General features: G+C 39.0%; 10 protein-coding genes, 2 long non-coding RNA genes and 1 pseudogene across 18 annotated transcripts; 8 read left to right on the top strand and 5 right to left on the bottom strand.

The window, feature by feature from the left end:
* The first annotated feature begins 8,261 nt into the window (after positions 1-8,261).
* LOC120103839 (probable glucan 1,3-beta-glucosidase A) lies at positions 8,262-29,589 on the top strand. Of its 2 annotated transcripts, none has more exons than XM_039116999.1 (11): positions 8,262-8,532; positions 8,636-8,725; positions 8,835-8,941; positions 9,065-9,184; positions 12,713-12,892; positions 13,059-13,217; positions 13,412-13,581; positions 13,706-13,858; positions 14,527-14,879; positions 15,322-15,501; positions 27,933-29,589. In XM_039116999.1, the coding sequence occupies exons 1-11, from the start codon at positions 8,475-8,477 to the stop codon at positions 28,013-28,015; spliced, it is 1,653 nt and encodes a 550-aa protein (XP_038972927.1). In that variant the 5' UTR covers positions 8,262-8,474; the 3' UTR covers positions 28,016-29,589. The 2 variants fall into 2 exon arrangements, with proteins under 2 accessions (XP_038972927.1, XP_038972926.1); XM_039116998.1 differs by lacking the exon at positions 27,933-29,589 and adding an exon at positions 16,328-16,609 and having other exon boundaries at positions 8,265-8,532.
* Positions 16,507-30,160, bottom strand: LOC103695607 (magnesium-transporting ATPase, P-type 1-like). 3 transcript variants are annotated; one of them, XM_008776977.3, is made up of 9 exons: positions 29,810-30,160; positions 29,604-29,720; positions 24,162-24,388; positions 23,802-24,013; positions 23,575-23,677; positions 23,304-23,462; positions 23,092-23,198; positions 20,877-21,384; positions 16,507-17,806 (listed from the first exon to the last, which is right to left on the bottom strand). In XM_008776977.3, exons 1-9 carry the CDS (start codon positions 29,934-29,936, stop codon positions 16,664-16,666), a joined length of 2,703 nt encoding a protein of 900 aa, XP_008775199.2. In that variant the 5' UTR covers positions 29,937-30,160; the 3' UTR covers positions 16,507-16,663. The 3 variants fall into 3 exon arrangements, with proteins under 3 accessions (XP_008775199.2, XP_008775198.2, XP_038972925.1); XM_008776976.3 differs by having other exon boundaries at positions 23,092-23,462; XM_039116997.1 differs by lacking the exons at positions 29,604-29,720; positions 29,810-30,160 and having other exon boundaries at positions 23,092-23,462; positions 23,802-24,090; positions 24,162-24,250.
* A 12,241-nt stretch (positions 30,161-42,401) lies between these two features.
* On the top strand, positions 42,402-44,343 carry LOC103695609 (E3 ubiquitin-protein ligase ATL31). Its single transcript, XM_008776980.3, has 2 exons — positions 42,402-43,694; positions 43,776-44,343. The coding sequence occupies exons 1-2, from the start codon at positions 42,462-42,464 to the stop codon at positions 43,791-43,793; spliced, it is 1,251 nt and encodes a 416-aa protein (XP_008775202.1). The 5' UTR covers positions 42,402-42,461; the 3' UTR covers positions 43,794-44,343.
* A 9,147-nt stretch (positions 44,344-53,490) lies between these two features.
* Positions 53,491-57,882, bottom strand: LOC120104976. The gene is made up of 2 exons (XR_005507380.1): positions 57,465-57,882; positions 53,491-53,719 (listed from the first exon to the last, which is right to left on the bottom strand). It is a non-coding gene; the product is annotated as an uncharacterized LOC120104976 (long non-coding RNA).
* Positions 53,726-57,303, bottom strand: LOC120104975. 2 transcript variants are annotated; one of them, XR_005507379.1, is made up of 3 exons: positions 57,142-57,303; positions 54,107-56,592; positions 53,726-53,994 (listed from the first exon to the last, which is right to left on the bottom strand). It is a non-coding gene; the product is annotated as an uncharacterized LOC120104975 (long non-coding RNA). The 2 variants fall into 2 exon arrangements; XR_005507378.1 differs by having other exon boundaries at positions 53,726-54,028.
* Positions 57,883-69,897: 12,015 nt separating the features above from the next.
* Positions 69,898-70,797, top strand: LOC103695613. Its single transcript, XM_008776981.2, has one exon. The coding sequence runs from the start codon at positions 69,898-69,900 to the stop codon at positions 70,795-70,797; it is 900 nt and encodes a 299-aa protein (XP_008775203.2).
* A 3,837-nt stretch (positions 70,798-74,634) lies between these two features.
* Positions 74,635-75,514, top strand: LOC120104968. Its single transcript, XM_039116978.1, has 3 exons — positions 74,635-74,769; positions 74,879-74,986; positions 75,093-75,514. The coding sequence occupies exons 1-3, from the start codon at positions 74,701-74,703 to the stop codon at positions 75,369-75,371; spliced, it is 456 nt and encodes a 151-aa protein (XP_038972906.1). The 5' UTR covers positions 74,635-74,700; the 3' UTR covers positions 75,372-75,514.
* Positions 75,515-76,531: 1,017 nt separating this feature from the next.
* On the top strand, positions 76,532-78,388 carry LOC103695615 (putative clathrin assembly protein At4g40080). The gene has a single exon (XM_008776984.4). The coding sequence runs from the start codon at positions 77,036-77,038 to the stop codon at positions 78,068-78,070; it is 1,035 nt and encodes a 344-aa protein (XP_008775206.2). The 5' UTR covers positions 76,532-77,035; the 3' UTR covers positions 78,071-78,388.
* Positions 78,389-82,188: 3,800 nt separating this feature from the next.
* Positions 82,189-93,997, bottom strand: LOC120104977 (vacuolar protein-sorting-associated protein 11 homolog). The gene is made up of 5 exons (XM_039117000.1): positions 93,631-93,997; positions 90,605-90,784; positions 90,108-90,431; positions 88,213-89,991; positions 82,189-82,695 (listed from the first exon to the last, which is right to left on the bottom strand). The coding sequence occupies exons 1-5, from the start codon at positions 93,850-93,852 to the stop codon at positions 82,339-82,341; spliced, it is 2,862 nt and encodes a 953-aa protein (XP_038972928.1). The 5' UTR covers positions 93,853-93,997; the 3' UTR covers positions 82,189-82,338.
* A 3,147-nt stretch (positions 93,998-97,144) lies between these two features.
* On the top strand, positions 97,145-111,274 carry LOC120104978 (purine permease 3-like). 3 transcript variants are annotated; one of them, XR_005507381.1, is made up of 5 exons: positions 97,145-97,265; positions 97,398-97,475; positions 106,692-107,535; positions 108,468-108,927; positions 111,057-111,274. XR_005507381.1 is itself a non-coding variant. In XM_039117001.1 (4 exons), exons 3-4 carry the CDS (start codon positions 106,774-106,776, stop codon positions 108,807-108,809), a joined length of 1,104 nt encoding a protein of 367 aa, XP_038972929.1. In that variant the 5' UTR covers positions 97,145-97,265; positions 97,398-97,475; positions 106,692-106,773; the 3' UTR covers positions 108,810-109,165. The 3 variants fall into 3 exon arrangements, 2 of the variants coding, with proteins under 2 accessions (XP_038972929.1, XP_038972930.1); XM_039117001.1 differs by lacking the exon at positions 111,057-111,274 and having other exon boundaries at positions 108,468-109,165; XM_039117002.1 differs by lacking the exon at positions 111,057-111,274 and having other exon boundaries at positions 97,398-97,466; positions 108,468-109,165.
* Positions 111,275-115,323: 4,049 nt separating this feature from the next.
* Positions 115,324-125,609, top strand: LOC120104979 (pentatricopeptide repeat-containing protein At5g27460-like). Its single transcript, XM_039117003.1, has 2 exons — positions 115,324-115,721; positions 122,828-125,609. The coding sequence occupies exons 1-2, from the start codon at positions 115,332-115,334 to the stop codon at positions 124,100-124,102; spliced, it is 1,665 nt and encodes a 554-aa protein (XP_038972931.1). The 5' UTR covers positions 115,324-115,331; the 3' UTR covers positions 124,103-125,609.
* On the top strand, positions 120,697-122,748 carry LOC120104980 (annotated as a pseudogene).
* On the bottom strand, positions 124,389-125,231 carry LOC120104981 (glutathione transferase GST 23-like). Its single transcript, XM_039117004.1, has 2 exons — positions 125,019-125,231; positions 124,389-124,786 (listed from the first exon to the last, which is right to left on the bottom strand). The coding sequence occupies exons 1-2, from the start codon at positions 125,199-125,201 to the stop codon at positions 124,427-124,429; spliced, it is 543 nt and encodes a 180-aa protein (XP_038972932.1). The 5' UTR covers positions 125,202-125,231; the 3' UTR covers positions 124,389-124,426.
* Positions 125,610-143,551: the final 17,942 nt, after the last annotated feature.

The following is a 143,551-nucleotide window of genomic DNA, read 5'->3' on the forward strand; positions in this document are numbered from 1 at the left end:
CGATTATTGTGGACGTGCATGAATGTTTGTACCATGTAAGAGAGACTTTCCGGTTATATTGTTGAAAGGCATCTTGTTTAATAGAAGTACTAGAATTTTAGCACATAAAAGCAAACGGGGCTTTAATTGCCAGAAAGCTAAAACAAGAATACTTGTCAAGATTTAATGCAAATAAACCCAGCAGCTTGATATTTGTTAGATTATCAGGATAAGCACCACGCTGATTAAAGTCTTTTTTTTTTTTTTTTTTGCATAGATGGGAGTTTCACACTATTCTGGTGTGAATACATCCAAGAAAATTACAAAACAACGTATCCCTAAAGGCTTTTGGCATTTGTGCCCCATAGTCATAAATGAGGTCATCAAATCTGCAGCCCTGTTCGTCTTCCGATATACATACCTCGCCCTAAAGGAGATGCATCCCCTCGCTAAACTCTAGATGTCCTGAATCAGGGGGCGTGCGCTCACCTTCCTAGCTCGACTCTGGATCCAATCAATCACCATGGTCGAGTCACCCTCCATCAAGATGGCGTCAACTCTCAAAATGCGCCGCACATGGATGAAGCCAGCCTAGGCGGCCCTTCAACTTCACTCCAGGCATCGAGCTAGCAAAGATCAGGCTCCTTCCCCTATAGAATCCAGGCCTCTGATGAAAAAGCCTGCTTCTCCCTTTCTACCACCATCCAATATACATCCGTCGAAAATAACCTTGAGGAATCTCAAGAGTGGGGACTCCTAGGTGATGAATACCGTCCGAGATGCTACAAGAACATAGGTAGAGTCTCAGGTGCTCTAAGCTATTAAGGGTTCTCTCAGAGGACTGAGGTGCATGATCTCAACAGCCTGCACCCGAGTCTTCCCCAAGTACTATCCTCATCGCCACCTTAGATAACACCGGCGAGTTGCTGGATTTGATTTTTTTTAAAAACCCCTATTTTGAATCTCCTCTCTCTTGTTCTATTTGCCTGCTCTGCCATCCTTTGAGGCCAAGCCTCTTGTTGGAGCTCCAATTGAGCTCCTAGCAGGCTCTGCTATCGTAGCTAAACCTCAAGGTCGGTTAGCCGGAATCCTCCATTTCTCCCTATTCTAAGCTGAGCTAGTGTTAGTTCTCTTTTCTATTTTTTCCCACAGTCAGCCATCATGGCCATTGCTGGTGCCATGATCTTTATCGGAGGCTGGACCTCGGGCAGTGCCGCCATCGCAAAATTAAAGTCACCACCGGTTGCGACCACCAATGGGCCCTATGAGTTCTTTACCCCTTCCCCTATTTCTCCAAAAAGAAGAAGGAAAAAAAAAACCAAAAAGATAGAAAGAAAAAGAAAAATAAAAGAAAAAAATAATTTTTTTGACTTCCTCTTCCTATGTACAATCTCTTGTTGAGCTGGGCGGACCCTAGCAGACGAACCCTCTCACGTGCTTTTTGACAATATTGGTAAAGAAAGTTTTGATTTATTCAGTTGGATTTGCATCGTGAGATTTGTATCAATGGATTTAGCTTTGCATGAGATGGTATATATTATATGATTTCGGTATGAACATACTTATATGTTTATCATATTTTGGATATCAGCAATTAAAGACATGATTATATGAACTATGATTCTAATTTTTTGAAATTATGGTAAGAAGTTATTTGGACTGACCTCGTTATGGGATAGCCTCTATAGGCTTATGCATGGAAGCCTCCACGAGCTTATACGTGGGACAACTTCTATGAGCTTATGCGTGGGACAGCTTTTACGGGTTTACATGTGGAAATTTTTTTTTACTAGTTTTGGACTGGTATATGATCTTGATTAGTCCAAAGCCGAAAAAATAATTGTTATTGTTAACCTAAAGATTGATTTTGATGATCACAAAACCTTGAAGTATAATTACTAATGTTTGTGTTGCAAGAAAAAAGATAATTTGTTTATAAAGAGTATAGCAAGTTGGAAGAATACAAGAAGGCTTCAAAAGTTCTCAAGAAAAGTTGGAAGAAAGCTACATTTCATTGGCCCAAGTTTCAAGTTCAAGGGATTCAAGTTGAAGGAGAAAATTCAAAGAAAAATTCAAAAGAACAGTCCTTGAATCGACTCCTGGAAGATTAGAGTCAACTCTGGAACTTTGGAATCCTATGGTACAGAGCTCGAGTCGACTCCCACTTTATTCGAGCTGACTCTCTCAGTCATGACAGAAGACAGTTTTCAGCGCTATAGTGCTCGAGTCGACTCCCACCTTATTCGGGCCGACTCTAGCAGGAAAAGACCGAGAGCAGTTTTCAGTGCTACAATGCTTGAGTCGACTCCTACTATTCACGAGTCGACTCCTGTAGGAAAAGCTACAGTGCCGAGCCGACTCCTACTATTCACGTGCCGATTCCTACTTCAGCCGAGTCGACTCTAGAGTTGGGCACTGGGCCGGGCCGCCCACGGCCCGGCACGAAGCGGGCCGTGCCTGGCACGGCCCATTTAAGGGGGCCGTGCTGGGTCACAGGTTACTGGCCCGCGGGCCGAGCCCGGCACGGCCCGCTTCGGGCCTGGGCCGGCACGGCCCGCGGGCCAAGCACGGCACGGCCCGCGGGCCAGCCCGGCACGGCCCATAAGGGCCTGGGCCGGGCTAGCCCGCGGGCCTGGCACGGTCCGGGCCTGGGCCCGGCCCGGCCTGATAAAAATTAATGCTTCATAAATTTTTTTTAATAAATTAATAAATATTGAAAACTAAGGATTTATGAATATAAAGCCACCGGAATGGTGGGGGTTTGGCATAGACCCCTACCATTTTATTAATTTAAATCAAAATGGTACATGAAGGGAGGTTTGGACCTTGGTCTGACCTCCAGAATACAATAAGAAAGGGCCGAGGTTTGGACCTTGGTCTGACCTCCAGAATACAATAAAAATGTACAATTATAAAAAATTAAGAAATCTTACTAATCATCAGTGATTCAGTGAATCAGTATTCACTCTTCAGTCTTCAGTAGTGTTTGTATCATCATCATCAGAGGATGTTGTATTATGTCCACCTTTATCTTGAAGTCTTGCCTCAGCATCCAACCAATCTTTGAAGCAGAGAAGCATCTCCACCGTTTCGCCCGTCATCCTACTTCTCTTTTCGTCAAGAACACGTCGACCTGCACTAAAAGCGGATTCCGATACTACCGTGGACATCGGCACAGCTAAAATATCGCGTGCAATTGCAGACATAACAGGATATTGATTTCTAACACTCTTCCACCAAGATAATACATCTAGATTCTCTATTTGATTTTCATCATATGCAGACTGAAGATCATTCGTAAATAAAATTCTAGTTCGCTACTTAAAGATGAAGAAGATGAAGATAAACTTGAAGCATGTGTGTGTCTTCTCTGTGCAATGAATGAAAAAATAGATGACGAACGAGAACTACTAGAAGAAGAAATAGAGGTTTGTATTTGTGCTCTAGATCCACGAATTTTTTCATCATATATAGCATAAATATCATAAAGAAGTTGTTTTACCTCATTTTTAGCAGGTTCAGGATCTTTAATCATATTTTCACAGTATGCATCAAGTAAAATTAGCACGCCATTTAATTTAACTCTAGGATCAAATACAGCAGCTAAGTTATGCATAGGACATATCTTGTCCCAATACTCATTCCATTTAGATTCCATTAGGTCAATAATAGGCATTAAAACATCATCATATCTATGTTCTGAAAATTTTTGACTAATTATATATGCTTGTTGTAAAAATGAACATGAAGTTGGATAATAAATACCAGAAAGAACATTGGTAGCATTATAAAAACTAAACAAAAAATCTTCCAAAATTTTTCCTTTATTCCAATCAGTTTCAGTCAATGTAAAGCCTAATCCACGATCATTAATATATGCACTTAATAAGTTTTTATATGGGTATGCATCATGTATCATGCTATATGTTGAGTTCCAACGAGTAATTACATCAAGTTTAAATTTTTTAAAACGTTTACTATGATTTATACATAGTTCCTTAAATTCTTGAAGTCTTGATCTTGAAGCATGAATAAAAGAAACTGCATTTCTAATTTTACCAATCACATCTTGAATCATACCCATGCCAGCTTGAACAGAAAGATTTAAGATATGACATGCACATCTAATATGCAATAAATTTTCATCTAACATGGGATGCAATGAGTCTTTTAATAATGCAACAGCAGAATTATTATTAGATGCATTATCAAAAGTAATAGACATAATTTTATCATTAATATTATATGAACATGTAGTTTGATAAATGATATTTGAAATTTGTTGCCCAGAATGTGGAAAATCAAAAGCACGAAAAGCAAGAATACGTTTATTTAATTGCCAATCATTATCAATATAATGAGCAGTAATGGCAATAAAACAATTACTACCTACAGATGCTGACCAAATATCAGAAGTTAATGAAATTTTTACATTTAAAGTAGAAAGTGTTTCAATTAAACTTTGTTTCATTGCCTAAAAAGTTAGTCATAGCTACTCTTCTAAATATACGCCTACTAGTTCTTTTGTAAGCAGGTTGTAGGTTTAATTGAACATATTCTTTAAAATTAAAAGATTCACATAAACTAAAAGGTAATTCATCCTTAACTATCCATTTTACAAGTACTTTTCTTTAATTTTCATGATTATATGCAAAATTACCTACAAGTAACCCCCTTGTATATTAAGGGTACTTTGAGTTTGAGCATGAGAATCATGCATCCTATGACTCTCTTGATGTCTTTTTAAATGCCCTGTTCCCCCACTACTACTACAACTATAAAGTTTGGCACATTTTTTACATTTAGCTTTTCAGACTCCATCAACCATAACTCTATCAAATTCATTCCATACAGCACTAGTCCTCTTACGAGAAGAGGTTTGATCTTCACTCGGTTCACTAGTCTAGAGGAACTAGGAACATGGGGTTGGAGATTAGTTTCTTCTCCCTCAGAAACAGGAGGAATGCCAAACTGACTTTCCTCAAAAGATGACATATCTAAATTGATGAATTCAAAAAATAAAAAACTAACCACAAGGAGGATTGGAGGAATTGAGTAGAGGGTCGGAGGGCAGAGGCAGAGCCGCAGAGCCGAGATTCTGAGCTTCCTCTTGTGCTCTCAACAGGAGTGACCTTCTCTTCTCAACAGGAATCTCCTCTTGTGTAGCACTTGAACACTTGCTAAATGCAAACTAAAAATTAAATTGCTAGAAGAGCACTTTAGAAGAGAGAAATAATAGTAGTAGAGAAGGAGAGAATAGTTGGTTTGGTGTGGTGAGAATGAGGGAGGAAAGGGCTATTTATAGAAATCCCAAAATTTTTTTCCCCAAAATACCCCTCAATTCAGCCGTTATTGGACTGTTGGGAGGGGTAAAAATGTCATTTTCCCAAAATAGCCGTTGGAAACGGCTATTTTCCTCCCTCCCCTCCAGACGGGCCGTGCCAGGCACGGCCCGCAACGGCAGGCACGGCCCGTTTGCGCCCGTTACGGGCCGTGCCCGGCCCGGCCCGCCAATAGACGGGCCTGGGGCCGGGCCGGGCTTCCTTTTGCGCCCGAGACGGGCCATGCCGGCACGACCCGCTTCATAAGCGGGCCGGGCCAGGCACGGCCCGTTTAGACCTTGGGCCCGGGGCGCCTGGGCCGGGCCGGCCCGGCACGGCCCAATGCCCAACTCTAGTCGACTCAAGGTCTGCGCTAGTCGACTCGAGCACTGCTGGGAGGCATAACAGCTAGTTTTTTACAGCTCCAACGGCTAGTTTTTCATCTCTAACAACTCTATTTCGTCTTCAACGGCTCTAAAATAGTTTCCAAAAACTTCTAAGCTATAAATACAAGATAACCATGTGGATTAAATGGCAGCTCCACTACCCAAATGTCAAAATCATAAAAGAGCCCCAAAAACCAAGAGTATAGGAGTGAGCAACCAAGTGAAAGCCTTAAAAGTCTTATTGCAAGCATTCAACATCAAGTCCACAGCTCTGGAAGTTAGTGAAGCGTCCACGACTGCAATCAATCGACCAACATCTTCTATTGCTCTCCACATTTGGTTATTCTTTTATTCGTAGAGCAATAGCTTTTGCGCTTTAATTCTTTCAATTCTTGCACTTGTAAAGGTTCTTCCAAAACTAAATTGGAAGTTGTTGAATCAGGAGGATTCGACAAGGGAAAAGGTTTTGTTGGTGTGCTTTTGGAAAAAAACCAACTGGGTTGTTTGTGAGCACGAAAAACAAACGGAAAGGTTTTGGTTGGTGAGCCTTGGGAAAAACTAACTTGGTTGTTTGTGAGCCCGAAAAATAAACGCTGTAAAAGTTTTGGTCGGTGAGCCCGTAAAACCAACTAGGTTGATTGTGAACCCGACAAACAATTGATATAGGTTTTGGTTGGTGAGCCTTTTGGGAAAACCAACTGGGTTGATTGTAAATCCGGAAAAACAATCGGTGTAGATTTTGGTTGGTGAGCCCGTAAAACCAACTGGGTTGTTTGTGAACCCAGAAAAACAAACAGAGTGGTTTTAGTCGGTGAGCCAGGAAAAACCGACTAGGTTCGTTGTGATGCTATAAAAACAACAAGTTAGGTTATGAGCTTGTAAAACAACCGGGCTATAGTCTTAGGATTATAGTAGAATTCCTAAGAGAGCTTGGGGAGTGGATGTAGGTGTAGTTGGCACCGAACCACTATACTTTTGTTGTGTTTGTAATGCTTCTTTGTTGTTTAATTTTTTTACTTACTTACTTAGATAAATATCTAATTGAATTGCTTGTTTAACTCTTATCCGCTCATCCTTTAGTTGCAAGTATATTCAAATTGTTTAATCAAGTCTCATTTAATAAAACTGCATTAAGATTCATTGTATTAAATTGCATGCTTGGGCAAACTTAGACTAATTGTTTATTGAGTCCGCTGCTTAATAGTTTTAATCTTGATCAAATCAGAATCAACTTGCTGCTAAGTTTAAATTCTACTGTGCATCCATATAACTTAGCTTAATTAATTAAAAAGTTTAGAAGTAAATTAAAAGTTTTAAAAGACCCAATTCATCCCTTCTCTTGGGCTGTATCTACTGAGCAACAGTTATGAAATCTGAAAGTAAGATAATGACAAACGAATGGCATGATATATAAAACTGTTGTTGAATAATTGGTTAAATTTGAGAAATATATATATATATATTGATAAAATGGATATTGATGACTTATGTGCGTGTTATTTTGAATGAGCTTTTCGGATATTGTTACAGTAATTATTATATTTGGTATTGTTTATTTGATTATATTTCTTATTAAATTATTTTTGGTGTGGTGGTTGTGGATTCTTACTAGGCTGGAAAAGCTTATATTCATCTCTTATATATTTTTTTTAGTCATACAATGCGTAATTTCAGATGGGTGGGGTGTGGAGTTCGAGCTTCAAAGTTATTAGTTTGTTAGTCAGTTTATTCTATTTTCTAATACCGACGAATATCTAAAAATTTTGTAACTGAACAAGTTGGTTATTTGATCATAGTTGTTTTATTTAGTTAGAATAATTAACTATTAATTGTTGATTTAAATTTCTAAATTGTTTGGAGACCGCTCATCTTAGGTCATGTATGATCTCCAAGGCATCGTTCTAGAGATTATATGGCTGTGCCACATAACCGACCAGGTGGCGGATTCAGGACATGGACTCAAAGTGTAGCCGATCTTACTAAATCACTTTGGTAACCTACCGATCTCGATACTTTGGATTCTAGCGGCAACATATATAAAATAGAAAAGATAGAAATTAGCTCTTCTTAATCTATAAAGATACTCTCCATTGACTCTTTTGTAAGTCAATCTCTAAACAAATTTTGAGTGCCTTCTTTCTAATTAATCGGGATCAATTATGCTAAGCTCCAGCTAGACATGATAGGCAAGCTCACAATGCCGTGGCCACGGCTATGCTCTTTTCCCTCCCTTGCTGAATCCCAATCCCAGAAAACAGCTCAAAGACGCAAACGGTTGACTGCCCATCAATTCCCGACCCCACACCCACCACCGCCCACCGGAGAAAAAACAAAAGAAAACACCTCGGAATCGCAATGTATTTGAAAGGACAAAATCGCCGCTGGATCACGTTACCGAGATCTCCACAACGTGGGCCCACCTCTTTCCCAGATCGAGTTTTTTTTTTTTTTTTTTTTTGCTAAAACCGATGATTCATACTATTCGGGTAGCCCCCCCCCCCCCAGATCGAGTTCGAACTAAAATTCTGGCCAAAGCCCCTTTTTTAATTCCAGATCTGGATTCAAATAGCTAATAGTCCAACCCCCGGACCTAGAAAGAAGAAGAAAAGTGGCGGAAAAAGTACGTCTTTACTCTACCGAAAACTTTTTGGCCTCTCTCTTGTGTAAAAGCTCCATTACTTTCCGATCATTAATTTCCAGAGCTTAGCCAAATTTAAGCTCCCGTCGATAAAGATGGAGGGGGAAAAACGGAAGAAGGAAGCTCCTTTTGTAAAAGGTCATTAAGATAATGCCTATAATGACATGCTTACATTACTGGATTTGGAATAAACTTGGTGGTAAGAAAGGTATAAAAGGATGAGATTCCTCACTTCTTTGCCACACCCATCCCGTTCCTTATTTTAAAGGAGGGTTCCTCGGTGATAGCTGTTTTGGTTTCCATTGCTGCAGACTTTTTCTTTGCCTCAGCGGAAATGGGTAGATGGGCATTTTGTGTTCTGATCCTGCTGTGGATTTTGTTTCCATTGGCAAACTCATCAGGTGGGAGACATGCATACTATTTTGCTTTACAATAGATTTCATAAGTTTTTTTTTCCTTTTTTTTTCTATATTCTTTTTGGAATTGTGGTCTGCTTGGTGATTGTTTCAGTGGATGGGCTCGATAAGGTGAGGGGGGTGAACTTAGGGGGCTGGCTTGTGGTGGAGGGGTGGATCAAGCCCTCCCTGTTCGACGGAATTCCCAACAGAGACATGCTTGTAGGTTATCCATTGCCATTGGTTTCAGCAATTGAGTTCCTTTTGGGGAATCATTGGCTTACTTGTTCTCTCTTTTTTTTTTTTTTTTTGGGGGGGGGGGGGGGGGGTGGAATTTGGGTATAGGATGGGACCCAGGTGCAATTCAAGTCGGTGACGCTGCAGAAGTATGTGAGCGTGGACGGTGGAGGCGGCATGAATGTGACGGTGGACAGAGATGTTGCGTCTTCTTGGGAGACCTTCAGGGTTTGAGCTCTGTTCTTGAAAGTTCTTGAATTGTTTCATCAATATTCTCTTGGAACTGAGATTATTGATGGATGGAAGACTAGTCCTGATTAAACCCTAAAATCATTTTTTGATTGCTGATATGGATTTTCTTTGGGATTTTTCGCTTGCTTTTGTTAATTTGCATCCTTTTTTCCAGTTCTTTTTATGTATTTCGATGAATGAGGATTTGTGGTTTAGACATTGTGACCGATATGTAGAGTTATTTACGGTTAAGAGTGACAGGATGCAGTAGATTCTACTTTGTGAATGCATTTTCCTAGATGGATTGCTGAACTTGTGTTTATGCAGAATAACTTGGGTTCTGCTAACGGTGGTTGCAATTTCAATCACTAATATTACTTACTGTTATTGAAATTTATCAGCATATCTGATTATTAATCCATTATAAAGGTGTTCTTTCAGTAATGCTCCTTGCGTAATCCATGCCTGAGGAATGCTGAGGATTTTGTGGATGGTAATAATGGTTTGGAAAGTACATTGAACAAACATTGTCATGGCACTACTATTATAAATCATTAAGGTCTGATAAATCTTCAATACTGTAGGCCCCCAAATATCTTCAGCAATAAGTCAGTGAGTTGAAATTGAATCAAGGCAGTTTTGTTTAGATGAGTTGCTTGCATTTGTAGCTTGTAAAGTTTTTAAATTGACTTTTGGACCTGCGCAGATCATCACCATGACATTGTGTCATTGAAACACAATGTTTCCTTCTGATCAATGCATTCTTACATTTCTTCTCATTGAGTTTTTCCGTTCTTTTTTGTTCAAATGGTGGAGGGGGCCTTGGTTACAAAATCTGTTTAGGCTGTTACGAACATAACAGTTGAGCCATAAATACTTTTCTTGGTCTTGGTTAGAAAATTTGTCTAAGCCATTTCCAAAAATGATGATTAAGCCATAACCACTCTTCTTAAAGACTTTTGTTATATTATTATACTACATAGCTAGAGAGACCAATTGGATGAGTTCTAGTTTGAAGTTTTGAGATGAACTCACCCTTTTAGTCAGTCCTTTCTAATTCTTTAATTTATTGTAGGTATCATGTGTCATGCTTCTGCCCACAAGGATTTGACACAGTTGACATGCTATGATATTTTGCAAGAACTTTTCATGCATCACTATAAGGAGGTGTGCAGCACTGTAGAAAGATGCAAGGCAGGCACAATAGCAGATAACAGAGAAATTACTTTGTTGACATATAGACCAGATTTTTTCCTCAAAGAAAGAAAAGGCATCTAAATTACCTATAATTGCCTTGTAGTGGGAACAAACCTTGTTCAGTGCATTGAAACTAGAATCTGACTTTTTCATTCTGGGCCAGCAATCTTGTTATCCTATCTAACAATTTTGTTTGTCCATGAACTTGTGCTCAGTCTAGTCATGTCAAAAGAAGTCAACTATGCAAACTATTGCAAAACAAGCCTTTAGATGTCTAAGAAATAATCCCTTTTTTTCATCTTAATTTCATTGAGCCTTTTGCAAATATCCTTGGCAAATCTTTAATAAACCTTGCTAAATAACTTACTATATGTCAAAAGAAAATGCATTCGTTATTCATCTTGACTCGAAGCTTTTTGTGAATGTTTTGAGGAAAGTTTATATAGGCAGTCATGTATTGTTCTTAGAAGGTATCATCCTATGCAAAAATAGGATGGGATGTTAGATTTTAAGGACTTTGCTATAATATATGTTTATTATATTTTAACCAAATGGGAGAGTGGATGTCAACCAGTGGGAGAGAAATATGGGAAACTAACGCACAACTAATGAGCAACCAATTACTTTTTATTTGTTATAAATTTGTTTTTATCCACCTTCTCATGTCTCTCCTTCCTCACCCTTTTCGAGCTATTCTTTGTCAGTGCAAAAGCCTCCCCTCCACTATGATCTCCAGGGGTTTTATCCAAGGGTCTAATCCACTTTCTTGGCTGAACTAGATAAAACAGCTCTAAACTGCACAATACCAACCAATACCAAGTGCTACAACCACCGCTTGCCCTTTGAGCATTGGTATTACTCCATATCCAATGAAAAGGGTTGCAAACCCCTTGTTTCTTTCTTTGTTACAAAAATAGGAAGAGAGAGGAAGGATGAGGGTAGAACTGAATGGAGGAGCTCTATTTCCTCAAGATCTGGCTGTGAACCAATATATTTGAAGCTCTAAGACTCATCTACTAAGTTATTCTACCACTCATCTCCCCTCTATTTTTGCCAAAAAAGGCCAAAAATAAAAAATAATGGGAGAGTATGCCATAGATTTTTTCTTTTGGCATGATTTCATGCAATAATGGACGTCTACCATAGATCTATATTTTGGCATAATTAAATCATCAGTAGTTTTATTTTTTGTGAGATATATTTTCATGTTGAAAATAATTGAAAAATCAAAATCAAAATACTTTTGATAAACAAATAGTAGCATGTTAGTGCTAAAGATGTGCATGTGCTAAAAATAATTTTTGGCAATAAGTGCAAACTATTTTTTTAATTATCATTTTCTTTTTTTTTTAAATGCTGTCATGTTGAATCTCAACTAACCAACCCCATGGTCTACTAAAAAAGTAAAATGTTCTGGGGCCTAGAACGCTATAAAAACTATTAAAACTGGAGAAAACAACACTAAAAAGCTATGAAACAATTAAAAAAAATAAAACAAGAAAGAAAAATATTTTTAGTGTACCGGTTTTGACTATTATATTGCAGCCTACAGGATAGGTATGGGTATCAAAACCACTAATTAAAATAAAGAAGACCAATAATATGAAGATGTGTCTAATATAATTGGAATGGATCCGCGAAGTAGAGAAGTATTTCTAAAGCATATTATGGTCACCATATGTCTTTCAGACCATAAGGGAAATCCTAAGACATTAATAAGGCTTTTATATGGATTTAAAATTTTGACAGTAAGAAATGATCTGAATGCAAAAATAGATATATTTTGGTCAATGGTGGATGTGTCCTAACACTAGGAAGGTTAGGGTTAGAAGTGTATACACTAGAATAAGTTTAGAAATAGGAGAATGGGGGATAAAGTGGTGAAAGATGGGGATATTGTTGACATTTGTATTAAGTTAGTGAGGCAGCATGACTTGGAATTTTATCGAAGGTTCATGGGAAGAGGAGAGAGAGGGCTATGAAACAACGTGGATAGAAGTGAGGATTTTTTGGAATTTGTTGCATTAATGATGGATATAATCATGCAACCTTTAATAGAAATGATTTGCTAGGAAGGATTCGTCAAACAAATTTCGATTATTCAGGCTAGCACTAATTGGTTATGGTTGGTAGAACTGTCTTGTTTTATGCTAAAAGAGCACTGATTCCAAATTGATCTTAGAGCTTGTTGTTGAAATTAAATTTTTCTCAAGCTTTCAGAATTTCACAAGTATTTATGCTCTTTATGGTTCTAAAATTCTCTTCTAAGTGGAGATCTTTTTGGCTCCTGATTTGAGAGATTAAATCAACTGTTACTTTTTATACTAGTTATGGCGAGTTTCCGATAGAGAATTTCAGTTCCGATGCTTTGGAGGTCAATTTTTGACAAGTAGTGAGGGGGATCCGATATCAGCAACGGTAACTTCACCAGCGTTGAATGAAACATTTTATATTGAAAGAAATGATACTAGGGTTCACATCAAACTTTTGGGTGGAAACTATGTGCAGGTATTGCTTATGGGACTCAGCTTAGGGATTTTGAAATTGCACTTGCATCTATTTTAGTCATTTATTCCTCATTCAGAATATCAAATGCATTGTATTTCAGTTGCTTTACTTATTCCATACACCAGTACAACATAAGAATAGGTTAACTAATCTGAATCTCATGCAGGCAACAATGAATAATCAGCTCACTGCAAATTATCAAGGGGTGCCTGGGTGGGATGATAATGCAGCAACATTTGAAATGACAATTGCTGCCAATAATTTGCTTGGGGATTACCAGCTTGCTAATGGGTATGGACATGATAAAGCCAAGGAGGTCCTGATGGTAAGTCTGACATATACTTTGTTCTTACCGCAATAAGAAATCCTGATACATCATAGACCTCTGGAAAAGAAAGTTTTCTAATTGTTAAAGGATAACTTCATAAAGCCATCTAAAATTTAATCATCAAAATCAGTGATATTTCATTGGCTTTCCACTAAATACTGCTGTCTAATTTTTTCTACTACAATGAACAGAAACATCAAAGAAGCTTTATCACAGCAGGAGATTTTGCTTTCCTGTCCCGGAATGGTATAAATACTGTGAGAATTCCTGTTGGATGGTGGATAGCACAAGATCCATATCCACCAGCTCCTTTTATTGGAGGATCCTTGGTAGCTCTGGACGGAGCATTTTCCTGGGCACAGTAGGTCTAGTTCCTGACTTTTCTTTGCAGCAAATAAGAGAAGCATGTATATTAAAAGCTTATCAGTCACTGTTATTTTTATCAGGTTTTCATGAATGTTGCACTATTGTTACTTTGAGTGCAGGGTCTATAATTTGAAGTGTATCATTGATCTCCATGCTGCGCCTGGCTCCCAAAATGGAATGGAACATAGTGCTAGTAGAGATGGTTCAGTAGGCTGGCCATCACCAGATTACATCTCACAAACTCTGGATGTTATTGACTTTTTGTCTGCAAGGTACAATGCTTTTTTCATGATTCATTATTAACATCTTTGACAGACATCCGCAAGAACTCCAGATGTTTGAGTTCCTTATCATATTAATATGAATACAATTCAACCATTCACCAAAACAAACTAATTTTAGACAATCAAATACAACAACATAGTACAATTGATAAATTTGCACAAAAAAGATTGAATTGTGAGTAACACTAGGTACAATTTGATGGTGATATGATATAGGAAAAGAACATGTTTTATAATTCTTATTTTATGTTTAATTTTTTTTAGAATTTTAGAGGATCCTGAAAGCCTTTACATGTTTAAGAAAGTGATCAATTTTTCGTTAGGTTGATTAGGTCCTTTCTTGAGTTAAATGATATGTAAAGAGTGTCAGGTTCATTGCAAATAAATAAGTAGTCTTTTCAGAATTATAAAATGTTCCTTTAAGATTATCTTTGATATAGAAGTTTAAAGCTTTCAGTAATGTAAGAGTTATTTCTACTAGTGGTAAAAAGATAAAGCATATGATAAAAATTATTATTAAATACCATGTGTTTACTTGAGGACAAAAGTGGTGCGGAGAAGTTTGTGAGTTATTTGCTTTCTAAAGACTTAGATCTTCACCAAAATTTAACATTCCCCAGTTGGGCTTACAGGAGATTGCTTTTCTCCATTTGTAGGTATGCAAACCATCCTGCTCTTTTAGGGATTGAGCTTTTGAATGAGCCTTCTGCCGCTTCGGTTCCCTTGGATGTTTTAGTTAGTTATTACATGAGAGGCTACCAAATTGTTCGGAACTATTCATCCGAAGCATATGTGATAATCTGCCAGAGAATAGGAAATGCAGACCCAATGGAGCTTTATCAGGCGAACATTGGTGATTCAAACATTGTTGTGGATTTACACTATTACAATCTATTTGACCCATATTTTGATAACATGAATGCCATGGAAAATATTCAGTTTATATACGAGAGCAGAGTGCCACAGTTGCAGTCTCTGGACAGTGCAAATGGACCTCTTGTCTACATTGGTAGGATTCTGAAGTTAACATTTGGTTTTACCTTTCAAGACTGATCTTACTGTACTGTTCCCTAAAGAATGCTATCATACTAGATATGAAATATCTGATATGCAGGAAGAGGTTTACTATTTCACTGTTAAAAATGTTTTGGATATATGTGTCATCCTTTATTAATTATATGAGAAAATTTTACAATAAATTATGTTACTACTATTCTTTCCCGAAGATTCAAACCAAGAAAAACCTGATATTTTCATGTAAGATAAGACTTTATTCACTTGTTTTATGTAACTACATTGTAAGTTCCTATGGCTAAAGATTACCAGGATATCCAAGATACTTGGCACACTTTTCTTATAACATTGTTCTCTACTGAATTTTTGGTAGTTCCAAATTTTTTCTGATTTCTGTAGACTGATGTTATAGTATACATTACCTGTATATCATTCAGGAGAGTGGGTGAATGAATGGAGTGTGACAAATGCCTCTCAGATACAATACCAAATGTATGGAAGTGCTCAGTTACAGGCTTATGATGCTGCCTCTTTTGGTTGGTCCTATTGGACACTGAAGAATGATAGGATTCATTGGGATTTTGAGTGGAATATCAAGAACAAATATCTACTGCTTGGTAAGTCTTCAACTCCTTTTTGTCTTAACAATGGCAAACATTTGTTTTATCTCAAGTTTGTAGCTCTCGTATCATCTACACTTGCAACTATTTTATTGTCTTATAAGAATGAGACCGAGCCATGCTGAACAAAATATACGATCAATTTTGATGGCAACAATTCTTTGACAACAATCTCCACTTTGTTTCACTGGTTTTCGTCATACCAAAAAAGGCGAAGTTTAAGGTTTACTTGTGTAAGTCTCATCTGAAGTTAGCATCTGTTGACAAAAGTCATTAAATTCTACTTTCTAGTAAATTATGCTTCACGTCCTGAAATGGCATGACCTAATTGCAGCTTCTATATGCCTTGTTCTATTCATGTAAATTTGCAATTAGTTCATTTTCTGTACTTTTTTTTCTGAAGAAAAGGGAAGGTGTTAAGCTCCACCCAGTCACCCGGGTAGCGGGGCATTTGAACCGAGGTCATTAGGTACCACCCTCCAATGAGTTTACCAACTTAACAAGCTGACACCATAACATGTTATTTTCCTAATATGCTTGATAGTTATTAGTTTATGGCTGCAGACAGGAATTATCTTGTGAAAATACAATGATTATGATATAACATTTGTACTTGGTATTACATTGACTTCATCTTATTTAACAGTATCTTCTATTTCTTGAACCCTTAAGTGGTAACTGTATTATTAAATTAAAATGGCTGATATATCTTCAGGAAAAAAAGAACTCAGTGTTAGTATCTTCTGATATTTCTAGGAGTCTCAATTAATGATTGTGAAAAAAATTCTAATATCTGGTTTCATATTTTAAAATTCTGTTGCAGGTAGTTCACCAATGAAAACCCCAAATAATTTTGTCTGGCTCACAGTGGCATGTGGGGTACTTTTATGTGCACTATCTGGTATGACATAGTAACTCTGCAAGCATCTGAGGGGCACTACCAAAGAAAATCTTTTTTAAAACCCCCATTTTTTGTTGGGTTGTTTGTCCCTCGTTTATCAGTGAACATCAATAAGTTTCAGTTGTATTAACTGGAATATCCAAAGAAGTGTTAAAGATCCTGTACAACAATATCGACTCAAATTCAATATTCTTTTTCCCAACAGAATGGAATAAAATGCAATTATGGTAGCTTGGTTCTCAATTGTGAATTTGTTGTCTAAAGCCACTGTCTGTTTGTCAGAATATAAGCCCTCTTGACAACCTGTCCAAGTGTAAAATACCCAAGGAAAAGAATAACTAAAAAACCATAATATGACAATGGAAGATAAGTCAATCCCATAACTTTTCCAACTGGTGTAAATGGGATTATGATCCCAACAGCAGTGACTGTGATGGTTGAGAAAATAACGGGCCATGATGCCATATCCTGTATAAATGGAATTTTTTCAGTTCTGACCATGTGGATGATAAGAGCCTGCATAAGGAGACCCTCAACAAACCAAGCAGTGTGGAAAAACTCGGAGGCTGAAACTCTATAGGCTCCATAATAAAACCAAAGAAACAGAAAGGTGGCAACATCAAATATTGAGCAAACTGGACCATTCCATAGCATAAATATTGGTAACTCTTTGGAAGACCAACGCTGTGGGGACTTTGCATACCCTTCTTCCATTTTATCCCATGGTATTGCAATCTGGCCTATGTTGTACAGAAAGTTCTGTGTAAGAAGCTGCCTGGGAGTGAGTGGTTCAAACCGTAGGAATAGTGTTGCTATGAGGAGTGAGATAACACTGCTGATGTTTGCTACCAAAGACATTTTTATATACTTCATAGTGTTTCCATATGTGAGCCTACCACGTTCAACACCAGACACAAGGACATTTAAATCCTTTTCAAGTAGAATAATGTCAGCAAGGTTCTTAGCTACACTTGCTGCAGAGTCAACCGAGATCCCAACATCAGCAGCATCCAATGCAAGGGAGTCATTAATTCCATCACCCAAAAACCCAACAACATGGTTTCCAACCTTTTGCAATGACTGGACCACTCGAAGCTTCTGAATTGGAGTAAGGCGGGCCAGCACTGTGACTCTTTTGATGGTCTCATGAAACTCATCATGATCAAGGACCTCAAGATCTGGGCCTGTTATTACATGAGTCGTCCTGATTCCAACCTCTTTGCAGACCTTTATGGCCAGGGAAAGTGAGTCACCTGTTAATACCTTTGCCTTTACTCCCCTTTCTGCTAATTGCCACAGGGCCTGCTTAGCCGAGTCCTTTGGTGGGTCAAAGAAGGAGATGAGACCAAGGAAAACCATGTTTGATTCAATTGCTGTGTAGTTGGACATACTGATGTTTTTCTGTAATAGAAAATAGAGAGAGACTAAATACAAAGCATACACCATCATTATATATAATCAAATTTTCTGTACTTGATAGGCTATCCTAACTTCAGAATTTTAGTATTGCATACTAGAAGGTAAAGCTGCAGTGTTTGCTTAGCATTCGAAAAAATCCTCTTTTGTTTCCAAACCTTCTCATGAAGCACTGAAAGAGCATTATTTTATGCTGATAATTTGGTGCATACTTATGTAGAACTCTGAGATTTGTTAAAACCATCACACACCTAAGAACATGCTTTATGCTAAACAAACTTATTACATGTTAAGTGGAGTCACTAACAAAGACAATATAAAACCAATAAATGGATAAGAAGGTTCAGGTACTTGATCAGCGCTTGCCAAATTAATCTGAATTGGGCTTTTTGGTCCGTACTGAACCGAACTGACACCAAATCAGGATAGTTCAATTTATTAGGTTGGTTCAATTATAAAACCCCTCCCCTCCCCCTAATTTGATGGTTCAGTTGTTTGCTTGCTCTCTCAATGGTTCGAGACTCTCCACCAGATGCTTGCTCGCTTGTTCTCCTCCCACCTCTTAGATGCTGCAATGACGTCAACCACCCTCAAAGGTAAGCCTCCCCCCTCTCCCTCTAACTAAGGTTTTGTACTTATTTTTATCATTCCGTTTTTTTCTCTCCACATATTCTCTTTGAACTCTTTCTTCCTTCCCCTCTCTCGGAGCCTAGCCCATGGTGCTTCCAAACGATCCGCCACCAGAGTAGGTCCAAATACTCTGGTATGGTATGTCCGGTATGGTACGGTACTGATCAGTACGGCAAACTTTGGAACGAAGTAAATTGCTACCCCTAAAATGGTAAGACAAAAAAAGAAAGAAGAAAATAATCTGACTATATCAAAAATATATTGGAGTGTATTGTATTGTATGGAATCTTTATATTATGTAGCCTTTCAAAGTTTATCAAAAGTCAAAATCATAAAAAACAAAAAATAACAATAATTTTTGACAATTTGCGAAGGACAATGGGCTAGGCTGGATTGAGTTGGCCTTGAGTCAAGAAAGCTCTCAACCTGAACACAACCTATGTGTACTTCGATTAAACATGGAACACATAAACCAAAACATGTTTTAGTTTAAATAGAATAGATACCAACATGCAAACTTAAATAAATAGAGAAAAAAAGTAAAGAATATAACAAAAGAAAGGGAAAGGTGTACCATAGAATTTAGAGGGAAAAATGTGAATGGAAATTTTTGAAGTAAATGTTTGGGCAAGTATTTAAGTACCCAATGTCTACCATTTATATTGATTGTATCGTACCAGGTAACATAAAGGCATAGGTATGCCCCTTGTTACAAATCTGTACTAAATACATGGTACATCACCTTTTTCTTTTTTTTATGTGTGTGTTTGTGTGGGTCAGCATGGAGTGGTGCGCCATGTGTTAATATAGTACCATTACTGGTCCATACTATATGATAAGATATAGGTCGGTGCATGGGTGCTGGTACTTCAAGCGTTGGCTTTGAGAGTGGCTCTAGGGTTTTGGAGAGGGAAAGAGAAGGCAAAAGACAGACGGGAGGGAGACATTAGAGAAGAGGGAAGGGGACCGAGGGTTGATAGAGGAAAAGAGAGAAGAAAGGTGAGAGATGGGAGCATGGTTTGTTGTGTCAGTACCAGGCATCGGACTGGTTGCTCGATGGCATGAGTCGGTATGGGCTCGTGCTGTGGCATACCAGGCCTATACTGACACAATAGAGGAGGCGGGAGAGAGGGCGAACGGGAGAGAGAAAAAGAGAGGGAGAAGGGGGAGAGAGGGAGGAAAAGAGGAGGGTAGCGGAGGCCAGCGGAGGATCGACGAAGGCCGGCAACCTGGGAAGGAGGCGGAGGAAGGCTTTGCGGTAGGGTCCCCTATTTCGAATGAAACAAGGGACTCGGCCACGGAGCCCGAAGGAGCGTCCTCTGCGCGGCTCGCCGGCCCTCCGCTGGCCGGCCTCCACCTCCCTCTCTTCCTCTCCCTCTCTCCCCCGCTCGCTCTCCTTTTTCCTCTATTTCTTTCTCCTTCTTCTCCTTTGGCAACGGGTTTAGTTCCCGTTGCCGGAACTGTCCTGGTCCGCCGCCGAGAGGCTCGGTATGGCCGGAACTATTCAGTTCGAGACGGTTCTGCTGACCTTGGATAGGAAGGATCATCAGCAAAGGGACATCTCCTTTTCTAATCAACATCTTCACACCTCTAGAAGAAGGCAAAGACAAACCATAATGTTTTACTAGTTTGAGCTTTGATGTTAGTTTCTACATGTGTTCTTATATTATCTTGTGATAGTGACTCTAATGATTTTTGTATAGGAATGATGCCTTAAACTCTCTCTTGTTACTATATGTTAATCAGTAGATTCTGCAATCTTTATTATCTCCAGAACCCACCTCTGCCACCTAATTTAATTTTGGTGTGAATGAGCTTAATCATTCTTGTCCTAGAAGTCAATGTTCAAGAGAAAAAAGTGTTTAGAAAGGACTCTAGGATAAGAATGATTAAGCTCATCCATACCAACGTTAAGTTTAGGAGGAGGTGGGTTTAATAAAAATGCCATACCATGTGATGGCATATTGTTCAAGTAAAGTATATACATATATTGGAAAAAAGTTATAGTTCATAATTCACTATATCAAATAGTATAGCAGGAAATGCTTGTAAGAACACTATATGTAGACATTCCAATCATGCTTCAATCACCTGTAACTACTTTGTGTCTGCTTCATATTTAGGAAACTGCTAAACTGGCTAGTATGCCTACTTCAAAGTTTGAGTGGACAAAAGTAATGATTAGCTGTAGCATGGAAACCAACTTGTAGAGAGAAAAATACTAAAGCCTCTCAATTGCAGACCATCTAGTTAAAACAGTCATGATTAAGCATGAAATTGTCAACATTATTGTGGTGTGGGTTGTTGACTTCTTTCAGTAATCTTTGTATCTATGTTTAATATAAACAAGTGCTAAAGATTGACATTGAAAAGTGAGCTTTTGCATTAAAATCTGTAATTAAGATATAAAGAAGTGGGAACGTACTGTTTTCATCTTTCTTATTGCTACTCCCAGGACCCGAAGTCCATCATTACTCAGTTCTTCACTTTTTTGAAGGACTCTTGACCGATCTTCTGGAGTCAGGGCTGCAGTTACACCACTATCGATTTGCTCGATTGAAGTACAGATGTTTAATACTTCTTCAAGCGCTCCTTTTGTTATCACACAACTAGCAGTCTCAATACCAGGACAAGTATCATCAAGGATGGTGTTTAGATCTGTTTCAACAATGACAGACATTCTTCTTCTAATAAAATCAAAAGGGACCTCATCTATTTTTCTCCATTTGGATGACTGGAATCTATATCCGTTGGTATAAACATATGCCAGAATTGCATCATCAATAGGTCCTTTGAGCTCAGTCTTGAAGTAAGAATTCAGAAATGCAAACTTCAGAACCCTTTCGCTGGGAAATCCCCAGCTATCTAAATGATGAATCACTATGACACGATCCATCGTTAGAGTTCCAGTCTTGTCAATGCATAAGATATCCCTACAAGTACAGGAATGTTTTTAACAGTAATTTTTTCATAGATGGGGAACAAATAGTGAGCAATTGATCATATATAACATGCCAATTTTTGAAATACATACCTTTGATTAAATATAATTTCAACATTCATTCTAGTATTGGCTTTCTTCAGTTTAGTCTCAATTTTGTACATGATCTCTTGACCGGTAATATATAAAATGGAATCTCCAGTTGTACGTAAATGTCTTTAAAACAGATGCACGGTTTACCTCGCCAGTTCCTGCAAACCATAGGAACTGGTGAGGCCCTTCGATGGGCAACCAATGGCTCCTATGCATTGCACCTGCCTTGATTCACATGCTGACATGGAGCACGAGGGACTGGTGCAATGCATGGGGGACGTTAGATGGGATCCAATGGCTTTTCTGGTTCCTGCAGACTGCAAGAACTGGTAAAGCAAATTGTCCTTTAAAAAGACAATATGTTGATATATGTGTTACAAAGTAGAAGGCAATAGACACATCAGTAATTGCAACAGTTAAATTTTATTTCATTCATTGTAGAATTTGACCAATGTACTATTTGTGATATGCATTTTTGGTTGTCCTTGAGTTCAAGCTAGCATAGTTATCCATCTATAAATTAATCATTTTTATAGCTGTCCTGCCTGTTTTGGTGTGTGTATGTTTGTATGTGTGTGAATGCATTCAATTTTATGATTGAAGAAATTTTCTACCATAGGCCACAGGATGGTCCTATGTGAAAATCACTGTTGAACGCAGAAGTGCTTATTGTGGTTGTGGTTTTCTATAGAAATGCAAGTGTGACAAACTTTTAGGTCAGTGCACTTCCCATCAATATCTTAGGAGTTACACTTGAGGAGTAACACTGCTTTCGGTTTGCCTATTCCCTCTCTCTCTCGTGCTGTATTTCTATAGCACTTCTATTTTTCTGAGTTAATCTATAAAGCTAATGAACTGCTGGTCCATGTAAATAGACACTCTCTGATGCTTTTATCTTTTTGCATCTGAGTTTTAGTCATCTAAGACTTTTCGATCATTTAGTCCTTTAATTACTTTATAGAACTTAGATCTGAATCTTTTTTTTTGAAAAATAGATTTTAATTTCTTTAGACTACTTTTGTTCGGTGGTTTGGAAAAATTCTCACACAATAATTTTCATACTTCAAGTACCTTTTTGATTTAATAAAATAGCATCATAAAAATGGTTAACATTTACATTGCCTAATTTTGTTTATATATGGTTGAATTCTTAATTGAAAAAATCTATCAATGGAGACTTATGTACAGAAAGTTGGGCAGGATCTGCTGTTGACAAAACTTGCTTGCACTATAACATTTTATTGGTACGGTTCTGGAAACTTGTACCAATCAAATATTCCAGAAACAACAAAAATAACAAATGGTATGCTATGTTTTTCTTTTGATGATCTATCTAACGTTTGTCCAACTGGATATTCTATTGCAAAACAAGTGCATCTAATTGAAAGGTAATTAAAAAAGAACAAAGAAATTTCTATGTATCACACCTAGCTCCATTGTGGTTCCATTACAACAGAAAGCATAAATATATACCACAGGTGCATATATACAGTACATACATATACATCAACATAAGCTTGTAGGAAGCTTTATATACATAAATAATCACATTTATTATTGCACTCTCATAATTAGTCACATAAATTAAAGCATTTTGTGAACTTACATAGCTCCCATGTTTTGTATGGAGGATAAGCTCTTAACTATGCATCTGCCTCTTGCCATTGCAATGGCTCCTTTCGCAAGATTTGTATTTACAATGAGAGGAAGCATCTGTGGAGTCAGAGCCACTGCGACGGAGATCCCAAATATAATACTCTCACTTAAGTTATGAGTTGCATGGTAATCAGAGAGGACTATAACAGGGACTACCACTACCATAATGCAAATAAGTGCATAAGATGCACATAGAACTCCCTTTTCAAAGGCATCTGGTGGTTTCTCCTTTCCTAATGTGGCAAATATGGTGCTCATGTAAGTATTAGAACCTGTTGATATAACTAACCCGGTGCCACTTCCAGATACCACACTTGTTCCCTGGAATTAAATGACCCTTGTCAACTTTTATTCTAATATATGTTAAATATGCTTGAAACTTTAATTGGATACCCATGCAATATCAAATGATCAATTGCTTCTAAATCTTTACCATGAAGCATATATTCTTAAGCTCTAGAAGAGGAGTCCTGCGATCTTCCCTTATATTTGCTATTTTCTCCATGGTTCCTGACTCGCCTGTTAATGATGACTGACTGTTTCAAGCAGCAGCATGGTGATGATGTGTTCTATAAGTCATTGTAGAGGAAAGAAGCTATGATATGATGGAATTTAGTTAAGAAATTTTTGACATGGTATAAACAGCCCTGATTCTGTTACCTTACAACCAATTCTTTTGCTGTTAGTAGCCTCACGTCACCAGGAAAGAGATCTCCAGGACTGAAATAGACAATATCACCAGGCACTATGTCTCTCTGATCAATTTGCACTACTAATTCTGTTTGAATAACTCTTCCAGCACATCTCTGCACTCTAACAGGTGATTTTAGGAGTTCAGAGAGCTGCATAGCAGCTCTCGAACTATTGTATTCCTGAAATATAGTGAGTACTTTGTATGTAAAAATCAAGTTTTTCTGTGGTTCAGTATCTCAAGTTCTGTTCATAGCACCTAAACATGAAAAGAATTGAAAGAATCAGATTCTAACAGACCAAAATCCAAGGCATGCTATGGAAATTTACCTGGTGGAATCGAAGGCCCACACTTATCAGAACTAGTATAAGCATAATGCTTCCATTGGCATTATCAGCGGCTAAGTATGACAGGACAGCCATGACAACAAGAATGATATTAAAAGGATGTAGGAAAGCATTCCACCAGAGCTGCCACCAACTAGGGAAGGTATGATCAAGGGGAATATTTCGACCACCTTCCTTGAGTCTCCTCTCAGCTTCCTTGAAGCTCAACCCTGTATAAGGTTAAACTGTACATTTAGCAGACCTAAATGTAACAAAGTTGTGACCTTTTCTATTTTTTTTTAATTTTTTTTTGAAGGCAGGAAATCCAATCTTGCAGCTACAAATCTGATGGAATATCTGCTATATCCAGTAGAATTTGTTATCTTCTAGCTATATAAGACCGCATCCACAGAGTCCAGATTCAAGATGTAATGGCATTGGCAAAGTTGATGAAGCTGGATATCAGACTATCAAAGAGAATGGAAAAGGAAAAGGAGAAACTTCCTGCTATTGGCCAGTGTCGATGAAATCTAAAAACCATAAATTCAATTCTAAAATATTTAGTGTATATCTAAAAGGTCTCATCAAGTTGTGATCAACTTTAAAAAGAGAACTCTTGATAAGGAAGCGAAGCTTGCACACAGACATCATTGACATTGTATATAAACAACATATGCTCTCTTTTTTCTCCTTACCATACACAGACGCATGGATGCATGCAACCAACCACATGCATATAGTATTGCTACAAATCTATATCAACATTCCTATATGAACTGAATTTCTGTCTTGTTTTCTTGGACCCTCTTTATTGCCCAACATTCTTAATCATGCCATATTAATGAAATGGACTTTATGGCCTTGTGATATGAGTTGTTTGAGTGTGTCATGTATCAGATGCTGTTACAATTATGTAGGATGAATGTAGAGCTGCATATAAATATTTCATCACATGTTGTAAATTGAATGCTTTCCAGCACTAGCTCATTAAGAAATTTGGGCCAATCATTCACAGAATCTATAGTGATTAGATAATATGCAAATTTATCCACCAATTGTACTAAACTCAAAATGGAAGGTGGTAAGTGAATCTAGCAAAATCATAATGCCTTTAAAGGAAAAAAATTGTATTGATTGTAAAAAACAATCCATCTGCCCATATATGAATTTATTATGTTTTTGTTGAATATTCTTGCATATTTGATGATAGGTTACGGATGGTTATTTTTTTGATTTCCATCTAACCACCTGTTTCAGCAAATCATGCCAAGTTAACAGATGCTTACAACTATGACAATCAAGGTTTCAAGTCTCGGCAGGATAGAGGGTGTCCTGGTCGTCCTATCCCATTCCGTTTTCGTGAGAAATGGGACTGGGACGGGGTCGAGACTCCAAAACCCATCCACGTAGGGAGAGAAGAAGAAAGAGAAGAAAGAAATAAAGGAAAGATGAAGAAAAGGAAAAAGTGAAAGGAAAGAAGAAGAAGAAAAAGAAAAGAAAGAAAGGAAGAGAGAAGTAAAAGAAAGGGAAGGAAAGTAGGAAGACAACAAAAAGAACGAAGAAGAAAAAGGGAAAAAGAAATAAAAAGAATAAGAGAAAGAAAGAGGAAAAGAAAAAAGGGAAAGAAAGGAAAAAAAGGAAAAACAAAAAAAAAAAGGAAAAAAAGGGAAAGAAAAAAAGGAAAAGAAAGAGGAAAAGAAAAAAAAGGAAGGTAGAAAAAAAAAGAAAAGAAGAAAGGAAAGAAAGAAGAAAAAAGAAAGAAAGAAAGGAAAGAAGAAAGGGACCGGGTGGGATGGCAAGGTGTCCCGTTCTATGGGGAAACTAGGACACCCCCATCCCATGGGATTTACAACCTTGGTGATAATGTCTAGCATTCTTGCTGGCAAAATTCTTAGTGATGTAGGATAGTCTAGATGTTAGGGATCTATAGGATCTGGGGAAGTAAGCTTAAACCAATAAGTTGCTTGAAATTTTCAGGGTTTTAAATACAACAAAGCCATCAGTTATGTTTTTCTCTAGGAAGAGGAGTCTCTTGGTAGATTATGAGGCTAGATTCAAGAAGAAATAAGAAAGATGGCAATGGCAGATCTGATTCTGCAGCACTGCAGATCTGAAACATTAGTGGCATTAGGGGCACCAAGGGTAGGGCTTGTAGGGATCAACCATGGGTTGTGATGGAAGGCTTAGGCTCGCTGTCATATGAGGATGAGGTCTGCTGTGACTGCAGCGTTGATCTGACCTGAAAATAGACCCTGACAGCTGGTTGTTTGCCTTCCACAGATGGAAAGCAGTGGTACAATGGCAAGGGAATAGCTTGATTTGATGTTAAATCCACAAGCTCTGAGCTGCAGATTAGTTCACAGCAATAACAACAGAACAACCAAGCCCCAAAAAATAAAAAACAGAAGCAAAACTGGAGACGGTAAAAGTTAGCAAAAGGAGAGAAAAGATAATACCAGATTCATTCCAGGACCTAGGAATCACAGCTAGGATTTGAAGGCCTCATACCTTCTTTGCAAAGTCACATCACAAGAGTAAAGGAAATCAAAGTCTCCATTATTTTATTCATAATCTGAATAAATTCTGACTATATCATACCCTAAGGGTCCCTTTTGTAGCAACATAGAAACCTTAATTCGACTATAGTTTAAAATCCCAAAAATATACCCCTAATAAGGCATAGTCAGTGTTCACTATTACGGAAGCTAGAAACAGTGCTGTGAATAGTGGTACTACAGTAAATAGGTCCCATCAAGCCCACAATTAAAAATTGAGATCTTTTAATCTCATCCTTTGATGTTAAAAGACCTACTAAAAGCTAAAAATAAATGAAAATAAATAGAAAAAACAAAAAATTGATACCTATGACTAAATCTAAGAAAAATCTCATGGTGCAGCCCTTCAATGCACCATGATATGTTCTTGATCTCCATCACTGAGTAGAAGTTAATTATGTTTCTTGTTTTGTCCATCATTTTCATAATTCTCAACCCATTCGAACTTTTTTGCCTAGATTCTTGTGATACTTTCTTGGATTTTTAATTCCTCATAAACCTTGTTTTCTAGTGTTCTTGTTGCCTTGTCTGTTAAAATCATCACCAAATAACACTTGCATTTATTGGGGAAAGTGCAATTGTTCTTTCTGCTGATTATATGTCAACATATGCTTGTCTGTATGTTTTCAACATGTGTGCTTTTCTTTTATGGTAGGTTCTCAATCAATTGCATATAAGTAGTCAAAGAATACAGGCATCCCTAATATGCTTTCTGCACTTTTGCTGTAAATTCTGTAATTGACTTTACGGGCTTCATATCCTAAAAGAAGTAGTTCATTCACCTCAATATGTGTTGTGTTTATTGGTTTATGGCTTATAACTATTGTGAAAGATTTGAATATTTATAAGCATGGTTTGTCATACGGAGAAGTACTGATGCGTAACCGACCGTGCCATACTGATACCAAATCGGTACACGGTATGGGGGGGGGTATATTAAGTGTCAGTACGTTGAACCGGCCTCCATATCGGGTGTACCAACATAATAACAGAATGGTACTAGTATAGGATCTAGTATCTAGATGGTGAACTTTGCTCACAATGGAAGGTTTAATCACTAGGCAAAAGATTTTCAAGTTTCAACCTTTGAATGATGTTTAGTGCCTCAAGCAGTACCATTTTTTGAATTGTTTGCACGGCACTTCATTCACTCCTGACCAATTTTAGAAGGTTGTATTAAATTTTCCCTTATCAATTCTATTATTGTGCAATTTTGAAGGCAGTGGATATTGGATTCTGGAATATGTGATAAGAAAGTGGATCACAGCCACTTCTAAACAATGTTTTGGAAATTCATCCTAACCTCTTGCAAACTTCATATGTCAGACTTGACCTATTGCGAATGGACTTTTTTAATTCCATTATCACGGTAACTTCATGATGCAGGCAATGATCCCTCTGTTGAAGCACCCAAGGTCTGGGAGCCCAACGAGAGGCCCAAATGACAGACTTAATATGCATGAGGGGATCTGGCAGTGTTGAGATGACATCAAATCCAATTAGCACAATTCAGTCTCATTATGCACATTCTTGTCATGGAGATGGTGATCTAAAATGGATCACTTCATGAATTTCAAGACATTCCAGGAGACGAAATGGTGGCTACTAACTACTAACTAATGGTCAGCAGCGGTAACTGGCTTCTGACAGCAAGATGACATCAAAGACCAGTGTTCCTAGCTAATTATCAGAGTAATCACTGGAAAATCATGGAGCCAACTCAGATGTTAAAGGTTCACCAATTCTTGGATACAGAATTGAGCCATTAGGTGTTCATACTGGACTTTCAGAAATCAAAATTTTCCATTTCACTTAAAAGACCCGTCATGTATATAAGTAGAGCAAGATATTTGGTTCTGTATTTCACTCAGTAATGATAAAAAAGGTAGGAATTCTATTGTTGGGAGAACAGAGGTCTCTTATAAATACGCATGAAAGTCTGCATAATCTCTGTCAATTCTTCAGCTGATAATGAGGGAGGAGACAGAGACCTGGCGATGGAGGAATACCTGAAAGGTTTAAAATTCTTGCATTAGTTTAAACCTATGTAGAGCTGTCTGTCGATTCTTTGAAGTACTTGAGGGGTTGACGCTTGAAAACATTGTGCCCGAGAGTAAGTGGGAAGTAGCGATACTTCATTCTGCAAGGGCAACTTTGCTTATGATTTGGAACTAGTGGACTTCGTAAATTGCTAATTCTCAAGCCTTGCAACAAGAACCAGCTAACTCCCACCAGTTTATGGATTTAGCCTTCAAACTGTGGGTAATTGATGAGTGGATTTATGCTGGGAAATATATTGGTGACCAAAGGGATCAGGCATTCATAGCCCCTAACTCTTCAAACAGACAGATTTTTCTCTTCTAAACAAAAATTCGAAGGAGAGGAGTGATTTGAAAGGATGATAATGCTAAATCCATGATTGCCAATCCTCTTGTTTCTCGGAAAGTGCAGTGCATTGGTTGGTCGTGGTGGTATAACAACTTATTCTCTGTTTTAAATGTCACAAGATAATTCAAGCCCCACAGTAAATTTTAGAGTCTTACATATTTAATTTCATCAGATTTTGCATGTTCTATTAACCACGATATGGATGAAGCAGCTGGAATTTATGTCCAAATAAATCTTCTTTCCAGTTTTTTGGTCTATACTTGGGTGAGTCTTTTCTCTTGAATGAACAGTGCACATCTTGTTGTCTTAGTATTCTAGTAGCCAATTTCTGATGCCTTACTATTACACTGCAATAAACGGTATCTATAGGAGCTATGCCTGAGATCGATCACTAATTGATTGTTTGCAACATATATATTCTTGATACAATATTTCAGAACAGCCAACAATACTGTAGAAAGAAATCAGTTTAGTCCATCAAGAGTAATTGTTGATGGGATACCTCTCTCAGTAGACTTCACATACTCAAAGACCATATCCTTGTCAGCTTGGGCCAAGGTATATATCCATGAGTATACTTTCTCCTCTGCTTCGGAGCGGGTTCCACCTTCACGGCTCCCTGAAGATTTACCAGAAGAGCAAAACCATCTCACGTACGACTTAGAAGAAGGAAAAAAGGAGTATAAAGATGCAGAGAAGGTGGATTACTTGCAGGTATGAATTTTCTCAAGCAACCGGCGATAAAAGCTCTCAGATGGCTCCGTTTCTCGCTGATTCTAAATGCGTGATGTCCCTTGTTTACGAGACTCTCGTTGATGGAGTTTCTTGTGTCCATGATGGATTAGTCAAACAGATGTCGAGAAGCAGATGAAGTTTATGTTGCAGTAGTGATGATGGTGGTCAAGGAATTGGTGACGAGAGGCGAAATGTAAGTTCTCGCTTTGATGTGGTTTTCTTCCTCCCTTCTAACTACTAAGCTCATGTGAGACTGTTAGGTGCATTTGAAAGTCAAAGAAGCATAGTTGTCTTTAAACTCCTCATAGATATTTTCTGAAGAAACTGCTGCTTGCACTTGCCAGTCAGCACTTGCAGGTCTCCTACCAAGAGAGCTACATGGGTGTCTGATGCACTTTACTTGGTAAATTAACTGTACTGCACTCACAGGTTGCACAACAGTAGAAAAGAAAACAAGAAGGAAAGCCATTGATAAATAACTCCCTTAACATTTGGAGATTTAGTGGTCTCACAGAGCTTCCAATCTGGCAAGCGTAGACAACAAAAGATTAAGTAAAATAAAGTTCAAATCCTCCTCCTCTTCCTCCTCTAGCTTGAGTAGGTGGTAGAACCCTAATCTCACTTTTTTCTTGCAAGATGTCAATAGTGTTGTCTCCAGTGATACAGTTATTATTTCTACATTTTTTTCTGCTGTGCAGTTTCTCTACTTTAGACAGTGACTACCAGACATATTTCTACGCTCATCAGAAATTTAAAAAATAAAAAATAAAAACTCCTCGAGCACTTCGTTTCTTACTGTCTCCCTGTAACTGCCTTATAGCTCACAAGAAATAAATTTCACCATTTTTAGCCTAGCAACAGGATCATAAGCCTGTCGCATTGACTAGTGCAAAAGGTGTCACAAGTTTATTAGCATGGACCAGTCTTCCTCTCAACAATTTAAGCTTTTGAGCTGCAAATTTATAATAAGTGGTATCAAAGCTAGATCTAGTACGTCATAACTTTTATTAGTCATGTAAGTTCTTTACTGAGAGATACTAAGGTCAAATAAGATCGGGCCCTTAGTGGATCCCTCTCACTTAAGTAAGAGCCAACTGTGATGAGTGCATGATATATTAACTAATAAAAGTGCCATATGGGTTTACTATATCCTTGGCTGGTTCTCTTCCCAACAGCTTAATCTTTTGAGCTGTGATTCCATGACAAACGGTGTCACGCCCCCGCCTCTACGAGGCACGTGAGGCACCCAGTGCCCACGTGGGGGCCACATGAGGGGGGAACACGGGGCTCCTCTGCCAGATATTGTCCGGTTCTGGGGCTTCACGCAAGCGTCCTTCACCCCTCCCCACGAGTCTTTCCGATGTGGGACTATTGGGCCTCACACCCTTCCCACCATCGAACAAGAGCCGTTCTCGGCTCTGATACCAAATGTCACGCCCCCGCCTCTGCGAGGCACGTGAGGCACCCAGTGCCCACGTGGGGGCCACATGAGGGGGGAACACGGGGCTCCCCTGCCAGATATTGTCCGGTTCTGGGGCTTCACGCAAGCGTCCTTCACCCCTTCCCGGTTTTGTTTTCCACCCAAAACGCGTCTGCAGGATTAGGAGACACCCGCCTCATATGCCCAGACTCTGGAACGAGTCTTTCCGATGTGGGACTATTGGGCCTCACAAATGGCAGTTCTGCTTTATAACCAAATATAAGACCAAGCATTATCTGGATTGCACATTTGATTGGAACGCAACCATCTATCACATAACAAGTGATTCATGCAAATAGAAAAAGTGATGATGAAAGACCTAAGCCTTGTAAATGTCACCATTTGACGGGATCTCACTTGATGGACTTGGAGCAATTTATATTCTAAAGAACAATTAGTCTCCAAAATCAAAATGTGTCGTAAGTGATGAAATCATGTTCATTCATCAAATGGCTGCCATATATTCAACAAATTCGATTTCTCTTGCAACTCCTGCCGTGTGGTCTAGCCTGGTAGGAACTTTTTCCGGTCATAATCCATGGATTCATTAATGCCGCTTCCCTTCCCACCTGAAAACTAACTTCGTCTCACATTGCGATTGTTATAAAATATTCCAATTTCATGCAAAAAAATATTATTAACATAAATAAACTTTTAATATTTAATAAGTGATACAAGCAAGTATATTCTTGTTTTATTAATATTATTATTATTCATTTTCCTGCTATAACACTATATGATAATTATTGTAATAGTTCTTATTTATTTTAAATATTCTCTCCCCACATGGATCACGGTGGAAAGGATATTTGTTTTCCTCCCGTTTTCAAGGTTTTTATGCTGGCTATGATCTTGGTTTGACTAGGTGCGAGGAAACCCGTAAAGGAAAATTGAAAATATAGTTCTTAAAAAACAATAAATCCTTATGTATATGCCAATATGATGAATATATCAGCCAATATTTTCCGATGAAATATTAATTCGTTATATGATATCTTGGTTAATAGCCCTCGATTTTAATATGAAGGGCATTCTAGTATTGAGGGATTCTGTCACTAAGGAGTTCCAAAAAAAATTAGATGTAAGCAGCTTTATTTTTCCATGCAGAAATGTTATTTCTATATTTCTATCCCATGATACTTAAAAAATAGTGGAGCAATCTTACCGTTACGTCAAGACCTACAAAGAATTCTATGTACAGCATGGGAGCCATCCCACGATACAGGGACAATCGTGATTGATGAATTGGACCATCAATTTCGGTCCTTGAAAGATCCAGACTCGTATGATAAATCTAGAATGAATAGTTATTTAAAATAGCTGATCTTCTCAAGTTTGGGGACCAAACTTGATGATCCAGTTCTTGAATCATGCACGGTTGTTAGTGTATTATAAGATGGCCAAGATACATTGAGGCTCATGCTGAACATGAGATAGTGGTCCAGGAACACAGTGCCAGATGCATTACAGCTATCTTGCAATAGATGAAAAGATCCTTGAACTTGTGAGAATCCAAACTCTTATTATATTGGTTGAGGTTTCGATACCTCAAACCTGAAATATAGACCCAAGATGTTGAAAACTCCGGGGCGATATCACCTATCGTAATTTGGATGAGGAGGCCAAGTTTCACGTTGGCATTGGCTCCCTAAGCTTGGATGGCTATATGAGTAAAAGGTGGGATCAGCCCCTCTTAATTTCAACAAAAAGAATCTATTTGGGGACAACAATTTTATGAAAGGACAACCTGAAGGCTAAAGTTAGCTCCATTGCACAATGGAATATATTGATATATTAATAAATTCAAAAAAATTAAAAAAATATATATTTGGTGCTATTTTATTTTAAAAAAATTATTTTTATTATTTCTTGAATAATAAAATGAGGGAATTCTTTCTTCAATATTTTGAAAAACAGAAAAATTATAACTTTTACCGCAGCTATCATTACCACTTTCATTGTCCAACCATGGCTACCATCACCATTTATGTTGTCTCCACCATTACTAGTATCACCATTGCTATTATTGTCATCTCCATCACCATACTAAAGCTACCCCATAATTGCTCCTGCCATCATCCTCATCATCTCTATGATACATAGGGCTGGAAGTGGGCTCGGGCCGGCCCGAAGCCCATCGGGTCGGGCCGCGCACGGGCCGGGCTATGGGCTAGGCTTAATGCATTTCGGGCCGGGCTCGGGCTGAATGATTAAGCCCATATCTATTTCGGGCCGGGCTCGGGTATTTCATTGGCCCGCCCCGGGCCCGTCCAAGCCCGAGCCTGCTGCCAGCCCTGCCAGCCCGACTCGCAGGCCCGAATCGCAGCTAAGCCCGAGCCCGCTGCGGCGCTGCCAGCCCTACCTAAACGTTAAACCCAGTTCAGTTGCCATTGGAGCTAGGGATTTGCAGAGGTGGAGCCGCGGAGCGGACGAGCGGTGGAGGCGACGAGGCGTGGAGCTAGGGTTTCTCCGGTCGTCGTCGTCGTCGTCGTCGACTGTCCAAGCTCGGCGAAGTGGTGAAGAGGAGTCCCGACCATCCTATCGTCGGCCAAGCTAGGTTTTGAGGTACGATTACCATTTACGAATGATCTTCTTCTGTTCTTCGTTTTGGTTGGGATTTGCAGAGGCGCAGAGCGGACGAGCGGCGGAGGGCTTCTTCCGTTCTTCCGTTCTTCCATTCTTCGTGTTGGTTGGGAATGATCTTCTTCCGTTCTTCCGTTCTCACCCCCATCGCGATCTGAGGGCTTTCACCCCATCGCGATTTGAGGGCTTTCACCCCCCTCTGGTATCTATGTGATCTCTGCTTTGTTGTCCATCAAAAAATCTCTGTTTTGCTTTTTGCTTTGCTTTATGCCGAAATTGTATCTAGAGGAATGATTGTTTGATCTCCAGTCCCTCTAGATACAATTTGTTTAGATGCATATGGTTCCCTAAGAGAACAATCATCAGCAACATAACATTTGCTTGATATACAGCACCGAAAAAAAAGTAAAAAAAAAAAAACAAGGGGACACTCTTTTATGATTCACCAGCTTCGTGAGCCTGGGTCACAAATACTGCCATAATTTCCAAGTATTCCTGGTATTCTCAAGCTGCCCTGTCTCAGGAGGATGATGCTTACTGCACAGAAAGGCATCCTGAGTAACAATGAGAAAGGGGAATCTATTTCACAGACAGAAACACACACAAAGAGAGAGAGAAAGAAACTCTAGTAGTTATATACAGGACATGGTGTTCTGTTTGGTTGCCATCACCTCTGTTATATCAACTTGCTTGTTCGGTTTGGTTCAAACTTTTACTGATATTGTGGTTCATGGTGTTTATAAAGAGGTTGATCTGTGATTCTAATGTTATTTTGATGCAGTTGGTTTGCTTGCTGCAATTTTAAGTTGGCATCATTATGGATTGATGATTCGGAAAATGAATTAAGAAATTGGCAACCACATTCAGAGAACCACCCTCTCAGGAGTCAGGACCAACCGGGCTGGCCCAAATGGGCTCGGGCCGGGCTCGGGCCTCGTTCCTGTAAACTTGTTCGGGCCTCGGCCCGGCCCGAAGCCCGGAAAAAAATATCGGGCCGGGCTTGGGTAGGGGTGTGGCCCGGCCCGGCCCGGCCCACTTCCAACCCTAATGATACAGTTGCCGCCATAATCTCTGCCACAACTACCATCATCACTGCTGTTACTACTTTCATCCAATAAATACTAATTCTAAATGAAACATTAACATGCAATTTTTTTGCACTCCGATGGGATTGGGGTAGTTTATATTTTACAGAATAATTAATCTCCAAAATCAAATTGTGCCGTAAGTGATGAAATCATGTTGATTCATTAAATGGCACTCATGACTCATATATTCGACAAATTCGACAAGTCTTGCAACTCCTGCCGTGCGGTCTTGGCCTACCTACATTTAAAGTTCCCAGACCTTTCGTAATCCGAAAAAGGCTCGGACAAAGCCCATAGCCCTTTGTAAAGTGGAATTTAGTTATGATGCAATTCAATTCAAAACAGAAAGTGACTCCTTTTCTGCCTTCTTTCTGGCCCTCAGTTCCCACTGAAACCTTCCCCAGAAGCTCGAGTGGAGATCGGCCCGTCTTAATTTAATTTAAAAAGAAACATAAAGAACAGAAGAAACCGAAGGAGATCTGCGATTCGGAGATATCAATTTCATCATAAAAGAAAATTGACCTGAAATCTTAAGAAGCCTGGACCCGGAACTGAGTACATTAGGATGAAACATTTACCTAAATTCTTTAATTACTAGAAACGAATTCAATTAATCCGGAAAGAATATTGGAGCAAACACGCCGCCTTTCCAAGACTCGAAGAGGCCGCCGGGGTTTCTAGTTTTGTTGTAGCTACAAAGTTTTCGGAAAAAAAAGAAAACAAAGAAATGCGGTCCCATATACTTTTTTAGGATAGATTTCTAGAGTTGGACACTTTGAGATCTATGCAATTGATGGATGATGAAATTTGGATTGTTTTGAGACCTGTGCAGTGGATGGTCCAATGGTATAGATTCATGCAAAGAAAAATGAATCCTTCTTTTATAAGCTTGAAGAAATATTCTTTATCATAAAGATACGGATTCTCTTATGGAAAGAAGTTGAGAAATCATTTTCTATACTGTATGCACCATGTGGCCGTCCTATAAGATTGAATAAATACGTATCTAAATGCATTGATTGATAGAGATTGATGTATTGCACCGATGGTCAAATGATGCATAGGAAATAATTTCTGGAAGGGATGTGTATCCGTGGAAACCTCCTGCCCCGTTAACTAACGATTCGGTCAGGCCAACGAGTCGTGTCACCGTCGGTGATTATATTTATATTTACCTTCTTATCTTGGGCGATGGCCCAATTAAAGAGCCAAGGAGAATTCTGGCGTTGGACGAGCCAAAACAAGAGAGCAATGCCAGATTTTCAAACATCCTCCCACTGAAACCGGATATCATGCCCAATGAAATGATAGCCTTGGAGAGAGAATCCAGGTGATCTAATGCCTAAGAACGTAGTCGTTTTATTTATAATGCCGATTAACCAATTAGCAATAATATGAATCTGAATGCTTTATGTATTAAGACTATATTTGGATGCTCTGCATCAACTATTCGGCAAATAAAATCTCCATGCCATAGAATCTTAAAAAAAGTAAATAGGAGATTTTGGATTGATAGATTCTCAAGAATTAGAATACAAAGAATCTTTCTAGAGGTGATTTCCGGCATCCCCATTTGTTTGGGATCATACGAACCAAAAATTCTATATTAGCAAATTCTTTACTCTCCAATGCTGGTCTTTTCTTACCATATATACTATGGATGTATATTGGCTGGATAGATTAGTTGGGTGCCCAAAAGGATCCTAAAATTCAAAAAAATATATTTTACTATAATATTCTTTTGAAGTTTGAACAATCGATTAGGTTTAACCATCTTCCTATAACTAACTTTAGAACATGAACCCCTCAATACTTTGGCTTGGGAATATCAACATAGTAATTAGAAAAAAAATGATACGATGTTATTAACACCATATCTTAACAATCTAGCTGGCAGCCAAAAGCGAGTGTCACGTGAATTAAGTTCGATCGAATCAAAATAGGTAAGAATCACGTTACTCTTGCTAAGCTTGGATAGAATTTAGATGTGAAAAATCATACAAAGGATAAAAATTCTGGTTGAATAGGCAGAACTCGGTAGTAATGTGGATTATCAGGCTGAATGGTTAAGTCTTGACCATAAAAGATGCTTGGTAGAAGACCAAGGCCATCATATCGATCCCAGATTCTCAAGAATGGAGGATTATTGAAGGACGAATAATAAGCTAATAAAGTCTTCAATTGTTGTGTCAAAAAATATGAGATCGAAACCCATTCTTAATAGAGCTCGTAAGGGATGAAATATCCGGAGGAGGTTTATCTCCTGTTGCGTAGCTCATTGTTGTTGAGCTCTTTCTATCAAAAAACAAAGAGAGGAAGAAGAAAGAGAGCAAAAGTAATAATCAAGAGCGGGACAACTTAACTCAGGTTCATTTATTGGCACCCTTCTCCTGATATTTATGGTTGCAAGTCGATTAGATTGATCTGCTTCTGATCTAGAACCAATCTGAAATAAATCTGATCCAACATAAATCGATGTTATTTGGATTAGGCTTGGTTTGAACCATGACTCCTTTCAAATATGAATGGGCTTACAAAATCTTCAATTTGAACCCCAACTGACTCAAACGAATCCCAAACTAGTATAATACATATTTCATATTCCTCCTTGAATATACGGAATTAGTTTTCTTAATAAAGTTAGTTAATAATTCATGTTGTTAGTTATAACTATATATGATTTCTAATCAAATTTTATGTAGAATATAATATGACAATATTCACATGTTGCATACTATTACTTCATTTCATTATATATTTATAATATTAGATAGCCAATTTAAATATATATTATGGGTCACGTTAGGATTTTTGTTAACCCAATTTGACTCAAAAACTTGATGAATTGATAAATATAATATTATACCTGTCGAGTTAAATTGGAATGTAATTGGATTAGATTTAGATCAGGAGCGGCTCAATGGATTTGGGGGCCTAAGGTGAACTCACCAATAATAATAATAAATGCATTTAGAAATTATTTGGGGACCTTAATACATTTATAGCTAGGAGTTTTTTGGAGGTCTCAATGCATTTATAGCTAAGAATCTTTAGGCTTGGGGCCTCAATACTGCATTTATAGCTAAGAGTCTTTAGGTTTGGGGGCATTAATACATTTATAGCTAAAAGTCTTTTGGGGGCCTCAATGTATTTACAGCTAAGAGTCTTTAGTAAGGCTGCAAATCGGTCGGATCGACTCATGACCCAACCCACTTAGACTCGATTCGACCCAAATTTTTGGACCCGCAGGTTTGGGTCAAGTTCTAAAATTGGATCCATTCTATTTTTCAGATCAGGTTTAGGTTTACTGAATCCGGACCAGACCTGGACCCGACCAGACCCAATTTTTTTGGGTGAATTTTGGATCATTTATCTAACAACCTGATCCGATTCAAATTCGAATTACTCGTTTAGACCCGCAGACTATAGTCCACTAAGTTTCTATAAAAAAAATAGACAAAATAAAGGCAAAAGAAAAAAGGAGGTGGGAGGAGCGGTAAAGCAGTACTTACCCGAGCCCTATCACACCTCACCACTCACCACTCACCACTCCCCACTCCCCATGGCAGAATGTTATGTCGCCCTTAATGATGATGAGATGCCTCTCCACTCCCCACCCTTCCTCTGCCTTTCCTTCTCCTCCCCTCCTTCTCTTTGGTTTCAATTGATCCCGCTCGATCTCTATCCCTTCCCTTCTCTCTCCCCCTCTTCGATTCTTCTATCTTCTCTCTCGATTTCCCCCAATCTCGTTATCCTTGTCTTACCCCTTCTCTAGATTGCTCTTTTGCAATCTATCGGTGGGGTTTTTGAGAGGAGTTAGGGCGGATTCAGTGAGGGATTTGTGAGGTGGTGGGGCCATGGGAAAGGGTTCAAAGACTGGGTGTCAGTCGGCGTCCCACGAGCTCTTCAAGGACAAGGCCAAGAACTGGGTGGACGACTTTCAGGGGATGTTTAGTGACCTTTCACCTCCAGTCTGCCCGCAAGGAGAGCCACACCGCCAATGTCGCCATCCTCGAGGAGTAGGTCCACTTGATGCTTCATGAGTGGAAGGCCGAGCTTAACAAGCCCTCCCCCGCCTCCTCCATGCTCGTAATCCTCCTCATCCCTCCTTTTTTATTCCTTCCTATAATGTTGGTTCCGTGGAGTTCTCCATACGTCTCTGCCGCCACCACGACCACCACTTATGGAGGAGAGAATGGGAGGAGGGGAAGCGGCGACGATGGAGTTCCAGATGAGGGTTGGTTTAACTGGGTGTGATGAAGGGTGACCCAAATATTCTCTGTTAAAATTCTCTATTATAACCCAGACCCGACCTCGACTCGGACCCGACCCGGACTAGACCCGACCCAAATTCAAATTTTTTTGGTCGGATCCAAGTTATACATGGACCTGTCCCGATCCGAATGGCATGTTGGGTTAAAAATTATAGCCATGGACCTGACCTGATTCGACCCGATCTTCTATTGGGTTGGATCTGGGTCCAAAATTAGGATCCGAATAAAAAACCGAGTCCGATCGGGGTCATTTAAGACTCGAGCCGACCGGATCCATTTGTACCCTTAGTCTTTAGGCCAAAGCCTTAGGCGACCACCTTAGTCGCCTAAGGGTTAAGCCGGCCCTAATTTAGATTCTCTTTGTTGACCTGATTTATATATGGATTGGATTTGGATTGTACCTATCCTTGATCAAACATGAACTTTTTGCAGCCTTACTAATATTACCTTTTATAAGAAGCCTCAAGTTCAAAACTCAGTGGTGGCATTCTCACCATTATGCTTCCTTTTCTAATCTTTTTTTCTTTCTTTGGGTGACTGGGTCCATTGGCTGGTAAAAAAAGGCTACCTCCAAGTTATGCCTCCTACTCAATAAACCTAAAAGTTTTTGTTATCCTAATTATAAATATATTTTTATGATGTAATACTAGCTAAAATTATATATGCAACTCAGTTACAACTTAGTTAGTCATGGAATCAAAGTGTTTAATTGAAAGATTGCTATATATTACTAATTATTAATTGATATATTTATAAAACCAAATTGTTAACATAAACTGGAGGCTAGTTATCTAGGAATTAAATCATGAAACAACAATAAGAAACTAATTGCATCTACTTAGTGTGGATAGTGAAACGCCGGTGAGAGCTTGCCATGTAGCCCACGGCTGACCAATCAAAATCCACCACATGGCCAATCAGAGAGATGTTATCATGCCTCGGACTCGGATCCGTGACACGGCCGTACTATTGCCGACTACCGCATCCCGGACATTACAGATGCATGAAGAGACTTTTAAATTTTAAACTCTCTCCCTAACTAGCGACAGCTTGGCTACGATCGTGAGAGGTTTCCATAATCACACAACAAATGAGTGAGATGCATGAGCTAAACACCTAGGCTTAATCTTCATAAGAGCTTGCCATGAAGCCCATAACCGACCAATCAAAACTCACCACATGGCCAATCCTAGGGATATGCAGAGAGACTTTCAAATTTCAAACTCTCCCCCTGACTAGCGATAGCTTGGCTACAATCATGTGTGGTTTTCACAACCGCACGATGAATTAGCAAGATGCAGGCTAAACTCTGGGTTATAATCTTCAGGACACGCAATCTCTTACCAAAAATGGCTAATTTATGTGCCCGATTTTTTTGGTGATAGGTACCGATTCTTTCCTATATATACATCTCCTGAGGTATCCTCTTAGTAAGTATTTTTGAGCTCTAAAAGTGCTCTATTATTCTCTTTCACTACCGCTCTATCTCTCTCACAATATCTCTATTGTTCTCTAAGTGTTAGTGTAATTTAGGCATCAGAGTTCCCTTGCCGGACACTCTCTAGCAAGAGAATTTTTCTATCTTTATTATTTCAAGTCAGATCCTACATCAGAGCAAAGTTCGAAGCAAGATCTCTGCCATTTAACGCTACATCAGGGAACGATCGACATAGGAGCTATCACCATCTGAGTACAACAACCACTAAATCGTCATTGTAGAGACGAGCAGTGATCTTTAGCTAACTTTCTCGATCATAACAGCCAATAGTTCGAGCACTCTAGTATCTTAGTCAGCTTGATGCCTTGGTCAGGCTGATTTCCGATGTATCTGAAACCATGCTACGTGTCTTGCAAAATTTGTGAAATGAAGCCAATGGGGCACATGGAGTTTGGTTTGGAAAAGAACCATACTCTACTTCAAAATTGTCATCATGGATAATGTGATCAAACATTGCCTCGTTTTGTCAATATTTGTCATGAACCCCTATTAAATTCAACTTGGATGGTGGCATCATTAGATTAAATTAAACATTGTTGGGAGTTTTGTTATGTAAAATAAATAAATCTAATTTTACTTATAAGATTTGTAATTTAGTGCATTTTTTATGCACAATCCACAATGCTTTGCATGTTATTTCACAATCACACACACACACACACATATATGACTTCCAACTAATGTTGCTGGTATTAAAGCAAGCATTGCAGGGGAAAGCCCGCCCTAGTATTAAGAGCATCTAGTACTGATCCTCCGTAATCAGAAATAATAGGAAGATATTTACTGAAATCAACTCCATTCATTAAAATGATTACATAGCAAAAAGAGATAACTTACCAAAATTTGGTGATATATAATTGAATTTTGAATTTGAATCACCATAACCTGGCCTTATTTTGTTTCCGAACTTAACCATTAAATACATCAAATAGCTGCATGCCTCTAGTTTGCACACCATTTGAATTCCGTCATTATCTTAGGACTCGTTTGGTTCAAAAAAAAAAATGGTTAGCAAAAAAAAAAAAAATTGTTATTTGATTAGAGTTTTCAAAAAAGAGAAATAAAAAAGTAACATTTTTATTAGAATAAAATTTTCATATCTTATAAAAAAATATGAAAGAACTACTCTCAAGCCATCAAAATTTATAGATAGGATCTTTTCTTTTATTAAAAGTATAATAGATATTTCACACAATTTTTTTAGAAAATGCGCCACATTTTTATGGTCAATCAAATATTTTTCAGGCAATCATATTCACATGATTCAGCTTTTTTTAAAAAAAAATATTTTAGTGAAAAAAATTCTTTTTACAAACCAAATGAGCCGATAAATATTGCTTTGTAGGATTGACTAAAAAAGAACAACATTTTACCTCAAAATTATTCCAAAGTCTCCATGCCCCACTATTAATCTACCTATCTATGCCCATCCTTTAACAAATGCCACTTGAATCTAACTTTTATTTAGATAAATATGTAGATATTATTTTGTGAGCTTCCAATTCCTTACAAATTCTTTTATTTGGATATTATGTTTGTGCAGAAAATAGTTGAAAGTTTTTTTTTTCTCCTTCCAGACTTGTACCAGTTTTTTAAGTTGCGTCTTTTGACCCACTTTCCCGCTTTCCTCCCTTCCTACTTATTATCCCTGCCAACTCCACTTCCCGACCCGTTATTCTCTCTCGCGGTGTTGCCGGCTCCGATGAATCACCGCCATCCAGTCTCCGCCCTTGTTCTCCTCCTTCCCTTGCTTCTACTCACCCCTCGGTGCTCAATCGCCCAGTCCTCCCCTTCCTCCGGCCGCAACAACGACGACGACGACGACGACGAGTCTTATTTCAACACGACAAATTACAACGGTTCGATGGCGATCCTGATCGTAGTGTTTATCATCGCGTTCTTCATTACGGGGTTTTTTTCGATGTATATCCGGCGGTGCACCGGCAACGGCACGGAGTCGGGCCGCGTTTCCGTGCGCGGCGGCGCCGGGTGGGGGCAGGAGGGGCTGGACCCAGCGGTGCTGGAGACGTTCCCGACGCTGGTTTACTCGGAGGTGAAGGGGCTCAGGATCGGGAAAGAGGCGCCGGAGTGCGCGGTTTGCCTCAGCGAGTTCGAGGACGACGAGACCCTCCGGCTCCTCCCCAAATGCAGCCACGTGTTCCACACCGATTGTATCGACACCTGGCTCGCCACCCACGCCACCTGCCCGGTCTGCCGCTCTAATCTCGTCCCCGACCCCGACGCCCCACAAACCCCCGCATCCAATCTCCAACCGCCGGCGCCGGCGGCCGTGGAGGGGACGGTGGGTGGTGGGGAGAGGGCGGATGCGGCGCCTGCGGAGCAGGTGGAGATCACGGTGGACGAGGAGGCGGCGGAGATGGAGAGGAGGGAGGAGGCAGCGGAGATGGACAGGATCGGAAGCCGGAAGCGGGCGATGCGGTCGAGGTCGGGAAGGCGGCCGGCGAGGTACCCGCGGTCGCACTCGACAGGGCACTCGGTGGTGCAGCCGGGGGAGAATCTCGACCGGTTTACTCTCCGACTGCCGGAGCACATCCTGATGGAGATCATCGCCGCCGAGAAGCTCCACCGGTCGACGAGCTGCGTCGCTTTCCCGACCGCCGGGGAAGGGAGCTCGCGCCGGGGATACGGCGGTGGTGGAGGGAGTGGATGGGAGGGGAGTAGCCGCGGTGGGAGGAGCATCCGGCTGGGGCGGTCAGGCCGGTGGCCGTCGTCGTTCTTCGTGAGGACGTTCTCGGCGAAGATTCCGACGTGGAGGAGGGGGGATGGGGAGGGCTCCGTGAAGAAGGGGGATGGGGAGGGATCCACGAGGGGGAAGTGCTTCGCCGTGGCGCCCTTCGACTGCCTCGACGGCGGCGGGAAGGCTGAACGCGTCGCCGACGAGGACGAATCGTCCTGTGACGCACTCGCCCGGCAGGTTTGACCGCATCGAATTTTTTTTCCTTTTCAAATTTACTACTTCACTATTGTATTGAATAAATCAATTAAAATACACAAGGGGGACATGGCGGCGTAAGAGCGCGAGAAAAGATTGCCGTTTTGGACTCCTCGTTCAGAAGAAAGATGTGCTGCCGCTGAATCTCGGAACGAGATCGGAATGCAAGAAATGGAGCTGAACCGACTGGCCGAGAGATGGAAAATCTAATTTTTTTAAAAAATAATTTATAAGAAGTCTGTTTCATAGAGTTTTCAATAAAAATTTCCAATGTCTAAGAATAGAGAAGCAACAGTACGAAAAAGAGAGATTTCAGTATAATTGAGTTCTCTATGAACAATATCGCATATTTGAGTTGATGTGACGTGCACTGGTCGCCAAACAATAGCCAATCGTATGTTTACGGTGTGAGCATCGGTTGCCAGAATCGTCAGTCGGCACATGTCAATTGGCTCCTTGGCTAGTCGACTCCTTGGCTAGGATCGAAGTCGCTCACTTCGATTTATGACCCAGGTCGAGGAGGCCGGTTCGAGATGGAGGTGTCCAATATTTTTTCATTAAGGTGTACTAGATTTTTTTTCTTTTTTGTAGAAATAGACTTTGTTATTCAATGGAATAATTCTTGCTTCATCCATTAGATATATGTTTTTAAGATTTTTATTTTTTTCGTAGTGATGGCAATTTGAAGGTGGTTTCTAAGCGGTGGCTAAGATTAAGAATAGACCGGAGAAAAATAAAGAGAAAAGAAAGATGGATGACAGTGGCAAATAAGAGAAGAGAAGGTTTAATTTAACATTATATATATGACTTTCAATGGAATGTTGATGGCATATTTTAGGTTGGAGATTGCAAGTTTACCATTTTCTAAGATGTTTTGACATGTAATTAACTATTTCAAGCTAGTATTTTAAGGTCAATTAGATGGACCCGGCCGACTGGCAATATCTTACCCTACATGAATCGGGTCTACTTTAAATTTTGATTTTCTAAAAAATTAAGTAACTTGACCATTCACTCACAAAAAATATAATTATTACAAGAAGTGCATGCGTATGTTGTTGAAACACATGGAATAAACCTATTTCATGAAAGGGATGTTCTCGAGCTCTTCATTGGTAGAAAAAAAGTATTAATCCATCCTGTTTCACCTACTGTTCACTACATAAAGTTTTTTTTATTTGATTTAATCCACGTCATAGATTCTTTTTAAGATTCTAGTTATTGATTTGTAAATTATATTTTTCCTATTTATAACAAATTAAGATAAACTTATATGTATATTTGTTTGATGCTAATATATATGTGTGCTTATTTTTTCATTACAAAGTCAGTTATGAGAACTAAAAATCTCCCATTTTTATGATGCAAATATTAAATATTATATACATAAAAATTATTATTCTCTGTTTTTTATGTTTTTATAATTGCAAATTTTTTACTATTTTTAATAATTAATTAATTAATAGTGTGATAGTTCAAGAGCCGAGTGGTTGATAGGCTCACCCTTGATTCAGATTAAATCTGATCATGGGGTGGGCTTGGGCATAAAAAATACTAAATTTTACATAAATTGTCTAAAACCTAATTAAAAATGAATAGAATTTATACCTAAGTTCCAACCTATGATCAGCTCTAACCCAGACAACTGAAACAGGTTGGCCGGGTTCCACAACATTGCTATGCTGCTGTAAACAGATTCAGGTACAATAAATGACATGTTTTGTTGTGGATGATGATTATAATACTTCAACTAGGGTTCTCCATATGCGTGTGATCCTGGAAACTTAAGTATTCGATGGAGTCGCTCCTCAGGAAGGTGGGAAGGATGGTTTAGGATCGAGATGTTATGAGAAAATTAGGAAAAAGAAATTGGAAGAAAACACAAATTGCAGTAAAAAGTTGACCTTGTACTTTTTTTTGGGTAGAAAGTTCGCATTGTACTTTGAGATAGACAAGTTACCACCTTGATAAAGTTACCCAGAAAATAGACAAGTTTTCACCTTGAAAGAAAACAAAAGAAAAACTTAAATGAGCTTTGGGCAGTAGAGCCATGAGAAAATAAATAGGAATGAAACAGAGAGAAGAGGATCGATGATGTGTTTCTATGTGACTTTGTTTTATATCGCATTTAATCTATAATGAGTTATAAAATGAGAGCATATAAGCACCACAAGAATTTTTAACCTTTTTAATATGGGACTATTACTCCTCAACACATTTACATAGAGGTTTCGGTTGATCCTATCTAAAAATCAAAGCTTTTATATGAATAGATCCAAGAGTATATAAGCACTATAAGGGTTCTCAACCTATCCGATGTGAGACTATTATTTTTCAATATGGTGGATGGAGAGTGGGATCTTGTTGATGAATTAGAAGGAAGGCAATACTGAACAAGAAATAGAGAGACCAAAGTCATACACTCTTAATTAATCAACTAGAATGATGAATTTGGTTAGTTAAATCAAAATCCAAGAGAGGTTATAACATATTAGGTTTCAAATATCGTGTAGGATATGTGTCAGGAAATATGTGTACTGTTGAAAAAATTAAATACGCACGCGGCTTTTTAGGCCCCATGCGCGTTTGCCGGTGGAAATTACGTGAGCCAGCGCCCGCGGACCGCTGGAAATTACGTGAGCCAGCACCCCCGCGGGCGCTGGCCGCTTAACTACCGCGGATGCGTCCGCGGAAGGCGCGGACATATCCGAAAAAGATCAAAATAGCTCCTCTAAACACCTCTATAAATACATCTTGATTTTATCTCTTTTGGGACACGAAAAATTTAAAAAAATATCAAAAAAATCTAAAAAAAAGTTCTTCCTCTTAGCCACTTCTGATTTTTATTTTTGTACTTGTATTCAGTTTATTTTATTCTTTTTATTTTGTTCTTCGTTGGATCTACAAATCCGATCGGGTTCGATTTGGCTTCTTCCGAGACGTACTGAAGAAGAATTTTAGGGTTCTCTGAGGAGGATTGTCGGAGATCCATACATGGGGGCAAACACTTCTTTAGGACAACGTCTATACGCTTCGACCTGCCTTCAATCAGGCTATTTTCTCTTACTTTTGTTTTAAAATTTAATATTAGTGGATCCGTAGGATTTGCAATTTTATGATTTGAATTTATTAAATGAATAGATTTATTGTGTTAGAATAGATTTCTTTTATGATTAAATAGATTTATTTTGATACCGAATAATATATATATATATATTATATTCTCTTTAAGAATTTTTATTAATTGTAATTATAGATTTATTTGCTTAGTTACGTGATATATTGCTAACAATCTAAAAAAGTATTTGTTTATTTTTTTTGTTAGTAATATATAATACAGTAAATTATTCTAAAAAGGTAATAGTTTGTTTAACCTCCAAGAGATTTATCATACCTCCATTTGGACTTCTCAAGGAGTAATTTCTAGATCCCATTTAAACGAAAAACTCGAAAATTGGTTAATACATAATAATTAATTCATTGAATTGATTTATTAGATCTCAATCAATTACTCTAATAAGGTAATAAATTATATAATTCATTGAATTGGCATTTTAGATCTCAATTACAATAATTGATTTGCTAGCACAAAATTAGTAATCAATTATTCTAATAAGGTAATAAATCTTATAATTTATTGAATTGACATTTTAGATCTCGATTACAATATTTGATTTGCTGGCACAAAATTAGTAATCAATTATTTTAATAAGGTAATAAATCTTATAATTCATTAAATTGATATTTTAGATCTCAATTATAATATTTGATTTGCTAGCACAAAATTAGTAATCAATTATTCTAATAAGGTAATAAATCATATAATTCATTGAATTGGCATGTTAGATCTCAATTACAATAATTATTTTGCTAGCACTAAATTAGTAATCAATTATTACTAATCCAAAATATTCAAACGAAAAATTCAAAAATTAGTAATCCATAATAACAAATTTAAGTTTGCACTTAGATTTTTCTAAAAATTGAATTTGTATAATTTCTAGTGACTATATCCACTAACTAATAATGTCAAAGAAAAGTTTATCAAAAAGGCATACGTGCCTAAAAAAGGCTGGTACTTAAGTGGGCCTAGTGCTCTACCACCGATCTGGAGTTGATCTGGCTATTATTATTTTTGGATATATCAACTAGTCATTCAAAATTCAATACAAATTTTAGTGCAATCTTTTGACATAAACTTTTTGCCTTCACTCAGGTTTCTGTTCCTTCTCTATAACCTTGAACCTATAGCCTCAAGCACTAGTAATCACCTTAGCACCAAACCTGAAAAATTTGATAGCCATAACTTTAGGAGGTGGTAGAACCAAATGCGGTTATGGCTCACCACATTAGGGTTGATCTCAGCCATAGGTGAGAACACTACTGAAGTTGATAACGAATCTAACCCAACTACTTCACGACCTGCTACTCGCCAAACTGAACCTTCTGCCTCCACCAGCACACCCTCTAGGATACTTGATGAAATAGACTATCATTGCATCCGTAGAATCCTAGGTGCCCTCTCTGAAAGGCTGTATGACATTTATTACACAGTCAAGAGTGCCAAAGAACTTTGGGACACCCTAGATAGCAAATATGGTCTTGATGATGCTGGGGTAAAGAGGTTCAAAGCCTCCGACTTCAATAACTTTAGGATGGTGGACTCAAAGCCTATGAATGACCAAATCTATGATTTTGAAATCCTGATCCACCAGCTTAGAGCCAATGGAACCTGTCTGATAGATAAACTACCTAATTCCTGATTTGGTTTTGCTAAGACCCTAAGCCAAACCCAAGGAGGTCTCACCCTAACCCAAGTCTTGAACTCCATTAGGATTGAAGAGCAGCACAGGCTCAGGAGTAAAATCTCTACTGGACATAAGAATAATGCTTATAATGTAGAGGCTCCACCTAGGAAAAATCAAAACCGACCCTTCAAAAATAAGCATTACAAAAAGAAGCCCTACAACCCTAGAAACCCTAATCACCACAATGAAAAACCTACCCAATCCCAGGAGCAAAAGAAGAAGAAAGAGGAAAGTGGTGTTCGTTTCTTTTATGTGTGTGGTCGGATCATCCATTTGGCTCCCCAGTGCTTCTATAAGAAGACTACACCTCTTCAATCCAAGAAGAAAGATCCACACACACCCAGTGCTCAAGTCAACATGGTGACTTCTGGCGCTAGCTTCTCTGAAACTGCTTTCAGGTCTGTTTTATTCACTTCTGAAGTTAACATAACTTTACAAGCACTTGATTGGTGGATTAATACCGAAGCTGGTATTCACATTTGTTCGAATCGCTCCTAATTTTCTTCTTACTAGGTCTCAAGTGGAGGAGCTGTGATCATGGCAAATAGCTCGGAGATGCGTGTGCTGGGAGTGGGACGTGTAGGCTTAAAGCTTACCTCTGGAAAAGTTCTGTCCCTGCATGGCATCCAATATGTTTCGATCGTTAGGAGAAACCTAATTAGTGATTTTTTGCTTATCCAGCAAGGCTATCGTCTTGTTTTTGAGTCAATAAAGTTGTAATTTCTCATAGTGTAATGTTTATTGGAAAAAGATTCCAAAGTGAAGGATTGTTTAAGTTGAATGTAATAGTTTCTTCAATAAATGAAAATTCTTTGATCATGAATATAGAACCTCCTTCTATTTGGCATGGTAGATTAGGTCATATAAATTAGAATACAATTAAATAACTAATAAACCTAAATTTAATACCAAAAAGTGATCTTAAGAACCATGAGAAATGTAAAATTTGTGATGTTTGTGACTCTGGTAGAACCTCTAGGGGAGGTAACAGATACTTTGTGACCTTCATAGATGATCTGTCCAAGTTCTGTTACATCTATCTAATTAAAACCAAGGATGAGGTGCTCAGCAAATTTAAAATTTTTAAGATCGAAGTTAAGAACCAATAGAAAAAGAAAATTAAAATTCTTAGATCAGATCGGGGAGGTGAATATACATCTAATGATATAACTCAAATTTGGGAAGTCATGGAATCATTCATGAAGTGACTGCTTCCTATTTTTTCGAATCAAATGGAGTAGCAGAAAGGAAGAATATGACTTTAATTGATATGGTTAACTTAATGCTTATAAGCTCAGGAGTACCAGAGAATTAGTGAGGAAAAGCTTTAGTTTCAGCCTGTTATATCCTCAATAGGATTTCCTCCAAAAATAATGACCAAACTCCATATAAAGTTTGGAAACATAGAAAACCTAATCTTAGCTATTTGAATATGTGGGGGTGCTTGGCAAAAGTGAAAATACTCGATTTTAAGAGAAAGAAAATAGGGCCTAAAACAATGAATGCCAACTGGATCAGTGATACCTTAGATGTTAAATCCACCACAGGATATGTCTTTCTTCTAGGAGGTGCTGCTGTATCTTGAAAATCCACCAAACAAACCTTGATATCTAGGAGTACCATGAAGTTTGAACTGATAGCTTTAGATACCACTAGCACTGAGGCTGAATGGCTCAAAGATCTACTAATAGACCTTCCTGTAGATGAGTCACCTTTACCACCTGTCTTCGTACATTGTGACTGTAAATCTGCAATAAAGTGCAACCAAGAAAATACCAATGTAAAAATTAATAGACACTTAAAAGTGTGTCATAAATCATTAAGATATAAATTGAAAAATAACATTATTGGCTTGAATATTGTAAAATCAGAAAATAATTTGGCTGATCAGCTTATAAAAGGTTTGTCTAGAATAGTAGTTCTAGAGTCATCGAGGAAGATGGAGCTTAGCCCATAAAAATAGATCACCACGGTGGAAACCCAACCTTAAAATATTCAATGGGTAGAAACAAACCGGAGTGTGACTAAGAGCAGCACTGTTTTATGTTTTCCTCATTCCTATGACGCTAGTGCTCATAAAAGCAAGCGGTAGGATGAATTTGTTTGTATAACTCTTAATAAATCCGAGACCTAAGAGGCAGGAGCTTCCTTACAAGCTTTCTTGTTAGCTTCCTTATTAGGACTCACCTATATGTGCAGTCTTGAGGCCGTGATTATGAAAAATAGGTAATTTCCTAAAAAGCACATGAAAGATACCTGCGCATAGTCATATTAGCGCAACCCGCTTAGAACCCAAATCGGGCTATATTATGTGTGCTGTTAATTTAATCGAAGCCATGGATCGAGATTCAAGGTTAAGACCACCTCCTCAACAGATGTAATCAATTGTCACTAAGTGAAGGTCCAAACCGAAAGGTACGTACACCTATTACATAATATAAGATATCCAGCATTTTATTTTGATTTTAAGATTATTTAAAAATTAATTTTTGTGGGGAATTGTTGAAAAACTTAAATGCGCATGTAACTATCTGGGCCGCGTACGTGTTTGCCGCTTAATTACTACAGACGTGTCCGCAAAAGGACCAAAAAGTCCCCCTAAACACCCCTATAAATACTCCTTGATTTCATCTCTTTCAGAACACGAAAAATTAGAGAAAAATACCAAAAAAATTCTCGAAAAAAGTTCTTCCTCTTAGCCACTTCTGATTTTTATTTTTGCAATTATATTCAATTTATTTTATTCTTTTTATTTCATTCTTCGTTGGATCTGCAAGTCCGATCGGGTTCGATTTGGCTTCTTCCGAAACATACCGAAGAAGAAGTTTAGGATCGTCGTATCTCTGAGGAGAATTGCCGGAAGATCCGTACGTGGGGGCAAATACTTCTTTGGAACAGCATCTACGCGCTTCGACCTGCCTTCAATCAGGCTATTTTCTCTTACTTTTGTTTTAAAATTTAATATTAATGGATCTGTAGGATTTGCAATTTTATGATTTGAATTTATTAAATGAATAGATTTATTTTGTGCTAGAATATATTTCTTTTGTGATTAAATAGATATATTTTGATACCAAATAATATATATATATATGTATATTATATATATATATTATTCTCTTTAAGAATTTCTATTAATTGTAATTATAGATTTATTTGCTTAGTTACATGATATATTGCTAACATGTACATCTATCAAATCCATCACCAACCACACTTGAAGTCTTGATTCTTTAGGGCGCAAACCAAGGTATGATTCATGAGTGTAGACCAAAATGTTGTAGTTTGGACTTGGCAGCAATCACAAAATAGTAGCTTGATAATGTTTTTCTTTCAAGTGATGCTGGTGCACCCATTGTAAACAAGAAAATGGAAAGAAATTATTTAAATACAAACATCCCTTGGAAGAAAGTTTAAAGGAATGGGCTTAGCACCCAAGTAATTACATATAAATGTGATTGCCTATGGATAGGCAGGATCCAACTAGGTCTAGAATGAGCTGGACCTGACACATTTAATTTCATGCCATAAATTTACACTCAAGCTGAACCCACTAGCTAATTCGTTGCGTCAGTTCCACAGCAAAAATTTTTAAGACCTATGATTCATTCCAATAGATCAAGGTCAAACATGATTCAAACTCAAACCAATGCATTAGGGTTTCAAATGATCTATTTAGATTGGGTTTTTTGCTTGGATACCCTTCTAAATATCAGATTTTGCATGAATACCCTTTCAAAATTGATATTTGCATGTATACCTTCATAAAACACTATGATTCATTCCAATAGATCAAGGTCAAACATGATTCAAACTCAAACCAATGCATTAGGGTTCCAAATGATCTATTTAGATTCGGTTTTTTGCTTGGATACCCTTCTAAATATCAGATTTTGCATGAATACCCTTCCAAAATTGATATTTGCATGTATACCCTCATAAAATACTTATTTTGGTATTCTACCTTTTTTTTATTCTTTTTTTTGCATATGTACCCATGCCATCTAACACCATTAAAAACTTAACGGTTTCAAATTAAAATGATTAAAATAACCTTAATGGTAGACGTGCAAATAGAAACATTTATAAGGGTATACAAGCAAATAGCAACTTTACAAGGATATTCATGCAATTTTGGATATTTAGGAGGGTATATATACACATAAAGAATCCTAGTAGATGGAAAGAATTTAGATACATTAATTAATGTGATAGCCTTCAGAATTCTGTATTTATTAGTTAATAGCATAGCTTTTAGAATTTCACATTTATTAAATAACTATAGCTTTTAGAATTTTGCATTTATTGATTATTGTTATAGCTGTTGGGAAAAGGAACATACCTTATGCCACGAGTGAGCCTTAATCTATCTTGCACATTCTGTTTTATCAATCTGTTTAAGCTTAATGTTTTTTTTCTTCTTTGAAACTATGTTGCTTAGCTTTAGGATTAAAATATCTACAATGCATTTGATTGTATATCTTCTAGGTTTCACTTATTGCATGTGCATCTCTACATTGCTGCAGTGAAGAGGCCGGTTAACCTCTCTCGGTGCATCGTCACTTGTCAAAGGATGTAAAATGGTCGAGACTTCAGACCTCTTCAATGTGGGATTGGAGAAAGCCAGCAAATTAAATAATGTAGAAGTTGCATGAATGGAAGTTGGGTACTTGACATATAAATATATATAGCAAACCTAATCCCATCGCCATGTTGTTGGAGAAATCAGGTAACTAGCACTAGGAAATCTGTTACTCTCTTATCCGATGCTCTTTAATGATTTTTGTTGTTTCAGTAGGATGCCTTTGATGATTCGGATTTGGTACAGTTCACCTTGTTTTGGGCTTCCATTCTGAACATAACCTTGATTTGGTCATAGAATGAAACCAACAGATGGTTCTCTGTTTCAGTGCTTTGATGGAAATGGCATTGCTGGCATATGACACCCAACCTCGTGAACTAGAATATAGTGTAGATCACCACAAAATGAGACAAACATCATTAACAAAAGAATGTTGCACTATTTGTGAGAAACCAGAGATAAAGAATGAAAGGATTATGTGTAACATGGGAATCTTGATAAATTACATTCTTTTGTTAAAGAGATGTTGGCTGAAAAAATATATTTAATAAGATAGTTTGTGGAGATGTTAATCTCCAACATAATCTCCACTACTCCAGCAAAACATGTGATCAAATCTGCAATTAGCAAAAAAAATGAAAAAGAATAAGTGTGAGAATTAACTTTATATCAACTAATAAATTATGTTTAGTAATAATGCTAAAAGTGATCCAAATAACTTGAAAGTAAATAAGGTATAAAAGTTGGGATACGTATATCCAATCATATACCAATCAAGATTGTGGGTAGGTATTATCTTCTCCAACTAAAGTTTCCATTCTCTTATCTTGCTTGCGAGGTTGTCCTTTGTTTCTTTTTTCTCTTGGTGCTATATACACTGCATGTGTGTCTCCTGTAATTGACATTCTTCCTCTTGAACCAATTCCCTTAGGCCTGCAATATTTCAATGATAAGCAAGTGATAAAGGATAAACATCATTAAGTTAGAGTAGTGCTATATGTTACCTCCCAAGCTTCTTCGGTACAGAAGAAGAGGATATTGAAGCTTGAGATTCCTCCATTACTGGATTTTTGCAGGTCTTTGCATAATGCCCGAGCTCACCGCAACGCTTACATTTGTGCATCTTCTTCGATGTATTCTCATCTGTACCCCTAATTCTCTTCTTTTTAGACCTTCCTAGAGGTCTTAGACTGAGCATAGGAGGCAATATCTTGTATCCAATATCAACTTTTATCCATTGGGCCTTGTCAGGTAATGGTCCAATTTCTAATGCATAGGCAGTCTTATACTTGGCAACGGTGAAGTACTCTGAGACATAATTTTCCAAATTTGCGCATCTCATCTACAAATAAAAGCTGTAGCATGCACACAAGGAATGCCTGACACCTCCCACAGACGACAAGAACACCTTTGTTTATTTAGAATTACTTCATGCCTTCATTAGTCTCAATTACTTATGTTCTGTAATCACTGATTCTATAAACATTATAATCACTTAGCTTAAGGCTGATGTCTCTTGCATACTTCATTACCACAGGAACTAAATTTTCTTTCCAGTGGGCAGCCATTCTTTTCACCATAATTTTTTGTCTTACAACATCTAATAAATCAAGAATTGGCCTATGTCTAGCCTCAGAAATCCAAACATTGAATGACTCCGAAAGGTTGTTTGTTATATAGAAGCACTTAACTGTGATGCCAAATTGAGATCTACTATATAAACCAATATTTTCAGCATTAAGATACTTGAATGCCTCCAAGTTAGCCTCCTTAATTTGATTGATGATATCGTCATGTTGGACTTTTCTGTATGCCTTTGCAGCTCCCCATAGCTTAATTTTAAGTCAGGAGTGTCTCATGCATTTTCTATATTCTGCTTGGGGGTATATATGTTGTACTGCTTCTTCCAATCCCTTTTGTCGATCTGATACAAGTACAGACCTTTTGGAGTTTGAATTGATTCTTTAAGTGCCTCCAAAAACCAAGTCCAGTTATCACTATTTTTAGATTCTGCAACACCAAAAGCAGCTAAAAACAAACCATTATTTCCATCAAGTGATGTAGCAGCCATCATTACACCCCCGAACTTTTTCTTTAAGTGGCAACCATCTAGGCCTATGAAAGGCCTACAACCAGATAAAAAGCCTGCACTGCAAGCACACAGACAAATAAAGAAGCGATGGAAGTAAGGCTTATCACCAACCACATCTAGCTTTAGCTTTACTACACTACCTAGTTTTTTTCTCAAAAGCTCCTCCTTGAAATCCTCCATTCTCTCAAAAGAATCTGCCCAATTACCATGAATCATGGACATGGCAAGCTCTTTTCCTCGGCAAACTTTGTGGTATGGAAGCTCGAGATGATGGAATTGCAACAATCTCCTTCCTAGCTCAATAGGCGACAGGTCACCCTCTTTTTGTAGTCAACCAATAATCCTATCATATATCCAAAATTGTGTAGCCATCTTGTTGCCACATTTGTTTATAGATGAGAACGTATGAGGTTCCTTTAATTTTTTAATCTACACATACAAACAGAACAATATATTAATACATGCAATATTTTTTCATAAGCATTGTAATGAAAAGGTAACATATTTCAACCATAATACCTGAAATGTATGACCATCGCATAATAATGAAGCATGAAGCCTCCAATTACAAGATTCATCTTTGCAACTCACTATCATTCTACCGGGCTCACTTTTGAGAATTATTATGGCAAATTCATTCAATATAGCATACTGACTCAGTGCAACTTTGAACTATTCTCAACTTGTATATTTTGCCCCTACGGCCATGGTAGGATTCTCAATATCCATCTCATATGTTTCTCCCCCATAGTCTATGATATTTTCATCATCATCATCAGAATCACTATTATAAATACTATAATAGCTACTCTCAGAACCATAAATTTCAATATCTGTTTTCTGCTCGTCTTGAAATAAAGTTTCATCATTTACCCCAACAAAGTCATTATATTCAATAGCAGCAGCTAAGATATAAATGCCTATTGTAGCTAGATGCTCACTATCATTGTGCCTTTGGTTCTCTCTTACTTCATCCACTCGAATCTCTTCTATTGCAGTTGCAGTACTTCTTCATGTTTGAATTTGATCTTGGTTGTCTAGTATTGATTGAGAAAGTTATATAATATTGGCCTCTTTTGTAACAAATAAGAAGCACTTTTTTCAAATCCTTGTACTCCTCAAACAAACTCATCAATTTCTGATCTGTGTCTAATATTATGTAAGACTTAGGCATTAAATGTCTAATCACAGACCAAATCTTTATGGTCTCTTCAAGCTTTAAATTAAAGGTATGCACTATATCATCATATAGGTCCTTATATCAATAACAGTCAACATCAACTAACCAACTCTTTTATCTCCCAAAGTAGTACTTCATTCCTGTAGAATTTTTAATCTTCTTGAAATATCCTCCAAATTTCACCTTCAATCTGAATAGTTGTTGCTCCATTTAAGAACCTGTACATTGAATAAATAAATATGCATGATATAAATTGTAAGAGAGAGTGCTTATCAACCAAAACTATGCTAACAAAATAAAAAAAAGGAATAGTATATAAACATCATAGCCATACTATGTTTCAGCAATAAAAAATGGGTGATACTTCACCTTTCTTACCATCAAATAAAGTATATAGGTATGCGATTAGAAACTAAAAAATAGAACTTCAATATAGGTTCATAGTGAGAGATAGAAATGAAATAAAATCAGCTACAATAATTATTATTGTTCTTCTAACACTTGCAATCAGCATTACAATATCAAGGTTGAGCTTCAACAAATAAATCATGATACTGTTTTGACTTCAGATTTATGTTGAACTCATTGCCACAAAGAACTTGTTACTAACAAACCAGTATTACAATTACATAACTGAGCTTCTATGTATCACACCCAGTATCATATCAACCTGGGCCAGATTCGTCATAAAATACCCATCAGTTTAACCCTGGTTGGATCATTAAAAAGAGGCAGGGCAAAATAAAAATAAGGGCAGATTGATGTACCTAGAGCCAAACTTTGAGGTTGATATTGTTGTACTGCACTCTTTTGCTGAATCAGAGCAAAAATAAGAGAATCTACTAATCGGCAAAGTTGAAATCTCAAGAATCAAAGGATGAGAGGGAGAAGACACCCTTGGAATTTTGAAGACTACTTTCCATATTTAGAACCAACTGGAAACAAAAAAAGGAAAATCTATAATACTTACAGATCCAAAACAAAGAAGGATTTTAAGAAAGATGGCTGTGGAGAAGAAGATTGTGATCGCGACTACTTTCTGTATTTAGAACCAACTGAAAATAAAAAAAGGGAAATAGATAATACTTACAGATCCAAAACAAAGAATGAATTCAAGAAAGATCGCTGAGGAGAAGAAGATCGCGATTGTTGTTATCCCCCATGATCGTTGTGGAGAAGAAGATCGTGATCGCGACTGCTTGTCCTATTTAGAACCAACTGGAAACAAAAAAAGAGAAACAGATAATACTTGCAGATCCGAAAAAAAGAATGAATTCAAGAAAGATTGCTGTGGAGAAGAAGATCGCGTTCGCTGTTATCCGCTGCGATCGTTGTGGAGAAGAAGATCGCGATCGCGATCCCGCTCGCAGCTCGCGATCGCCATCACCTGCGGGTTCGTGGGATTGCGAGGGAGATCGATCGTGGGATCAGCCGCAGGATCGCGATCGCGATTGCCTGTGGGATCGCCCGTGGGATCGCGATCGCAATCCCAATAGCAGAGGGGAGAAGGCGGGGATAATAACGTCATTTTCAACATTTTATTTTATTTTTTATTAATATAAATATAATTTATTTTAATGGTGTTAGAACAACCGTTAGATTAGGGCATTTATATAATACAGTGTTTTATGAGGGTATACGGGGAGGGTATTCATGCAAAATCTAATATTTAGAAGGGTATCCGTGCAAAAAAAATTTAAGACATATGATTCATTCCAATAGATCAAGGTCAAACATGATTCAAACTCAAACCAATGCATTAGGGTTTCAAATGATCTATTTAGATTTGCATTAATAAGCAACGAAGTGGAACATGCCGATTCTTGTCTCTCTACAATCATTAGGATCTATTTATATACTTCTTAGGCAACCAAGTCAAGCATGTACGGTGTCATCTCTCCCTGACATAATTAATTAGAAAGAAACCATGTGGATCATGACCATAACAGATAGTTTCGGGGTCTGACAAGATCCTTCCTTTGGACCTAGTTTGATTCCTAGACAAGCTGGGATGGATCCTACGGTAGTTAGGGTGCCATCCAACCTATCTAATGATACAAAACCTATTAACCATGGTATTCTATTGTCTAGAACCTACTTAAGATGCAAGACCTTGTTCTAGATGACTTGGTGGTTATATAATCAAATTCTAGAAGCACCTCACGAGTTCTAACCATTGTAAGAAGCCCTATATCACTCTAAATACCTCTTGTAAACCATTCTTTTTATCCTAGAATCAATTTATTGACTTTTGAACCTCCCTTTGAGCATCTCTTTGGAAGTGTGACTCTATGTTGCAGCAAAATGCGACTTCGAAGCAGCTCTCCTACAACTTGAAGGATTCCCTCTTGTGGCACAATTTTAGATTGCCTTGCAGAGTTCAACCGGTCAAACCGAAGGGTTTGGTCAGTGAGACAACTGACCAGTTAATCTTAGATCACTACAAGAAAACACGCGTATAGTGACGGAGATTTCCGTCACTATACCGTGTTTCCGGTTACTAATACGGAATTTGTGACCAGAGCTCCCGTCACGAAATTGGTTACAAAAACACGCGTCACTAAATTTTCAATAACGGCGGCGATTCCCGTCACTAAACTCCGTGACAGAACCACCGTCACTAAGCCGTTACAAATCCAAGAATTAAATATTTAAGAAATTACGTATTTTCCGTTACTAACCAGTCATTGAGTTAGTGACGAAGATAACTTGGTCATTGATTTTGTCACGAAATTCGGTCACAAATTTGGTCACTGATTTGTCACAACCTTTAGTGACAGATTTAGTCGTCACAGACATGGTCACAAATTTTGTCACTAAATTTGTCACTAATTCCGTCACTAAGCAAAATCACTGAGCAAAATCAATTTTTAGAAACCAAAATCCTGTCACTAAGTTTATGTTAACTCGTCACAATACTTGGTAAATAATTCAGTAACCAAATTTGGTCACTGATCACATTTCATAATCTGGTACATTGATTGGCTCATAATAAAAGAAAAATACAAGCTAGAGCCTCATCCAGTCATATGTATAAACAAAATAATGGAAGTGTTCTGCTGAAAGCTTTTCATTCAGCATCTCTCTTTCCAGAATACAACAGACATATATAAATGTCGTTAGTATATGATTCCAATGGACTGACATAAATGACTTCAACTCTGTCAACCGGGAAGGAGTCAGAACAAGAACTTGTACTCGTTCAGATAGAAAGCCAGCAGTATGCTTTGACCCTTTGCTTTTGCATTGCCTCTTGTTGTTTCGTTTAATCTGTTTCATTCCATTCATCAGAGGGGCAAAAAAAAAACACACAGAGAGAGAGAGCATTGCCCCTTTTCGTTTCCTTTAACCTGTTTCCTTTAGCAAAGTATATCCCATCTAAAGTTAAAAAGAAAGCATTACAATTCAGTTCATAGTTACTTACAGAAATATAAAAACATGAGCAAAAGTTAAGAGTGACATTAGATGAGGGCATACCTGAGAAGCTGAAATTATTAACCGAAATTACAATAACTAATGACAACATCTATAGTCAAAGCAAAACTAAAAAAAGTCCCAAACTATAGCAACATCCATATTTAAACCAAAACCAAAAGGGAGTATCCCATGATCATGATTCATCTCACTATGAATTGGATTCAACATTGGCCGAGCATTGAGTTGATTGAGTTTCATTGTAGAAACTTGAGTTTATGACATCTTCTACAATCTCATCTTACTCGGCATCCTCAATATCTACATTGAAATATTGCAATAATTAATAATAAATTTATTGAAAAAATAATAGAAATATAATTAATAAAACATATACCTTTCTTGTCCAACATCCAATCTTGAGTACAAATCAAGGCCTCGGCAATATTCAATTTAAGTGCACTACGATACTTATCAAGTACTCGCCCACCGATACTAAAAGCCGATTCAGTCCTTACAAGATGTTAATAAAGACTAATACATACTATGAAACTCTGGTCCTTGTTACCCAGTAAGCAACAATGAGTTGTCCCAGTATATTTGAGGATTTTGGTTAGCAAAAGGACTAATAGAGAACTTCAGACACCAGATACTTTTAGATTTGTTTTTAGGAGATGGAATAATTGTCCATTTCATTGAGGGAAACCCAGAAAATTCCTACTGGTATCATTTCTAGCACCAATATCAAGATGTGTGACACTAATAAGTTAACCAGGGTAACAAATCTATCACTATCAAGTATGAGTATATATGGAATTGCACTTTCTATTTTTGATTGCCTATTGGAAGCTGATGAAGTTTCATGATTCATACTACTGCTTTGAGATAAATAAGAATGACAAAAATAAGTCATTCGATTTAGTCTTGATTTTAGTTATTTTAGATCAGGTTTCTTAGCAGCTTTTTCAGTATTTTTGTTACTTACACAGTTATGTAAAATCTCAACAAAAAAAAAAAAGATTTTTTGCATGGATACCCTTCTAAATATCGGATTTTGCATGAATACCTTCCAAAATTAATATTTACATGTATACCCTCGTAAAACTCTATTATTGTTCAAATGCCCTTAATTATAACGGTTGTTCTAACGAAATTAAGAAAAATTATTTTTATATTAATTAAGAATAAAATAAAATTTTGAAATTATATCGTGATCGCGATCCCGCGACTCGAACAAGGTGGTGCTCATGGACTGGAGGGACTCGCACTTGGGCAACGAGCCTTACTTGAGGCATCGGAACGACAAGCTCCTGACACTCTTTTATGCCATGCCCTTCGACTCTGATGCTCCTAACCTCTTTCTTGCTTGGATTGGAGTATTCATGCAAAATATCAATTTTGAAAGGGTATTCATACAAAAAATCCAAAAAAATCAGATATTTAGAAAGGTATCCATACAAAAAACTCAAGAAAAAAATATATCATTTTATTTTCTGCTTTATCAGAGAATAATTCCTACATGGAGTAAGAGAGGCTTTATTGCTCTTCCTCTACTAGTCTCCTCAAATAGCAAACGTCCGCTGAGATCGAGATGTCCCTTAATTTAGTCGAAGTAGCTAAATTCAAGCAAGCATTCCAGCGAAACGATCCTTGCTGGGTTCGTTCTACACATGTCGAGCACGAGAAGTTGTCTTTCGCTTGCAGGTATTTTTCTCCAATCTCTTCCCTAATTCACACCATCCCTTGATACCCAGCTGGTGCGAACGCACCAAGCATTTTACCAAAGAATTAGAATGGTTAGAAAAATTAGGGAAGGGAGGCAAGACTACAAAGGTCACATAATCTGCGATGGGGACCAAGTTAGGTATCACCGAGGAAGAACTCTATTTTTCCTCTCCTCGCCGTTGGGGGGGACCAAACTCAGCAAGTTATTCAATATATTGCACGCAGTTGAAAAGAAACACCTCAACGTCATAAGTTGACTCTCCATTTTTCTTCCTTTTAATTTGCTTACTATAAATGATATACTTCCAAACCGGCTACAGCTCACTAAAAGGACCAACCAATCAAAACACACCATGGTGCCAATACATCGTAGATCGGGAGCGGCCACTGAGCAAGTCCAACGCTATACCGCTGAGCTTGTATATCAGAAGCTCCTCATAGTTGGCTGCATCCTAACAGGATGACCTAGTGATCATTGAGATCCCATTGATGTGACAAGTGGGATGTCGTCCGCATGCGAAGCATTTACATTTGATGTCTAAGTTGTAATTTGGCTAGTGACTTCTGGTCAACTCAGGTACCCTAATTCTCTGGTGGTAGGTAAGCTCCTCCACTAGCTATACATAAAATAGTAGGGGGCAGAGGAGGTAAGCAAGAAAAACATCCTAACAGACTGAGAGACTATCTCTTTCTATTCTCTGATAACTATAATGACTTCGGCCCCGTTTGGAGGAGCTTTTGGAGGGCCAAAAAGCACTTTCTGGCCCTCCAAAAGTACTTTTGGATGAAAAAGGGTGTTTAGTAAAAATTTTGGAAAGTTGTTTTAGCTTTTCTAGAAAGCTGAAAACAGCTTTTCGGGAGAAGCTCCATTTTGGAGCTTTCCAAAAATGCTATTTTCAGCTTTTTCGAGATGCAGTTTTTTTGACCAAAATACCCCTATTTAAAAGATCCTTTTTCTCTCAAAACCCTCCATCCCACCGCCTCTTCCTCTCTCACCCTTCCCTCTCTCTCTCCCCCTCCCTATCTCCTTCTTCTTCTCAACGCCGCTGCCCCTTGTTCCTTTTTTTTTCTTTATTTTGGGAGGCAGCTCGTAGTTGCCCACGGTGAAAGCCACCACGCCGGCCACCACCCGTGGCTGGTGACCCCTCCGCAGGTCGCGCCGGCCCGTGGAGTGGCCGGGCTCGGTCGTGGGGTGGCCGGGCCTCCGCCAGCCGCAGGACTGCGGTGTCCCAACTACGGGATCGGGGAGCTGTGAGGCGAGCCGCTTCGGCTCCCTTCCGCCGAGCCCAACCGCGGCGTCCTAGCCGCAGGACCGCAGCGTCCCAGTTGCAGCGAAGCCCCCATGGCAATGAAGTCGTGGGGCGGCGATGTTCACCTACGGTGGTGGCGGGCGAGCCGCCTCGGCTCCCTTCCGCTGGGCCCCCTCCTGCAGCCGCCACGGCCTGGCCCCCTTCCGGCGCCGTCGGCTGTGCGGGAGGAGAAGAAAGAAGAAGGGGGAGAGGAAGGAAGGAGAAGAAGAGAAGAAAAAAGAAAAGAAAAGGAAAAGGAAAAAAAGAAGAAAAGGAAAAAGAAAAGAAAAGAAAAGAAAAGAACAAATAAATAAATAAATAAATAAATGTATAAATAAATATGTATATAAATGAATGAGTGAATGAATAAATAAATAAGATAATAAACAAATATATTTCAATGAATAAAATAATAAATAAATAAATAAATGCATAAATAAATATATATACAAATCAACGTATAAATAGATAAATAAATAAATAAAAGGAAAAATAATAAGTGAGTGGCAAATAATCTGATCTTTGTGATAGTAAATTTGTTAGCATTGCAAATAGTTAAGTAAAGAGATAATTTATTAAAGAGATAAATGGTCTTTAGAAGGATGAAAAATTAATTTACACTAATAATTATAATATTTTATACATTTATTGTTATATTATACTATAAATATAATATTATATTACATTATATCATAATACATTAATATGTTATGTTAAATAATTTAATATTATATTATATTATGAGAAATTAATTTATACTAATAATTATAATATTTTATACATTTATTATTGTATTATACTATAAATATAATATTATAATATATTATATAATATTATAATGTATTATATAATATTATAATATATTATATAATATTATAATATATTATATCATAATACATTAATATGTTATGTTAAATAATTTAATATTATGTTATATTATGAAAAATTAATTTACTCTAATAATTATATTAGTATTATGCTATGCTATACAATGTCATATTACTGTATTATAATAATATTATTTTACACTACAGTAATATTAGACTATATCGTATATTATGTATTAATATATGTTATGTTTTATTATGCTCTGTTGTATAATACTATGCAATGTCCTTTATGGTAATTTTATCATGCAAAAGTACTTTCTCAATTTGTTTACCAAACACATGTTAAAGTACCACACCCCTTTAGAAATGTAGTTACCAAACAGTAAATAGCTTTTTATAACAGCGCTACTTCATACTGCTTTACTTCCAACAGCTTCTCCAAACAGGGCCTTAGACATTGGAGGTCTCCCCTCGAATGCGTTCTGGCTAGAGGACCTCTTAGCTCTATGCTGTTTCATATTGGAGTGCTGTCATCCGACAAGAATTTCAACTGCAACAACCAAGCATCGCTCAACTTTCCCAATCTAAACCAAAGCAGTCAACCATCGAGCTCTGTAGCATTGTCATGCCTTTCACTGTGGTACCTATGGCCGGTCAATTCTCAGCGATAATAATAAGAAAATGTAACAAGAAAGAGTTAGCTCTTTTGGAATGGTTATTCAATTTGCTATTCCAGTTTGCTAGAATATTTAAAACAAAAAATGAGTTATTCCGGAAACGAAAAGATTTAGTCAGAACAAGTCTTCCTTTCTTATTCTTTCTTCTTCAAACTTGCTTGGCAGGTACAAGACTTGCTCCAAGTCTCTTTTCTTTTTTTTCTTCATTCCTTTACCATATAACCCAATCTGACAGTAAGTTAACCCTAGATTAGATCAAGAGATTGTAACACATTGAAGTTGTCCGATCCAGCACATATATATTGTGATTGAGGCAACTCAGGCTGCCAATTGTTTTTGCGAACTAGGAACAGGTTTATGCAAGTTTATATTTCTTAGATCCTAGCTTTAAGCTTCAAATACGTGCATAATGTTCGGTTGTTAAGCAACAGGAGTTTGCCTGAAGGCTGTTCCTTTCCCTGCATGGGAAGGTGACAATTACTCTTTTTCTAGTATATGTGTTCAATAACCAAAGTTTATAGGCCCATTATAAAGGCAGCAAATAGGCCAGCTCCTTGGACTAATTGTTCTCTATATCTTCAATATGGCTGCAAATGGGTTGAGTTCACCTATGACCCAACCTGACCGATCTGCTTTTTGAAGGACCTGTGGGGTCGGGCTGGATCCTAAAATTGGAGTCATTCTATTTTCTGGATCGGGTCTGGGTTAACTAAATTTAAATCCGACCTATTTGAAATTTGGATAATTTTGAGTTTTCAATTCTACGTCTCGACCCGATCCGACCCAATCCGAATCTGTAAAATTATTTGAGCCCGTGGGAGTGCAAACAAGTTTTAAAGCCATGGATAGGTTGATCCGAATCGGATCCGACCCGACCCATTTGCATCTCTAACCTTCAACCAAGGCCCAACAAGTTGCATCGTTTTGTAGTTTACTAGTTAGGTGTCACCATTTGCTGATGATGATGATGAACCACAATCCTGCCCATGTCACGGGCCATTAAGAAACAAATTAGAGGAAAGGAACAGCCCAACCACTTTAGACCTGTCCCCATCTTTCATTTCCTCTCTCTCTTTTCATTGGAATTCTATATCTTTCACATAAATGACAAATCTCTTATTATACGTTGGACGCTAGATATTTTTCCGACTCCTTGAGGTGCCTATCTAATCCATGCCTTATCCAATGCACCTTGATTTGCTGCGGATTCGTTAGCGTTCACAATAATATTTACTCAATACACGCAACTTTTTTTACATGCAAACATGCAACTAATCCAGTTGAATTCACTTTTACTAAAGCATGATACCACCAAGAGAGCAAATGAGATGGCTTGATCGCATGGTGGATCATCCATTTTAATCTTAAAATGAAACTCACAAGTTTCACAAACTCCATCAGTGGCTCTTAACATTTTACAAGAAGAGTGCTCAAAAGTAGTAGTAAATTATGTAGCATCCACCAATACCAATCCAGAAGTTAAGGCAAGTAAATATCCTAACATGAATACAACTCGGACCTGGCTCAATGTCAAGCCCATCCCTTACCCAGAGTTCAACTCGTTGGGTAAGACACGGCTCCTAAATTAAGCCTCAAACTCCAACCAGGTTAATCGTGGTCTTAATAGCATCATATGTAGACAATCTCAATTACACCTGATAATAAAAAATTGTTTCAAAACCTCCAGACAAGCACCATGTGAATGGTTTTATGTGTAGGTCTATATCTTAAACCTAAAACAAGTTTGTTGGATCTTGGAAGGCTATATCTAGATCTCAAGCGAGGAATAATTTAGAACTCTCGGATTGCAAATTATTCATACTAAGGTTATATTTGATTTGAGAGAGCTGGGCTCTAGAATAAGAAGGTGAATGACTGGCTCCTATTCTAGTTATTTGGTTAGAAGGTTTCATCTTCATTTCGATTCCAAGAAACAATAGGAATATTTCAATCCTGCAAAATTTAATTCGGACTCTAATTTAATATTTAAATTTTATTCAGATTTTAATTTTAATTTCAATCCAAACTAAATACATTAAGGAATATAATCGTTCTGTTTCTCATTTAAAATTTCTGTGACGAGCCAAATACACTCCAAATTAATTTCTTGGGTTTGTTGGATTGCAATTATGCACTTTTATCTTATTTACTTTTTCATTCTTAGATATTTATTTGTGAAATCACTGCTAAGGGAAGCTTTAGAGCATTTGTTGTCATATCAGGATATTACAGGATGCCACTTGCCGGAAATTATACTTGAACATTAAGTTGACAAAGACTAGCACCAAGGACTTGGTCTCAGTAGTCACGCTGCCTTATCCGTCCTCCTGTTGTTGGACGATGATGTACACATTTCCTTCGTTTTTTTTATTTTTTTCCCTCTCATATGCAACAAAACATAGTGCTTTTATATTATGTGCTTTGGATATATAGAAAAGGTTGAGCTATAATTGGCATTGTCCATATTTTTTGGTACGAACTAACATAATCTACTTAGTCATTGAAATATATTTCATGTTTTCTGCATGCGTATCAACATAAATATTGTATTGAAATCCAAGTAAACTAGTTGTTTTTGGATTTTAAATATATGATTATGAATGATGAAAAATGGAAGCTGATGCACGACAGGAATATGCTTGTCAAAATCTAAATATCTTCAGGTTGTAAATAATATTCTAAATAAAGTTAATATAGAAGGATTTCTTTTTTTATACTAAAAGAGGTTTTTTCCTTTCTTTACTAGCATATACCGGCTCCATTTTTCAGATTGTCTCCTACTGAGATTGAGCCCCGACCTCTTACTCGAGTTGTAGGAGATATTACCATCTGATCAAATGCTTGATAAAATTATTTTGTTTGAAGCCCTTCTCTTGCTAAGAAAAATTAACTCAAATAAGTAAACGAAATATTAGCACAAATAGCTAGTTCCTATTCCAATATTCACAAATAAACATATATTAACTTTATAATAAATACTGCAGCGACCATCTATAATCTTCAAGCATTTCTAAATATTTTTAAATTATAACACTACCAGAAAACACGCGTATAGTGACGAAAATTAGTGACGGACCGTTATTTGTGACTGATTAGTGACCGACAGAAATTTGGTCACCGTGGTGTAAACTTAGTAACCGATTAGTGACAGACCGGTCACAGAATGCGCGGGTAGGATGGGTGCCAAAACTTAGTGACCATCATAGTGACGGGGTATCTGTCAGCAATATGATAACCAAAATTGCAACCAGACAGTGACAAATTCAGCCGTCACAAATATCGTAACCCAAGTATTTATAAATTTTTAAAAATTATTTTTGGCGGTGACAGGTTATTGACAAAAATTTCCGTCACCAAATTTAATTTTTAATTCCAAAAATATTAAAAATATTATTTTTGAGTAAATCTAAATTTAAAAAAAAGATAAAAGGAGGAAAATCCAAAATGAAACTAAGTGTGCCCGCCGTTCCGCCCAAATTTCTTCGATAACCCAAATTCCAATCGCTCTCCAGAAAACTCAAATTCCTTGTTCTCATTTTCAAATCTCATGGTGTCGGCCATGACCCATTTGCACCCCTATTGCAACTTTCCTGCAATGGGATTGGATTTTGGAAGAAGGTCTGGAATTTTTTTACCATGCTTTATAGTTCAAAAATATTTTTTCCTGCAAGTTTCGTCCAATCAGCCTTATAGATAAAAAATAGTTTGATATGAAATTTGGCTTGCAAACCGACTTAGTCGAATCAGCCTTATAAATAAAAAATAGTTTAATATGAAATTTGGCTTGCAGACCGACTTAGTCGAGTCCCGAGTTAGGGATTTGGCATCGCGGCTTCCCATCTCCTCTCCTCTCCTCCACCTCCGGCCTCTCCTCTCCGGCTCCCCCTTGCCGACCATTTTTGCCTCCCCGTCGACGACGACCACGGCTACATCACGCCTCCCGATCGCGGCTACATCACCTCGTCGACGCCCCCCTCCTTCTTGCTCGTCGGCTAGGGTTTTCAGAACCCACAACTGGTCTTCCTGGAGGTAAACCCTAACCTACCGAGGGTTTCATTATCTCTTTGCTCGACGCCTGTGTTCATCTCCTTCTCACCCGGGACCAAATTTGTGGCTACATCACCCCGTCGATGCCCCCCTCTTTCTTGCTCGTCGGCTAGGGTTTTCAGAACCCTAAACTGGTTCTTCCCGGAGGTAAACCCTAACCCCATTTTCTTTTACCCCATGATAACAAAATAAAAGAAACGAAGAAGAGGAAGAGGAAGGGGGAAGGAAGCTACCGAGGGTCTCCCCCTGTGGATCCGGCGCCGCACTTGATCACCGTGCCTTTCGATTATATACATGATCCTGTGTTTGCATCTCTTTGTGTTCATCTTCATCTAGTCATTATCTGGCATAGCAACTGACATAGTTCATCTTAAGAATGCAAAGGTGTTCATCTCCGCTTGTGGATCTGTCGACGCCCCCCTCCCATTTTAATATGCTGGGATTATTCTTGATGCAACTCGAGTTGAAAACCCAATGAATTATTTAACAAAAAAAAAATCTTAAACCCATTTGTTAAGCTCTGTTATTATTGTTAAGCTCTATTATTGTTCAATCATGGTCTGTTCAATCATGGTCTGTTTAAGCTCTATTTGCAACTCGCTTGAATCAGTAGATTATTATAGACCCATTTGCAGCCCAACTTGCTTGCAACTCGAGTGGAGAGACTTGTCTAAAATAAGCTCTGTTTAAAAAATCTTAAACCCATTTGCCAGCTCTGTTGTAATTTCATATGAAAATAAGCTCATGGATTTTAGACCTTTGATGGTTTCTTCTGTCAGCTATGTTGTAATCTTAAAATAAGCTCATGGATTTTAGACCTTTGATGTCTAAAATAAACCCATTTGCCAGCTCTGTTGTAATCTTAAAATAAGCTCTGTTGAAAAATAAGCTGTTGTAATTTTGAGGGTTGATGGGTTGGGACTCTGTAAAGTTCATGGATTTTAATTTCTTCGTCATGTTATTCATTTCTACAATCATTGTTCATCTGCAAGGAAAAATAGAAAGTGGTGGAAAGTGGTGTTGCTTCATGGTTGTGACTTATTTCCAGTGTGCAATCAAGAAGCTGGTCAAAAGGCTTGCTAAGAAGTACCATGCTTTCCTAGCATCAGAGGCGATCATGTATATTGACATTTGTTCTATGTGAAGCATATAGTATTCCATATATAAATTTGGATGATTTGACTTGTATTCCTTGTCTTTGTAAAGATTAAATGCTTTTTGAATATTGCTGGTATTAGATGAATGAACAGATAACTTGTAAAGATTAATTCCTTATGTTCAGCTTTTTGTGAAGATTGAATGCTTTTTTAATGTCAATGATGCTGGGACAAGATTGAATGACTTATTTTTGTCATGCTTATGATAACTTCTCATCTTCATAAATATCATACCAGTTTTTGTTTCTTTTACATTTTTTATGATCTTGCCTTTTGTGTTTTTAATGGTCCGATTTTTCTTATGTTGTTTTCTTTTTTTATCATCTCTCTAATATTTTCTAGGCTTTCCTATGTTGTTTTATTTTTTTGATTTTTAGAGGAACTATGTCAGTTGATTGTAATTGGATGTACCACCGACTTAGTGAAAATGGTTATATAAGAGCTGAGTTCTGTGATGGAGTTAAAGGGTTCCTTGAGTTTGCATTTACTCAGTTAGAGTATTGTAGTGGTGATAAGATTAGATGCCCTTGTATAAGATGTGACAACCAGAAATTTCTTAACCGTGATACGGTCAATGTTCATCTGTTGAGAAAGGGGTTTACACCGGGGTATTCAACATGGTTTGCACATGGGGAGTTACTTGGTGCAGTTGCTCTTGTAAGTACAAGTGCAGTAGAAGCATCGACATCAATGGATGTTGGTTGTGAACATGGTCAGCAATATAGAACCATGGTGATGGAAGCTATGGGTCCAGAAGAGGAACTTCATTTGAGGAGTGTACTTGAAGTTAATCATGAGGAAGAGCCAAACAAGGATGCTGCAGATTTTTATTCTTTGTTGAAAAATGCAGAAGTACCTTTGTGGAAAGGGTGTAAAAAACACTCTAAGTTATATGCTATTAGTCAATTATTAAATTGCAAGTCTGAATTTAATATGAGTATATCTTGCTATGATCGAATCATGAAAATAGTGAAGAATATGTTGCTGGAAAGTGAGAAGTTGCCCCCTGATTTCTATCAATCAAAGAAGATGCTTCGAAAGTTGGGATTGGAGTATACAAGTATTAATGTTTGTGAGAATAATTATATGCTATTCTATAAGGAAACAGAGAATTTGATTGAGTGTACTATTTGTGGTCATCTTCGATATAAACTTAGAAGAAATGATGGTGGTGGTAGGAGAAAAGATATTCCTTATATAAGGTTGCGATATCTTCTAATAACACCAAGACTTCAGAGGCTTTTTATGTCAAGCAGAATAGCTGAAAATATGTCATGCATGTGAAGGGAGGTGATTCAGATGAGATGGTGCATCCTGCTTGTGGGGAGGCTTGGAAGCACTTTGACCGCATTCATCCATCCTTTTCTACCGAGCCTTGTAATGTGAGACTTGGATTATGTACGGATGGTTTTAACCCTTTTAGCCAATCAGCTCGTCCTTATTCTTGTTGGCCAGTTTTCGTAACAGTTTACAATCTTCCACCATCAATATGTATGAAACGACCCTACATTTTTCAAGTTTAGTCATTTCTGGACCTAAGAGCCCCGACAAAAGTATCGATGTCTTGCTTAGGCCTTTGATTGATGAACTTAAAATATTGTGGAAAGTAGGGGTCACCACTTATGACATTTTTAGAAAAGAGAATTTTCAAGTGAAGGCAGTTTTATTGAGGACTATCAATGATTTTTCTGCATATGGCATGCTTTCAAGATGGAGTACGCAGGAAAGTTGGCATGCCCGTATTGTATGGAGAACTCAAAAACTTTTACACTACAACATGGTGGGAAGACTTCTTTTTTTGACTGCCATCGTCAACTCTTGCCCATGGACCATGCATACAGATACCAAGTTGATGGTTTCTTCAATGGTAGAATAGAGACAGACCCCCCACCTCCTCGACTGTCTGGTGAGGAGTTGAAAAATAGGGTCTCTGCCTTGCCTAATATAACTTTTGGTTTGAGAGCTCCTAAGCACACCATTCCTAGATTCGGTAAAGATCATAATTGGGTGAAAAGGAGCATATTTTGGGAGTTGCCCTATTGGCATATACTACTTATTCGACACAATTTAGATGTCATGCATATTGTTCGGAATGTGTTTCTTAATATATTTTACACTTGTATGGATGTAAAAGGGAAGACTAAAGATAATGTGAAAGCAAGGCAAGATTTAGAGTTGTATTGCAAGCGTCCTAAGTTGAGGATTCAATTTGTTAATGAAAAGCTAGTTAAGCCTCCAGCTTCCTATGTATTGTCCAAAGACCAAGCAATAGAGGTCTGCGAGTGGGTGAAAGGGCTAAGACTCCCTGATGGATATGCTTCAAACATATCGAAGTGTCTTAACCTGGATGATTATAAGTTTTACAGGTTAAAAAGTCACGATTGTCATGTTTTCATGCTGAGATTGCTTCCAATTGCATTCCGTGAAGTATTGCCAGCACCAGTGTGGGATGCATTGATAGAATTAAGCTGTTACTTTAGAGATTTATGCAACACAATTTTGCGTGTCCAAGATATGGAGGTTCTTGAGAAAAATATTGTGGTAACTCTCTGCAAACTTGAGAAGATATTCCCTCCTGCATTTTTTGACTCAATGGAGCACTTACCTGTTCATCTAGCTTATGAAGCTAAGGTTGGGGGGCCCGTGTAGTACAGATGGATATACCCCTTTGAAAGATAACAATTTCTGTAAATCCATTAAATAGTTTCTTTGTATCCATTAAATTTGAGAAATTAACATATTAATCTTATTTATAGGCTTATGCATGATATAAAGCAGAAGGTAAAGAATCGAGCATCGATTGAAGGTTCTATTGTCGAGGCTTACATCATAGAAGAAATATCAACTTTCTGTTCGCATTATTTTGAGCCTTCTATACAAACGAGGTTAAATCAAGTTCCCCGTAATGAAGACGAAGGGGATTTTGATCTCGTGGATCGTCTATCCATTTTTACTCATCAAGGTCGGCCTTTTGGGAAACCTTTTTGAAGGCATTTGACTACTCAGGAGTTTAGTGCTGCCGAATTATATGTTCTTCTGAATTGTGAGGAGGTTCAACCTTTTGGAAAGTGAGTTACACAAGTACTTAATTATAATCATGCTTAAAAATGCATATGGAGTACAATATATGTGATTATAGCTTTTGTCTTGGAGGTATTTTGATGATTATATCCGGCAATCTTGTCCCAATATAAGCCAAATAGATTTGGAAAGACGACGCGAAACGGAGTTTCCGGCTTGGTTTAGGTCATATGTGAGTACATAATTCATAAATATAATAATAAATTAGACTTTCTCTTGATTTATTCTTATGATATTATTTTTATCATGCTAGGTTAACGACAGTAAAAATCATGTTGATGGGCGCTTAAAGGACCTATCATATGGCCCTGGGAATAAAGTTAAATATTATAAAGGCTACTTTGTGAATGGGTACAGATTTCACACCAAAGAATATGAAAAGGATAAAAGAACCTTCAACAGTGGTGTGCGCATTAAGGGAAGCAGTTACAATGACTTTGAGAGTGACTATTATGGGATGTTGGTTGACATTATCGAGTTAGACTATTTTGGGGTTGGTAATAAAGTAGTGTTATTCAAATGTGACTGGTATGATAGAGATAAGGGTATGAAAGTGCACCCTCAATATGGCCTCGTTGAGATCAATTACAAACTAAGACTTCCAACCAATGATCCTTTTGTATTAGCTCAACAAGCACATAAGGTGTTCTATACTAGTTACCCAGGTAAGAAGAAGAATCGAAGATTGTGGTGGGCAATAATTAAGACAAAAGCTAGAGGTAGGTTCACTCCTAGTGGGATAGAAGAAAATTTTTTTGATTTTTATTAAGAAGAAAACCACAGGATTCCTACCCAATCTCGATGACAGATGAGCTTGATGATCCAGACATTTTGGTTGGTGTTAGTAGAGATGCAGAAGATATTGATGCAGCAGAAATTGAGTTAACAACTAACCAAATGGAAGAAGACTTTGAGGATGAAGAAGAAGATTTTGAAGATGAACAAACCGAGGAAGAGGAGCATGAGGCTGAGGAAGATTAAAAAAACATGCATATTTATGAATGCTAATATAACTAATTTTAGATTTATAAATTATAATTGTGCAGACATGAGAAAGAGCAAAGGGAAAGCAATAAGTCCACTGATTGTTCTTTACTTTGATTGGATTTGTTGACATTTACATTGTGAAATAACTACAACTTTTTATTGTTGTGCAGCTATGGCCAAGAAAAAAGGGAAACTAAGAGGTAATGGAAAAGCAGCTTTAATACTGGCTGCTACTCAAGTTCCTTCTCAACCTCTTAGGTTGCCTGAGCGTGTCGAGGAATGTCATGATGATGATGATTACATTTCTGATGGGGACATGATTGAAGAGGTGGATACAAATGAAGAAATAAATGATGAAGAAATGAATGGTGCAGTGCAAAATCATGAGGATATAATGAATGAGGATCGGATGAATGATGAACTTGGGATTGATCCAAGACAGAGCAATGGCCGAGAGCCAACCCTTAAAGCCTTTGTTGATGCAAATAGAAAAGTGATTGTTAGGTGCACAAGAGGAATGATTGTTAGGTGCACAAGAGGAATGTATGAAAATATCACTTTCTTCTATCACTAATTTGAATTTATGTGTTTGTTGCATTTAAAGTATTTAATTTATTTTCTAATGAATATTTTTTAAATTGCAGGTTTCTTGATTATGAGGTCAGTCACAAAGCTGTTGCTATCATACGCCAATTTTTCAATGGTCCGTGGTTGTCATGGAGGGAGGTCCCTACACATGCTAAAGTTGAAATGTGGAACAAATTTGAGATGATGTAATTAATCTATATTTCTTATCATTAACTTTTGCCCTTGTTACACATGCCAATTAGTAAGTCTGATTACTTGCGACCTATATATTGTTAGGAGATACACACAATTCTTCCAGGACAATTGCATCATGTGCATCAAGTTTGGAACAAGCATTGTCAGCGACGGTTGACAACCTCATTAGGGAAGGTCAGAAGCCAAAAACTTCTGAAAGCAAAAGGAGATTTAAATAGAGCCCGTGATAAACCCCCTAATTGGATCTCTAGAGAAAATTGGAATAAACTAATTGACATTTGGATCTCCCCAAAATGGAAGAAGAAATCAGAAGCCAACAAAAACAATAGAAACACCATGAAGAATGGTAGCATCTCTAAACACTGTGGAGGATCAATCGCATTTGTCAATCATGACGAACGACTGGTACACATCTTTATTCAATTAGATTTCTATAATAATTTTTATACTATTGTTCAATCATCTCAAATCAGCCCATTATATGTTAATGAATGTTTTCTTTTCTCTTTTATAGAAATTAAAGTTAGGTAGGAAGCTAACAATAGTTGAATCTTTTAATCGGACGCATAAGACAAAGCAAGGCATGGGAGGATATGTAGATAAGAGAAGTGAAGCTGTCATGGTAAGTATAATTTTTTTATGATTCATAAATATTATTGAGCTTGCTCATGTTTATCTCTTGTTTGATCCACCATAATGTTTTTCTCTTCTTTTAAATCAACTGGCAGGCAAAGTATTCAGCTGAATACTCCAAAAAATATGGTGATGCCTCCACCTCAGATGCTCCTCCACGTGATTATGACTTGTGGTTTGAGGCAACTGGTGTCCCAACTCATGGCCATGTCTATGGCTTTAGTCCCCTAGAGGATCTCGCTGGAATTATTGGGCAATCATCATTCTCTTCCACCTCTACAAGTCAAGCTCCAGAGCTGTACACTCATGAAGACCTTCTACGTATTCTTGAGCAGGAAAAAAAAAATGGCAAGAGGAGGTTCTTCAAAAGATGAGAGAAGAGATTGGCTTTGGACCAAGGCATGCAGATCGGGGGAGTAATGGTGATTCTGGTTCTGCTGATCATGCTTCATTATGATTGTTTTTACCTTAGATGATAGGTCTTTGCATTCCTAGGAGGAATGAAATCTCTGTTGATCTCTATTACATATTTTTAGACTTTGATTTAGATGGATTTAGAACATGTTGACGCCTATTTTGAATGATATTTTAAATGCTTTTTCCGTTATGTTGAATGTCTTTGCTGTTAATGATATTATTATTATTATTATTATTATGAGCCAATCAATGTACCAAATATACCAGGTTATTAGATTGTGATCAGTGACCAAATTTTGGTTACTAAATTTATTTACCAAGTATTATGACGAGCAGTCATAAACTTAGTAACAGAATTTTGGTTGATAAAAATTGATTTTGCTCAGAGCGTTTGTAACAAATTAGTGACGGTAACCTTATCTTGAGAGTCAGTGACGGGATTAATAACAAATGTAGTGACAAAATGTGTGACCATGTTTGTGACGATTAAATCTGTCACTGAAAGTTGTGACAGATCAGTGACCAAACTTGTGACCGCATTCTGTGACAAAATCAGTGACCAAGTTACCTTCGTCACTAACGCCGCAACTCGATAGTGACGAGAAATACGTAATTTCTTAAATATTTAATTCTTGAATTTGTAACGGCTTAGTGACGGCGGTTTTGTCACAAAGGTTAGTGACGGGAATCGCCGCCGTCACTGAGAATTTAGTGACGCGTGTTTTTGTAACCAATTCAGTGACGGAAGCTCCGGTCACAAATTCCGTATTAGTAACCGGAAACACGGTATAGTGACGGGAACCTCCGTCACTATACGCGTGTTTTTTGGTAGTGTAATGTATGCTTTTATGAAGCTATTAGAAATGGCAAGATATAAGTACATCTTCTGTCAACATTTGCGCAAACTATTTTATACAAACTATTCTTTCACTATGATAGGTTGCAATACCAAAAAATTGAAAAAGAAAAGAATGCAGATGATTTTTTTGAATGAAAAATTCGAATTTGCACATTACTAGCTACACTACAAAGCAAATAGATGCCAGATTATAAATTGCACCTTCTTCAGTATGTTTTCTTCCCTCCTTTTAACCAAAAAAAAAAGCAAGAGAGACCATCAAACATCTTAATGAAAATAAAATAGGTAAAAAATAAAACAAGAAAATAGAAATAAAAGGAGGATCATGACGTTGGTATGCTTAGTTCATACTACCATCTGAGCTCAGTTGATTTCATTTTTTAATATTCTTTGTATTACTTTTCCCCGTTGGTATGCAGATAGGTTATGTACCCAAAAAAAAAAATGCAGATAGGCCAAGAGGTTGACATCCATAGAGCTATCCTTGAAGCAGGCACAAGCGTTGTATAGAAACTAATGAATACGGTGTATTTCTGAATCCATTGTGCGAATTGTTATCGTCAACTTCCGACTTCCCGAGATGTCTGCGTTCGCTGCATCATCTTACGTTGTAAGAATTATAGTCAAAACACACTGCTAAGACTATTCTCTCCTCAAACCCCATAAGACCGTTGACTAATTAGGAAGCCCATGGCCAACCCCCTCCTTCCAACCTCCTTCTCCGCTTAGCTCCCAACTCTCTTCATCTCTCTCTCTCTTTCCATGGGTCGCAGATTCCGAGGCATCGTCGGAGCCGTGAAGGACACGGCCTCTCTAAGCAAAGCCAGCCTCCTGTCTTCCTCATCCGACGCCCAGATGGCGGTCCTCCGCGCCACCACCCACCATTTGGAGCCCTCGGACCCCCGCCACCTCGCCGCCCTCCTCGCCTTCGGCCATGGCTCCCGCGTCGCCGCCGCCGCCTGCATCTCCGCCCTCGCCGCCCGCCTCCACTCCACCCGCGACCCCGCCGTCGCCATCAAGTCACTTCTGGCCCTCCACCACCTCCTTGCCCGCGGCGCCTTCATCCTTCGCGACCAGCTCCCCGCTGCCCTCCTCCGCCACCCTGCCTCCGGCCGCAACCCCCTCGCCCTCCCCGCCTCCGCCTTCCCCTCCGCCGACTTCCCCCTCGCCTCCTGGTCCCGCTGGCTCGCCCGCCTCCTCGAGCTGCTCCTCCTCGCCGCCGCCACCACCGCCACCTTCCCCCCCTCTCACCACCACCGCGTTGTCGACCCCGCCTCCTCCAACGACCGCCTGGCATCCTTGTTGAACCGAGACCTCCTTATCGAGCTCGACGCCCTCGTTGCCGTCGTCGAGGAGGTCGCCCGCGCTCCAGCTGCGTCGGCGGCGGCGGTGAAGGGGAAGAAGCTAATATCGGAAGCGGTGAGGGTAGCGGAGGAGTATATGGTCACCGCGGAGCCGGAGATCCTGGTCCGGGTCAGGGAGCTGGGGGAGCGAATCGGGTCCCTCGGGTTCGCCGACTCGGTCGAGCTGGTCTGCCTCCTGAGGCGGCTCGAGGAGTGCAAGGACCGGGCGGACCGGCCGTCGGATGGGAGATGGACGGATGACGATTGGTTTTGGGTGGAGGTCCGGGAGCTGAAGGAGCAGGCTGAGAAAGTTGTGGTGAGGAAGGAGGAGGAAGGGAGATGGAGGGTGAGGAGAGAGAAATTAGGGAGCTCGTCGGCTCGGCTCATGGACCGGGTTGCTTCCGGACCGATCGTGCCGGTCCGGTTCAGTTCGAGCAGGTGGGTAGACCGTTGATGTCACATGGGCTTTGATGTATTATATAGTATTGGTGGAATTAATAATGGAACGTGTCGTGATATAGATAACAAGGGGGTTGGCTCCTCCCCAAAGTCATTTAGTTTTTGTTTAGTTTTTTAGTTTTTAAGTTTTGGCCAACAACAGACGACAAACTTATTAGATTCGTGTCAGTTTGATAAAGTTGGTGGTTGAGATTGTCCTGTTGTACAACAAACTTTTACTAGTTTTCTTTACGACAAAATGTGTGTGTCTTACACGACATCTGTTACAAGTTATTACTTGCAAGGCAGGTTTTATACAGACTTGTTCTCTCTTGATACCGAGTCACACATGGTAGTTTCAGATTTATTATTAGGAGATGGAACCTTGGAGTCTCTCTCTAATATAATTGTAAGGTGAAGTGATTGTGCGATATTATGCAAATGTGCATGATGTTTTAATATAATGTTTGACCAGTGAAGATTGGATGCACGATATATAATCTAATGCAAAATATGCGCATGCTTGTTCGCAAAAACCACATTTACCAAAAGCAAAAATCTAGTGAAAAAAAATGAGTAAGAAATCTAGATAAATGTGTGCCTGAAAGAGAGAATGATCCTTTATTTTGTTGCGTGGAGTTGGCGGCGTTTCTCCATCCTTTGTGATTTAAGCCATGGTAATGATCTAATCGTTGCTTCTACAAAACCACTTTATGTCTTAAGTTTTTGAAGGTGCCTCAGAATCAAGGCCCTTCTCGAAAAAGAAAAAAAAAAATTAGTTTTTGAGTTTTTTCCTTTAAAAATCCATGAAATGTTCAAAAGATAAAAATCCTATAAATATTTTCTGTGTTGCTTTTGATACTTTGTGTTATACACAAAATTCGCCCAAAAAGGTTTCAATAGCTCCAAAAATGTGTGTCCCTGTGCTTACATATTACCTTCTAAGGTTGAATAACTCTTATCTCAAACCATGTAACTTAGATCTTGAACTAAACTTCGACCTCATGAGCTTAAAAAAAGCTGATGAATATTAGAAACATGAGCCAAAACTCTTAAAAGCCTTAGAATGCCATGAAAGGATAGTTATACCTGCTCACAAAAACATTTAAAGTGCGAACATTGGAAACCTCAACGCTTTGAAGATGACCCAAATTGGAATCTCGTTAAATACAGGAATGCAATAAGATTTCATAGTTCCATTGATGTTTTCGCTTGGTCTTATGTAGATATGCTAAGTTTGGAGCCGAATGTGCTCATCAGAAGCACGGATTTGGATCAATATATCTTAGATAGACATGGTGGGATATCTAGTTTGGAAAATCCGAGTATTTTCAAAATTTAGACATTTGAGTTCAAGAAAGCAAGAAAACTCTAGGGTTTCTAGAATAGAAGGGTGAAAGCTAGCAAAATTCTAGAACTAACCTCGTAAATAAATCTAGGGTTCCAATAGTGACTATTTGGGTTTGCCTATAAACCCTTAATAGTGTTTCTTTTCGTGATAGAGAAGATCAAACTACTTTACCAAGGGTTTCTAGGGTTTTGAGGTGCCCGAAATGAAACAGAGCTTAGAGGAGAAGAAAGAAGAAGGGATGCATGGTGAAACTTCACCATGTTAGTTCCGATTTTAAAACATTCCTCTTTAGTTCTACTTGAGAAAATTCTAATTTCTATAAAGAAGATAAACTAGGTATTGTCGCTAAAGTCATATCCGTCAGGCCGGCAAATGGAGATTCTAAGTTCCCATAAGCTTAGAAATCAAAGACCCTAGGTTCAAATCTTGATTAATGCATTTGAGTAATCAGATTTAGTCTAGATACTTATAGTAAAGTGGTCTAAGTTTGAACTATGAGTGGTGCATCCCAAGTATTCAATTTGTATAATTATAGTGCAAGTGAGTTTCTCTCTCATAGAAAAAGATGCTTCCAAATCGAAATAAAGAGGATAGAGATAGAAAGAATAGAAACAAAAGACACTGGTGGCTAAAGGACATATTTTGTTCAATTCCACATAGTAAACTGATAAATGAAAAAGGAATATATATACACACACGCACATACATACATACATACATATATACATACATATACATATATACACACACGCACATATATATACACATATATACACACATATATATATATATATATAATTTATAATAATGCATTTATTATTGCAAGTAAACAAATATATCACATTTGCCATAATTTTAATTTTTCTTAGATCGCATACTTATGTTACATGTGAATTCAAGTAGCTAATGGAGTCTAAAATTTTAAATGCGTTTGCTGGAATGGAGAAGCTCGCTCATTCATATGTTTCCATCATGGCTTTCTTTTTTTGTAGTTAGCCAGCCAATCAATTAATTGATTACCTTCATGAATGACAATTGAAGCTAACGGCTTTATTTTTTTGTAGTTAGATCACATACTCATGTTACATGTCAAGGAGCACACAGACAATTATGTGAATATTTACATATAACTAGATGTTTTACCTTTCGGACTATAGCAGGTTGGATGATCTTTCTATCTAGCTAAAATAAGATTTGATTGCAACAAAAAAAAAAAAGAAAAAAGATTCTGGATACAGCGACATGGTAGATAACCAGTTTTGGACTAACTGGCTTACAGCCTCATACTATGGAACATGTTGAGGTCAGTTTCTAATCCATGACCAGATGGATGGATTTAGTGAAGTTTGTCATCTGATTAACTATGAACTGTTGTTTAAGTATTTCTCCACTTTAAGCATAGCTCTGAAATATAAACCCTAAGAGCACCTGATGTTTCATTCGACATCTCGAATGTGTTGAACGAATCGTTTTGGAACATCATCCCAACAATACTCTCTTGGATGCTAAAGCAATGACACTGGTGCCATTTTGCACTTGTAAGATTTGATTCTATCTACAGATTTGGGGGTTCACTTACTTATTCATTAGTATAACACCATGATTACTGATTGGGCTGTTGGCTGACAAATAAACTGCTGATAAGATTATGAATTGCTTAATACGTATGGTTTCTCCTTGTGATTGCAGGGCATTCATGGGAGGGTAGTTGCATGATTAGGTTCTTTTTTTTTCATGAGTAGCTTTTTTTGGGCAAAAAAAAGATAAATGCTTGGTAACATTATATGGGAAGTGCTCTAGAAAGAAGGATAAGCAAAACAGTAGCCTTGAGAAGCTAGAGCAAACAAGCTTCTTATGTCTGCTCCTTAAGGTACCTAAAAAATCTTTCAAATACGAAACGCCCAAAGTGAAAACCGTCCGCAAGACATTAGATATATAAAGAAATGTTTTTGTTAGAAACTTCAATGAAAGTCGTTTGAAGCACAAGAGGTTGAAACAAGTGGCTCCTAGAAGAAAAAGGTGAAGGAAGAAAAACACCCCGGAATTTACCTACTTTTGACATCTCTGAAGAAAAAGGTGGAACTTTCTTTCCGAGAAGGACTAGTTTGCGTGGAATAGTTGTTACTTCTTTTCAACAACATCAACACCAGAAAAAAACTAAACAAGGATTTCTTCAAGTAAACAACTGCGCAGGCCCATTAATTTAGATGAAATTATAACAAATACAGCAGAAGAAACCACACTGCAAGCAAATATTGAAATTAAGATAAAGAACGCATAATTAAACGAACTTTTACTACATGACAGAAAGGTCGGAACAGGCAACAAGAAAGGGTGTCATCTCAACTCTTCAAATCATGGGAAAATGAAAAGTGAAGCAATGCATAAACCTGGACAGAGTTTCAAGTCATGGAATTCTAGGTCAAGTGATATGAGAGTAGATCATCTCACATCTTCAGATCATTACCAAGTATCCACAAAATTACGTGGCAAATGGGAAACTGTTGCAAATCAGGGCACTTTATGGGAATAGAACTATATAAAACTCCATTGTTCTTGAAGCCACTGATTGCACAAGAAAGTGGAAACTCCTCAAATCCTTCTCATGTAGTAATTGTCAGAAAAGAGTTATTCATGTCAACTATTCCTTTCTCATTTTTCCTCACTCCCTAGAGGTCCAGTTCAGTTGCTATATAGGCTACCTCCATGAAGACCAGTCCTTAATAACCACATATAACTTGATGGCATCTCATCCAGAAAAAACAGCAGCCCAGAGAATTGTTAAGGTCAAGAAACATAAAAGATTCAATAGGTCCCAACCTCCATGAGGAATTCAAGAATTTTACAAAATCAGTTTCAGATGTACACATTGATGATGACAGAAACATTACAACCAGCATGTTATACCATGCAACTCGTTGAGTACTGCCAGATCAGGGAATTTGTCGAGGATCAGTACTAGTTTTGCTCACCACGCCCTTGCCAAAATAGTCTGCTATTACAGAAAACCCATCCTTTGAACTCTTCAACTGCTGGAAAAACCAATTTTGGTCTCTGGCATTTTGCTCTAAATTTCTTTTGGTTTCTAAAATGGATCTGTATTCCGGTGCACACTCTGGGCATTCTTTCTCATTGTCCCCAAGGCAGCGTAGGTGAAATGAGTGCATGCACATAAAATGTACTGCAGGAATATCAAGGGTGAAGGTGCAGGCTGTACACTTGCTAAGTTGAAAAATTCTTGCATTAGTCCTGAGATCTTGTATTTCCTTCCTCATTGAAGCAGTATCTTCCTGCATATCAAAATATGTAAATGTAAAATCAATAAAATAACAATGGAGCAGCATAGGCTGGCTATTTTATTTAAAAAGAAAACAGGTTTCATTTGCCTAGTCATTTAAATGCTGACAGCCATCAAACTAGTGCAAGTAAAATGCAAGCCCTGATATTAACTAATGTATATAAGCAAAAGAAATGATCCAGAGCTTTGTGAACTAAACAGTGCAAACCAAGCCTGATATAATAAACAACCTCCTGCCCCAAAAGGGGGAAAAGATTTGCAATTTTCATGCCACAGGTACAAAGGCTATGTACATTTACTGTACTGTACCAAAAGATTTGCGATTTTCATGCCACAGGTATGAAGTCTATGTACGTTTACTGTACTGTACCAAAAGATATGCTGACTGTACCATTTTCCTTTTAGAACCAAAGCACCCTCCCATGTTTCTAAATCTAAAGAAAAGGAAGTAAATAACATATTTTGCCTAAGATTCAACCTTAATCCACATCAGATAATTTAGCAGAGCTCCATTTCCTGATACCCTAATGCAAGTGAGATTATATTAAACTATTCCTCCAGCCGAATATAAAACCCCTAAAACTACATCCTAGTCTTGTACTTCACAATTCCTCATGGTGGCAGGCAGCACGAAGCCAGAGTTGAAACTATAGTGCCAGAGTTATCAGTATAAACTGAGAAACTCACACAAGCATCCTGAAAAATAGTTTCCAGTTTTTCCACAGTAAAGAATGGACATAATCAGCCTATTCCACTATGCAGATTGTCCAGAAATAAAAATCTCCCAGAAACAGGCCAACCAGGAAAAGCCAAAATCTTATCAAGCAATAATGGATGCAGAAACACATGCCATATCTCTTGCTATCTGTTAGTAGTTGTTAGAGAAGCGAAATCTCATATTCTTCTTGCATTCGATCTTAACAACTAGCCACATGTTTCTTTGCACCTCCAGGTTCCCTAAAGAAGTGTTAAAACAAATTAGACACCAACCCAAGGTATTCCGAACCGTTACCGGTAGGCATACCGGTGGCCTACCGGATCGGTTCATCGTTCTCGGTATCGGGCCCGTACCGAGAACCCCAGTCGGAGCCGGAGGAGACAAGGTGAAAGAGAGAGCGAGCGGGGGAGGGAGGGAGAAGGAGAGGCCTCCACCGCCCGCGGAGGGCCACGGGGGAGGGGGGGCGGAGGCCGCAGGGGTTGCCGCGTCCCCTGTTTCCAAAGAAACAGGGGACGCGGCCGAGGCCGAGGCCTCCGCCGCCCCCCGCAGCCCTCGGCAGGCGGCGAAGGCCTCTCCTTCTCCCTCCCTCCCCCGCTTGCTCTCTTCTTCTCTTCTTCTTCTCCGGCTTCGGCTGGGTTTTCATGGTACGGGCTCTGTACCATTTTTCACTGCGGAACCAGATCGGTCAGGCACCAGACCAGTCCGGTATGGGCTAAACCGGCCGGTACGCATTGGTTCAACATACCATGCACCAACCATTGTTTATCTCACCATAACTCCTCTGAAAGGCTGGCTATCACACTTCTTTGCTTTGCAAATAATCATTTAATGAAACAAACAATTCAGCTGCAAACAGGAAGAAAACAATTGAGATGACACTTTAAAAGTAAAATCATCAGATGATACATTTTTCTGAATGCCTTTTCCTCTCCACCTTCTAAACAAACTCTACTGTACCTGCAGATACTATCAAATGAAAGCAGTGCTAGTTCAGTTCTCCAACAATCTTTATCCAGTGATGTTTGTCCTTAGCAGTCATCATCCATATATCAGAATGTACTTGATAAAGTTTTTGGCCAGTAATCATATATGCCTCCATATACCGAATGTACCGATATCAAATCTTGACTTCCCACTAGATCTAAATTACTTCCAAGGCAAAGGAATTCAAGGAGTGTTCATGTCGATAAACAAGCTGAAACTGCACAATCAGTAATTTTGTTTTTTCGCAATTAACTTTTTAGGTTTCATAACATTAATGTTTCTTGCCGAAGATGACTAACCAAAATAAATCATTGGAAGGTTGATGTCAGATTAACAACATGTCATACAAAGCCCTCATAAATCACGCTTCAATCATTAAATAATTCTCCTAAAATAAATCTCAATCCAGGCTTACCCACTCAATTTGACACAAATTATCAATTATGATAGAAGGTAACTGTGACACCAATTCTCAACCATCTTTTAAACTTCTATCCATGCACACGTAACCCTATCCAGCAAGTCTTATCTACCAGTATTTTGAACCTATGACTATGCATTTCTATTTCTTTTTCGTGCACTTTTTGGGGGTTATTTTGTTTTTTAGATTTTATTAGAAGGAAAGTTCATTAACCAATCGAAGATAAAATTTTCTAGGTGGGCAAGGCAAATAGAGCAAGACCAAGAGGGCATTACATGGTAAATGTATTTTTAATGGTTAAATTGTCCATAAAAATGGTTTTCTGTAGCTTTCATTCTGTTCCAATATTATCTATGATAATAACAGTAGCTTCAAAAAACAATGCAATGATGCATGACTGCATAGAAAATGTTCAAAGTATATTAAAATTTAGTTTGAGTTATTTAGCATCTAATTTTGTCCCCATCCTCACTTTATAAGTTTATTTGTTGAGAACTGGAAACTGACTTTGGTTCATGATCTGGAAAATCCTGCAGTACCAAAGAGTCAAACCCTTGATATAGTGACTGGCTGAGAACAACTTTAAAGTCGAGCTGGAATGCTCTGGATAGTGTATAGTACTTCTTGCTATCACTTTAATTAATTTCTATTCAGTTTGAAATCTATTAGCACTAAAATTATTGGTGTCAGGGAAAAAAGGATTTAGATTGTTACCTAAAGTTAGATCAAGTCTAAGTAGGACGAATCTCTAAAGTGCATGTTAAAAACTTTTACTAAGAACTAGAGCAATTAAATCTATCTTAAAATTTTGAGTGTCTGCTTTGTGGTTTTCTTTTTCCTTCTAGTGCTCAAAAGAATTCTTTAGATTTGAAGGTCCGATTGTTTTAAAAGAAATAGAATGGTTTAACATTGTTTATCCACTTCTCTGGCCACATCCATGAGGTGTTGGAATAATCATCTTTTGAGATGTAAGTTGGAATCTCAAAGCCCAACTCCAAGTTACCACGGCAATAAATCAGCAATTCGGTACATGTCAAATGCTTGGGCTTCACATAGGACACAACACAGACTTCAAGGACAGTAAATTGTCAAACACTTACATGACATGGTCCAACATAATTCATGGCCATGCACATAAGCCAAGTGAGGGGGGGAGAGGGGAGGCAAATTTGTACAAGCAATCATAGGATGAGAACGGGAAAGCAAGATCAGAGGCAGGAGAAACGCAGGGAGGCGAGGGGGAGAAGACTGCAGAGAGAGAGAGAGAGAGAGAGAGAGAGAATGAAGGTAGGAAACAAGCAACAGAGAGGAAAGAGAGAGAGGGGTCATATATAGGAGGACACAACCTGCAAAAGAATACTGCAATAACCAAGCTAACAGTTGCTGCATCTTCCCTTGCTGGTGGCTGCTTCCGTGCACTCAACACTATGTTCTAAACCAAAATCAATTTGAAGAGACACAAGAGAATGGCAATTTATCTTTTCAGAGGAATTCTTCAACAACACAGATATCTCAACACCAAAGGGTTACATAGCTTAAGTTACTAAGTTTCCTCTTTTATGTTTTTCACTATCATTAAAACCCTAAAGTACAAGCAGTAGGTGCAACAGGAGCGTCACACATCAACTTTGTTTTGCATGAGGCTTCTATTTGATGCTAACACTGCACTTTATTCTAGAAGATAGAGAATAAAATGCTTTACCAACCTCATGCAAATCTCACTCAGAAAGATTAAACAGATGATGTGTAACTCAAAAAGATTACACAGATGATGCTAGCACTGCACTTTATTCTAGAAGGTAGAGAATAAAAATTCTTTACTAACCTCATGCAAATCTCACTCGAAAAGGTTACACAGATGATGTGTAACTCACTGACTGCTCCCTCAGATTTCCATTTTTTTCCCCATAGGACTTCTATGTCATTATGGCACTTGAAGTAGCGTATTGGGAGAAATCCCCTCACTTGTCTTCATGCTCTGTTTAAATATCGTGTCCACAGGGGACTGTTACTGAGACAAAGATTTTGCCAACTTAATAGATGTATGGCCTGTACCACCATGTATTGGGCCTATCCAGCAATCATACTTTTGACCTATGAAAATTTATTATGTTTTAGTAATTTATTATAATAAATATTGTCACTTAATTTATTGAACATTATTTTCTACATATTTGCATTTTTTAATACATGCTGAATTAAACACTTGGATGCACATTGAAAACTTTGACTCTCGCATGTGTCCATGCACCACTAGTCCCAACTATTGATAGCTGATAAGCATCTATTAAGATGGTTAGCAGATTTGAAGCATCTTACCACATGTACTCTAGAGGACGTTTGGAAGAAGAAAGAATGAGCTTAAATTAATCCAAATTTGAAAGCTTGAAATGTTCAGAAAGTATTCACTTTTGCTCAAAAGTAATATAAACAGTGATTGTTGGTGTTTCAAAAATTGAAGGATCAAGGCTTCCTTTGATATTTGTGATCTTTATATAACTTTTCATGTATAATCTTTTTTCACCATCTCAATAGATGGAGAAATCTCTCCTTATATGGGCCCTACTTTCCATCCTGATGCAATTTCAGTGAGTGCTTCTTTTGTTGCACATAATAAGAGCCAGATGTTTGTTGTCATTAACCTTTGTCCATCAAGGACAAGGCAACCCTTGTAAGCTTCCAAGCATGCTTCACTACCAACACAAATCCACCTATGTTACTTTGAGTACATTATTCAATCGCTATCATTACTACATGCTTGAGTTACTTAAACTGTCTAGGTATCTAATGCTTGTACACTAAAATTAATTCATAAGCAGATCTCTCTGGAAAAGTGGATCACAGGCAACATCGGTAAAGTTCTTTCATACTTTAACATTTTCATACAACTTGGATCAGCCTACTGATCACTTAAGAGAAAAGGACCACATAGTCTTCATGTAATACCAAAAAGCCATCCTTGGAACCTAGATAATCTCTTTATAACTGCTTGTCACAAATGAAAGTTACATTGTGAGTATTCCCATTAGCATTAATGTGCCTGGTGTAGCAAATGACTAAAGAGAATTCATATGCTTCAGCTTAACAATTCAATGCACAACTTTGTTTGTGATACTAATTTTCTTGCAAATAACAATTAATCTTTAGGCACTTGTGCATGAATAATTTATACATTCTCTTTAACTTCGTGGAACGAAGCAACCAAGTATATGTTACTTAAGCTCCCATAAAGAAAGGACTGAGGAAAAGTTTTAGTGATTTCTGGAAGCACTCCCTTAACACTTTAATTTCCAAAACTTATTACTGGATCAATTCTTAATTCTTTGCTTGATGCTCATAATAAGCAAGAAGAAAAATCTTATCTGTTATGTTCTTAAAATACTAACCTGGTACTTCTCAATTGATTTGCGGTCATCTTCGATCAGCTTTGTTTCTTGTTCAAGCTTTCGAGCAATGTAATCCTTTACAACAGATAGTGTCAAGCAAGGGTTCCTAGATAATGTCTGTAGAACAACTATGGGAGGCAATATATCATCCCTCTCAATGTAAGTCAAGACCTCCTTTACTTCTTTGGAGCAATCTTCTCCAAGCTCCCCGAAGTACTTGAGAAGATCACCCCAAAGAGATGGATCTCCCCCATGAGTTGAATCCCCTAGCTTCTTGCAGCACGCAATCAATCCATCATGGTCATGGGCCTGCATGTAGCAAGCAATCACTTCTTTATAAAGTTTCATCTTCTCGTACAGGAACAACAGACCATCTTTGAATTTGTTCATTTCACAAAGAATAACAGCAAGATCAGCATCATACTGAGGTTGCTCCATGTCAGACGTCCATGCATTCTTAAGCAAGGTTAGACCCTTCTGCTGTCTTTCTACACAATCCTTTTCCTTTTTAACATCTTTGTTCTCAACAGTATATTTCTCCTTGCTCTCCTTTACAGACCCGTTAGCCACTTCCCTAGCACTTATTACTTTAAGATCACGATCTTCACCACCATTTCTTTGTGAAACTGATGGAAAGCTCAAGGTGTCAGATAGGTATAGCTCCAAAAGTGTGTTATGAATTTCAACCTGAGCAGGTGAATCCTTCACCTTACTGATATACCTTTCTAGGAAGTCCATGAGAGATTGTGAGCTATGTACAAAAATATTTATAAAGTCCATTGGGGAAGGCAGCATAAGTAAGTGCATGCTACTTGAGGTCCTCCTCATTGTTGATTCGCTACCATCAGTGCAGAGTCTCAGGAGTATATCAACAGTTTCAGCTGGTCTGTGTTCTACAAGAATCTTGCCATACTCTTTCATAGTGACGCCAGCTTCATTGGGCTCAAGGCTTGAAATATACTGTAATGCCTCATGGTATCTACCAAGGTCTTCAAGTAAAATCTTTAAATACCACTCATGTCTCTCAGCTTTCTTTGCAACATATAAAGCATGCTCATGATACCCAGCTGCACGGCACACTCTAATGGCAGTTTCCACATCAAACTTGTGTTCACCAACAGCATCATCGTCTTTGATGAACTTGTTTAGCTTTTCAACATCTTTCAATTTTGTGTAGCAGTTTAAAAGAAGAGTTGTATGGTCTTTAGAAGCTAATCCCCTCTCATGTAATTTCTCAAGATAATTAGTAAGGTTATAGATCCTTTGTGCATCTAGAAACTTCTGGATAACATAAGAAGGTTCCAGATGACCAATTGTGTTAATATATTGTGACATAGCCTCATCATAATCTTGTCTACCATATAAATGGTCACCATATTTTCGCAGCACTTCAGCAGTGGAAGCAGCATCAGCTTGTTGACTCTGTACAAGGTTGATTGCAACAGTATATAAATTCTTTTTGAACAACATATCCAACTTACTTTCCATGTCCTTTTCTGCTATGCACATAATCTTCTTGTCACTCATTATAAGAATGATAAAGCCCCATTCACATAGCAAGTGTGACACCTCACCTACCACCATGCTATGGGCAATCAACCGATTCTTCAGATCATAAACATTAAAGGTATTCTTGCTGTTTCTCTGATCTGCAATAACACACAGTAAGTATCCACGAAACCAACCAAGAAATTTCTTCTCGCCATCAAAAGCCCAACAAGGACCTCGCCCATCAACTTCATAAAAGTACACAGCTTCAGGACGACCAATAATCAGATCCTGCTCAATTAATAACAAATGCCCAATATAACCAACACCTAGGTATTTATTCAGAAAAAAAAAAACAAGAATACAAAAAAAATAGTGGGCATGTAAAAAACACAAAAGATGCATACCAGGCGGTCATTCATTGTAACGGCATTAGCATCACATCCAATCTGATCCAAGGTCTGCCTCTTTGGTGGTTGATCATGCAAGCTGAACAAACTTACAGAACTAGGAGTGACAGCAAAGAGTTGAAGAGTTCTCCCTTCAACTCGGAAACCAAGACCCGTGATAGAAAAGAGACTCTTGTCTGAGACAGCCTCAACCTGCAGCCTGAAGCGTGTGATACGCTCACGTGCAATGTCACCTTTGATGCAGTAGATGGAACCATTATCTAAACCAATAGCAATCAGTAATATTGGAGGAGCTTCCTCAAGAACTAAAAATGAAATAATCTGCAGATAGCAGAGCACTTTGACTCATTAGACTCGCAGAAACATGAAACTGGCACCACTACACCAGCAATCAAAAAGAAGACAAACAAAACGCCATCAAAAGAAAGAAAGGAAGAGTATAGAGTTTTGTACAAGGCCAGTAAAGTAAAGCAAACAAATGCAATCTGTAATACCTTTGCTTCAGGAAACTGATTGGTGAATATCCGCAGTATCTGGACGCAGAAAGGACTAGTCATGCTTGAACTTGAACCTTCCGGCTCAATCTTATCAAGGTCAAACACCTTTAAGCAAATTGAAGATAGCTGGGGAGATGTCTTCTCATCTTCTCCAATGGTTACTAGGAAATTGCGTTGCTGAATAATAAAGAAAATATAAATAGATCACAAACCAAGCTATATTGAGATATATAAACTAACTTTGTGGACCCCTAATATTGAAGCAGTAGTTTGAAGTTTCAGCCAACATTCCAAAAATGAAACTTATTAGTTTCCGTCAGTACAGATCTGACCTAAGTTAATTTTGAAGTTTCATACAAAACATACTCATAGGCCAAAAAGGAATTGAACTTACGCCAATTTTTAGTCATTTCTTCATTTATTCCAATTTTAAGGAGAACTCTCACAAGATTAAGCTTGAATTTCCATGTTCTGTGGATAATTTGAAGCATCAAACCAAAGCAATCTAAAACAGTAAACTGCGACATAGGTTTTCACTATCATAGAGCTCAAACCTCATAAACATTTAAATTTTTATGTGTTGATCGTCATTAAATAAAAAGATGATATATTGCATGTCAAAATGTATGAAAAAATATTATTATCTATTTATCCACCTCATAGATACCTGCATGCATATACTATTACAGCATGACACTACTACAATGATGTACTCAAAGGTGACAAAGAATACAATAATATAATGATGTCTGATATGTTTGCTAGACTTGCTTTCCTTTTGTTTCTTCCTAATGGTTTCCATTCCTTTTCGACATTTCCTATTTGGATAAAATTGGAGCCAAGATACCAAGACCATCAAAAATATCAAAAGTGAAATTAAATTTGCCTCGTCCAAAGCCAAAAATAACCAAGTTTTTGAACCTTGATGAAATCTAATCATAAGTTTTGGTGGAAGATCACTTAAACCATGCATTATCTTATTGGATGATCGATAAAATTTACTATGAAAAACATGGGAGAATAGGCTCAAGGCCATAATGGTAAAAGACTAGACAAATGACAAAGGCTGAGGTAAAGAATTTACGACATTGTGCTCAATTCTCCCCACTAGCAAGATAATATGCAAGCCCATCGGCACTGCTAAGTAGAAAGAAGTATATATTACACACACAAGCAATGCCATGAACATCAACTAGAAATAACAACAAGCCTCTGTAGCTACCAACTTATAATGTCCAAAACACCAACACTCCTTGAATCACCTCATAATATAAGTTCCTAAGGCCTTTTATAAGGAAAAAGTATACTGTTCTGTTTCATAGGAGATAGACACCTTAGATAACCATAAAAGCCAAGACAAGATTGAGGTTACTCCTATATCACATCTCCAATTCAAGAAGACAATGAGCACCCAAAAGGAAAACAATTAAATTATTATGTAAGCATGAATATAAGGGCAGGCTTTCAGACTGGCAGCTTGAGAAAAAGGACTTCAGATAGAAAATGCTACTTCAAATCCAATCTTGAGCTAAAATATAAAATTTCATATTCTTTAAAAGCTCCATGAACTCATTGCTAATGTTTTTCCCGATCACTAATATGGGAAATAAGTATGAGTGGATTCTGAAGACTTTACAATCTTTACCTTCCAAATTCTTTAATCTGCCACTTGAGAAATCAAGTACCAAAATTTCTTAGTAAAACAAATAGATGACATTCACCTCGTGGAAACACTTCGTGCATTTCCAGGAACCACGAAAGCATACCAAATTAGATTATGACCTCATAGCAGATAAGATGACTTTAATTGTTTCACCGATCCAACATAAGCATCGACATAAGGGTTAAGATATATCTAAAAGGATTCCACTTTCCACTTTTGTCATACTCACTGGTTACAATGTTTTCCAACCATGCAGTCATTTGGAACTAAAGACATCAAACTCTAAGGCATGCCATTACCCACAAGCACAAAACTATTTGGAAGCCTAATAGATTTGGAGCTGAAAGATGCAAATATTTGCTATAATTAGAAGGAAAACAACCTATCAAATCATTCTTCTTTCAGCCCCACCAGAAAGCTTATTACTTTCACACCCAAAAATATACTTTCTTACCCTTTTATGTTTATCAAAAAGCCTTACTAAGCCTGCAGCCTTTCTTTAAAGTTTTTTCTAATAATTAAAGAAGATGCCATAATTTAGATTTTGGAATGATCTGGGTGAGGGTACAAGAAGTTGAAAACATAGTCATCAGCATGAAATCAATGAGCAAGCTGTTCCTACGATCACCAGAACACGATACACATTTAGATTTTAAGATTTGATCCCGAATACTACTAGTGCAATATCTCTGATAAGGCATTCAAATTTAGATCCACATTGTTGATCAAGGTTGCAATGTAGAAAGTTGGAAAAACCAAAAACTACATGATCGAAAAGCTACCTAAATAAGAATCAAGAGTTAAAACAGATGTTAAAACTTTATAACATTTTTCTGTTACAATCAAAACCAAGCATAACCTCATCGCTTTTACAACTACATGGTGCTTTAAAATTGTATTTCAGTGATGTCCATTTATGCTCCCCCATATAATTCAAGCATTTCCTTGGACTATCTTTAAAAATATTACAAGTTTTGGAGTTAGAACTTTTCATTTTAACAAGCAGAATAGTATCATATAAATAGATAACTCAGTCCCTACAAATTGCCTAGGGTCACTTCATCACAAGTAGCACGGCAAGGCCTCACCTCCGCGCGCATGCATGCATGAGGGATCCTACTGCAGTGCCGGTAACTTCTTTCTATCTAATTTTTCTTCGCATTGTTATAGTTCCCATTTCCACTCAAAGGAATGAAGTTTTCTCCAAAGATGGCAGCTTCATAAGCTAAAAGTTTGTAATTTTCTTTGTTCGTCGATGATTAAGTCATCTAGCCATTATGAGAACAAAAAAACCATAACTACCGATCAAAGCTTCCAATTTCAAGGATTTTTAACGACGAAAAAGAGGGATGATCACTACCTTGAGCTGCTGGATAAAGAGGACGGAGGAGGCGTGAGCCTGGAAGCCGTAGGAGAGCTTGAAGCCGCGGTCGAGGAGGCCGACGGTGCCATCATCGCATCCGACGGCGATCCGCCCCCTCCCGCTCGCGCAGCACAGGATCTGGCCGGGGATCTCGCTGGGGATCGAAGCCTTCCCGGCGGACTTCTCCTCGAAAAACTCGAACTTCCTCCACTGGTACATCTCCGATCCCTCCCACCAAAGAAGCGAGACGCAATCGGAAGAGCGGATTTGGATAACCCTAACCCTAGAAATCGAGCTGGCTTCAATCGGAGAGGAGGTGACGAGGGGGAGGAGAGATGAAACTTGGAAGGGTCGGTCCGTTTGAATAAAATTCTATACTTCCACCAAAAGAAAAGAAACCCGCTCTCTAGAATGCATCCTATAGTGGGCCCTTTGGAATATGCCACATCAGCACCTTCGAGGCTCTTAAATCAGCTCTTAGGAAACTAGAAGCCACCATTAATATAAGGAGGTTTAACAGCCAGATCAACTGATTGGATCAGATACATGTATCAAAATGACTATATAAAAAATAGATCCAAAGTAGGCTAGAGGGCTGGCGAGCAGCGTCTCTATTTATGATGGGTAGATTGATGCTGATCAAATCTGTACTTAGCTCCATGCCCATTTATCTTATGGCAAACACGGTGGTGCCAAAGACAGTGCTATTGAAGATTGAGCGGCTACTTCGGGGCTTCTTATAGAGCTCGCATGGAGGTGGTCGAGGGGTGCACTTGGTGGCATGGGAGAACATTTGCCTCCCATTCAGTGAGGGTGGCCTTAAGGTTCTATCTTTTCTGAAGAGACGGAAGATACTCATTGCCCGGCACGCAGTCCGGTTCCTTTTAGAGCCGCAGGAGATCTGAAGTCGGATCATAGCATCCCGCTAAGGGCGGTTGGGCCCTGAGGCATTCGCATGAAGGCAGAGAGTTTCCTTCCTATGGCGAGAGATTGCGAGATACTTGCCTACTACTTTGGTGTACACTAGATGGCTGATAGGCGAGGGGCGTAGTATTGACGTGGCTGGGAACTCGTGGATAGATGCCCTCCCCTTGTAGCATTGGCCGACTATTGTTAGTATCGAGGCTGCAGAGGGTCTGCGGGTCTGTGATCTTCTTGTATTCATTTAAATTCTATTGAAATGAATTGATGGGATCTTCCCATCCTCCCCTAAGGAGAAAAGGAAAAAAAAAAAAAAAAACATCAAACTATTTGTTTATTTCTTCCTCCTTTTCTGGGTGATAACATCAACTCTTCTTTATCAAAGCACCTACTTAAGCCCTTGCCTTTCTTGCTGGGAAAATAAAAGTAGAAAACAACAGTGGCTGAAACTAAAAGAGTGAACCCATTTGTCAGCAGAAATGCTGCAGCATATACATGTGGAAGGGAGTAAATTATTCATGTTATAGAGCCCTGCAAAAGTGTTCAAGTGTTTAGTGTAGCTGCCTAGCACTAACGTTTCACCATCATGAGGTGGATTGATTGCCACAAGAGTAACTTGGGCTAATTGAGAAGAAGGATTTGCTCATAAATATATTTGTTTATATTATAGTTGATATCTCACAGATTGAGAAGTAAACCTGACAAAATATCTTGTACCTGACGATGTTGATAATTGAAGTTTATTGAGTTCAATTTGAATGCGATGTACATATGAACTAATAACCGAAAAATTAGTAATTTACATGTATAAATATATTGATAGTAGTAAAAGTGATGTATGGCCCAATACCCAATTGCTTTTCTTTTTTCTTTTTTTTTTTTATTGCAATGGATGACTCATATATTTCTAGTGTGAATAACCTAATTGCTTCGTAGTCGGCGAGCAGATATAGCTATAGCATTCATTTGGATTTTGATCTAATTCACATACTCTTGGTTTATGGCGGGGATGTGGCCAAATTTGACATGAATGCCCCTCGTTGCCATCTCATATCACCTATACATAGGGATTTTGAGATTTACACTAGAATAGCTAGAGCCCTCTTCTATACTAGGGTGGCTGGAATGGTGAGATTTATGCTCATGAAACTTGGTGCATGCACCAAAGGACCACAAAATTTTGTAGCCACAATAAATCCTCACAAACCCGCCATAAAATTAACATTTATTTTGGTATTAATATAGTTTATCTATTTATACATGGCCTCCCAGCGGGCTTGGTCTATGGATAATTTTATGATTATTATTTTGGTTGGCATGCATGAAAGTTTCTACGAGGCTGGATGTGTCTTCTCCCTTCCATACTTCCATCCTGCCCACGTCAAGTTACCATTACCTTTGCAATTCTATTTTTTTATTTATTATATAAACTCTTTTTAGTCTTTATTGTCGGGTCCTATGAGTCACTTCTTTTAAGCAAGCCACCAGCAAATTCTATCAAGAATAGGGACGGCAAGTTATGACCGGATCCATCAACCCAACCTATGATCTATTTTAAGCAAATTCAGATTTGACATTAATAAATTTGAGTCATAAATAAATCATCCCATTTAAGCCCATTTATTAGGTTCAAGTTTAGCCTTTTGACTCATCTAACCTATTTCGACTTATTTAATAATTGGATCGAACAATAATCTGACCCATTTAACCTATTTAAGACATGTTTAACCTGCTTAACCTATTTCTATTTTGTCTAACCCATTTAACTTGTTTAATCTATTTAAATTTATTTAATCTATTAAAAACCCACTTATTTTGTTCAACCTGTTTAACCTTACTTGACCTATTTAATAAACAGATTACATGGATCGAATCGGATTATTTATGCAGTAAACAAGCCAGATTCAAATTTTAATGTTTGACCTATTCAATAAATAAGTCAGATACAAATTGACAAAATCTTGATCTGAATCCATATCCAATCCAATCTGATCCAACCCAAATTGATTGCCACCTCTGATCCATGAATATACTCTTCTTTTCATGAATAGATAACCCATAAATCAAAAACAACAAATATATTTATTTCTATCATCATAAAAGAAAATGACACAAGCCTTTGTTTGTGATCCGAGTCTTTAAATATATCAAAGTGCAATAATATTTTTGTCTAAGATATATATATATATATATATATATATATATATATATATATATATATATATATATATATATATATATATATATACAAAAAATATATTTGAATTAATGGATTTCTTCTTTGAAGGCAGAACACAATATGCATAGGTGAATCACGTATGACTTGTTTTTTTGGGGGTTTGACACTAGCGGTTGTATTTATACTAGTGTCGCATGGTAGTGTCGCCTTGGTAAAAGGAAATAAAAAAAAGACATCAGGTAGAGTAGGACATTAATGAAAAGCTTCCTCCACTTGATCAAAAATCCATGCTTTCATGTCGAGGGCCAGCTGAGCCAAAGCCTCAAAAGTGTGATTCCACACGTGTGCGGATGATCCTCAGAAGATATAAGGATCTATCCCCCTGCATCCGCACTGGCTTGCAACTTATAAGGAAGTTTTCTGGTACTCTCCTGCCCATATTTATGCGTAATCTTGGTCCCTGGCCTCCGTCCGTCTTCTCCTCCACAGAAGTATAAGAGACCCCTCTCTCTCTCTCTCTCTCTCTCTCAAGGTATTCATAGCTTCCAAGATTATTTGTTTCTTTTCTGAGAGCGAGAAGCTTGGAGGAAGTCCATGGTATTTATTATATTTTGATTTCTGATTTGGTGTTTTATTTGTTCGTCTTTTTACTTCCGTTCCATAGCAAAGTGGGAGACGAAGAGAAAGCGTTCATGCAGTTGAGATTATTCTGGATCTCAAACGGCAGCCTCAGATATTCTGGGTACCAACCTATCTCTTAATTTGTGAACTCCTTTTGCTTTATGCTTCCTTTCCTGGATCGAAGATCTCATTATTTATTCCTTTTAAGATTTGGTTTTCTTTCTATATTTTTCATTGTTCCATGGAGACGTAAAATTTCTAAGGATTGTTGGAATCCAAAATAGAACCAGTTTGATTGATGATTTCATGCCTCAATTGGAGTGAATGCATCTTATATGAAGCGGAAAGGTAAGCTAATGGATAGGAACTTCACTTTCTTTTCAACGGATGATTTATTATCCAATCTTTTTAATCTATCATAGATTTTTGTTTACTTCTTGGAGCCATGGTTGGGCCACTGCTGGAATTGGCTCAAACTAGCAGGAAAGAGATGACGGGAATTATTTCTCTTGGTCCCCACTCTGTCCTTTCTTTCTAGAGAACATCGCAGCAATTGTAGAGTTGAGGTGAACTTGGAAATTGCTCACAATGGCCTTAGGTCAGGATAGCTTCTTAGAAGAGCAAATCAAACTTCGGGCCAAAACTCTATTTATTTTTAATTTAGTTTTGGGTCGGATCTATTTAAAATTTAAGATTACCTATGAGCAAGCCTAACCTATGATCAACTCTACTTTTTTAGCTGGAGTATCAAAATACTCAAGATCGATCAAAAAAAAAACAAGAAGAAGAAAACAATCAAGTCGAGATGAGTCTAGAAGCTAGCGGCTTGAGCTTGACCGATTTAAAATACTCGAACTCAAAACTCGATTCAAGATCGATCGAGCCTTAACCTTCAAATTCGAACTCGACTTGATCAAAAAAGAAAAAAAAAAGTAATACACGAGATTAACTCAAATATCAACTGAGCCATACTCGAGCTCGAGTTCGAGCTCAAATTCAAGCCTTGGTCATAATTATAAAAGTTAGGACTTAGATCAAATTAAAAAATATATAAATATTATATTTATAAAATATTATATTAATAATATTTATAAGTAAAATATTATATTTTAAATATATATATATATGTATGTATATATATATATATATATATATATATATATATATATATATATATATATATATATATATATATATATATATATATATATATATGTATGTGTATACTCGATTCGACCAATTATTTTGCTACTCTAACTTGACTCAAAAATTGTTCAAGCTACTTGAACTACAAAAAAAAACTATCTTTTTCGATATTTTTTAGAGCATATACTGGCACTTATAAGCATCGGTAATTTTATTGCCAGCACTTTAGAAAGCATCGCAAAAGTGTCGGCAATACAAGAGTTAAAAAAAAAGTCTATCGATGCTTGTAAAAAGCTTCGCTAACTGCCAGTAGTGTAACTATAAAACCAAAATTTATCAAAATAAATAAATTTTCAGACATACATCAATCTCCTCTTCCACAAGGATGATAAAAAAAAAAAGTAGTATAGCATTAGCTTCAAACACGAAGAGAATGCCATCAATGCAATCTCATCAAGCCGATTTTAGAATTAATATGATAAAAGCACATTCTTGTCTGAAGCTAATTTTCAAACCACATTTTTTGAGGTAATCTATAACGCACTAAAACATGAGATTTATCTAGATCAAAAGAGAAAATAAAAAAGCAAAACTCTCAATAGTCCTCCCAATCACTGAAGATATGGAATATGTAATAACAGAGACAGCAAACACTAAGAATCCTAAGTTGGGGAGACACCTCGTGCGACCGGGCTACTTTGTGATCATTTCTTCAAACTCTTGGTGGACAGCACTGATGACGGATCGCAAAGCCAGTGTGCTGGCCAGATCGGAGGCTAATGTGGGGTGGTGACCCTCTGCATCCAAAGGGGGGTGCGCGGAACCTCCTCCGAGGATGACCGGATCTGCTTTGATGTGGTCTGCGATTGCCCAAGGAGCTCTGAGGCGGCCGATTTGGACCACCCAGCGCATCACCACTGAGGAGCTGGTTGTACTCCGGAGAAGCTTCACAGATCCATTCACCTTCTCACAGGTGATGCGCTCGACGTGGATGACCCACTTCTTGCAGTAGACTTGGACGACCTTGCCCTCCCAACCCTTGTAGGTGCCGCGCACGACCTAAAGGACCGACTGATCAACTTTATCTTGTCGCTTCTCCTCTATAGCAGCGGCTGGGTTGTGCTTTAGGGCACCAAATGGCAAAAGAACGGCTTATATCTTATTTAGGTTGGAGGAGTAATGGCCTTTGACGACGTTTATAAGCGTCGTCGGAGGCCAAAGCACAGCGTGGGTGGCAATTTGACTTCCGACGATGCTTATAAGCATTGGGTGGTAGTTTGGCTTCCAACGATGCTTATAAGCGTTGTCTAAAGCCAAAATAAGCGTCGTCGGAAGCTAAAGTGTGGTGGTCGTCGAGGGTGGTGGGGTGGATTTGGCTTTCAATAACGCTTGTTAGCGTCGTCTTAATCTTGGATTCTGATGACACTAGTACCAGCATCGTTTTGGTTTAATTCCTGCCTACGTCGGCAAATTTTGGCATGGTCACCAATTTACCGATGCTTCTTTCTTGTGTCGGCAGGTAAGAGTCGAGAATCTTTATTTTTGTTATAGTGTGAGCTTGGTAATAATCTAGTCCAGCTGAGCTAGCATCTCACGAGTTGCTTGGCTCATTTGCACTGACTGAAGATCCAACAATACGATTGGTCGTGCTGGCAGATAAGCTTTGTGACAGGATCAGGTTCCAAACGAGGCCTAGACCAGAGTATTACTTGATCCATCTCATTTTAGGTCTGATTTTGCCCAACATATGACGATGGTCCACTTCGTCTCAGGCCATGTTCAGGTTGGGCAGCTGGTGTAGGCCCTCTTAGAGCTGCCGGAATTTCCTATAACTTTGGGTTGTAGAAGATTTGTCACCTTATTGCAGTCAATTCTGAATGATAACTTATCAAAAATGGCCTCTTGACACAGGAAACAAATCCTGAAGAGTTTTTGAGCTGATCTCACTTGAAATCTTAAGGCTGAAACTTGATTGCCTCTCCATTGGATCGGATATAAATCCATAACTCACTTGTGTCTAGGATTGGGTTTAGATCTTCCATGTTTTGCCTAAACGATAAAATATCAGGGCCTGGAACTTTATAAATTATGAACAATTGTGAGTAAAGGTGCTCACTAACCCAACATGATCGATGCATACAAGCTCATGGATAGAAATGGTTCCTTTGCGGGCTTTGCTTAAGTTAATGTTGCAAGGTATGATACAATCAGTAATGATCTATGTCAAAATGACAGTAGGTCATCCCAGTTAATGATCTGCATCATTCATTATGTTTTGTTGTACTCGGCCAATATATTAATATCTTTTCTGTTACTATCTTCAGATCTATCTATTTTGTATCAACAAACATAATAACAATATTTACCATAGAGAAGTGCCATGGTAGCTCAGAAAAATCACTCAGAAGAGTCAGCTCAACTGTTTTATGGAGTAAACATTGCTTTATCACATTCTAATTAAAAGGGACCAATGAGAATATAATGTACCAGTTGAGTGACTTTCAGAGTTACATTTCTGAGTTACCAAAGCAATTTTGTATATCATAATGCTAGGGGTGCAATCCAGCCAAGCTTGCTCGAGTTCATGCCTGATCAAGCTTGGTTTGAAATTAGTTTCCAGCTTGAATCCCACGATCAAGCTTGATACATTTTTATCATTATTCTGAGTTCAATTCATGCTTATTTATAGGATTAAATCAAACTTTGCTCAAGCTTAAATAAAAAGCTTGATGCTTAATTTAATTTAAAGTGTGGTCCAAGTTTATAGTAATATTTAATTAATCTAAGGAATAAAAGAACGTACCAATTAAAGTCTCAATCTAACAATCTATTATGCATGAAATATATAATGCAAATGTATATGAGGATTATCGAGTCGAGCTTGATTGAGTTGGGTTGATTTTTGGCTCGAAGCCTATTTTGCTGATTCAAAATTGGTTTGTTTAGCTTCGCATTAAACTTGATTTGAGCTTTTTTCAAGCCGAGTATGAGCTGAGCTCAAGCATGACCCCAACATCTTGGTGAGTGGATATTAATACGAATATTTCAACCATATCTTTTCATCACTTTGAATGGAACGGATGGAGTCATTAACAGGCAATTACCTTGTCTAGGATTCTCTCTAGACAATGCAATAGAAATAGACAAACACATGCATCCACCGAAGAAGGCAAGTGCGTTACAATACCATATTATAACACATAAATAATGCAGCCGTTGTTAAATTGGAAACATTGTTTTCTTCTTTTATTGGACCTTTTAGCATCTACTACTAATATGCTATGTCCTTCTAGTGGCCATCTCTATCCAATTCCAATAGGTCCCTCTCCATTTGAAAAGATGAGCATTGGGTGGTCCTTACCGAAGGATTTGGAGCGAGTCAAATCAAGCTAGCTTGCTTACCGACCATTACTCGCCAATGGAGATGCCACCTTTAAAATGAGTGGATGGATGTTGGAAATGGATTGCCTTATCATTTTAAGAGAAACAATAGGCACCAAGTGCCTAAAGGATTAATTCATTAAAGAGTACAAACAAAGTAGAAATACCAAGGAGGTCAAAAGTGAGAAGAAGGATCAACAAAGAAAGAACAAAATAAAGGACCTGCAATGCAATATTATTTTCTAATGGTGTCCACTCTTTCACATGTGATAGCAACTTTCTATTGACTTCTGACCGAGTATATGAACCATCTAATTTAGGGGTGGCAATAGGGTCGGGTCGGGTAGGATACGGATCGAGTCAAAAATTTATCAACCCAAATCCGACATGTTTATTAAACAGGTCAAAATTTAAATCTGAATCCGACATATTTAACCTGGCTCGATTCACATAACCTATTTATTAAATAGGTTAAATGGGTTCGGCAGGTTTTAAATGGGTTAGGTGAGTTTTAAACGGGTTAAATTGATTTAAACAGATTAAACAGGTTAAGCAGGTCGGGTTAAACAAGTCAGAAATAGGTTAAGCAGGTTTCAAACAGGTAAAACAGGCGTTAAATAGGTTAAACAGATCGGATCATAACCCACCTAATTATTAAACGGGTCAAAAGTTTAAATCTGAAACCAACCCATTTAATCAATAGGTTTAGACGGGTTGACCCATTTACAATCTAAATTTGTTTATGTCAAATCCAAACCTGCTTAAAGCAGATCAATTGCGGATCTGATCGACAGGTTGGGTCATAAATTGCCACCCTTACGCATCTATTAGTGAAAAGGCATTTGTTCGTTCGTATGTGTGGTTTGCATCTATCTATGAAGTTGTTACTGGTTGAGAAATTTTCCCCCACGTAACATCCTATGCCCTATCCTTTCTGAAGGGACTATCCAATAATACTGGCATCATTGGATTCTGTTTCTATACTCCAATAATTTGTTGCTTATAAGTATAGAATGTTCCCATATAACATTATACTTCTGGATAGAGATGGACATCTAGCACGTAGTCGTAAATCCACTGCTCATCATCTCTCTCTTTTCAGGTAACATCCTTTTCTTTAACCCTTTCTTTTAGTTTCCAGTAATCATTTATCCATCTAGTGTCCTACTTGAATGAAGATCAATGTCTTTTGGAATTATGTTACAAATTTCTTAGCATTCCTTCAGATTAAATATTACAGTATCATGGTGTGTTGAGATTTACAACCTACCTTTGCCCTAGAAGCCATGCCTTCTAGTTTGCAGTGGTTTTCTGGTTAGGGTGGCAATCGAGTTGGATCGGATTGGATGCAAGTTGGGTCAAAAATTTATCAATCCAAACCTGACCTGTTTAATAAACAGATCAAAAATTTAGATCCGAACCCGACCTATTTATTAAACGGATAACCTCTTTATTAAACAGGTCAAGTCAAATTAAACAGGTTAAACAGGCTAAGTGTGTTTTTAACAAATTAAATGGATTTAAATAGGTTAAACTGGTTAAGCGGGCAGGGTTAAACAGAACAGAAACTGGTTAAGTAGGTTTTAAACAACTTAAACAAATCTTAAACGGGTTAAATGGATCAAGTTATAATCCGATCTAATTATTAAATAGATCAAAATGGGTTAAACGGGTTGAAGATCTAAATCTGAACCTAACCTATTTAATAAGCAGTTCTAAATAGGTCGACCGGTATATGATCCAAACCCATTTGTATCAAACTCAAACCTGCTCGAAGCAGGTTGTTTGTGGGACAGATTGGTTGGTTGGTTCATAAATTGCCATCCCTATTTCTCGGCGGTCCATCATAGGCTAGTGACTTAATAATTATATCCCTAATTACAGTAAGATGTTTTGGGATGAGATCTTTTGTCATCACAAATGATCATAGTTTCCATTCAAGCCACTTCCTTCTTCCTTTTTTTGGTGCTACGATGATTCATCATGTGGGACATTGAAGAGCATAGTGGCTAGTGAGTTCTCCCGTTTGAATGGAACAACTCATAGAAAAATGGAGCACTTGTATATGCTTTGAATAAAAAGAGTGCACCTAGGAGTCTTCATTTGTTTTACAAGAGTTGTCACTTTCTTTCATAGTTGTATGATTAACAAAGGAAAAGTCACTACAGGAAAGAGGAATCTTGTCAGATTTATGAAATACTGCCTCCAATAATGCTCGCCTTTGAAACTCTTATCAGTATGACTTATATTTGATGGTCGACTGAACTTTGCCGACTGCCAAAGGTCCAAAGGTTGGAGCATTTATATATGCTTTGAATAAAACAAGCCAAAATCCATGTTTTAACTTTGCTTTTTTGTAATTCAAATCAGATTTATCTATGAGCAAAAGATCGTAAATTCTTCCTTTTTGGCCTTATTTTGTTCTCATCTTTTTAGATATCCTATATGACCAGAGAAATCATCATGGAGCATCCAAAATAAACAAACCAACTACACATTTCTTGTTTGGCTCGATCTGCTAAAAAATCTACCCAAATTTTTTTAAAAAAAGCTCGATTATAAAATATAGGATCTTATACAACCCAACTCAGTCCACTGCCAACTCTATTTAGTAGATTAAATTTAATTGTGTATATTGTTATATTAATAATAGTTCAAACATATAATCAGGCATCTATATGTTATTATATTGGCTAAATGGTTGTTTCAAAATCTAATAAAAATGGTTGTTTCAAAAGAATGTGAAAATTTCAAATCAATTGACGGGCACTAAAATCTCTACTATTGTATAATAAAACTTTTATCAAACATTTAATTGATCGGCTATATATCTATCGCCTTACTTCAAAGGAATTTTCTTGTAGTATGTATTTTTACTGAAGACATCTCCATTGCTTAGTTCTTTTTTTCCTTAATGTTTGGGAGAGGGAAAAAAAAAAAACAAAATGAGATCTCTTTATATTCAAACACAAATTTAGAGAGAAATGATATAATCTTGACATCACAACAATCCATCTTGCTTGTCATTCAACCAGAACTATTGGCATTCACATCTTTCCCTTTTTTTCTTTTTTAAGGAAAACTAAACCTTCATTTTTACTGCTAATATCTTGTGCTATAAATCATATGCATGGTGCCAAAGTTTGAGTAATGTAGGTGCCAACTCTAATTGGCTTTTCATGTGAATTCTTTTCAAGCATAATATATATCGTTGGCCCCTTCTCTTTCAGCTTAAACTTTCGTGGTCAATTTGTTAACTAACATAGTATCATAGCTCAAGTTTTCTGAAGGTCACAAATTTGAATCCAGATTACATGCGAGGGGAGTAAATTTGTTAACTAACACTGAGTGCTTGCTCATATGGGTATAATCGCTTGTCTCTTGGGTAAGCAATTATTCCTCCACATGCATGGTCCGAGCTGCACCTGAGATAGGTATTAAGCCTGATATATATTGTTGACCCTTTTTCTATAGTACTAATATACATTATTCTCTGTTACAACTTAAGCTTTTAGAGTATTGATTAATCTACATTGAGTGTTTCCTCGAATAATATCATCTCTTTTCTCTTGGACAAGAGGGCAGGGTTCATGAATTTGGCTCGATTTGTCCCGAATATGTGCAAAAAAGATAAATTTAAAAAATCTTTTTGGTCCCCCAAATCAAATCACCATGTGATGGAGATGGATGGTACCCAGCTAGCCATGAACCTCTTTGACTAGCTTCTGATGCAAAAGGCTCGTGCTTGCTAACGCGAGAGAAGAGAGGAAGAAAGGTATTAAAAAATTAAATATAATATCAAGACCTAATCGTTGTTTAAAGTTTAAACTTCCTTTAATTAGATGATTCTTTTGAAGATCCTGTGCTTTGCTGATATGATCGCACCTACAAAGTGGAGTCTTTTTTCCTCAATTTTTCAGACTCTTAACATACTTTTTCCATCACTGTGACATGAACCATCATAACCAAAGTCACCTTACTATGGTTTCTGATGTGGAGCGTTTTGGTTCCTCTTTCTTGGGATTCTTTAATGAATTGGCCTTTTAGAACTTGTGATGTGGAGTATTGCGATCCTTTTCTAAGGCCTAGTGCCAAAAGATTATGTGACATGTATTTTCTTCAATTAGACTGCGAACTCAGGGGCACCGATCAAAACAATCGCAATGGCTGCAAGCAGTCGGATCTTCCGACTTAATTTTTGAGTATTTTATTTTTTGATTTTCATAGATGTATCTATACATGCAGGGTTTAATACCCGATGAATTTGGGATGGAGGTAGGTCAAAGTCACCATACTGTGGTTGGTGGTTGCTCTCCCCCATGCACTTCATTGAGGGCATCATATGGCTCATTCCATAAATTAACATAAGCACAACCTAGGCTAGATCACAAAAGTATGATTTTAGATATAATTGACCATCTTAATCTTTGTTTACCTCGTAACTTGAAAAAAATATATCTTATATCCTACACTATATGATAGTGCCCACATCAATCATCTCATCTCATTTATATTATTGTGAGCTCATGAATTTTTATGGCCCACAAGAATAAGATAATGTTATTGGCATGGTGCGCCATCACATCTTGCACAAAGAATAATTCGATATATAAGGTGAGAAATTATATCCCGCACTATAATAGTGCACCACATCAATCATCTCATCTCATTTATATTATTGTGAGTTCATGAATTTTTATGGCCCACAAGAATAAGATAATGGGGTGTAGAGTGTCGGATATAATTTTTTTAATGAGGTACGAAGGGTGAATCCAGAGCCTGAGGTTGCTTCTTTGGGTTTGCTTTCCAGGTCCTCATAGCCTCCCTGAAAGGGAGAGGAAACATATAACAACAGAAAGCCTTTGAGACTGCCTGAACGAGGAAGCACCGGGATGATGGATGTGGAAGGGCAGCAAGACCACCACCCCAAGGGCCCTCAAACGAGCAAATGCCTGAAGAGGGCCCTCGTCGTCCTCAACTGCCTCCTCCTGTCCGTCGGCAACACCGGCGGCCCGCTCCTCTCCCGGGTCTACTTCCGCCACGGCGGCCACCGCCAGTGGCTTTCCAGCTGGCTCGAGACCGGCGGGTGGCCCCTCATCCTCCTCCCCCTCTCCATCTCCTACCTCTACCGCCGCCGCCGCCGCCTCGCCCCCGACAACCACCACCACCCCACCAAGCTCTTCTTCCTCACCCCTCGCCTCTTCCTCGCCTGCGCCGTCCTCGGCCTCCTCATCGGCGTCGACGACTTCCTCTACGCCTACGGCCTCTCCTTCCTCCCCGTCTCCACCTCGGCATTACTCATCTCCAGTCAACTGGCCTTCACGGCATCCTTTGCCTTCCTTATTGTGAAGCAAAAGTTTACACCTTATTCTATAAACTCTGTTGCGTTGCTGACTGTGGGGGCGGTGATGCTGGGCCTCCACACCAGCTCGGACCGGCCGGATAACGTGAGCGAAGGGCAGTACTTGACGGGGTTCATTCTGACGCTGGGGACGGCGGCGCTCTACGGATTGATACTGCCGCTGGTGGAGCTGACTTACCGGAAGGCGAGGCAGGTGATCACGTACACGCTGGTGATGGAGATGCAGCTGGTGATGGGGTTCTTTGCCACAGCTCTCTGCACCATTGGAATGCTGGTAAACAAGGACTTTGAGGTACTCAAGAAAATCTGAAAGAAAAATAAAATGCGTGCACTTTATTTTCACTCATGCTTATTTTTTTTTTTAAGAACTACATGGTGCTAGCTTAAAAAAAAAAAAACAACCAAAATTTTCTACATTGCAGCTACGACGCATATCTCGATAGCCGCCATTAAGAGATAGTTGGCTATCAAATAATACATGCCATATACGACATGGTACATATTTGTGGACGACCATCGAGGGTTGCACAGCACTTTGCAGTGTGGCTCGGGCACTCTAAAGGATAGGTGCTCAAAGAGAAGAGAAGGATGAACCAAGAAACAAATAAACAGATTTTACAAATACACCAATGTTCTTTGGACACAACTATGTCTATTTTTCTTCTCCACAAGTGCAGCTCGGGCACCATAGAGGATCCGTGCTCAAAGAGGAGAGAAGGATGAAGCAAGAAACAGATAAACAGATTTTACAAATACACCAAAGTTCTTTAGACACAACTATGCCTATTTTTCTTATTGCAATGATCTATTTTGGTCATTGGTGGATCAAATTTCTTACAAATACACCAAAGACCCTAAACTATCTAGCATGGGTTGAGTCAGATCCACAAAAATTGATTGCATACCCTTGCATACGACATCGAACCAGATTGGTATCAGCCATCATATCCTCTTGCACCATAGAGTACAGTATGATCATGAATAGCTGTGATATCATCCATCTCGGAGATGAGTAGCTCTCATCCATCTCTGAGATGGATGATGTGATAGCTATGCATTAGATACTATATTCTGTGGTGGAAAAGTCACACCACAGAGGATCCCGATTCACCATTTTTTGCTGGGTACGTACCATCAGATTCATGACAACGATGAAGAATTTTGATTGAACGATTAAAATCTTAGTTGAACGTTTTATTTTTATTCATCTTTTAAATTTTGCAGGTTATTCCAAGGGAGGCAAGGCAATATGGACTAGGGGAGGTTAAATACTATATGGTGCTCGTCTGGAGCGCAATCTTGTGGCAGTGCTTCTTCTTGGGCACTGTAGGAGTCATCTTCTGTGTCAATACCTTGCTTGCTGGAATTATCATTGCAGTGTTCATTCCCGTGATCGAGCTCTTTGCTGCCATCCTCTTACACGAGAAGTTTACCAGCGAGAAGGGCGTTTCCCTGGCCCTCTGCCTTTGGGGGCTAGCTTCCTACTCTTATGGAGAATACAGGGACAAAAAGAAGAAGGAAGCAGCTCTTAAGGCTCAAACTACTGGAATTACAACGGGCAGTTAAGGCAAGAATAAGCATGAATTTATTTGTTCTTTCTTGTTTCCAGTGCAAACGTAGCACAAAATCTTCGCAGTGAAGACTTGAAACAGGGTGCAGGGGGCATGACATCACTCTCTGGATGGTATGTGAATCACTTATTTGTGCAGTCCTAGAATTGTATGAGCTTGACGTTTCCATATTTAATTAAGCTTATTGAAAATGATATGAAAAATTAGTGAATTAATTGTATAAAAAATAAACAAGAGGGTGTGCAGGGTTTTGGTTAAAAAGTCAAGTTTGGGTGATTGGCATGTTACTTTCTTTCATGGGTTACCTTTGGAAAATTTTAAGTTTAATGGAATGACCATGATAATTCTAGAGCTATAGAATATGATTTTAGCTCAATAATTACATACTTTAAAGCAAAAGGATTTTCACTACTTTTTTTCTTTCTAAATCCATGATTTTATTTTAACCCCCTTTCCCATGTTCTTTCCCTGCTTGGCGACGTGGAATCTTTCGGTTTCTCCTTGTTACGGTTCTTTTTTCTAAAGGTCTCTGAAACTTTTGAAATGTCGGCCATGTTATATAGTCATTTGGTCTCCACCATGAACCCTGCATTTGAATAGGATCTGAGTGCGATCTTCCATTAAATATACTCATGCTCGAACTTGAGACCTCTGATCTGGTGGAAAGATGAGAACAAGCTAGCTTATGGTGAATTACATAGCAACTCATTGGAAATCTGTAGTACATATGTTTGTACATATATTCATATACTACAACAAAAATAGGTTTTTCCGACTTTTAGCTGCCGATGCAAAAAAGAAGGGTCGGCAATTTGGCCACCGCGCCAAAATCTTAGTAGTGTTAGGAAAAATCTGGATTAGACGACGCGTATGAGCATCGTCGAAAGCCTTCCCAGCATTCCTTAGCTAAGATGATGCTTTAGAAAGCATCCTCGGAAGCCTTAGTGCACTACATGACGTTTTAGAAAGCGTCGTTGGAGACCTAATCATCCTCGGCCTAATCTTCCTCCAAAACGACGCTTTACAAAGCGTCGTCGGAGGCCTAATCATTTCCGACCTAATCTTCCCCCAAGACAATGCTTTACAAAACATCGTCGGAGGCCTAATAGCAAACTAAGACAATGCTTTGCAAAGCGTCGTCGGAGAACAATTAGCAGAGAAAATAATGGATACCCCCTCTCCCCGATCCCAACCCCTTCCGCCATCATCCCAACCCCCTCCCCCCTTCCCTCTCTCTCTCTCGCACGCGTGGAGAAGAATCCCTAACCCCTTCGGCCATCATCCCAGCCCCCTCCCCCCTTCCTCTCCGATCCCAGCTCCCCCCTCCTCCTTGATTCTAGCCCCCCCTTCCTCCCCAATCTCTCTGTCTCTCTCTATCTCTCTCTCTCTCTCGGAGAAGAATCCCTAACCCCTTTACCCAGTCGCCATCATCCCAACCCCCTCTTTCCTCTCCGATCCCAACCTCTTCTCTCTCTGTCTCTCTCTATCTCTCTCACGCGCGGAGATGAATCTCTAACCCCTTCACCCAATCTCATTCACCCACCCTAATCCTAACCCTAACACTAGCCCTGGTTTCGATCGCCATAGTCGATCATGAAGGCAAGGACAAACGCCCTCCGGTATCTTCTTGATCTCACGTTCCATGTGTGGATCTTTGCAGCCCATGGAGAAGCCGGGCTGAAGATATCATGAACTTGTGTTTTAGTGGAAATGCATCTAGTGGGAGCAAGAGGATGACGATCCCTCCCCCGAGGTGTTCCTCCGGATCAAAAGAGCCAAGGAGCAGTGGTTCGCTTCTTTTTTCCCTTTCTCTCCTATGGATTTCTCATTTATTTCGGCCTCCAATTCTTTGTCTTGCTTTTTTTCTTTCCCCTTCTTGATCTTTGCGTTTTCCTTTGCCATCTGATACATGGATAAGTAAGGTAGATTGGGTTTACTGAGAAAGTGAGTTAAACAAAGAGCTTTTGCAGGGTTTTGAAATATTATCTGCTTTAATTGATTTAGCTGTTCATTTGGTATATTGGATCTTTTGGCATCTCTATATTCATTTGTTTGTGGTGCGAGCCGATGGAAGGAACTATATTTCTTGCTCTTACTATCATCATGCCAATGCCAAGCATTTTGTAGACTTTATTTGTTAATTTATTTAGGTTGCTAAGTTTGTTTCTTGGCCTTTGACTTTTTCTTCTCGCCTCTTTGCAACGAGCTGAGGTTTTCTTCTCACCTTTTTGCAACGAGCTAGATTCAAAAAGGAAGACGATGAAGGCCAAGATGAAGATGAAGACCAAGACGAGGACTGCAACGTCAAAGATTGCAAAGAAGCTACTATGGCCGGAAGATGCTTCCATTTCTACTGTAATTTTTAATTTGTAATATGTAATTATGCTTCCTATGTTATTCCTATTGTAATAGGTTTCCTAATCTGTAAAAAAAATATAAATAAATTGGGTATTTGTTGTTGTTCTTGTGTTATTTTTTTTTTATTTTTTTTTGTTATTTATCTTGTGCTATTAGAAGAAACATAATCAGAAAGAACCAGTAATGGAGAGTAGAAATTAGACTTTTTTTTCTTTAAATTAAGTTTGTTAATCTCTCTCTATAGATTTTTTTTTGCCCCCCAAATATTAATTAGGCTTTTTAATTTTTTTTTAAAAAATAATTCTAACGACGCTTTAAAGCACCATTAGGATAAGTATTGCCGACGCTTTAAAGCGTCGGCAAATCTTTTGTTTTTGCCGACGCTGTTGAAAAGCGTCGGCAATTTAGTTCTCCACTCTAACATAGGTAACACTTTGGTGATGCTTTTAAAAGCATCGGAAAGAAAATTACCGACCCTTATAAGCGTCGATAAAGACCATAGAAGGTGTCGCCAAAGGTTTTTTTCTTGCAGTGATATATACATGCATAAAGAGAGAGAGAGAGTAGATTGGGTCACACTCGGGTGGATTTCCACTCAGATTCAATTAGGTCTAGATTGGATGATGGGAGTTCCACACCGATGATTTGAGCTATTGGATATAATCTACTATCTTTAGGTTGTTTACATACCAAAAATTATGTAATTTAGAGAAACATAATGTATGCATTGAATAGTCAAAAAAATAGATAATCCAAATAACATTAAATTATATATATATATATATATATTATCACTCGAAGCGTAGGCTAAGGATCTCGAAATTCTATAATTTTTGATATAAGCAGTTTAGAGCATATCTAATTATTCGAATCATTGGTGTAGACTCCCATTATCTAATATAGATCCATGAGATCTGTATGTAGTCCACTTGAGTGTAGCTAAATCCAACTATAATTAAGGTTTAGTTTGGTTTCACAAAAATCAACTGAATACCTTATCTATCAAATGATCCATTGAGCTTGGTGCAAGTATTGCACTTAGCTAACGAGCCTCATGAGTGTACTTTGGAGCCATGCCTTAGGTAATTGGTCTAAATGGAGCTTCTATGCATGGTTCATAATTAATGACAGCCCTTTACATGGTGCTTCTCTATTTTGTAATAGCTGATGTTTCACCACCATCTTTTTCGTCAGGAGTGCACCACCAAAAGTCAAAAATAGGAGATGAAGATGTGGTCTTATTATTTGCTATGTGGCCTTAAATTAGTTTCACCAGCATTTTTGCTATCTCTTGCATTAACCATTAGCAACTTGTATTGCATCATCATTAGCGACTGTGTCGAAGAAACAGATGTGACTATTGCATTACTAAGAAACTGAGCTATTGAAGCCTCTCTCTCTTTCAGAAATTCCACGCCAAAGGAGCACTAATAAAATTACACATCACTAACCAGACCAAGTCTTGTTAGGTATTTTGTTTTCAGAGAAAAGTTAAAAGGTTTAAAACAAAAGAAAGAGATAATACAAAAGAAGACAAAACAGAGGTAAGAACCTCTCCGAGAGAACAAAACAGCAAAAAAATATAAAAAAAAGAACATAATAGAGCTGAAGGCATGATCCATTGAGAAAAAGAAAGGCTTTCTTCAATCTGTTTAACTCTAATCTCTCAAAAGAAAAATAGAAGAATTACGAAAGTAGGACTTAAGTCCCTTTTTCTTTCATTGATAATTAAACATATGAGTACATAGCCTTTATTTATAATCATAAGGCCCGTCTTTACATAATTTGGGTCGGATTCCTTTTTCTAATTTTAGTAAGACTCTCTTTTCTAAAATAGGCATCATTAGTAGAAATCTTGTAGAAAAAGCTAAAATTCTTGAGGAAGTAGATCTTGACTTCATCAATTTTTTTTTTTTCTCTACCTAATTCTTCTTAAGTAGAGAGCTATACCAGTCAAAATCTTATCCGAAAAGAAAATTTTTGGTTTGACTGGCTCGTTTCAAGCCCCAAATGATGAAATTTGGATTCAATCACAAGGGATGCCGCCCCCTCAAGGGCGTAGCTTCATGTTGTAGGTCTTAAAAAACTTTTCGATTTAAAAGAAAGATCAAGTTATAGCCTTCGAAAGTTTAGCTAGAGGATCCTGTTTATAATGGCCAAAATAGATCACATCGATTTGGAGATCCTCCAGAACCGAGGGGCATTGTGGAAGCAAATATCTTCAAGGAATCTCTCATCCAAAAGGGTGTGGCTCATATACAAGATCCTCCATGCATCCAAAACAACATAATTTTTCTTCCAAATATCACGTCATTAATGAAAGACTCTGCGAGTTGTGCACATGAGGTGGTATAAATTTTATTGGCAGGGGTTTTCATAGAGCTGATTCCCCACGGATCTCAAAACTCGACCGTTAGCAAATTTATTTATTTATTTATACAGCACAAGAGACCTAAACCCTGTGGGGATCAACTAGCAGGCTGGTTAATTGATTCATTATCTGCAATCAAAACTATCTGCTATATACCTAAGCTCTCATACGAGCTCTCAAGATAAGTACAGACCATTAAAGATTGTAACGTATTGGATTCTTTATAATTGCAATATATAACAATCCAAGATCTCATCTAAAATGACTAGTCGGAAAGTATTATTTGGATTTCTTAATCCTGTATAAGCATCCAAGATCTATCCAACGAATAACCAATGTGGGACTAAACATACGCCCGTACGATTTGATACTATTTGTAATAATTCAGAATCTCATCCAAAAAAGTTAGCCGGAATGTATTATTTGAGCCGTCACCTTTGTTTGTTCATATTTCTAATCAATTAATGCATGCCACAACCATATGCATTTAGCTTTTGAACATGATGGTATGGTCGAGTGCTGCTTCTTCGAGGACCATCAAAGAGTCCTTGCACCGATGGTGAATACGAACCTAGGGGTGTTCTTTTGATCATCTGTTGAACCTGCTTAATCACTATCAGAACAACCAAAAAATCAAAAATGGTTAGTGTTAGTATACCATAATAAACCATTGCCACTTGTCCCTTTCAAATATCTTAAGATTCTCGTTGCCAATATATAGACAATTTTACTTGGACTCTACATAAATATAAACAATAAACATGGAGCCTGTACAATGTCTAGGTTTGTATTTGTTATTATAAAGCAAATATCTAATCAAACTTTGTAACTTTTGGCATCTGCCTTCTCTTCGCAACCGTTTAAAGAAAACTTTATATTTGTACCTATTGGATTCTGCACCAGATTTCACTTCTTCATTCTAAACCTGTCAAGGAAATTGATTATATACTTTTCTGATAAATAAAAATTTCATTGTCACATTGTCTCACTGCGAACAAAAAAAAATAATAATGAAAGTTACATTTGTCATCCCAAACTCATTAATCATGTGAGACTTAAAACTCATCAACAATTGTTCGTCTAAGGGATGCAAATGTTCTCTTTCATTCTTTTATTACTTAGGTAAAATGATGCATATTTTATTCATAATTATTTGCATTAATTTTGATAAATATGTTTTTAATTTAACTTTAGTATAGCTTTTGTTACTCTTTATCTCTTTTGGCGGCATTTGGTGATCCAAATGAGATCATCAAGATGATCTTAGATCACCGATGATTCTTATCCTGAGATGATCTTATCTCGGATGATTTAATATCACCACGTTTCGTATACCATATTGCAATGAATAAAGATCCCCAATTATTTATAAGTATTCTATTTGATATTCCATGAAAATTTAAGATCACTAATCATATAATACCAAAGCTACGCTCAAGATAAATTTTGACGGCAGTATCTCAGAGGGTATACCACTCTTCTGAGTCACACATGTCTTTCGGAAGGCGAACAGTGCGGCGGATTGGGTCGCATCTTTTGCAGCACACCACTCTGGGGCTATCTTATGGGAAGTCTTGGAGCACATGCCGGTGGCACTAGAGCGTATTTTGTACTGTGATTATTCTGAGCGTACTCATGACTGAATGTAGTGAGCTGCCAATGCGCAAAAATAATAATAATAAAAAAGTTAATGTTGGTGTGGCGTATTTCTGCGAACTTGATACGCCGGTCCAGATGAAATCTTGGGTTTAGGAATCCGGTTAACGGATTAGACCGATACCCCTTGCCATGGTAAGAAGCGCGCCGCCCTTCCTCATCCACTTCGCTCCTCTAAGATCTGAAATGGCGACGGGCTCTCTCTGGGCCGCCCTTCTCAGGCGAGCCCGCGATGGAAATCCCATGGCTCCATACCTCAGGGCCGTGCCCTTCGCTCGTTTCGAAAGCCTTAGGCCCTTCTCCTCCGGCCACTCGAGGGGCGAAGCCGTCGCCGTCGAGGAGGAGCGCGCGGCGCGGCTGGACGATCTGAGGAGCCGCCTCTTTCGGCTCCGGTTCCCCAAGCGGAGCGCGACGGCCGCCCTCGATAAGTGGGTCGGCGAAGGGAGGAAGGTCACGGCCTCGGACCTCCGCCAGATCGCCAAGGACTTGAAGCGATCGCAGCGCTATAAGCATGCCCTCGAGGTTGGTACTTGCCCTCGTTTCTCTTCTGTCGACTCCTATTTCTCCAGTTTGTGTTTGGAGTTTGAATTTTTGAGTTTATATATGCATTAAAGAGTTGGCCGCTTCGATTGAAATGAAAGATAAAAATAAAGAAAAAGGGAATCCTCGGAACAAGAAAACAAAACACTCGGAGCAGTTGTTATGAAATTTGTGGCTTTTCGATCATTCAGTGCTTCCGGTCTCTGGACTTCTTGCCATTGAGAGTGCTACTGATTTTCAAGCAGATTTTGTGTGGCCAAGTGTATCTGATACTTATTACAAGCAAAGTTGTGTTCTTGAGTGAAAATTACATGGATTCATCTGGACAATAGCATGAAAACTATTGTAAAGAGATGTGGTATAAAGAAGAGTTGGAGAGCATGCGGTGAGCCTAGAGGGTGCTTTAATGGCTATTTTATATCATTTTCATATCTCTTTGTTTGCTAGCTCGAGAACGTCTTGCCGATAAGTGTTGAAGTTGCTTGATTTAACAATTTTATGAAACCAAAAATTTAGATGCTAACATGGTGGCACACATGGTCCTTGACTCTCGATTCATCACTAAATCTGTGAACTTGTGCAAAGTTAACAGGTGGTAAACTATTCACATTGACAGGGTCTTTGCTGATGTGCTGGGAACTTTGGCTTTGGATTTGCTAAAAGATATGGCCAGGAGAGTATGCCTTAATTCTGTGGCTTGCAAGACAGTTTGAACAGATTAAGGTTGTTTAAGAGGATAAAGAGTGATAATGCTTGTGCCATTAGAATTTACCTGTATGATGCTAACATTTCTCACATGTGATAAAACATAGTCAACTCTGTTGTTGTATATACCAAAAGCATAGAAGATACAATGGTAGTGGAACTTCATTTTTTTTCCAATATAGATAATTTCTTATATCTTCTTGGTGGATAGATAATCTTTGAAGATTTATTCCCATTATGGACCATTCTTTTTTGCATTGTTATTTCCAATAAATATCACCAAGAGAATTGCATTACTATGGAACACTAATTACTAACCACATCTAACATTGATGTCACTCTTTAGGAAAGCAAATTTTATAGAATATACATTTCAAAAACTCAAACATGATGTGAATGGACATGAGCTCTATTGCCAATTTGCTATATAAAATTGTGGAGTACGGTATATTTTTTGATGTGCTACACTATGGAATGATAATGTCCACTACTAGGTCAGTACTCACATCTAAGATAAGGAGGGTATGTAGCATACTGATGAGGCCAAGAAAGACATGTATCATATGTCATGGTATTGTAAGAACTGATGCCTTGACATTAGGTGTATATTGTATTTCAGGCCTAAGGGAACATGCCAATTTCTTTCCCTGCTTTTGATGTTGTAAGCCTCTGTCCTAACATAATGAGATGTGATTGTATCAACTAGGTTTTGTTGCTAAAAGCAAAGGATTTGTCTTGTGTTGAGGGATTCTAGCTGTTTGCTGATTGGGGAGTGTGATGTTTTCCACTCCATTTGTTATTGCATGGGATGTTTGCAAGCAAAGCTACACGGTAGAAATAGGGTTTGATTTGGATTATGTTGGGCACAATGAGAATTTCTCTCATATTAAGGCATCCTGGTTATTAATTTGATCAGGAAATGTGTTTCCTTTTGCTAGTATCATGATACAGGGAGGGATAATAGGATCCATGAAATCCTAAAATTAGTTAAAAGTTTAAGGGAGCCATATGGTTTACATCCAGCCCAGCAAAAGGGTCAGCTATATGGATATTTCTTTTGATGACATGCAAATGAGATGTTGGGCTTGTTGATAGGTAAAATATTTAGATGAGATGACAAGGGAAAGGATTTTAGCTGATTTCTTGGCTGGGCATTAAAAACGAGATCCAAGGAAGAGCATCTTCAAATTTATATGAACTTTTACTAGATTGTAAAATAAGATAAGAAGCTATCAGAAGATCAAACATGAATTTGTAATATATGTACATTGAGGCTTTTAGTGTGACGGTAAATATATAGCTGGAATACATTACACAGTGGTTTCAACAACTTATTGATTGTCTAGATTGCTGATATTAGCAGTTTATGAAATGCCTATATGGGCGATAGTATGAAATCAAAAACTTGGGGATGCAATGCTGATTGGAAGAGGTATCAAAGATTATGAAGTTATCCACATCATTAACTGATGAAGATCCATGAAAACACCCACAGTGATTAGGTAGTCAAAGACAAAGCGAATTGAGATCGAAGACAAAGGATTCAACTGGCAATGCTTTAATTGTTCATGTGTAGTCGGAAAAGGATGTTTCTTAGAGGACTTAATGAATGGTATCTAATATCGAATTGTTGCATTGATTTGGTGTCCGTAAAAATTAATGTAGGCACTAGATAGTTATTTTCATTTTTCTAGTTGGAATGGCAAATTATACTGAATTAGTTGTAACAAAAATATGCAAAAAATGATACTACATATAAGCCGAATCTTCTATTCTTTTCTCGTAAGTGAAGTGAGGACTATAATGACTTCATAGTTTTACGGACTATTTTAAAGATGCCATATGTAAAATTCATTTGCGCTACTTTCTGTGTGATCCAATAATAATAACTTTATTCTCATTCAAAGGAAGATTGAAGATGTGGATGTGATTGTAAGGAAACACCTTTGAAAACCAGGCTTTTGTGGTAGCTGGATCAGTAGCAAGGTGTATTAGGTGTAACCTTGTTATGTTCTCCAAATTTTATAAACTTGACACCTAAAATATATATTTATATTTTTTAATCATCATCTGAAAGTTCAGTATATGTTTTTCTCCTTGGATGTTTGTGCCTTCAATTTGTCAAATTAACAACTAATGCAATCATTCCTTTCTTGAAAAATAAAGACCTCTTTGTTTAATTTCTCTTATGTTCAATTTCAGTGCCTCTTTGGGTGCATGTAACAGGGCATGCAGTTTCACCCCTTACTATAAGTGGACCACTTCATTTGTTTGGGTTGATGTGATCTGGTGGTAATCAAGTAATTGAACTTAATCAAGTAACTGAACTTTTTGAAAAACTTTTGACTAGTTCTATGGGCCATTTTGGCTGAAGGGCAAGTTGCAATGACAAAGACTCCAATAATGACCTCTGTGTTACATCATATAGGTGTTTTTATGAGCCAGCGACAACCAAACAAACACTTGAAATTAAGTTACATAAACAAATTACATATGCAGCCAAACAGCTGCATACAGCTGCAGTTGCTGAAAATACTGCAACATGTAATTCCAGATACATGAAAGCTTGTAGCCAACTTGTCTATAATGGTTGTTAATATGATAATTCTTGCATAGTTGACATTGGGGAGGAAGGATTGGAATGCCACTGACACTGAGCCTCAATCGACCCGTATGTTACATGGTACCAGTACCATCAAAATGCCCCTGACCCTGTACGAACCCTGTACCACCCCAAACTGCCCCACATCTTCATGTGCTCACCTTGTGCCGATCAATACACCTTTTTTTCCCTTTCCCTTTTACTCATCTAAGGCAGCCTTATACTGGCCCTTATCGGCCTCTTTCTGCACTGTACTGAGGTAGATAACAGTCTGGCCTGTGACTAATATAGCACTGTAGCTTGATTTTAAAATCCTCACTGTGGAGTGAATTAAAAAAAATCAAGCAACTATAGATATGTTTCTCATTTGCCGAGTTTGAATGAACGAATTGAACTAGATATATGGTTTAATTAGTTTGAAATGAAGATCTTTGGGGAATAATTCTTTGGTCTTTTTATAATCAAAAGATTACTCAAGGAGCGTCTTTAATTGGATTTTCAAACATAAGATTGGATCTGTGATATGGCATTACTTTAATATATTCTCAACTTGGTTGCTGTCCTATTCACATCTCAATACAACGATAAGGAAGGAGAAGTTGCGATGAGTATGCTTTTCTAAAGCATGGACTGCTCGCCTTTTTCACTAGAGTGCTCTATCTTGGATTGTTTCAACTGCATATGGTAATGAGCCATGTCTTTTTTGGCAGTCACATCATATTGATAGGATATTTTGCTCTGTATTTTCTATTTTAAATCTTTTGAAATCTCCCACTCATGGTTTTATCATACTCTATTTGTGTTTCAATTTGCTTGCTAGTATATATTTGTTGTATTGAGAGGAACATAGTTTCTTATACCAAATTATTTTTCCTCCTCTCTTTGTCTACGTTCATTGTGAGTTTAGGGAACCTCAGGGGTTGCTCCTTAATTGCATGAGCTTAAGTTGACCAGCAATAAGCAGAGAAAAATTTAAGTGTCGCGATTTTATAAGTAGTGTGAAAAGAATGACAGACAAAAGGGAGATATGGGAAGCAATGCTTACAGTGGAATCTTCCACAAAATAAATGAAGAGAGATATTTTCGTTAATTCATGTAATCAATTATTTGACCTATACTGGAATTCTTCGTAGTCAAGTTGTAAGAAATTATGGTTAAATTATATTTAGCTTAATTAAAAAAAGCACAGGGCTATAAGAATTACTGCCAATGTTGTTTAAGAAAACCATCTCCATTCTCCTTGTGTAACAGAAGAAAGAAAATGTTCTATCTTATCGGAAGTTGTTCCGATCTTGACTTTGCATATGATCTCTTTATTTCTCCCATCTCCTATGCCAATATATCCAATACATCAAACAAGGTATGCGGAACCACCTGGTTCACCTTACACCAAATCAAACCGGTGGAGAATCGGGTTGCGGTGCGGCTCTAAATTTTAAAATCCTCCCCAAACCACTCTGAACTGTTTTGAACTGTCCCAAACCTAGCTGTTCAGAGGGGAACCAGTGCGAACTGCTTTAAAGGCTTGAATCATGGTATATTGAACTGGGGTGAACCGTCTGGTTCATTCCGTACTGAACTGGTACCGTACCGAACCGGTAGCCGATCGGCATGGGTTTCGATATTGGTTCGGCGGACTTTGACATCAAATATAACTGAGCTCAGCTCAGCTCAACTCAACTAAGCCTTAATCCCAAACTAGTTGGGATTGGCTACATGAATTATTTTCCTCCATTGAAATAGGCCATCTACAATTTTCGTCCCTTTGAAATTTGAAAGAAAAAGTTCTTGGTTGGCAGAGATGCTTTGTCTAATAACCACCAAAGTTCTGTTAACTATCACTTTGGTGGCTACCTTGTACGAACTCAAGATCTGCTAGGAATTTCTTCTTGCCTATCTAAGATAAAGTCATGAAAGTAGACTTTGATTCTTTTCATTTGTTCTTTTCTTGTATGGTCTGTATTTGACCTTTCCAAGCCTGTCTTTGATTATGTCAAAGAACTGTTTGGCTAAAGATGGACAGCCTTCAGCATCAGCTGCCCTTAAGAAACTTGAGAAACTGCTAGTAAACCTCATCATCAAATTTTTGCTCCAACCACCATGTTTGACATCTGCTGTAGATATTTTGGTGAAAGAATACGTCATTCTTCTCTTACTCTCCACTGGCCAAAGAAAATGCTAACAATTAAACTACCATCCCTGGATTACAGTCAGTAAGCCAATGTGCTGTAAAATAAATTGCTGTTTAGTTAAAGCAGTTGTGTCATTAATTGCCTGATCTTATCTTTCTCGTTTTTTCATTTGTAGTATCTAGTTATCCAGTGTACTTGATTGACATTTCTTGAGCAATAAGCATGATCCAGATAATGATGCAAAGTACGTTTTGTGTCCTTTTTTTTGCATGCTTAGAGAAAGCATGCTGCAATTATTTCAGCTTGAAAATGTACAAGTTTGAGTATATCAGAGTGGATGAAAACTCATCAAGAATCAGAGTTATCAGGTAGCAACTATGCAATGCGCCCTGACTTAATAACTATAGTTTTTGGTGTTAACACTGCTGAAGATTTTTTTGAAGGGCTTCCATCAACTGCAAAAACCTGTGAAGCATATACTGCCCTCCTTCATTCATATGCTGCGGCAAAACTGACACTCTGCAAGTGCTTTGACCTATAATGAAATGATGACCTAGTATATGTTAGTTGGACAGCTGGATAAGGTTTCCATAGTTGTTGAAGAACTGAAAAGGCGAAAAGTTTCACCAGATCTCTTCACATATAATCTATGGATAAGTGCATCTGCTGCAACCATGGATATTATTGGTGCAAGAAGGATTCTTGATGAAATGGCCCATGATTCAAACTCTGAGAGAGGCTGGATAACCTATATGACACTGGCTGATATCTATGTTGCCGCTGGTCATCTCGTGAATTCAGATTTCTCTTTATGAGGATGCAAAGATTAGCCAAATAGAAAGGACAACTTATGGTTTCCTCATCATTCTACATGCTAACCTAGGGAATACAAAAAGAATAAATGAAATATGGAAATCTTTGCAACTGAGTTCGCAGAAAATGCCTAGCAGAAATTACGCCTGTGTTCTTTCTTCCCACCTCGTGCTTGGGCAGTTGAAGGAAGCTGGAGAGGTTATTGACGAGTGGAGAAACTCTAAAGTCCTGGACTAATGCGGCAGAAAAACTGTGAACTCACAACTTAGGGTGTTTTTGGTTCTCACCAGAGAAATTTTATGTGGGGAAGAAACAAATGAAAAATATTACTTATCATTGATTTTATATTCCCTTAAGTAACAATTATAGCTCAAACTTTAGATTTCAACTCCTGCTTCGAAGTAAATTTACCAAATCTTCTATTTTATATGTTCCTTCTGACTGTTTTGTATATTATCAATAAATGTGCATCTCTAGCATCTTAGTTGCAATTGTCTGCCAGATTATTAATGCTTTTGTTTTCCTCAAATGTTATTAAAAAATGTGCTATAATTTATATCTTTTGTTTTTTGAATATAAATGCAAGAAACTTTGCCTCTTCATTAAGCAAACTTGCTTGTTTAAGTCCTACTTTTCTACTTAGCAAATTTATTACAGCTCTGTTCATCAGTAGCCTGCAATTTTTTTCTTGCGTATGGTTTTAGCAGAATGGTCCCTGTATTTAAAATCCAATGCTTTCTTCAATGCAATGGTTTTTGTTTCCATTTTTCACAGTTTGGAATTGAAGCGACGCAGGATGGCTGCACAGCCTAAACATGTATATGATCATCATGCAGATTTTAACATGGATGGACTCTTGGGATAATTTCCAACCATCCTCAGCTGATCATGCTGCCAGACTGGAGATGATTACCAAAGTCCATAGTATAGCTGAGGCTGAGCTATACTTCGAGAAATTATCAGACAGTGCTTCAAGGAGGGTTGCATCCTTCCCTCTTCTTCATCATTATGTGAAGGAAAGGAACTTAGAGAAAGCTGAGGCTCTCATGTCAATGCTGCTGAATTTGGGGCTCGTTGTGGATCCTCACCCTTTCAATGAGATGATGAAGCTGTACGTGGCCACAGGTCAATATAAAAAGGTCCTTGCTGTGATCCAGCACATGAAACGCTGCAAGATCCCTCGTAATGTTCTTTCATACAACCTATGGTTGAATGCCTCTGGTGAGCTGTCTGGTGTTGCTGTAGTGGAGATGGTGCATGAGGAGATGATGAATGACAAGAATGTTGAGGTGGGTTGGAGCACATACTCAACCTTAGCCAATATCTACACAAAGTCTGGTCTCCTTGACAAGGCATTCGCTGCTCTTAGAACAGCAGAGGAGAGGCTCTCTGTGAGGAAGCGTCTTGGCTATTCTTTTCTGATGACAAATTATGCTGCTCTGAAAGACAGGGATGGAATTCTGAGGCTCTGGGAATCCAGTAAAAGAGTACCAGGGAGGATTTCTTGTGCAAATTACATGTCTGTAATGTTATGTTTGATCAAAGTTGGTGACATTCAAGAGGCTGAGAAGGTCTTCAAGACATGGGAAATGGAGTGCAGGAAGTATGATGTTCGGGTCTCCAATGTCCTTCTAGGTGCTTACATGAGAAATGGATGGATGGACAGGGCTGAGGCATTGCATCTCTATACCTTGGAGGAAGGTGCCTGCCCAAACTACAAAACATGGGAGATTCTGATGGAGGGTTGGGTGAAATGCAATCAGATGGATAAAGCTGTGGAAGCCATGAAGAAAGGCTTCTCCATGTTGAAAGCTTGCAATTGGAGACCCCGTTCTGATATTGTGGTGGCCATCGCCAAATATTTTGAGGAGCAGGGAAATATTCAGGAAACAGAGAGGTATGTGAAAGTTCTTCGCCATTTACGACTCATGAGTTTGCCAATATACAAGTCTTATCTGAGAGCATGCATAAATGCTAAAAGAGCTGCTCCCAGTATGCTAGAGAAAATGGCAAGAGACGGAATTAGCTTGGATGCGGAGGCTGAGGAGCTTATTCAACGTGTCAGCAAACTTGATAATATCAGTGCTTATAATGATTTTTATTTATGGTGAGACAGATTGATGATCTTATTTGGAGTTGAGCTGGCTACACACTCCATGATACATTTCCGAGATTGGCGAATGTTCTGCAAATTAGTTTTACTGTATTCTCCATGCTGCAGGTTTACCAAATATCTGCTTTTCTGGAAGCAAGAAGCCAGGTCTCATATTATTTTGGAAAACCTACAGCTATTCACATTAGGATAAAGCTTATGGATGTGGAGGAAATTATTCAACGGCAACTACAAGGAGTTGTTCAGCATCAAACATTATGTAGATTAATCTGGAGGAGAATTTATGTATAAATTGCCCAGCATATTGGAAGAGTTCATCTGTCTAAGCAGACATAGTGGATAACACATTCTCTCGGATGGCTCTCATATGTGCCATGACTTTTTCTTGAGGGGGCATGGTTTCTTTCACCAGGTTGTGATCCAAGAAGTGTTTGATCCAGGCACTGATCAGAGGCAGGTCCTGTTCATTGATGATCTTGATCCCAATGATCTCTTCAATGATTCCAAGCAAAGTTGCCATCCAACCTGCAATGATGTCTACAAACCCTATTGTTTCACCTCCAAAAAACTTCTTTCCCTCAAGATGTCCCTCCAGAGTTTTAAGGCTCTCCTGCATCTCCTTCACTGCCCTCAGCTGCTCCTCCCCCACCTTGGAGAAGACATCAAAACTGCCATGCAAGCACTGTAATCAAAAAATAAGTTTAAGTGATTCAGAATTTCAGGATTTGTTTCATTGCAACATGATCAAAAGGTGAGTAAACTAATGTACGATTATGCAACCTTTTCTTCAACAAATTTAGCCCAGAAACGAGTGTTGGCCTTCTGATAAGGATTTGATGGCAAGAGAGGGTAGAGGTCACTCCATGCCTCATCTATGTATTCAACGATCACAACGGACTCAGCAGTTGGCTTACCGTTGTGGACGAGCACAGGACCATCTTGTGGACTGGGTTGTACTGAAGGAGCTGGGGGCTCTTGTTGAGCAAGTCCTCATTCACATACTCATATTTGATGCCTTTCAGCTGGAGAGCCCATTCCACCCGAAGGACGAAGGGACTCAGGATATTCCCATAAAGCTTCACTCCCTCTTCTCCCATGGTTTCTCCTATCTTACTGGATCACAGATGCAACTGGTAATCCACTAATAGCTGAATGTGTTTGTTGTGGATTCCAGAGTTCGATGGCTATTAATATTACGGAAGAGGATAGGATTGACTTGTTCTGATGATGTCACAAGAATGTCCATATGAGAGATTTCAGTTGAAGTTTCTTGGAAGGATAAGAGTTGGGGGTCAGAGTTGGCGGCAGACCAAAAAAAAAACTGGAAGGTTCTGAGTCCCTTCTCGCAAGTCAAAACGGGTTGATACCCATGAATAGACAGGTGACGTCTTGTATACGGAGCCGAATATTTTTTTTGTGGCCAATCATGGCTATTTTTGCTGGCACTGAATAGGGGTGGAAGTGGATTTTATAATATTCATATGAATTCGTTTTCGTATTTAAAATTATTTAAATATATATTAAAATTTAAGTATTTAATTAATATTTGTATTCGTATTCATATCTATTAAAAAAAATAAATATGGTTATGGCGGGATGATTGGAGATTTCTGTGGAAGTTTTTTTTGGATGGATAACAGTTGAGGGTCCGAGTTAGGCGGCCCACCAAAAACATAGGAAGGTTCTGAGTCCCTTCTGGCAAGTCAAAACGGGTTGATGCCCATGAATAGACAGCTGACGTCTTGTATACTAGGCTGAATATTTGTTCTATGGCCAATCTTGGCCGTTTTTGCAGGCACTGGAGAGGGGCGGAAGTGGATTTTATAATATTCATGTGAATCCATTTTTGTATTTGAAATTATTCAAATATAAATAGAAATTTAAGTATCTTACTAATATTTGTATTCGTATTCATATCTGTTAAAAAAATAAGAATATTTTGCATAAATATCTTTCTAAATATCGGATTTTGTATGAATATCCTTTCCAAATTGATATTTGCATATACATACTCGTAAAACACTTGTTTTACCATTTTACCATTTTTTTATTTTTGTTTTTGCATATGTACCTATGCTATCAACGACGTTAAAAAATTAACGGTTTCAAATTAAAATGACTAAAATATCCTTAATGGAGAGACATGTAAATAGACCATGATCTCAATAGGAAAAGAAAACTGGGACAATAGCATAATTTTATTTTATTTTTAATTAATATAAATATGATTTTTCTTAACACCGTTAGAACAACTGTTATATTGCGGGCATTTGTACAATAACAAAATTTTACGAGGGTATACATGTAAATATTAATTTTGGAAGAATATTCATGCAAAATTCGATATTTAGAACGATATCCATGCAAAAAATCCAAAAAATAAATATAAATATGGACAGATATTATCCAATCCATATTCTAATATCTGATTTTATTTATAATTATATTTAATTTTATATAGCACTTATTAATTTTTTAAAAAATAAATGACTACACTGACATACTATTCACTTAATTTATTATTCACTTAGTAATATATTTGATTACGTAGTCATAAAGTTTAATTATCTGATTTATATCTATATTTATATCCATATTTTTTGTATTTAATTTGTATCCGTTTAATACAAGTATGTATATGAATTTTGTATTTGACTAATATCCATAACCATATCTATATTCGTCAAATAAAATATATATAGATATGAATATATTAGTATTTAATTCATATCTGATTTGATTTCAACCTAACACTGAATCACTTTGCCAAATGGAAGTTTTGAGTTCTAAGTGATAGGGCGGAAATTGTGAGTTCCAAGTGATAGGGCCATTTCTGACACCTTTCCTCGCTGACATTGTATAAGTTCAATTGGAAGAATTTAAGCGCCGTCATCGTCCCAAGAAGAGAAGGAAGCGTTTGCACATGATTTTCTATGTTAAAGGATTAGAAGCAAGTTATTTTTGATCTTGTTGACTTCAAATGCAATTAGTTTTACGTGCAAAGAGAAAGGTGAAGCTGTATTTTGATGGTTCAGGTCAATTCCAATGCTTTCTATCATAAACGCCAGGACCCAAACGAAGGATTTCTCAAATAGAACTAAAATATTAATGGAAATTAAAAACTTGTAATTGAGTCTAGTTACTTTACACTATTTTTTCCATGATAGTTGTTGTGGGGGTTGTTTTACACAAGGGCCAAAGACTGAAATCCCAAGAACAAAGAATGAAATCTCATGAATCCACTTTAGGTGGCATTTGGTGATCCAAATGGGATCACCCATGATTTTTATTCTCGGATAATATAATTCATGATGATTTAAGATTACCTTGTTTGGTATGCTATGTTCCAATGATTAAAAATTTTCAAGTATCCATGAGTAAGCTATTTAGTATTTCATGAAAATTTAAAATTACTCACTATATAATACCAAAATTATTCCAATATATTCCATAAAAAATATATTTATTAGTTCTATAAATTATAAATCTTACAAAGATATATTAATTATTATTATAGAATTAATATTTTTATTTATATTTATAATATGTTATTTTTAATGCTAATAATTATTTGAATTAGAAAAATAAGGCAAAAGAAGTAATATATTAAATACTTTCATTATAAAAGTATACAATAGAATATTGTATTTCTACTATAATTTGAAATTATCATTAAATAGTAATATGACAATAATATGACTAACAATATACTATAAATATAATATATATAATATCAATATAATATAATATTATATATAAAATATTGATATGATATATTAATGATATATTGACATACGAATTTTTCTACTGGACTAAGAGGTATTTTTGTCCTCAACTTTTAAGCCAAGATTACTGTCCTAGTGATCTTAGATTTCCGACTGCAAGGACATCGTATCAGTGGGTTGGAAAGTGATTGGATGGGATGGGAGAGATTCGGGATCATTGCCACGTAAGATCACCATAGTGCAACCAAACGTGGTAACCTCATCATCTCCACCCACATCACCCTTGATCTTGGGATGATTATTCCATACCAAACTCCTCCTATGGATTCATTAACTTAGAAATGTTCTTGTCCCTGGATTAATTTGTGCCGTTTACTTTGGTTGTATACCTTTTGGTGTTATTTTGACGAGAGTAGGAATCCAAAACTTTTGCAGTGACGAGGAAAAGCTGACTATATGTGTCGCATAGTTAGCCTCCTTGTCTGTCATGGCAGGATGAGATTGATGCAATTCACCGGGATTGATGTAATTTACGAAGGACGGACCATCCATCAGACGCAGCGTGAGCGCCCCGTAACGCATTGGATGGGGAATGGAGCAATGGAGCAAGGAGTACGGTGTCAAGCTTATCATGTTTCGCCTCGTAAGGAAGAGAGACCCATCCAATACGTCTGTCCAAGTTGAAGTGCCAGGGATGCACTACTTGAGATTCAAAACTGCAGCCTCTTGTTCGTAGGCAGCTGAATGGGCCCGGTTGGGGGAACGCACCCTCCCCCCCCCCCCCAGTGCATGAAAACTCTGCCATCAAAGGACCGATGACGGCCGACCTCGGGCGGCCGAGCTCGGTGCCCGACCCCGGAACGTCCTACCCGAAGAGCTCCCGACCTCGGAAGTCCGCCCTCGCCGTCCAGCTACCGCGTTTGCATCCTGCCGAAGTCTGGTCAGGGGCCATACCCTGCCACCGCCTCCAGCGTTTAATGCGCATGACCTCTGCAAACCCCCGACTCCCTCAACAATTAATGCATGTCTCCGACTCACTCAATAATTAATGCATGTCTCCGACTCACTCAACAATTAATGCATGTCTCCGACTCACTCAACAATTAATGTGTATCTCCGGCTCACTCAACAATCAATGCGCATGTCCTCCACGGCAAGTCGGCTCGGCAGTGTTCGGTCAGCCGTGACAACTCTCTGATCCCGGCCTCACCTCCGACATCGAAGCATTAATTCACCTGATCGCGCACCGACTCGAGCGACGTGCTAAGTCATACGGCGACCTCGCCCCATCACATCACAGGTAACCCGACCCCCCTATAAAGAGGAACCCCTCCTCCTCAATGGGGGGTTGAACTCAGAAAAAAGGAAGCAGAACGCTTCTCCCCTCTTCCTCTCTCCCAAATTTAAGCCCCCTCTAACTTAAGCATCGGAGGGCCGGCACCGGAAACCCCGGCCACCGGCTTCTTGCAGGTTTCCCCCTCCACGGAGGACGCCGCTCGCCAGAGTTCGCCGAAGCTCCACTTTCTCAGCCGATGGCCGCCCCCGAGTCCAATTTCCAGCAACAGTTGGCGCTAGAGGAAGGGCCCGAGTCGCGGTCATGAAGTTGAGAAGTAAGGGAGCCTCCAATGCTTCCCGGCGTCCCCCGCATAGTCCTGGACACTCTGTCCAAAATTCGCCTTCTCCGGCTGATCCGGTCCCCCAAGTTCAGCCGGAACAGTTCAACGCTCTAGTACAACAAGTCCAGGCCCTGGCCACCGCCGTCCAAGGCCTGCGGCGCGAGGAAGCTTTACCTACGCTCACCCCGCAGGCCCAGGTCCCGCCGGTGCTTCCTCCGAACGGCCCGATTCCCCAAGCCCAGAACCTTCACGGTTCTTCCAGGGCCAACAACGAAGAGCGAGTGTCTCCCCGGAGAGAACTGCTGGGGGGATCTTTGGACAGAAGACCCCAGCTCTCCGAAGCTGAGTCGGCATTGGACCACCGCGAGCCGGAGCAGACTGCGGTGACAATTCCCCGGGCTGGGGAGCTCGACAGGAAAGTCGAGAACCTGGAGCGCCAGATTGAAGCGCTCCGCGGCAGGAAGGCAAGGCATGAGGGAGACTTTGAATTCACCACCAAGTCCCCCTTCTCCCGTCAGATTGAGGACGAGCCAATCCCCTCGAGGTTCAAGATGCCTCAAGTGGAGCCTTACAGCGGAACCACCGACCCCCTCGACCACCTGGAAAGCTACCGGGCGCTCATGGCACTGCAAGGTTCCTCGGAGGCCGTGCTCTGCAAGGCCTTCCCAGCGACCCTCCGAGGGACAGCTCGGCTCTGGTTTTCCGGGCTAAAGCCAAGCACGGTATCCTCTTTCGAGCAGCTCGGCAGGCAGTTCGCCACCAACTTTACTGCCAGCCGACGCCAGCGGCGGATGTCGGACTCCCTCCTAGATATCAAGCAGAAGGAGGGGGAATCTCTTAAGGAGTATCTTGACCGCTTTACCGCCGCCACATGGAAAGTTCGCGAGCTCGACCAGTCAGTAGCCATGTCGGCACTAAAAACTGGGGCTCGTTCCTACAGATTCCTCTTCTCTATCGAGAAGAGCTTTCCTGCCGACTTCACCGAGATGCTGGCTCGAGCTCGGAAGTATGCTAAGGCCGAGGAGGCGATTGCCTCCAGGCGGGGTACAACTGAACAAGCTTCAAAGAAGCAGAAGAAACGCCGCGAGGAGCGCGGCCGTCAAAGAAGCCGGTCCCCCGCCGAGAGAAGAACCTCCCCCGGCTAAGGAGCCCACCTCGACAGCGAGGACAGTTTCGACCGAGGTCCCCGCCTCGGCCGGGGTCCCCACTACGACCTCGGATGCACCCGGGGAGGTACGAAAACTACACTCCCATCAACGCACCCCGGGCCGAGATCCTGATGGAGATTGAAGGTCGGGACTTTTTCCGACCTCCGCCTCCTATGCGAGATACAGGAGTTCTCCGCAATCCCAGAAAGTATTGCCGCTTCCACCGAGACCACGACCACGACACGGAGGACTGTTTTCAGCTCCGAGACGAGATTGAGGCGCTCATCCGCCGCGGAGTACTCAATCGGTTCGTAAGGAACCTACGTGAGGAAAGAAGGCCAGTGGAAAACGCCACGCCTCCCGAAAACCTGAATAGCAACAGGCCTATCGCCGGCACCATCAATGTAATTGGAGGAACCTCGGCTGGAGATTCAGCCCAAGAAGGAATCCCCCCAAAGCGCCCGCGCACTTCTGAAGCCATCTCGTTCACGGACGAGGATTTGGAAGGGGTTGAGACCCCTCACGATGACGCTGTGGTCATCTCCATGATTGTAAATAAATTTGATGTAAAACGTGTCTTAGTTGACAATGGAAGCTCGGCTAATGTTCTATACTACCACGCCTACCAAAAAATGGGGTCAACGGGAAGCCAGCTTCGGAGAATTAATGCCCCACTCGTCGGATTCACCGGGGACTCGGTCCCGGTCGAGGGCGAGGTCAGCTTTCTTGTTACGGTCGGCCTCGCCCCCTGAGAAAGTACTGTGAGGACGGACTTTCTTGTGGTCCGCCTACCCTCAGTCTACAACGCCATCCTCGGACGACCAGGGCTAAATGCCCTTCAGGCTGTGGTCTCGACCTGCCACCTACTCATGCGATTCCCCACCAACCAAGAGGGTAGGCGAAGTCCGCGGGAACCAACTGATGGCCAAACAATGCTACATGGCAACCCGCAAAGCAAAGCAACCAACTGAAGCGTCGAGTCGGCAAGAGCTATCAGCCGAGGCGCCAACTCAGGCGATGGGCCGCGCGCTGCCCATAGAAACCTTGGACGCAAGGGATGACCTCTGGAAGAAGCAAGTAAAGCCCGGTGAGCTTCTTAATCGAATCCCTTCACGAGAAAATTGCCCAGAGCTAACTGTGCAGATCAGCTCCGGCCTAAGCCCCTGTGAAAGAAGGCGCCTGACCGAATTCCTCCGGGCCAACATTGACGTCTTCGCCTGGTCGCCCGCCGACATGCCGGGAATTGATCCAGAGGTCATGATCCACCGACTCCAGATGAAGCCGACCTGCAGGCCTGTAAAACAAAAGAAACGGGGCTTTGCCCCGGAACGGCAGCAAGCGGCAGCCGAGGAAGTGGATAAGCTCCTTGAGGCCGGCTTCATCCGAGAGGTCTCCTATCTAGATTGGCTTGCCAACGTGGTCCTCGTAAAGAAGGCCAACGGGAAGTGGCGCATGTGTGTGGACTACACCGACCTGAACAAGGCCTGCCCGAAGGATAGTTTCCCTCTCCCCAGCATCGACCAACTCGTCGACTCCACCTCAGGACACTAGCTGCTGACCTTTATGGACGCCTTCTCAGGATACAATCAAATCCGAATGGCGCATGAAGATGAGGAGAAAACGGCCTTCATCACTGACTAGGGCACCTATTGTTACAAAGTAATGCCATTCGGGCTGAAGAACGCCGGAGCCACATACCAGAGGTTGGTCAGCCAAATCTTTGAAGACCAGATTGGCCGAAATATGGAAGTCTATATGGATGACATGCTGGTGAAGAGCCGAGAGGCGGAACACCATGTGGCCGACCTCAATGAAACTTTCTCTAAGCTCTGGAAGTATCAAATGAAGCTCAACCCCGCAAAGTGCGCATTCGGAGTTACCTCGGGTAAATTCCTGGGCTTCATAGTAACCCAGCGCGGAGTCGAAGCCAATCCCGAGAAAATCCGGGCACTGCAAGAGATGACACCTCCCAGGACAGTTAAAGAAGTGCAGCGGCTCACCGGGCGGGTCGCCGCCTTGGGGAGATTTGTCTCCCGGTCGGCCGAGCGCTGCCTTCCATTCTTCAAGATCCTTAAGCGGCCAAAGAACTTCCTGTGGTCGGAGGAATGCCAGTAAGCCTTTGAAGAACTCAGGCACCTTCCGGCCTCTCCCCCGCTGCTCACTAAGCCTCGGCAGGGCGAGGTTATGTATTTATATCTGGCCGTCTCTCCGGTCGCAGTGAGCTCAGTCCTGGTCCGGAAAGAGGACAAGCTCCAGAAGCCAGTCTACTATGCCAGCCGGGTCCTCAGGGATGCTGAGACCCGATATTCTAAGCTTAAGAAGACAATTTTTGCCCTGATCATTTCAGCTCGGAGACTCCGGCCTTATTTTCAAGCACATACCATAGCCATACTGACCGACCAGCCTATGAAACAAATACTGCAAAGGTCGGATCGTGCCGGAAGGATCGCCAAATGGGCGGTTGAGCTCGGGGAGTTCGACCTTGAATATCGGCCCAGGCCAGCCATTAAAGCTCAAGTACTCGCCGATTTCATCGTGGAGTGCACCCTGCCAGACGACCCCAAGCTGCCACTCACACCCGCGGAGGAGACCCCGAGGCCGCCATGGGTCCTATATGCGGACGGCTCCTCGACCTCGGGGGGGTAGCGGAGCGGGATTCATCCTCACCAGCCCGGATGGGGTGGTGGCCGAGCAAGCCCTACGCCTCGAGTTTCCGGCCTCAAACAACGAGGCAGAATACGAGGCGCTCATTGCCGGACTCAAATTGGCGAAGGAGCTGAAGGTGAAAGACCTAAAGGCCTTCAGCGACTCCCAGCTAATAGTAAGCCAGGTCCAGGGAGACTTCGAAGCAAAGGAGCCATCGATGCGGAAATATCTCCAAAAGGTGCGGGAACTTACGTCCGCCCTAGGTTCCTTCACCATCCAGCACATTTCCCGAGTGGAGAATCTCAGGGCGGACCAATTGTCTAAGCTGGCGACCTCCCGCATGAGTGAGCTCTCCAAGGCAACGGTGCTCGAGTATCTCCGAACACCCAGCACAGAGGAATCTGAACCAACCATGTGCATCGACTTCGAGCCAAGCTGGATCGACGGGTTCGTCCGCTATCTCCAGGATGGAACCCTCCCTCACGACGAGCTGGAGGCCCGCCGGATCAGGCGTCAAGCTTCCCGGTACGTCCTATATGAAAACAAGCTCTATCGTCGGTCATTTACTTCTCCTCTCCTTAGATGTCTCCGCCCCTCGGAGGCGGACTATGCCCTCCGAGAGGTCCATGAAGGAATTTGTGGAAACCACCTGGGAAGCCGGGCACTAGCCCATAAGATCCCGCGATAAGGATACTTCTGGCCCACGCTTCAGAAAGACGCAACGGACTTTGTCCGGAAGTGTGACCGGTGTCAACGGAACGCCAACATCCAGCGCCGACCTTCGGCCCCGCTGACCTCAATTATCGCCCCCTGGCCATTCGCCCAGTGGGGAATTGATATTCTGGGGCCCTTCCCCCTGGCCATCGGGCAAAAAAAATTTCTGGTTGTCTCCATCGACTACTTCACCAAGTAGGTCGAAGCTGAACCTGTGGCCCGGATCACCAAGCAAAAAATGCGGGACTTCATTTGGAAGTCCATAATATGCAGATGCGGACTCCCCCGTATCCTCATATCAGATAACAGCCGCCAGTTCGACAACGTCCACTTCAGAGAATTTTGCTCCGAACTCGGCATCGACCACCGCTTCACCTCGGTCGCCCATCCGCAGACAAACGGAGAAACTGAGGTAACTAATCGTACCATTTTGCAGGGGCTCAAGGCTAGGCTTGACCGGTCCAAAGGACAGTGGGTCGAGGACCTGTACAACGTCCTCTTGGCTTACTGGACTACGTTCCGACTACCCACCGGTGAGACTCCTTTCAACCTGGCATACGGCACGGAGGCCGTTATCCCGCTGGAAATCGGCCTCCCCTCCTTAAGGGTGGAGCACTACGACGCCGACTCCAACTCTTCCCGGCTCAGGAATAACTTAGACCTCGTCGAAGAGACACGAGAGGTCGCCCGAGTCCGCATGGCAAGGTACCAGCAGAAAACGGCCCAGTACTACAACTCCAGAGTCAAGCCCAAGCTCTTCAAAGTGGGGGACCTCGTCCTCAGGAGAGCCGAAGCTTCTCAGCCCACCGAGTAAGGAAAGCTCACCCCGAACTGGGAAGGACCGTATCAAATCGCTCGAGTGCAACGACCCGGGGCGTACAAGTGAAAATCTCTTGAGGGAACCCCTATCCCGCGAAGCTGGAATTCCGAGAATCTACGGATGTATTATCAATAAAACCCCAAGGGGTTCCGGACGATCAGGAACATGGATCCTGTCTCCTCTTTATAATGATTTGCCTCCTCGCAACAATTCTGATTATGTCTTCTCTAATATTGGGTCGTTTGTGATCCTCAGATACCCCGACTAGGGTCAGGATGCCCCATGCGTCGACCGTAGAGTCTCAAACTCCCTCGACCTCGAGAAGCGCCACCAGGTCGACGATGAGCCCAAGCTCCCTTGGCCCCATATTCGAGACCCCGACTAAGTTCGGGATGCCCCGAGGGTCGGCCGTAGAGTCCCAAACTCCCTCGACCTCGGAAAGTGTCGCAGGTTGACAGAGCGTTCTGTTGCCCAGATAGACAACCCAAGAGGGGGGTGAATTGGGTTTTAAAATAATTATTACAATTAAATGGTTTGTGAGATACTAATTAATCCTTTTCACAAGTTGATTAATTAGATGCTATGTGCAGTGAATGAAATGAAAGTAAGAGAGACAAATGCAATCACAAACGCAATGATTTTATAGTGGTTCGGAGCTAACCCTTGCTCCTACGTCCACTCCCCAAGCCTCACTTGGGAATTCACTATAACCCCTCGGATTACAGCCGGTTGTTTTACAAGCTCACAACCCAACTTGTTGTTTTACGAGGTCACAACGAACTCGGTCGATTTTTCCAGACTCACCGACTAGAACCACCCCGATTGTTTTCCTGGGATCACAATCAAACCCTTACACCGTTGGTTTCAACCTAGGCTCACCAACAAACCTATACACCCTTGATTCAATCCCCTGATTGAATCAAGTAAAGACCAAATGGAAAGAACAAAGACAAACAGAAAAATAGAGCTTCTAAAAAGCAGATATACAGCGATATAAATAAGAGAAAAGTTAAGAGCCCTCAAACACGTTTGTGATGAAGTAGAGGAAGGCTTCTTGAACTTTGGGTCTCCTCATGAATGTCTGGAAGACTTGAAGGCAGGAGGAGACTTCTTTAATGCTGGGAAGAGGTGGTTGAATGGAGTTAATGGCTCTCTTCCTTCTTTTCCGTTCAAATCAGTTTGCAGATGAAGGATTCTTGTTTTCTTTGAGTGGAATGTTACTTCTCTGCTTTGCTACAGTCCTCTGTGGCTATTTAAGCCATTCCCCATGGAAACTAGCCGTTAGACACACTTTACTAGCCGTTCTGCACATTCTGCACATCCTGACAATGTGTCCGTTGGGATCGGAGTCGACTCGCGCGATCTGGAGTCGACTCGGCTGTAGCAGGAGTCGACTCATGCTCTACCGGAGTCGGCTCAGCAACTGTTCCGGATTTGAATTAAAGTGAGCTTCTCGACTGGGAGTCGACTCGACTTAACCCAGAGTCGACTCGCCAAAAACTGGAGCTGACCTGGCATTTTTGGAGTCGGCTCATCCCATGGAATCCATAGAGCCATTCTTCAACTTGGCTCACTCGAGTCGACTCGGAAATTCTGGGAGTCGACTCGGCGCTCAGAGCCCGAACTCCCGATCTTCTGTCTTTTGGCTTGTGCAGTCTTGGAGTCGACTCGAACTGTTCCGGAGTCGACTCGGCTCTCAGTATCCGAAAAACAGCTTTCTGTCTTTTTGGAGTAGCGCTGCCTTGGAGTCGACTCGAACTGTCTTGGAGTCGACTCGCGTCTCAGAGACAACAATTCTGTCTTCTGTCTTTTTGGGGTCGCGCTATCTCGGAGTCGACTCGGGCTTTGCGGGAGTCGACTCGGCTCTCAGTGTCCGAAAACTGCTCTCTGACTTTTGCCTTGTATAACACTGAGAGTCGACTCTTGCTTTCTTTGGAGTCGACTTGCCAACCATCGGAGTCGACTCGCGTTCCTCAGGAGTCGACTCGGCTCTCAGGGTCGAAAATTGCTCTCTGACTTTTTTGTCTGTAACTCCTTGGAGTCGACTCATACTACTCCGGAGTCGACTCGGTAAGCATCGGAGTCGACTCGCACACTTCAGGAGTCGACTCACTGACAGGTTTTGAGTTGAGTTTTTCTGTTCGTCTGTCAGTTCTCAGTCGGAGTCGACTCATAACGTTCCGGAGTCGACTCGAGCCTGTGCCAATGCTTCTGATACGCCTGGAGTCGACTCGTAATATCCCGGAGTCGACTCGAGTCTCAGACTTTGGTTCAACTTGACTTCTTAACTTATCCAAAATATCTTGAACCAAATCTGGATGCACTTAACCATAAATTTATAAGATTTTCACTGAAACACTAGATTGAATTCATTAGTAAACATAAGATATACTCAAATGCTTTGAGCTCATCAAAATCAAATAGGGTTATGATCAATCACTCCACAATCTCCCCCTTTTTGATGATGACAAAACATTGAGTATATGTAAAGTGAATTGCACAACAAATAAGAAAATTTATAATAAAATTTTTGAAATGAATTCAAGTGTCTGGTTATTTAATTTATCCAAACTTGAAAGGTGTAAAACAATAAATTTCGAAGTTAGAGCTCCCCCTTTCATTTAGAATTATATAAGCCTTCATGTCATGCAATCAATTGTTTGGCTTATATATATTTAATGATTTTGCTTTCTTAAAAATTCAGATTCTCCCCCTCAACATATGCATTCAACTTTGTTTTGATTTCCTGAATTTTCTTTTAGTGCATTGAAGCTTTTGAACTTAAATTTTTGATTTTTAGAGGAAAAATCTGCCAATTTGTTCTTGAGTATGATTCAACTAATCTCCGAATATCCCTTGAATAGATTCTGGAGATTACTCCATTAGGAGCCCCAACAGAGAGATAATGAGCCTCGAGGTATTGAATCCACTGAGAACAAATTATTGTGTGTTTTAAAAGTTTTTCTTTTTATTGATTTTCATTGATTCCTTTTACATATCTATTAAATATATTCTCCCCCTTTTTGTCATCGTATCAAAAAGGAAGAAGGCAGAACACACAAGCAAGCAGAGATCAATGTGCACAATTTTGAAGAAATTTGTCTACTTATTGTATTGATGTATATGTAAGTACATTTGTGAATACAATAAGTAAAGCAGAAAATACATGTCAAAATAAACATAATCAGCTAGGGCTTCCTAGAGGATGTGGCTCCTCTGCTCAGTCTGTTTTGCTCCATGAGGAGACTGACCCCGTCCGTGACATTCCCTAGCTGAGTGATAATGGCCGAGGTGGCCCTGCTGTGTGTCGTGGAGAGCTCGGTCAGAGTCTCCTGAAGTGTGTCCAGCTTGGCGATCAGGACATTCGCCAAGCGCTCGGCCCCCTGAGTATTTGTCCCCATATCGTGTCGAATGTCATCTCGCATCTTCCGTGTGTTGCTTGTGACATCGCTCATGTTGGAGAACTGGGCTTGTATCAGGCTCCTGACGTTGAAGATCTCCTCCCTCAGATGAGCCGTCATCTCGGTTACGGCTGATAGGGAGGGAACCAACGCAGAAGAGGGTGCAGGGGCTGGACCTCGGAGCTCCCTCAGCAGGTCGTCCCGAAGATTCCGAACAATCTCCTGCCGCAACTCTCGGAGCTGCTCAGGAGAAATCCGAACCTCCATCGTCTGAGTGGGTGGAGCTGAGGAGGAGGGTCCGGCTGAGGTGGTGGGAGCTGAGGTGGAGGGAAAGGTAGGATAATCTGAATCTAGATCAGGACTGGGAGAATGTCTGGTAGTAGGTGTGGAGGAAGATGGTTTCCTGACCCATGTTCCCTCTACCTTATGAAACCCCATCCTGTGTAAGGTTCCCTCACCCATGCGATCTGTCCATCGCAAGGCGCGAGAGGGTTCCCCCTCAGGAATAGGGATCTCGGACTCCCTAAAGATCAGGGTGTACAGCATCCCATAAGGAAGGGTGAGCCTAGGTCTGTCTAGTGGCTCACATAGGTATCTATAGATCATCTTGGGGAAGTTAATAGGTGTGTCTTGGAGAATGTAATACATGAGGGCTAGGTCCCTCTCAGACACAAAGTCAAATCGGCCAGTCTTAGGGAAAAGGGTCATAGAGATGATGCTCAAGAGGAGCCGCATTTCCACTGACAGTGAACTAGCGGACACCTCGTCTAGTGGGGACTGGGGTGGACTCCCTAAAATGGCCGTAAGGGCCTCAATCCTATCCTCGGGGTGTGTAGGAGATACCCCTACTTGGGGAAGATGGAGGATTTGAGCTATGAAATCCTCCGAAATAAATAATGGGACACCCGCTACGGTTCCCTCTATACCCCCATTGCCCCTATGCACGGTTCCATAGAACTCCCTAACTAGACCTGGGTATGTGGGGAGATCTAATGAACACAAGAACTCTAAACCTTGGGCCCTTAGCCTCTCTCCTATAGTGAAGCCCTCCCGGGAGAGATAGTCAAAGTTGACGTATCTCCCGGTGGAGACCGCCTTCCCGGCGCACGGTCGCGAGGGAACCGCCCTCGACGGGGAACGAACCGGAGGTTGTGGCCTCGCGGGATTGTTCCGAGCTTTGGACCGTCGCTCGGCACCGGTCGCAGGTTGGGGCCTCTTCCAGCTTGAGACAACCGACTTGCGAGGCATTTTTGACCTAGGGAAGGGGAATGAACCTAAAGGACGGAGGAAGATCGACGGGAAAAACCCTAAGGGCGGCCGGAGACGACGTGGGAGACGGCTCTAGGGTTTGTGAACAGTGGCGGCGGTGAATAGAAGTTTTGATTAAACGTTTGGATTAGGATTAAAAACTCGGATCCCGACCGCGAGTCGACTCCTGTAAGTCTCGAGTCGACTCGACATCGAGTCGACTCCAAAATATGCGCGAGTCGACTCCTCCTAATGCTGTCATCGACCTTGAGTCGACTCCCGTCTATGGGCGACTCGACTCCCCTTATGCGCCTATTGACCTCGAGTCGACTCCCGACTATATGCGAGTCGACTCCCCTTATGCTGCCATCGATCTCGAGTCGACTCCCGTATATGTGCGAGTCGACTCCCCCTTATGAGCCGACTCTGAAACTTACTCGAGTCATCTCGAACTCTGGCACGCACCTAAAAATCATGCTATTTTCGTGCCGAATGAGGGACAATCACTAAGTTATGATCTGATTTGATGATCATAGATGAGAAACTCTATATTTAGCACAATCTAATCATCAAAATCAATGAACTAGGAGAGAATATCACTAGGATGGATCAATCACTCCTAATCCTCTCCTAAGCACACTAAATCTCTCTTCACTCAAGGGTTTTGTGAAGATATCAGCTAATTGATCATCAGTGCAAACAAATTGAAGTGTCACATCACCATTCAGTACATGATCTCTTATGAAGTGATGTCTTATCTCAATATGTTTAGTTCTTGAATGCTGAATTGGATTTTTAGTTAGATTAATGGCACTTGTATTATCACAATTAATGGGAATTTTATCTTGTTTAATGCCATAATCTTCCAATTGTTGTTTGATCCACATGATTTGAGCACAACAACTCCCGGCTGCAACATATTCAGCTTTAGCAGTAGATAATGCAACCGAGTTTTGTTTCTTGCTAAACTATGAGATTAAGTTTTCTCCTAGGAACTGACATGACCCGCTGGTGCTTTTTCTATCAAGTTTACATCCAGCAAAGTCTGAATCTGTGTATCCTATTAAGTTCAGGCTAGATTCTTTAGAATACCATAGACCTATATTTTTTGTTCCTATTAGGTATTTAAAGATTCTCTTGACTGCAATTAGATGAGATTCCTTAGGATTAGACTGATATCTAGCACACATGCATACACTAAACATGATATCAGGTCTACTTGCAGTGAGATACAATAAAGATCCTATCATACCTCTATATAACTTTTGATCTACAGATTTACCTGATTCATCTTGGTCTAATTTACATGATGAGCTCATGGGTGTGCTGATTGACTTGTTTCCCTTCATATCAAACTTCTTAAGCATCTCCTTGATGTATTTGGCTTGATTGATGAAGATCCCTTCTTCAGATTGTTTGATTTGAAGCCCGAGGAAATAGTTCAGCTCTCCCATCATGCTCATCTCAAACTCACTCTGCATCAAGTCAGCAAATTCTTCGCAGAGGCGATTGTTAGTAGCACCGAAAATAATATCATCAACATAAATCTGTACTAATAATATATCTTTGTTTTTCTTCTTTAGAAATAATGTTGTATCTACATTTTCCCTAGAGAACTCATGTTCTAGTAAGAATTTGCTAAGCCTTTCATACCATCCTCTAGGTACTTGTTTCAAACCATAAAGTGCTTTGTTCAGTTTATACACATGATTAGGGTATTGATGATTCTCAAAACCAGGAGGTTGTTCTACATACACCTCCTCATTAATATATCCATTTAAAAATGCACTTTTTACATCCATTTGAAATAACTTGAAATCCTTAGAGCATGCAAATGCTAATAATAATCTAATTATCTCGAGTCTAGCTACAGGAGCAAAGGTTTCATCAAAATCTATACCTTCTTCTTGATTATACCCCTTTGCTACTAGTCTAGCCTTATTCCTTATTACAATTCCATTTTCATCAAGTTTGTTTTTATATATCCATTTGGTACCCATAATTGAATATTCAGAAGGTCGTTCAACTAGATTCCATACCTTGTTTCTAGTAAATTGGTTTAATTCTTCTTGCATTGCATTTATCCAATTTACATCTTTTTCAGCTTCTTCTATGTATTTGGGCTCAAAATATGAGACAAAAGCTAGATGATTATTTAAGTTCCTAAGGGAAGCTCTAGTCCTAACAGGTTGAGATGGATCATCTAAAATTAATTCCTTAGGATGCCCGTGAGCAAACCTCCAAGCCTTAGTCAGCCCATGATCCACCATAGCCTCTTGGCTTGATGATGCATTTCCAATTAATTTTTGTTCATCATCTTGTAATGTCATCTCATCAATCTTTTCTTCAAGAGTTTCAGCATCATCATCTAGATTAACTCTCTTGCTAGAAGATATATCACTAGAATCATCAAAAACAACATGTATGGATTCTTCTATAACTAGGGTTCTTTTATTAAAGATTCTATAGACTTTACTAGTTGTAGAGTACCCCAAGAATATACCCTCATCAGATTTAAAGTCAAATTTTCCTAGATTATCTTTCCCATTATTATGAACAAAACACCTACATCCAAAGACATGAAAATAGTTCACTTTTGGTTTTCTGTTTTTCCAAAGTTCATAAGGTGTTTTCTTTATAATGGGTCTCAATAAAACTCTATTTAGTATATGACATGAGGTATTGATGGCTTCTCCCCAAAAGTACTTAGGGAGGTTACTTTCACATAACATGGTTCTAGCCATTTCCTCTAGAGTTCTATTTTTTCTTTCCACAACTCCATTTTGTTGTGGTGTCCTAGGTGCAGAAAAATTATAAGTTATCCCCTTTTTACCACAAAACTCATCAAATAAATGATTTTCAAATTCGGTTCCATGGTCACTTCTAATAGCTATGACTCAAGTATCTCTAGCATTTGTTACTTCTTTATGAAATTTCTTGAAAACTGAAAATGCTTGATCCTTATGAGCTAAGAACATGACCCAAGTGTATCTAGAATAATCATCTACAATAATTGGACCATATTTATTTCCACCTAGACTTGTGGTTCTAGTTGGTCCGAATAGATCCATGTGTAGTAGTTCTAGAGGTCTAGAAGTAGAGACACACTTTATAGATTTAAAGGAGTTCCTTGATTGTTTGCCAAATTGACATGCTTCACATATTTTATTCTTTTCAAACTTTAGTTTTGGCAAACCTATCACGGAATCTCTTTTAACTAGTTTTGATATTGTGTCCATGCTTGCATGACCTAACTTACGGTGCCACAACCAACTAGCATCATTATCCTTAGTTTCATTAACAACTAAACATGGGTTATATTTGGCAAGATCCTCAAGTTCTACAACATACACATTCCCACGTCTTATTCCTTTAAAAACTAAACTATTGTCATTTGAGTTTGTTATAATGCATAGTGATGGTTTGAACATAACATCATAACCTCTATCACACAATTGACTAATGCTTAGTAGATTATGCTTAAGACCATCAACATATCGAACATTATCAATAAAGGTTGAAGAGGTAATTTGTACTTTACCTATACCAATGATGTGACCTTGGTTATTGTCTCCAAAAGTCACAGCACCTCCCTTCTTAGCTTCAAGGGTGAAGAATTGATCCTTGTCACCTGTCATGTGTCTTGAGCAGCCACTATCCAAGTACCAACAATTTTTGTCGACCTTGGCTGCAAGACACTCCTACACAAGCAAATCATATAATTTTAGGTACCCAAGTTTTCTTGGGTCCTTCATGGTTAGTAATGTTGGTTCCTTTTGGAACCCAAATTCTTTTAATTTTTTTTAGTTTTTTCTTTCCTATAATCACATACATTTGCTTTATGTCCTAATGTTCCACAACAAAAATAGGTTATTTTCTTAGTTTTACTTTCCCCTGCTTTAACAAAGAAATTACTAAGGAGTTTTTGCTTATTTTTAGGTTTATACCCTAAACCCGCTCTATTGAATACAGCTCGTTGACTATTAAGTATCATCTCTAATTTTTCTGAGCTATATGTAAATTTTTCTACAATAGGCTTGTATTTTTCAAGTTCGAGTGTCAATTTTTGTTTTTCTGTTTTCAGATTATTTAGTTCTTTTGTGAGACTCTCTTTTAAGATATGTTTATT

The sequence above is a fragment of the Phoenix dactylifera genome, unplaced genomic scaffold (assembly GCF_009389715.1).
Source record: "Phoenix dactylifera cultivar Barhee BC4 unplaced genomic scaffold, palm_55x_up_171113_PBpolish2nd_filt_p 000153F, whole genome shotgun sequence".
NCBI classification, from domain to species: domain Eukaryota; kingdom Viridiplantae; phylum Streptophyta; class Magnoliopsida; order Arecales; family Arecaceae; genus Phoenix; species Phoenix dactylifera.

What these genes read in the sequence shown, in the direction of transcription:
- LOC120104981 (XM_039117004.1), bottom strand. Translation starts at nt 125,201, where the DNA reads ATGGGAGAAGAGGGAGTGAAGCTTTATGGGAATATCCTGAGTCCCTTC. An exon ending in TCCTGTGCTCGTCCACAACG is followed by an intron (nt 124,787 to 125,018) that starts GTAAGCCAACTG and finishes TTTTGATTACAG; the next exon opens with TGCTTGCATGGCAGTTTTGA.
- LOC120104977 (XM_039117000.1), bottom strand. Translation starts at nt 93,852, where the DNA reads ATGTACCAGTGGAGGAAGTTCGAGTTTTTCGAGGAGAAGTCCGCCGGG. An exon ending in ATCAGTTTCCTGAAGCAAAG is followed by an intron (nt 90,432 to 90,604) that starts GTATTACAGATT and finishes TGCTATCTGCAG; the next exon opens with ATTATTTCATTTTTAGTTCT. An exon ending in AATCAATTGAGAAGTACCAG is followed by an intron (nt 82,696 to 88,212) that starts GTTAGTATTTTA and finishes TTTGATATGCAG; the next exon opens with GAAGATACTGCTTCAATGAG.
- LOC120104978 (XM_039117001.1), top strand. Translation starts at nt 106,774, where the DNA reads ATGATGGATGTGGAAGGGCAGCAAGACCACCACCCCAAGGGCCCTCAA. An exon ending in TGGTAAACAAGGACTTTGAG is followed by an intron (nt 107,536 to 108,467) that starts GTACTCAAGAAA and finishes TAAATTTTGCAG; the next exon opens with GTTATTCCAAGGGAGGCAAG.
- LOC103695609 (XM_008776980.3), top strand. Translation starts at nt 42,462, where the DNA reads ATGAATCACCGCCATCCAGTCTCCGCCCTTGTTCTCCTCCTTCCCTTG.
- LOC103695615 (XM_008776984.4), top strand. Translation starts at nt 77,036, where the DNA reads ATGGGTCGCAGATTCCGAGGCATCGTCGGAGCCGTGAAGGACACGGCC.
- LOC120103839 (XM_039116998.1), top strand. Translation starts at nt 8,475, where the DNA reads ATGCCTATAATGACATGCTTACATTACTGGATTTGGAATAAACTTGGT. An exon ending in TAAACTTGGTGGTAAGAAAG is followed by an intron (nt 8,533 to 8,635) that starts GTATAAAAGGAT and finishes CCATTGCTGCAG; the next exon opens with ACTTTTTCTTTGCCTCAGCG. An exon ending in TGGGTGGAAACTATGTGCAG is followed by an intron (nt 12,893 to 13,058) that starts GTATTGCTTATG and finishes AATCTCATGCAG; the next exon opens with GCAACAATGAATAATCAGCT.
- LOC120104979 (XM_039117003.1), top strand. Translation starts at nt 115,332, where the DNA reads ATGGTAAGAAGCGCGCCGCCCTTCCTCATCCACTTCGCTCCTCTAAGA. An exon ending in GCTATAAGCATGCCCTCGAG is followed by an intron (nt 115,722 to 122,827) that starts GTTGGTACTTGC and finishes ATCATCATGCAG; the next exon opens with ATTTTAACATGGATGGACTC.
- LOC103695607 (XM_008776976.3), bottom strand. Translation starts at nt 29,936, where the DNA reads ATGGACACAAGAAACTCCATCAACGAGAGTCTCGTAAACAAGGGACAT. An exon ending in GCAAAAGAATTGGTTGTAAG is followed by an intron (nt 23,678 to 23,801) that starts GTAACAGAATCA and finishes TGCTTGAAACAG; the next exon opens with TCAGTCATCATTAACAGGCG. An exon ending in CAATAAGAAAGATGAAAACA is followed by an intron (nt 17,807 to 20,876) that starts GTACGTTCCCAC and finishes TTTCTATTACAG; the next exon opens with AAAAACATCAGTATGTCCAA.
- LOC103695613 (XM_008776981.2), top strand. Translation starts at nt 69,898, where the DNA reads ATGTCAGTTGATTGTAATTGGATGTACCACCGACTTAGTGAAAATGGT.
- LOC120104968 (XM_039116978.1), top strand. Translation starts at nt 74,701, where the DNA reads ATGAAGAATGGTAGCATCTCTAAACACTGTGGAGGATCAATCGCATTT. An exon ending in TCAATCATGACGAACGACTG is followed by an intron (nt 74,770 to 74,878) that starts GTACACATCTTT and finishes TCTCTTTTATAG; the next exon opens with AAATTAAAGTTAGGTAGGAA. An exon ending in AGAGAAGTGAAGCTGTCATG is followed by an intron (nt 74,987 to 75,092) that starts GTAAGTATAATT and finishes ATCAACTGGCAG; the next exon opens with GCAAAGTATTCAGCTGAATA.